Raw genomic sequence first — 139507 nt, forward strand, 5'->3', positions numbered from 1 at the left:
AGAAATACTGAGATCGAAGTTTTTAGATGTCATGGAAAGGTCACACGATCTCACAGAATCAGTCAGTTTCCTTGGTTCATTATCTATGTATACAGCTTCTTGAATTGAAGACTCACTGGCCTTGGTAAGGGCAGCTTATCAGAAACAGAACTTCTCTGTGTACCTAGAGTGATGATGTTCTCAATGTAGCTTGAGCCAGAATCACCTAGATACAGGAAAGATGCAGACAGAGTCCCACCTATCACAGATGCCATAGTCATGGGTGCTTACCCCACTACATAGGATGTGATAGTTGCACAGAGTCTGCACATCCTCCTGTGTACTCCTGATCACCTTCAGGTCACTCCTAACACCTGACACAAGTACTGGCCTATAGATGGCTATTATGCTGCCTTGTCACAGATACTGCCAACCAACAGCCCCACAAAACCCATGAACTTAACTGAATAGTTACGAGAGTGTTTTTATGAATTTTTTTAAAACTCAAACTGTACCGTTCTTGTGAGTGAACTATGTGGATGCCAGCCTCGTGTTGCAATGTCAGAAGGTTAGACACACCTAGACAGACAATGACACCTCTAACCTCCAGTCACGTACTTTACACACAGAATAGGTATGATTCCTTTCTGGTTTCTGTCTGCGATTGGTTAAACCTCAAATGTAGAAGCCTCAGAAGTGGCAGGCTGACTATACTATACTATGATAAGATGCATGTGGGTGTGCATGTACATATATTTGTAAAACCCTAGAGTAGGTCAAAGCCATCATTACAGATGCCAAGGGACTAACAGGAGCTGCACTGGGGATATGCTAGAAAGAGGAGACCCTGGAGTTCACCAGCTACTTTGGTAGACAACCAAACTAAGGCCTACAGAACGCCATTCATAGTAGAAAGTACTGCACTGTCATGTCCAAGGACCTGGTCCAGCTCACAAACACACTCTGTAGTCGGGTAAATAAACACCTCATCAGCCTAGCTCAAAATATGCATCCTTATTCTAAGTCCCAGGACCTGTGAGTGTGACCTTATTTGGAAAAGCAGAATAATTAAGTTAAAGACTTGGGATCACCTTGCCTACAGGCAGAGAACAGGCCTGAGAGGGGGAAAGCCCAATTCCCTATTCATAGACTGACTTAGTCCCAAGCTGAGAGCTTTCTGGAGTTACCAGAAGCAGGAAGAAACCAAAAGAATCTCTCTAGAGCCTCTGAGGACAGCATGACCCTGGAACCTCTAGCTTTGGGGCTCATGGTCCCAGAAGTATAAAAATACATTTCATTGTTGAAAACTGGTCACTTCTCACAGTGACTCCAAAAATCTGATACACACGCAATTGGTGGCTGAAAATAGGGAGAAGAGACAGGAAGAGCTTGGGAACATGGCAGATGCTGGAGAAGGTAAGCCCAGAGTCAGGGCTTCCTAAACCACTGGTCTCTCCAATGCTGCTGCTGTCCTCCTGTTTGTATTCCCAGACTGAGCTGTAACCTCAAAACTCCTCCAAGCCATTTATTTGACTCCCATAAAGCTTGCTGGAAAGTGCTTGGGAACAAGACTCCTATTTTCAAATAGCTGTTACCCCATGATATGCAGCACAAATCTGGGTCCCTCCAGCTGAGCCCCTGGAAATGTTCTGCCTTGCTCAATCTCTCTTCTTAATCAGAAGGGCTCCAGACAACCAAAGTGACTTAGCCGCCTCCAAGAGTCCCTCCTTCTGTCCCAAGAGGCCCATCCGAGCAGACTGTGCCCATAATGGCTGCTTTCCAGGATGGGATGCCCGGCAAGTCCATTCCTTCTCGCCCACGGAGCTCACCTCATCCTTTCAGAAGCTCCCAACCAAAGGAAAAAAGATGACCTCAAACCGATCTCAGAAAATGTGTTTCCTGCCAAGGAAAGGCAAATCTGAGGGGATGAGGCACACAGCCATGTTGCTCCTCAAGAGGCTGGAGAAATTTCAGGTGCCAAATTCACAGTCTTCATCCTTCTCTGAGAGGTGGGAAAGATTTGAAAAGAATCTCCCACCTCTAAAGCTTCTGGCTATGATACTTTTTTTTTTTTTAAGTTTCAAGTATCTTCTGAATTTTTTCCTTTGGGTGACACATACTTCCGTTTCAAGCACTTATCAACACCTGCGCTACTGACCAGTTAGAGCCTGAGCTCATGCCATGAGGACCCTTTGCCGCTAACCAGAAGGCAGACAGCTCCCTAAGCATGGGTGAGAAAGCTGCAGCCTGTGATGTGGGATGAAGCTCCTGGGTCACCAGGATGGGTTAACCAGAATGAGCTGGAGACAGAGCATCCTCCCCTCCTCCCCTCCTCCCCTCCTCCCCTCCTCCCCTCCTCCCCTCCTCCTCCCCTCCACCTTATCTTGTGACAACCTCATAGTTAGCTTCTCCTTAATGGGTCAGAAAGGAGTCTTGAAGGTTCTCTTTCTTTCTGGAAGGTCCCATGATCTGTTCCTCATGTAGCTCCACTTCCAAGCCCAGCATCCCAGCGTTTACCTAACTCTGCAGCAGCTTGTGTTTGGAGCACACTGGGCCATAAAGTTAGGGATGGCCTGCAGGTCTTGGCAACACTTCTCACAACCTGGTCACTTCTCCTCAGCCCCTCCTCCCATCTGACTCTCTCAGACAATAAGCTTAAAGGTGCCATGTACTGGGCCTGATGGCACTATCCCTGAACTCCAGTCAGGCCTGTGACAAGAGTCCAAAAGATAACCCACATGCCATCTGTCTAAATATTTAACCATCACAGTCAAGCAATGAATGTTTTAATAAAAGACATTCCAGGCCCCTTCACTGACCTGATGGCTTTCATGAGACCCAGGACAACAGTTTTGACATTCCTGTTCTAAAGCTCTGCAGAACTTGATCCCAGCCTGCCCAAGCCCAGGCCCTTCTTTGACACTTAGCAACCCCACCCCATCCCTGCCACTGTAGGGGCTGTGTCCCAGCTGCAGACAACCTAGCTTTAAACGGAGTTACACCCACACCTCACATACTTGGCTGTTCTGGCTCTAGTCCACTGCCACTCTCCAGGACATGCCGTTGGTGTGGGCAGCATTGGTGTGACCTAGGACATTTTCTCAATGTGTTCCTCTGCCAGGCTACCATTGCAAAAATATCATGAACCTGGTGGGTGAGCAGAAGTCTGGAGCTCCTGGGGGCATTAGTGAGTTTAATTGCCATGCAGGCCTTGTCTGCGGCCTCATTTACAAGTGGGGAAGCTGAGGGAGACACGGGACTTCAGTAGGTAGTTACGTGACACTCTCTGGCTCCTGTCAACTCCTCACCCACCAGAGTCTTCTGTGCTTACAGCAGGAAATGGAGAATTCCCTCAGTGGTCTTTCCCAGCTCCAGAGCCCTGCTCTGAGGAAGCCCATGGGGAACCCCCCAGGACCACCTGTCCCTCCTGTGGGTAGCTTCATTTTGTGATTCTAGAATCAGGAAAGATTTCACTCCAGAAAAGGGCTGAACAGAGAGGGAGGCAAAGAAGGAAATGCAGATTGGACATTCAAGAGTGACTGTCTTTGAGAGGCAGAGTTATCAAGACAGAACAAAAGAAACTAGCTGATCCATTAACCTCAGGTTACAGGGATGGGCTTCACCATGAGATTGAAACTGTCCTGGTTAGGAAGTTTAGCTTCCTCCCCCAACTCTCACCCCCAGATAACAACTTAGTTTCCCATTAGTGACACACAATGGTGACATGGGTGACTCCATTTTGATTGTTAGTCCAGTCTGTTGGAGCCTAGTACAGGGTCTTAGTTTATAACATAGGGTTTCTATACTATATATATATACTTATAACATAAGGTTTCTATACTAATATATATATATATATATATATATATATATATATATATATATATATATATAAAATATATAGCACATTTGATCCAAATGTAATCACCTCCCTACACATACACCCAGAACACAATCAAGCTGCCTGAAGCCAGTCTACATGCAGAGTTGTATTTGAATGATGCACAGTCCTTGAATATATGTTTGTCTACAGTCTCTGGAAAAGGAACCAGGTGTGGTGGTGCATACCTGTAATCCCCACGCTAAGGAGGTAGAGACGGGAGGCTTGGGAGCTCAGCATCATCCCCCAGCTGTATAGTAAGTGTGAGGCCAGCCTGAGCTAGGTGAAACAGCTCTCTCAAAATACAAACAACAAAAATCTCTCAAAAAAGCAGATAGGGAGGTAAGTGTGTTGGTACATGCTTTTAATCCCAGTACTTGGGAGACAGCAGCAGGTGGATCTCTGTAAATTAAGCTAGCCTGGTCTGCGGTACTTCCAGGCCAACCAGGGCTACAAAATAAAAGGATTCAGGAAAAGAAGGAGTATGGAGACCATGACAGGTAGGAGGGTAAGCCTGGCACTGGGAAGATCACAGTTCAAAGCCAGCCTGGGTTATATAGGGATACTTTATTTAAAAGAAAGAAAGAAAGAAAGAAAGAAAGAAAGAAAGAAAGAAAGAAAGAAAGAAAGAAAGAAAGAGAAGAGAGAGAGAGAGAGAAAGAAGAGAGAGAGAGAGAGAGAGAGAGAGAGAAACAAATGAACAAACAAACAAAAAAGCAGTCAGGCAGTGGTGGCCGGCAGTGGTGGTGCACACCTGGGAGACAGAGGCAGACAGATCTCTGTGAGTTTGAGGCCAGCCTAATTTACAAAGCTTGTTCCAGGATAGCCAGGGCTACACAGAAAAACCTTGTCTTGAAATTAATTAATTAATTAATTAATTAGAAAGTCAAAACAAGAGCAGCCCACTCCAAACCTTCTAACAAAAAAAATGCCCCGGAGGCTGTGGAGATGGCTCAGCAGTTAAGAGCCAGTGCTACTCTTACAGAGGACCCATACGGAACAGCTCACTGCTGCCTATAAATCAAACTCTGGGGGAATCTGATGCCTCTGGGCTGTGTAGGCACCTGAACTCATGTGTACATATCTACACACAAGATACTCACATACACATAATTAAAAATAAAAATCCTTTAAAAACACGATCCTTTAACCTCTCTTTCCACACAGGCTTTCTTCTCTGGTCCTCAGATTCTCTAACCTGGGGTCCTTTCATGACCCACAACCCTTCCCAACCCTGTATATCCACTTCAACAAGCTTCCTCCTGGAGATCACTCCAAGATACTGCTTCTGAGGTCGGCTTCACCTGCCTCCCTCCAGCTTCCTTTAGTCCCCTCTCTAGACCCAATATCCCAGTAGCACATTGGCAGGGGTCTTGGGGGTACTGGGTAAGATTCAGTGCAAGAGCCCTTGCCTAGCATGCTAGAAGCAAGCAGAACAGTGGGAATGGGTGGGAAAAATGCAGACAACTGGCTTGGGGAAAGGGTGCAAAGTCCTCCAGAAACTAGGAGATGGGGCCATGTGGTAAGATTGGGAGTAGCAGCCGAAGGTGACTGGATCTCAGCCCGTCACGAAGTATGAGACCGTGATGACATTGGTTGGACAGTGTGTGACCTTGGGTGGACAAAGTGTGTGCACCTAGAGTGGGCACCAACTCTGGGATATGACAGTATACACAGAAACTAGGTGGGGAAGCTCCCCTCTGCAGGACGTGAACAGACTGGGGAAGACAGATGCTGTGCTCTGTGAATCCATCCACAAGGACATGAGACTGAAGGACACACAGCGGTCAACAGATAGCCTTCACTACACACAGAGGTCAATGGATAGCCTTCACTACACACAGAGGTCAACGGATAGCCTTTACCAGATCCTGAGGATACGCAAATCAGACTCGGGATGAGGGAACTTTCCCAGAGGTCTTCCAGACTCCCAGCCAGGAAGGACAAAATGTAAGGAGGGAGATGAGAGGCCTGACAGAGGGACTGCCCTGTGGTCAGAGGGCCTTGTTATAAGGGGTGCTAAAGGGACCATTGAAGAGAGTCAGCTCTGGACTATACACTGAATTACAGCCCTGTTACCATTCTCTCGAATTCTGTACATTTTAATGAGACGTTGTTGCTCTTGTGTTTAGAAGACAGATATTTAGGGATGAAGAAGGAGTCTGCAACATCCTCTAGTGTTTCAGAAATTTGCAGTAATAATAGTTTGAGGCTGAACATAGTGAGTGGCACATTTCTTTAAGCACAGCACTCAAGATTCTGAGGCAGAAGGATGGCCAGTGTGAGGCTAGCCTGGACCACAATAGCAAGAGTCTGTCTCAAAAATACATTAATAGGGTCAGTGAGGTATCTCAGAGGATAAAGGTACTTGATACCAAGACCAATAACCTGATTCAGTCCCTGGGACCCACACGGTAAAAGGAAAGAACAAACTCCTCTGACCTCCCCACATGCACCACGCCATGTGTACACGTGTACACAACTAAATAAATGTAATATGAGTAAATAAGAAAGGAAGAGCCAAACATAAATAGTGGGTGTGTAGTTATGGATCTGTTTGATCATGGAAACGGACTGTTCTTGATTTATTCACTCAGCACACGGTCACTGAGCTGCTGCAGGGCCAGGCAGAGTGCTGGGTATGGGGAAGGTAACAGCCTTTCCTCACCAACATTAGGTCAGTGTCTTCTCACACACTGCTCCCCACAGCTGCTCGTTCATGCTCTCGGACCCCCGAACCCGTGTGTGTGTGTGTGTGTGTGTGTGTGTGTGTGTGTGTGTGTGTGTGTCACAGTTCCAGCCTGATGCTCAGTTCTTGATGCTGTTTGGTTTGCTTTGTTCTTTTCCATCTGCATCCTGGCCTTTATCACCTTTGAAAATCGCAGCTGATAGAAGCTAAGCTTTCTAAACTGTTGTGTACCCTCCATAATCAATGTCATTTTGTCCTCCCCCAGAGGGCTAGATTTAACAGATGCAATTAGTATTTAAATTATGTATCTGCAGATACATAAATTATATATCCATACTTACACCAAGCCAGGAGGCACCCTTCACACTGCAGCCTTCCTATATACGGTGTCCCTTGGAGTTACCCAGTCTGCAGCCATACAAATGCCCATGACCTCCCAGGGAAATCCAGATTTGGCAGCATTTTCCTCTGACCTCCCTAGCACTCACTCCTTCAGGGTAGGGGCTCTCAGCCTAAACTACAAATTCCAATCTCCAGGGCAGTCCACACTCCAACCCACTAAATCAGAATTACTTAGGGTGGACCCAGGCATCTCTGTTTTGATTCCTAAGGTTTCCCAACAAGTACTCAGTGCTAAAGACCAGTATAGGATCTATGAAAAGTATGAATTTGTTTTTGTTTTTGTTTTTGTTTTTTTTACTGGAAGTGAAGGAAATGACATTTATCAAAGGAAAAAGAAAACATGAACGTTAAAAAAAAACTTTAAAAAAATAAAAATCAGCCCCTACACATACAATGGCCTCCCAGACTTTTCTTCTCATATACCACCAACTACCCTACCACTAGCACGACCCAGCACAAGCATCAGCACCACAACCTCCACCACCATCATCACCACCACCCCACCAGCAGTACCAGCATCAGCACCACCACCCCAGCAATCTGCATCATGCCTAGGGCTTGTTACCTTGCCTTGTTTCTCAGTTCAAGGGAACAGTAAGAGCTTGAAGATACAGAGCTGTGTAGACTTGACTCTTCCTGCTGGCCCTTGACCCAAATGCATATAGCCCTGTCTGCAAAGGCAGCCCTGGTCCTCATTAAGCGCACTCTCCTGGCCCAAGAGAACTGCAGAAGTCACTGGGGTCTGTACCTTCTGTGGCCTGAGCCAGTGCTAGATTTCCCCAGAACTGCTTGCTGGGCCTCAGGCTCCCCAGGAGCATCTCCAGAAGCAAGACCCCACACAGTGACCCATTTGCTCTCCTGGGTGGCTGAACCTGAACCCCAGCTTCCCTCCCTCTAGATGACTCAGCACATAAAGGCATTTGTCATGCTAACCTGCTGACCCGAGTTTAATCCTAACTCCACCATATCCTCCTCACAAAACTCCCTCCCCACCCCCACCCCAAAACACACCAGAACCAGAACCAGTGCCATTCATCTTAACTAAAAGCAAATCCTTCCATTTAGCTGGGCGCCTCGATCTGACACCCCTGCGGGTGACAAATGAGCTGAAACCACTCTCTTTTGACCTCAAGAATGGGGAGCCTCCTGGTTCTTTTCAAGTCCCAAGCATCCAGCAGTGTAATGCCCTAGCCCCTTTCACATGCCAAGCCAAAGTCATTTCTCTTTGAAGATACTTAGATTTAGAAAAAGAAAACAATTATCCAGGTGGCCTATGAAGAATGAATGGGATGATGGACAGTCCCAGCATTGTAGGAGCCAGGACAGACAGGGACAAGCCTGCAAGAGGCATCCATGTGCACCATGGTGGTGGTGGTGGTGATGGGGGTGGGTGGGTGATGGTGATGGTGGGAGTGGGGGTGGGGGTGGGGGTGGTAGAGGTGGTGGTGGTGGTGGTCAGTTTCACCAAGAAATCCAGGCTTGGGTTGATCTCTCTGTGCTCTTTACTATTGATACAGCCGGTGGGTGTCTAGCATCCAGAGTGGGCATGTGCCTCTGGAGAGTACCCACAGGAGCCAGAAGGCCAGGCAGGAAAATGGAATTCTGTTGACTGAGCTCACAGTACAGCATGCAGCAGTGCCCCCCCCCCCCCCCCCCGCCAAGAAGGCAGCTGACCATAGTGTCCTTGACCTTGTGTCCACTGGGGACACCTGGACCTCTCTCACCTGGGGGTTGCTGGCTTCCGATGACAGTTTCCTGGGTAGTCAGAAGTTCACACTCTGGAAGCAGAGGCTAGCCCACTGCTGGTCCTGCATTCCATCACAGTGGGACCTAGAGCAAGCTTCATCTTCTTTTTTTTTTGGTTTTTCGAGACAGGGTTTCTCTGTGTAGCCCTGGCTGTCCTGGAACTCACTCTGTAGACCAGGCTGGCCTTGAACTCAGAAATCCGCCTGCCTCTGCCTCCCAAGTGCTGGGATTAAAGGCATGCGCCACCACTGCCCGGCACAAGCTTCATCTTCTTAGTCTTCTCTTAAATTAAACATTATTTTCTCCTGAAGCCTGAGCATCCACTGAAACGTGTGCCTGTTGAGATACAGTGATGAGATCTAGGGGGTGCCCAACAAGTAGGAACCCACAGAGCTCTAGTCTGAAGGGAAAGGCTAGAGAAAAGCACACTCCCCAGAGTACCCTGTGCCAAGGGAGGGAAGACCCTGGGGGGGAGGGGGGGAGAGGATCGAGTGGTTAAGGAAAGGGAGGAACAAATCACCAAGGTCTCTACTAAAGAGATCCTGTCAGTTGCTGGCCTCTGCTTCAGTCAGGCAATATGCAAGTTTGTAACCTGAACTGAACTATTCAAGAAGACAGAACCAAGGCTCAGGCTGCCAGGCCAAGGCTGAGTTCAGCAGCATTCCTTCCTCCAGCCTCCCCATTAATACGTGTCAGCACAGCCTTCTGGGAACATCAGTTTCATAAGTGGCTTATTCAAAAGATCCCAGTTCATCCCCGCCATGGGGGTAGTCATCTGGGAAAAAGCTCAGGATGGATTCCTACCTTTCTCCTCCTCGCATGAAGATGAATTCCAGAGAAATCAGACCTTAAAACTGCAATTGTAAAAACATTAGGAAAATGAGATACAGAGGCTCTCGTCTGCATCTGTGGATCCAAACAACTGTGGACTGGAAAAAAAAAAAAAAGTTCAGAATGAAATCATGTCTCTACTGAACATTTGGCCATGATGCCCTAAACAATACAGTTTAACAACAATTTGCATAGCATTTACATTATTATATTCAACATTATAAATAATCCAGGGGTGAGATATGCGCAGGTTATATGCTAATGTTGCCCTTTTTTTAAACAAAAGATTTGAAAATCTGAGGATTTTACTGTCTGCAGGATAGCTCCTGGAACAATGTCCCACAGACAGCAATAGGTAATTATAGATGGGTAGAAATGATTTTTTTTTATTAAGCACATATATGCTTGCATAATCCAGTCCTGGAAGATGGTGGTTGCCCCTGGAGAGAAGGGAGAAGATGGAGAGGGCATTTTATCTTTGATTACATTAACATGCAAATGTGAAGAGGGGTGGTGGCTTGCTTTTACATTTACTTATTTAGCGTGTACATCTATGTGTGCAAGCCCACACCACAGTGCACATGTGGAGGTCAGAAGAGTTCCATCTTCTGGTCATTAGGCTCTGGGAGGGACAACTGCCTTTACCAGCTGGGCCATCTTGTCCCAGCGGCCCCATATATAACTAACTTCTTCATAGCATTACATCGGGTAGGTTGTCTGTGGATAAATTCAATCCCTTAAGTCAGAACCACGAGAATCCTAAAAGTGTCATAACCTACTAGCAAGAACCCCCATGGCATTTGCAGGAACATGGCCATCCAGAGTAGAGTCAGTCTGAGCTTGGTGTTGTCTCTGGCAAAATGACCTTACCAACACACACACACACACACACAGAGGGAGCCATCCCTAGCCAGGAGCCAGAGATTTCTGAGAGAAGAGAGAAATTAAATGAGGTGCCTTTCTTGGGAAAGGAGGCAGGACCACATGATTCAGGAAACACTGGGGCTGAATGGAGAGCCCCTTCCTCCCAAAAGGCTCCAAGCTTAGGAGAGATGCTGGGTCCCCACCAGGATAAAAGCAGACCCATCAATCCCTTTTCAGCCTCCTCCAGCCCCACCTTGCACTTCCTTGGAGAACTGAGCGTGCCCACCAGTGGATCTTCCCAAAGGCATTAAATCAAGTTGGCATAGCCAAGAGCGCCCTGCAAGCTCCCCAAGCCTCCGCTTCCGGGGTTTTCCTTCGTGCCTTACCCACGTGTTTCTCTTGGAAATTTTCAACTTTTTTCTTTTCAAAGTTAAGGGGAAAGGAATTTTTCCAGACCTCAAAGACGTTGGCTCAGCTGTACTGGGGGTGGGGGTGGGGGTGGAGTGGATAAGAAGAACTAAGGAGCTGCTGGGAATGGGGGCAGGGGACAGCATGAGACTCCAAGAGCCGGGTGCAGGCCCCACACCCCCACCCACCTCCACACCGAGCCTCCTGAGCTGCCCGCTCCTCCTGGACCTGGTGTGTCTGTGGCCCAGTCGCCTAGGCCTTGGTTACCCCTTAACCACCTCATTATTCCTTGGTCTCCTTTCAGCCCAGCATAACAAACACACAGGTCCAAAAATCTGCTGCCAGAGCAGAGACTGGGTGAGTGGAGGACTGGGGTCGATGCTACAGCTTGGAAGTGAAGGGAATCCATCTTCTCTCCCTTTTCTTGCCCCTTGGCTCAGCTCTACCCCTTTCCGGCTACACCAGGAACAAACTGGAGTAATAAAAAAAAAAAAAAAAAAAAAAAAAAAAAAAAAAAAAAAAAAAAAAAAAAAAAAACAACTTTCTGGGTCCACCTTTAAGTGAAGAAACTACTCCCACATCTGGATCCACTGGATAGCCTGGCTTCTTGGAGTCCTCAGAGCCTGTGTCCAAGCCTTCTTGCTCGGCCCCCACTTTCTCCACGTTGTCCTCTTCCTCCCACAGCCTGTTGGCTTTCTGCCAAACCACTTCTTTCCTGGCTCTAAACTTTCTTTGGGGGTGAGGGGGGTGGGGGGGATGAAATCAGCACTTGGGGAGCTGGAAGGGGGGTAGAAACAGCTGCTTTTAACAAACTGGGATGGAGGAGGGAGGCCCGACATCTGGATCTGGGTGGAAAGGCTGAAGTCTGGTAAGACACACAGCTCACATACACAGGGTTCTACAGGCACACAAACAAGACACTATGCATTAGACTCGGGAATACTTGGAATATGTATTAACCTCCCTGGTTGCAGATTTCCCCCTTCACCTTAGAGATACGAGAACAAAACATTTCTCTTTTCTCTTCCCTCTCCCACATGCTTGGGACATGAGAGAATGATGGGGGTCTATGGTATTGTTCCCCGAGGTGATGTTGCTGGGCTTAGCCAGACTCTACCACAGATTACAAACCTAGTTGTTGCTTTTCCCCCAGAGGAGCCAGAGAACTGGATTTTTACATGAAAAATGCCTGAGACTTAAATGTTGACAACTAACTCAGAAGCTGAAGACACTGGGCAGTCAGCCTAACATTGGCCAAGCAGAGGATGTCTGGGGGTGAAGCAGGAATAGGGGTCAGCTACTGAGATTTTGCGTCCTGAGGAAGGACTGATGCCAGAACTGGCCCAGGGCAGACTGTGTTATCACCCCATCCTGCTCCTTGGACCCTTCTTTGCCACTGATGCCCCCTTGGTTCTTCCCAGAGCTGAAGCTCTTCTCTTCCTGTAGTGTGTGGCTGGGGCTCTTCCCAACACTTTTGGAGTCACCTTGCATGAGGGGACAGTATGTTGGTTAATTTGATTGACAGTTTGATTGGATTAAGTAACACCTGGGGGCTGGCTCAGAGATGGCTCAGTGGTTAAGAGTGGTTGCTGGTCTTGCAGTTCGGGACCCAAGCACCCAGTTCAAGTAGCTTACATCCACCTGTAAGTCCAGATCCAGATCTGACAACCTTCTGGGCTCTACACCTGAACACACACACACCTGAATAAAAATAAATATTTAAAAAACTAAACTAACTAAAAACACCCAACTGTAAACCAAAATAAACCCTTCCTCCTTAGTGTTGTTTCTGGGAAGATATTTGGTGGCAGTAAAGAGGAAGGTAACTAATACAGTGGACCTTCTCCTCCCTGGCCTGACATCCTATGCCAACAGCTTAGGCAAGGGTTTGACCTTGTAGCTCCCTTAAAAGTCTTGTAAAGGTGTCTCTCGCACCTCCTGAGACTTGCTGAATTCACCCTCTGGAGACTTTGCCTCGGCTCCCTCTTAGCTTGGTCTCCTCCCTACTCTGAACTGCTTCTTTCGTTTCCCCCTGAAAACACTCCCTTAATAAATCACAGGCGCACAAGGTCTCATTCCAGGATCCATTCCGAGACCCAGCCAAGGATGGGGTCAACTCCTACTACAGAAGAAAAACAAAAAAGACACAACTACGTACCTCAGAGGACACAGGCTATAAAAGACCTCATCTGTTAGAGGGTATTGGCTGAGAATCAACTTAGGATGCCTGGCTCCTTCATTTGGACCCTCTGCTCTCCTACCTGACCCCTATCTTTGCATGACAGCTCTCCATAAACTTGGAACTGTTCACAAATATCTTCCCACTCTTCCTCAACTATTTGGCAGTCATTGTGTGTCTGACCCTGACTCATCCCAGATTCAGTAAATTCTAGACCACTTATCCCAATGGCTGGCACAGCTAAACTGAAGTCATGTCGTAAGTGAAATGTTCATGGAGTGTCATGAGTGGGCCCGAAAGGATCCGTTATCCTGGTTCTAGGAACACAAATGCAGTCTGGTGGGTACAAGGCTTGGAACCCCAGGGGACCTAGATGAAAATAAACTGGGTCTACAGAGATGGACAGACAAGAGATTTGAAGGGAATGGGTACCACAGTCCGAGTCAAGTTTCTGATGCTTGTTACCAAAAGCATCCTGACACTTGCCAAAGATTCTCAAACTGTAACTGTGGCCTTTGGAAATCCATGGAAGCCCCAGGTTGGAAGGGAAGTGCAGTGGGAGCAGAGGCTGGTTCTCTGTGGCTGGTGAGGGCCGAGAGAAGAAGAGTAAGTGGAGAGAGGTGAGGTGACTAACATAAGCAAGGAAGCCTGTTGTCAGAAAGGACTAGAAACTCTTCCCTACCTGGGCTACATTCAACAACTACAACAGCAAAAGTCTGAAACAAACAAACAAGGAAGAAGCAGGTGCTATGCAAATGACTTGTAAAGGGACCTGAGATCCTGGCCCAGTGATTTTGAGTGCATGTCATTTTGTAGCTCATTCTTGGGAACCTTTTCTCTTTCTTAATAAGCGGTCTCTATTTTTATTACCTATGTGTGATTTTTTTTGTTGCTGTTATTGTTGTTCCTTTTGTTTTGGTTTTGCTTTGTCCTGGGTCACAAGATCCTGGAAATCTCAGTGGTTACACCCCACCCTGGACTCAGATCTTCACCATACAACAAAGTGTGTCCACGGAGTCAAATGCTTCTCCGGGAAAACTAGCCTTACCATTATCATGAGTGTCCCTTGCTGGTTTCCCAGACTTTATCTGTTACCAGTGTCATGGCATAATAAACCCACCATCCAGTGCTTCATCTCCCTCAAGGGACTTCCTTCCATCTGGTTAGAGGGACCAAGCTGACTGTGCTGCACGGGTGATGGGAGGCTATGTCCTAAGTCAGATGGGTTGGAACAAATCTCTCTGGGGAAAAAAAAATATATCTTCTCTTTCTTTTTCTTTTCTCCTTTTCTTTCTTCCTTTTTTTTTTTTGTTTTTCTTCCTTTCTTTTTTCATTTTCTTATTTATTTATTTGACAGGTAACGCCAATGCAGAGCTGAAGAAGCTAGGCTTGGGAAACACTGACACAAGGCCTCAGACCACAATGACTTAGAATGTCTAAGCCTCAGAAATCCAAACGCTGGGGGCTTCTACCAATCCTGGAGGCCTGTACATCAAGAATTCATGTGGTCAGCCAGACAGCAGCCTATGAGTAAGACTAACCAACCCATCACACTAAGGTGTCTCCACGGCAGGCTGAGGGAGCAGGGTTCAAGTGCAGTATATGTTGGGGGGTGAGGGTGGGGAGGAGAAGTTGCTGCAACAAAGAGCAAACAGAGGGGTGACACACTAGAGCTCTTCCTAGCAATCAGAAGGGAGTTGGACTCTCAGCTGCCATCCCTAAGAAGTCCTGCTCTGTCTGGTTTCCGGGGTCTCAGAGTAGAGTCATCTGGGGAGGCTTCGGGGTGGTGGGTTGCTTTTCGTTTGTTTTTAGTCACAATTCCTGTGAGCTTACATTGTGAGACTGGGCCAGCCTGTGCTGGGGACTGCTAAACACCGGCCACGCGCCTCACTGTGTGGGAAACCCTGCCCTTCCTGATTTCTCAGATCCCTCAGGTCCCTCTGAGCCTACAGGTTCAAGATCTCTTTGCACAAGTTCAGCTGTGGATAGAAACCCTGAGAAAACACCCATGTAGCTAGAGACAAACCTGTTCGTCGCCGGGGCTGCAGCTGGTGGAGGTTTGAGAAATGAATTCTTTTGGCCTTAATTCAGCTGCTTGTGCTCCCGTGACACAAACTGAGCTCAACCCACATTTTCCTTAGAAAGAAATGGGGTGGGGGTAGGGGGGAGGGTAGGAGCATCAAGCATATTTTCGGAGGTTTAATTTCCTTCCAGTGTCCTTAAGAAATCCCCCTAAAGCTTACGCTGACTCAACCCCAGGCCTAGCAGTAGCATCAAAGACTTTTAAATTGAGACCCAGGGTGAGTTAGCTAAAGTAAATAAAACCCAGAGGAGGAAAATTAAAAGACAGTATCAGAAAAACCAAGTCTCTACCAAAAAACAAAAAAAGAAGGAAGCTGGTTGGGGGAGGAAACCTGGAGAGGGAAGGATACAAATTCCAAGAGTTTAAATGCAAGGAACGAAGGAATTAGCACTGACAGATTTAGCAAATAAAAATGCTCCGTGCCTGGTTCGATTTGTATTTTAAACGACAAATAATTTTTATTGTCTGCCATACAATATTTCAGACATTCTTTGATCAAATATTTCATGCAATAAACTTATGGTAAAATGTTATTCATTGCCCGTCTGAAAGTCAAATTTAACTGGACACCCTTAATCGTGCGTTAAAATTTTCGGTCAGCTAGTTAAAACACCCTTAACCCTTGCATTAGGCTGGTCGGCTTTGCTTCCCTGGGGGCTTTCTAGTCGTTTATACAGATGTCCCCTGCCTTGCTGGGTATATTTGGCCTCTGGGAATTTACTTCGGAGGGGAACTACCCAGAGAAGCTGAAAGGAACGTGGAATACAAAGACGAGACTGCTAGAGGTGGTCCATGCGTGGAGGTTAAGTGGAGCTAGTAGTATCCTTGAGCCTTCTATCACCACAATCTGGCCACAGGAGCAGCCCTGCTCAGCGAGAGGAATTCCAGCGCTGGCCCCTCCCCGCGGTGAGCTAAGGATTTAGGGATGACTACAGGAGGGTGGAGAGCTGCCACGTTCCAGTCTTGGAGTAGCGCGCAGAAGGGGAGCACACACACACACACACACACACACACACACACACACACACACACACTCCTGCTCACATCCCTGATATGCTCCTGTCTGGTCTCCTCGCTTCCCTCTGCCCTCCCAGGCCTTGTCCTCCGTTCTGGCTCCCCACCTCCCGCCCCTCCAAATAAGGAAGCAGGGCTTTGCGACCGCCTGGCGAAGATGCTGGGTCTGGTCCCCGCCCCCAGGCCGAATCCAGCTGTCAGCGACGAGGCTGGGGGGTGGGGTGGGGGAGCGGATCCCGCGGCCGGGGTAGCGATCCAACCCTGCGGCTCGGGGCGCAGCGCGGGCCCTGGGTGCTCCAAGGCACCTGCAGGACATCTGCGTCAAGGTCGAGGTGAGAACCAGGCTCTCAGGGCTGCCCGGAACGTTTCTCTTCGCTCCACCGGCCCCAGCAAAGGCGGAAGATGACGTGGCGAATTGAGGAAGCGCCACATCTCGGACCCAGACGTTCCACTCCCAGGAACTGACCCAAAGGAAATAATCCAGTCCAAGAAAGAGAGAATATCCGGGAATAAAGCAACTCATGGGAAATGGTTTAACGAACCTCTGCATATAAGTGCTATGGAATGCTCTATTTCGTGCGACATTTAGGTGATCACTTATCAGGACCCTGTCAGCATCTGGGGACACAGAAAGGGTAGAGGGTTCTCCCCTTTCCCCCCGAGGGTTCACAGGGGGAAAACAGTAGACTTTAGAACCAGGATGCACTGAATCTGAGCACCCGTGTGTGTCCTCATCTGTAAAACGCGACACCTCATAGAGAAGCAACGAGGGTCCCGGCTGGTATCTGCCACTAGGTGAGAAGTCTAAGCACCTACCAACAATCCTGAGGTGCCATAATAAAAGATGTATAAGTTATTAAGTATACACAGAACTGTAAGTGCCGTAGCTGAAGCTGCATACGCTTGAAAACACAGGAGGGATGTGCTTAATTATGCCTGGGTGGCGGTGGCACCAAAGAAGCCCCGAGGAAACTCAAGCTGGGCCCTGAAGGATGTGTAGAAGTTTTCTGGGTAGACAAGAAGTGAAAAGACTTTGCAGGTAAAGCAAGCCTAGGGCCTAGAGAGAGGGCAGAAGGAGCAGGGAGATTCCAAAAGCTACTCCTAAGTGTCTTGTGGGGAAGGAACACATTTCCAGCTGCACAGTTATTCTTCTGCCTCAGCTGCACAAGTGCCAGACCAGGACCTCACCGCTTAAGGGTGACACTCCTTCCCTAGGCCTTGGCTCCACCCATCAAAGAAACTCCTCTAGGCTCCTCTGTGTATCCAGGAGAGGTTCCAGTCAGGTGATATCAACCCCTGGATGCTCCAAGGCCAATATTGGACAGGAAGGTTCTAGGTCGTTTTCTTCCTTTTCCCATGATTCTTGGCAGTAGTGTAAACCTACTCACAGAGCTCTTTAAATAGAGATTGGGAAGAATAAGAGGGATCCAAAGCCAAGTGAAAGTCCCCTGTGTTCTTGAAAGAAAGGGTGTGCTGGCAACTTAATCCTAACAGTCAATAACAGTGCATATCCAGCACCAAGCATATACCAGCTCCGTTAACTAGCTGTCCGTATCCCTTAGCTATATTGGGGGCTGTTTGTTTGCTTTTGTTGTTGGTTGGTTGGTTGGATTTTTGTTTCTCTCTCTCTCTCTCTCTCTCTCTCTCTCTCTCTCTCTCTCTCTCTCTCTCTCTCTCTCTCTGTGTGTGTGTGTGTGTGTGTGTGCTAGGATAGAAGCCAGGGTCCTGTACATTGTAGGCAGATGCTCTACTACTGAGCTACAACAACCCCATATATGTTTCACAGTCACCCAGCTAGTAATGATACCTCTGAGATTCAAACTTGAGCTGTTTGCCTTGCTCCAGAGACCATGCCTTACTCCTGGATCATGCTACTACAGAACAGAAAAGAGACTATTGGGTGGCGAGCAAGAAGGCAGGGCTTATGAAATTCTTGATTTAACTGGTAAAACTGTCACAAACTCTTAAGGGGCCATAGCTTCAAACCACGGTGCTCTGAGAAACCATCTAAGCCGCCTCCCAAGGCAGCCTTGCTTGTCCGTTTCAATATTGCATAGGGCTGTTGCACAAAACCACAGCTGCCCCATGCAAGGAGCTGAATGCAGGGAACTGGATGTGCTTCCAATTGTTGAGGAGCTGAAGTGTAGGTGTGATGGCTGGAAGTCAGTCACCACCAGGCCTGGACAGGAGAGGACAGCAGAAGGTAGATGTACCTGAGCCAGTGATCTGAAGTCACCAGCAGGAACCAGAGTCACAACAGAGTTGCCACTACTGCCTGAGACACCACTGAAAGCAGAAGATGAGAAAAAACATCCTGATGTCCCCAGTGTCCACTCTTAAGCTTTCCACTCATGACCAACCCTGCCTGGCAGCCAAAGCCAAGGGAGCCCTCTGCAATATAGAACAGAAAGAGGAAAGTGGCAGGGGATGGGGGAGTAGGGTTGTGACTGAGACACAAAAGCAGACAGAAAAGGGACAGCCACCAATCGCACCCAGACAACTACCCTGATAATGGTTGGTTTCATGCCATTTTAGAGCCAGGGACATGGATGCTTGGACTGGATGCTTGTGTCAGCAAAGTGAGGTGGGTCTCAGGTTAGACCCAGCTCTACATGTCTGTCTCCATAGCTTGGGCAAGACTAGAGGGACTCAAGAACACCAGGAACAAGACGAAAAGAAATCCTTGAGATTCAAAGAGGAGCAAAGTCCTGTGGTATGGCAGCATTTGTGTCTCTTCTGAGCCTCAAGTCACTGCAGTACCCCAGAGAGGAAAATTCTATCAAGCAATTGCCCAGGATTCTTGCTTTGAGGACAAAGGATAATTTTTATCTTCTTTGTGTCTGTAGACTTTTTAGATTTTGGGGATTTGTTGTTGTTGTTGTTGTTGTTGTTGTTGTTGTTGTTGTTGTTTTAACAAGGAGCATACATTGCTCTGTTGGTCATCTTTAGGCAGTAACAAACTGGTGCTGGGCCCCAAATGAAGAACTCAGCAGGAAAAAGTTGAGGCAGAAAGATGCTGACAATAGGCTGTACCTACCAGCACAGATGGCTCGTCACTGGGCTATCATCTGCTCCCTAGAAAGAGAACAAAACCAGGTCTGACATGATCCCAGGATCTAGGCTGTTCTTCAATAACTCACACATATGTGTGTAAACATATGCTTGCATTCTTACAATCATACATAAACACGTGTATATGTGCTTACAAGCCAGCCCACAGTGCATGTGTGTATAAACTCACAAAAACACACAGAAGCACATTATCATGTGTATAAACCTATATATCCACACGTATCCACATATATACACAAGATATATATTGTAACCATTATAAACATCACACACAAAGACTTGCCCTGTTTCACTTTTTAAATGACACTTTGAGATGGGAGTGCTTTCAAGCTTAGAGTGTTTGCCTAGCTTATGGAAACCCTGGATTCCACTCCCAGAACCACAACCAATCAATCCCTCATCAATAAACAGATAGATGATAGATAGATAGATAGATAGATAGATAGATAGATAGATAGATAGATAACTTGTCAAAAGCTTTCCTGACTTAACCATCTCACAAGGTTCCTCCCCTGGATGCTTCCCAAAGATTGTGAGCCTTCTATGGGACCCAGAACATGTTCTGAAGGTGCAACCCCAGAATAGGCTCCAAAGAGTACTTCTCTCTCTCCGTATGAACTGGGAGGCCCTCCTGTCCCCTCAGTTAGCAAGGGATCACAGTACTGGGAACCCAGTGTCCAAAAGGCTTGCCCAGAGCTTCTTCTAAACCTACCAGTTCTCCCAGTGCCCAGCTCTAGGAGTAGCTTCAGTTTGTCCAGACTCTGGAAGAAACCCAATAAAATCTACAGATCTGGGGTGTTTGGATGAAGTCATTGTACCTCTCTAAGCCTCGGTTTCCTCTCTGTGGCAGGAGGAACCCTCAACTCTAACCAGGGGTTGTATACAGCATGCATTAGGAGCCTCCTGATTCTACATATGGCTGGAGAGAAATTTAATTCCAAGAATGGCATGCTTCCAAAATTCTTGGAATTATTTATTGCCAGGCTTTCATGGGCATTGCCACCATAAATACATTTGTAGCTTCCTTCACCAGAGAACCCAGATGGTCCAGGGACAAAAGGAACTCACACATATGCACTCACCCCACCCTCCAGCTTAGCTACAGCCCAGTGGTGTGCCAAAAACATCTGCCCCACATGAATTTCCATACTGAGCAATGGAGAGTACAGAATAGGGGCAGACAGCTGTGAACTGCAGGCCTCTGGAGTGGTCTCAGACAGGAAGGAAGGAACCGGCAGGTACCCTGCCTGCAGGTGCAGAAATGGGACCACATGAATGGACAGGGCAAACCAAAGATAGGTCCATGACTTTCTAGCACTAAGGATGGGGACCTGTTTAAGATGAACTAGGTAATTCCCAATGAGGGAGAAGGATGTCCCAGCAGGCAGTGATGGACTTAAGGGGTTAATTATTAAGAGCAATAACTTTTCCATATCACAGAATGGGTGGGGACAGGAAAGCATCATGAAATGACCTGCATTTGACATTTCTTAAACAATCTCTGATGTCCTTGAGGATAAATCTGCGGTGACGGTGACTCCAGGTTGCCCAGGTAAGGAAAGTCCTGCCCAGCTTGAAGCCCTGCAGTGCCCCTCTCCATCAAGGAAGGAGATGATCAGACAAGGACACATCCATGTAGATGATTCCATAGACTATTCTAGAAGGTGCCTTGCAGGCCCAATAGCTATTTCTGACAGTCCCAAAGGGTAGCCAACTAGCTGTTGTCTGCAAGCCAATCATAAACAAGCTGCCTCAGTATGAGCTAGAACTGGACCCAGGAGTGAATTGGAGGTTAAAGGCAATGCCTTCCTGCTGGATCAGGATCCCGTCCAGTGATTTCTGCATGGATAAGCCATCAGGGAAAACCAGCACAAATAAGTCCACATCATATCTAGTCAGTGATAAAATAAGCAAAGATGCTTGGAGCAAGCCACAAGCAGCCTTTCTCTGCCTCACTTTGAAGTATGACGAGGACCAAGGCAGCTCACCCTACAGAGTCCTGCCTCAGGATACCTCACCTGAGCAACAGAGGTTGCTGCAGGAGCTGAGCACTGCAGTCAGCATTTGCATTTTGAACAGCAGACTCCATTGTTTAACCACGTTTACATGTTTCCTTTGGTCAGCCATTGAAGTCAGAGCCAGCTCTACTGGACTGCCTCACTCGCAGGTGGTCCTTGCTGGCACTGGGGATTGCTAGACACAGAATGTGTTAGGAGCCAGAAACTCAAGGAAATGAATGACATTCTCTGCTTTGTGCTCTTTGCTGCATGTTTGGTTTACTCCTAAGTCTGGTCTGGCCTCAGCCTGCTTTTCTTGGGCCTCCCCCACACGTCTGGAGGCGCCGCCAGCTTGTCTGGGGTCTGGCTGGTCCAAGATAGGCTCTGATAGCTTCCCTGTCTTTTCATCCTCCAGCAGGCTGGCTGAGGCAGGTTACATGGAAACCTGTTGGGCCTCTTGGGCTGTAGGCTTGCCTCTGCCACATTCTGTTAGCCCAGTCATAAGGGATGCAGCTTCAAGAAGTAGGAAATAGACTCCATCTGTCCCTCAGAAGAAGGGTTGCATTTGAATTATGAGCCTGGGGTGGTGCTACACACCTGTAAGCTATACCAGTGAGGCTAAGGAGGAAGGGTCATGGGTTCAAGGCTGGCCTGTGCTACAATAAAAACCCTGTCAGAAAAAGAGAAAGGAGAGAGGGAGGGAGGGAGGGAGGGAGGGAGGGAGGGAGGGAGGGAGGGAGGGAGAGCAAGGGAGCTTGTTTGACCCTCAGGAAAATAGGTATAAGCATTGCTGCTAACAATCTACCAGAGAGTTTATGGGCATCTGCCCTCTAGGGAAGATTCAACTGTAAATTGCCATAGAAAAAGTCCTCTGAAACTTCATCTGTAAAATTATGACCATCAAAGTTACATAGTGAGAACATTCAGATACATTCAGCCCTTGGCATCTGGGAGGCATTAGTTACCGGACCTCCCGAATGCAAGACGTCCAAATGCAGGAATGCTGAAAACTCTTAATGTAAATGATAGCGGTGCCTGCTGGGATAGCAGCAAAGGCATTTACCCTCTGTAGAACGCAACCTACAAACCAGAATTCAAACCCTGTAATTGACACGGTTGTCCTCTGACAGCCTCTGATGCTTATGCTGTCACCTGCATGAGTACACACACACACAAACACACACACACACACACACTCACATTATTAAAACGGTGAAGTCCTTACATATAATCTACATTCAACCTCCATATTTTAATCCATCTCTAGATGACTCATTTCACCTAGTCCAATGTCAATGCTGTGAAAATAGTCACTAAACTGTACTGTTTGGAGGGAAATGACAAGAAAAACGTCTCTATGTATTTGGTACAGATCTTTTTAATCCTCGGTTGCTGGGATCTGTGGATACAGAGGCACACTGTCTGCTTCCATGACTATCCCGGTAATTGGAGTTCGCAGAATCCCATCAGAAAAACAGCCAAGGCCAAATAGTTCAATAGTGAATTAACGCAAAATAGCCTTGCTAAAAGATGACAGACGATCTAGAAACCTGAACCGGAGGACTTAGCAACCCAGAAATTGCAATTTGCTCGAAACTGCTGCTTCCTTGGGCTGAAGGCACAAAGGAGAAGGGAGTAGTATCTCCACTGGAACCTGGAGCGGAGGAGGAGGAGGAGGAGGAGGAGGAGGAGGAGGAGGAGGAGGAGGAGGAGGAGGAGGAGGAGGAGGAGGAGGAGGAGGAGGATGAGGAGGAGGAGGAGGAGGAGGAGGAGGAGGAGGAGGAGGAGGAGGAGGAGGAGGAGGAGGAGGAGGAGGAGGAGGAGGAGGAGGAGGAGGAGGAGGAGGAGGAGGAGGAGGAGGAGGAGGAGGAGGAGGAGGAGGAGGAGGAGGAGGAGGAGGAGGAGGAGGAGGAGGAGGAGGAGGAGGAGGAGGAGGAGGAGGAGGAGGAGGAGGAGGAGGAGGAGGAGGAGGAGGAGGAGGAGGAGGAGGAGGAGGAGGAGGAGGAGACCACCGCCCTCAGCGGAGAGGGTTACCCACCTCCCACCTCGGCTTCTCCCTTTCTCGGAGCGCCAATCTTCTGCTACTGTCTCCCATTGGCTGCACCCACCAGGAAAACAGTGAGTGGGGGATTCTGGGAAATGTAGTCCACAGAGTTCGGGGCCCTGCGAGCAGGCAGAGTAGTATCCTTACTCCCAACCTATGGAGAGAAATATCAAGTTCACTGTCTCCACTGCCTACCTAAAACAGGAGACTAGCTCCGCCAAGGCCTTTAAGTATGAGATCCAGGCCTCAACAGAGCGAAGAGCAGCAAGGAAAAAGGATGTGATGGGCTGTTCCCAACAGAAGAGAGCAACCATGGAAAGACTTAAAGGTTAGAAAATGACCGGTGACCTGGAGAACTGGTTGGCTGCCCCTCCTCCAACCCCAACCCCCGCCCTGCCCCGCACAGCAGTTCCTGAGCGATCTGATCTGGAACTTAGCTCTAGCAGAGGAACTGACGGCTGCTGCAGTGCTGTCTTAGGTACAAACCCCATGCTTTAGGTAGATTGTTTCAGTCTATCCGGTCACAGTCTTCTACGCTAAGCACCGAAGATGTTCCTATATATAACACCCAGGAAAAGTTTTATGGTGAAAAAACAGAAAACGCACCAGGTGTCCATAAATAACAGAACAAAGATCCCGAAACTGAAAAATGATAACATCACCAAAGTTCTGCGCATATGCATATTATCTACAGATTAGATAGATAGATATGTGAATATGAATACATATATTATACGCACATACATTATATTTATGTACACACACATATATAAACTGTGGCACCATCAGAGTGTGATACCATCACTACAGCCACGTTATCACAATGGGTACCTAGTGATGGAACCAAATTTGCACACACCTCCATCTGTAGCATGCCAGGTTTGTAGCTCTCCTGGTTTGTGTCTTTAAACTTGTGGGAAATAGTCGAGGGTGAAGGGAGGTAGAACTGTCTCATCTTGCCCCATGTTATGCAGAGTATCAGAGGGGTTGGGTCATTTACTCAAGGTCACCCAGCTGGATGAAGAGAAACCACAGGCCTCCCCCAGAGCAGCCACAAGGCCGTTTCAAGAGCTGCTTCCCCTGATCTAGAGAACCCTTTTGCCACCAGAGAGTTTCGACAGCTCAAACCTAGATGGCAGAATGGGTGGAGTTTGAGATTTTCACATATTCTTTCCCAGGTTACAAGCAAGGATGCTCCAGCCCAAAGTAGGGGTATATCATGTCTATTTTAAGGTCCGGGTGTCTTTCTCTTCCCCATCCTCAATACGTTAGGATGTTTTTGTTCAACCAAAACAATAAAATCATTTTTCGGGGGAAGAAAAATAGGTAACTCAGCAGTTTCCTGCTCTTGCCTGCACATTTCCTGGAAAAGACGCCCAGAGTCTTCATTGGTGGGGGTGGGGCAGTTCCCAACCCCAGGCATGATGACACAGGCAAAGTCAAAGACCAGGCCAGGTCAGCTTAGCTCCGGTCTGATGAGTGTCCACATCCTGTGTGACTCTTCGGTCAGATCTCTCTGGCACCTTCCCTATTGTCCCAGCAAGAGCATAAAGCTTCTCTTTCTTAGTAAAGAAGAAAGATTTCTTCTTTATTATAGTTGCTTTCTCCACACCCACCTGTCAGCAATTTAAACACATCAGGGTTCCTGCTGGCTCTTTAGGGTATGGTAAGAATCTTCCAGAACACAGCTGCTGTGGGGGCCAATTGTGCTGACAGCTGGAGTCCTTGTCTGCAATTATTAGACAGAAGAGAACGAGCTGCCATCTTTACTTCACTCTGAGATGGGTAATCCAGCCAGAAGCTAAACTCCTAATAAATGCAAGGGTGGGCTAGGCATGGTGACACACACCTCTAATCTCAGCACTAGAAGGCAGAGGCAGTAGGATTTCTGTTGAAGACCCCCATACTCAGGAGACCCTTCCTCAAGCCTCAGGAAATCGCGACCACCCAAAGATCACAAGAAACCATACCTGGATGCAATCAGCAGAGGTTTATTAGGGGAGGAGCCGGCGGTCAAAAAACGACAAGCTCTTTAGCTCCAAGAGCAGGGTTTTTGGCTAACTTCCTAGAATCCCCTTTGTTTGGCTAAGACGAGGTGCAGAGCACTGAGGTCTCCCACAGTGGAGCCTGCCTGGGTTCTGCTGGCTCTCAGGAAAGCAGGCCCATTCCTGTGTTTCTCCTCCATGGCGAGACAGTATCCATTAGGCTAACATGTGCTGCTCCAAGCTGCAGAAGTGCTTGGAATGTTAAAAATGGTTGCTAAGATAAAAAGTAATCAAATGTGCACATCACAACTGCATTGAGGACACTTTGCGTTGTGCTCACATTCCCTTAAATATTGTTCCCAAAGGTGTTCAGCCCCTCCAGCTGGAACTCTGGGAAGAGGCTGACACAGTTTTGTGAAAAAGACAAGAGGGGTAGAGGGGGTGGCGGGAGGGAAAGCAGCCTTCAGTTCTGAGTTCTGTAAGGCGAAAAATCTACACATATTTCATAAAATGGCCTTTATAATTTTTCACTCTACACTGTGAGTTCCAGGCCAGTTGATGTATATATATCTCAAGAGCCGGGACAGCCAGGACTACTACCCTGTCTCAAAAAACAAATAATAAATGTAAGGATGGTTTATCAGCTAGCTTCTGCTTTGGAAACAACAGTAACCACAAAATGCAATCATTTAGTGGTTAGAACATATAGCTTACAATTGGCCTTGCAGGTTGGGCTTGCCTGGGTGACTTCTTGGCTCCCAGCTGGCTTACTTGGTTATCTTTGGCCTGTTGCTGAGCTCCTGTGGACTAGCTGGTCTGGGACTGCTGTGAGAAGTGGTGCATCTCTGCCTCCCTCACGGTGTGGCTCTCTGCAGGATGCTGTAAGCATGGTAGTCTGGGCTTCCTACAGGAGAACTGGTGGAAGTTCAGAGCCTAAGAGAAGGACAGTAAGAGGCAGGGCCTCTGGAGATCCAGGCTTAGAGCTTCCTGAAGTCACTCCTTCCCTCTTCTGACTCCAGTCAATGAAAGGACAGGCCCAGTTCTTTATCAAAGTCAAGTTCCCAAGAAGTATTAGACATAGGGAGCAGAGAAGGAGTGTCAGCAGGTCTATGTGAGAAGGCGTTCCCCGACTCCCATTCTAACTCTTTCTGTAAGAAAGTAAGGGCTTTGGAAGAGAATCCTGTCCCACCGAGAGAGAGAGAGAGAGAGAGAGAGAGAGAGAGAGAGAGAGAGAGAGAAGAAAGAGGTTAGAATTGAATATTCTCTCCAAGGATTTACACCTACTAAGTGCAAACATTTTTTTTTAAGGATTTACTTATATGATTACACTGTAGCTGTCTTCAGACACACATCAGAAGAGGGCATCAGACCCCATTACAGATGGTTGTGAGCCACCATGTGGTTGCTGGGAATTGAACTCAGGACCTCTGGAAGAGCAGTCACTGCTCTTAACTGCTGAGCCATCTCTCCAGCCCCAAGTGCAAACAAACATTTAAGATCCAGGAACCAGGAAAAACAAGCTGGTTTACTAGCTCTGTCTCAAGAGAGCCTGCTATAAATCACCTTTATAAATCATCAGATGATTGATAAATGACATGTAAATCATTCTAGCTTGACACTGCCCATGGTGGGAATATTTATACCACGGGATTTGTCTGGCTCAATGCATCAGGTGCTTTTTTTTCTCCCAGACAGCTGTTTTCCCAGCATACCAGTGCCTGCAAACCAAACCAATATTACCTCCTTTAAATGAGTAAGCAAGATGGCTCAATATACCATGAAAAAAAAATTGTAACCCATCAATGAGATATGATGATGTCAACTCAGAGTGAACTGAGATGAACTGAGCATGGAGCATCTCAGGAAAAAGAACTCAGGGTCCCCACAGGGTAAAAATGAGGACACACATCACAAGGAGGTAGCCTTTTGTAGCCTTGGAGAAATAAAGGCAGCCACAGCCAAAAGTGAGATAGGCACTTGCCTCTGGGAACAGGACAGGTAAAGACGGTGGAGGTTCTCAGGCCTCAGATTTCATTACGTGAGAATGAAACTCTGGCTTCATGTGACAGAGAACCCTATCCCAAAAGTGGTTTAATTTTAGTCAGTCTTTAAAGCCTAAGGCACCCAGAGTTTATAGGATCTCCCCAGTTTGGCGCTAAGAAAGCCAAGGAACATCCATGACACGCTGTACACAAGAAGCCAGTTCAGACACTGCGTGCAGCTCTGTGCTCTATCCAGCCCTTCCCATCAGCACTTGCTCAGAATCTCAGAGAACAAGTACATGTGTTTCCCTGGGTTTCTTTCTCTTCCCGTCTTGGGGAAATAGCTTGCATCTGGATTTGACCTGAGCTCCCCCATGTACTGTGTGAGCTTGACCCTGCTGCTTAATCTTTCCTACTTTCCAACCCAGAAAAAATGGAGCAAAGCAAGAATCAGAGTTGCAAGAATTCAGGAGGAGATGGTGGCTGAATCAAAATTGGATCCCGGGTGACAGACAGCCTGGGAGAAATGGCACTATGGTGGGATGATGATATGGTGGTGGTGGTGATGGTGATGATAGTGATGGTGGTGGTGGTGGTGGTGATGATGATGGTGATGTGTGTGTGTGCATCTGTGCACTCATATACACAGATGCAAATGTAAAAATGAATGTGGAGACTTGTGCTGGGAAACGCCTCCCTGGGCCTCTGACTGTTTTCTCTGAGAAACAAGGCCTCTCTCTCCTTTAGGCTTGGGTGGACAAGATGGCTGGGGTGGGAACAGGATCCAGGCAGCCTGGACCTTGTGGAGACAGCTGTGACCATGTTGACTGCTTCTGGCCACACCCACACTGAAATAAAGAATCTCTGCAGGTGGTTGCCCCATCCCCCAGCCTACACCCACAGGTGGGACTGAAACTGTAGGGCCATCTATGGGGAAATGGTCTCTTCCGGACATGACCCCTCGGGGATCAAGGGACCAGTTCTCAGGTCGCCACTGGGGAAGGGTTGACATGGAAGTCCCCTAGGTCAGTGATCTAAGCAAATATTTGTCAGATCAATGTTCAAGGCTCATCTATTAACTGCAAACCGTAAGTGTTACAGCATCAGGTTCATGAACAGCAGCAAGCTGTCCCTGAATGTCTTTCCCTGGGTACCCAGGAAATATATATACCTGGGGTCCACTGGTTCTCCACACCACACTCTTGACCTGGAGCTCTCTGCTTTGCCCATAGAACCCCGGTGGTCTGGTACCCATTTTTATCTTCTCCCAGAAAGAGCCTGCTCTTATGCTCTCTCCTTTCCCATATACACCCTGGGCAGGCATCTCATGAGGACCAGACATCCTTCTTGCAGATAACCCCTCTTCCTGCCCACCAAAAGAGCCCAGGAGTGAGGCAGGGAGCTGGACCAGACCTACAGAGTTCCTGGCCCCCTTTTTGAAAGCCACTGAGTGTGTCCCAGAGCCCAGATCAAGGCAGCCCTGCTGAGTGCTCTGCTCCAGTTGCTGGAGGGCTAAAAATAACCACGCACTGCCAAACATCCTCCAAGGCCCAGGGGAGCCTACTGGGGAAATGGTTATGCAGCACCTTGGCTATTAAAAGGCACAGTCAGAATCAGCCAGCTTCCTAGGTGTCCGCTGTGCCCTTTGTCCCCAGCTCTGCAATCTGCTCATGAGCTCTGGGCTTTCCTGCCCTGCCTCACCCTGATGGTTCTCTCCTCCCCAGGCTGGATCCGTCTCACTCCTGGTGAAAGCACAGGTTGCCCACTAAGCTTTCACGGCTGCCAAAACAGTATCTTGCTTGCAAAAATGCAGTGGGTAGTGTAGAGCTTGCCTCAGCCAAGCTACAGCTAACTTGAAGGTGGAAAACCAGCATCCTATAGTGGACTCTAGCTCACCAGCTTCCGCTCAAGGCAAGCTCTGACAGCCTGTGTCCACCAGTCTTAACTCTACCAGGGCCTCCATCCATTGGGTCTGATGAAAAAAATATAAACCTGGAGCGGGGGTGGGGGCTCCTAATCCCTCAGTAAATGATCTTAGAGAAATTATGGGGATGTGAACGTACACCCAGGAACATCCCATCCCAAGTTGGGAATACTGATATGGTTAGAAGCCAAGCACTGAACCAAACCGGGAAATGGAGAGAAGAATAAGAAGACTAGAGCCGGGGGTGTGGCTCAGCTGTCCAGCACTTGGCTAGGAAAACCCTGGGGTCCATCCTCAGTACTGGGAAGCAGGGAGGGAGAGAAGGGGGTAGAGGGAGAGAAAGAAAAACAGAAAGACAAAGAGACAGAGAAAGAGGAAGGGAAGGGAAGAGGAAGAAGGGAGGGGAGGGAAGTAGCACCTGCCACTAAGCCTGACAACCTAAGTTTCATAACTGCACCTGCTGGCCAGCCTCCCTCACCACCTGGAAAGGGAGGAGGAAGAGAGGGGAGGGAAGAGAAGGAGAGTGGAGGGAAGGGAGGGAGACGGAAAAGAACTTTTTCCTAACAAGATTCAATGGTGCCTGACTTTAATCTCAGCACTAAGGAAGCAAAAGCAAGTGGATCTCTATGAGTTTGAGGCCAGCCCAGTAGAGCTCCATACTAGAAAGGTCTACGTAATGAGACCATGTCTCAAAAACAAAACAATACGTAAGTATTTCAAAATAGCTTTTTAAACAACCATATACATTAAATAAATAAACAAATAAACAAATGAATAGATAGAAGATAGAAGATAGATAGATAGATAGATAGATAGATAGATAGATAGAGGAACTTCCTCTTTCCTCTTGCTGTGTAGCACAGAGCTTGAAACAACACATACCCTGTGTCACCATTTCTATGAGGCTAGCTGGGCTTGGGCCTCTTCTGGGTGTGCAAAGTATTGTGGGACTGTGGTCAGTTGAACAGGGAGGAATCTGCTTCCAGGTTGATTCAGGCTGTTGGCCGGGTTCAGTTTCTTTTCTAAGTTTCTGACAGGCTTTGGGGCTGGAGGCTTCCTTTAGCCTCCAGGACCACCTACAGCTCCTGGCCTAGTACCCTCTCACTAGGAACTGTCAGTGCAGCAAGCAGTTAGCTTCTGTCAGCAGAGTGGAATAGTTATAAAGTCTTCCCAGACGGATGCTCGTATGATATGAAAGATGAGATCTCATAGTCTTGCTCCTTTCTGGAAGCAAGCCACAGATTTGACCCACAATCAAGAGGTAGGTCAATGGTAAGACGGTAAGAAGAGACTCAACGTCTCCAGTGCACCCTACATTTTCTTTTGGTCTCTTCTTACCTAAACAATAAAGTTCTTCCTGTCTCCCTGACCCAGTCCTCACCCAGCCTTATTGTCTTCTAGTCCTTAACACCACACCCCCTGCAGTGTGTTCCATTCTCTCCAGCCAATTGTCTTTCTGTCCTTTGAAAACATAAGCTACCAGAACAGTTCCTGGTTCTAGAACACACTCAATAACCATTTGCCGAACAAATGAGTTCATAATTGACTTCAGAAGATGGGCTGAGTGCTGGAAAGGGGGCTTGGCGATTAAGGGCACTTGTTATTCTTGCAGGAGACCTGGGTTTGGTTCCCAGCACCAGGGTGGTACACAGGCACACATGCAGGTGAAACCTTATACACATAAAACAAATTAATCTAAAAATAAAAAGATGGTTGGACAATAGACTTGCTTGGACTACACAATTAGAACACGGCAGAAAGAAACACAGGTAAGTGGGGGCCCACCTCTTCTTCTGCCTTGATGGGATTTTAAGGATATAATGATAACACAGCGATTGCACATACTCATGTCCATATCAATACAGCTACAAAAGATAGAAGATCAAAGTAGCCAAGATACTCACCACCCCAGGTGTATTCTTAATTCTGTGTGTTGAGATCATTCAAAAGTTCCCTCTACTGTCTTCTTTAAAACGACCAATCTGGTGCTGGAGAGATGGCTCAGTGGTTAAGAGTAGTTAAGGTCCTGAGTTCAATTCCCAACAACCACATGGTGGCTCACAACCACCTGTAATGGCATCCGATGCCCTCCTCTGATATGTGTCTGAAGAGATCAACAATGTACTCGCATACATAAAATAAATAGATCTTAAGAAACAAAAACAAACTAGCTGATTTGTAGTGGATAACAGGGTGATTGCCCCCTGTGTGTGCCGCAGGACTCTGAACACTGGTTTTACTCCCTCTGCACCTGCTGGCCAGCCTTGCTCTGTCTCCTCCACCACCTGGCAATCACTGCTGTGTTCTCTATTTTTTAATTACATTTTATTTACTTAGTGTATGGAGGAGCTATCCCACCGGCCCTGTTTTCAGTTCTTAGGGCTGGTGAGATAGTTCAGAGGGTAAAGTGCCTGCCATTAACCTGACAACTTGAGTTTGATATCTGGGACCCTCGTGGTGGGGAGAGAGAACTGACTCCACCAAGCTGTCCTCTGATCTCCTCCACACATGTACCACATGTGACCCACAGACACATACAAAATAAGTAAATAAATACAAAAAAATGAAAATAAAGAGAAACTTTTAGTTTTCATATATAAATGGGAACATGTCATCATTATGTGCATGTTTTATTTCATTCAAGACAATATTGTCTGGTTCCATTTCTATTGCTGCCCAGTGACAGACAGAACTATATTCTTTTCCTGTCTTGTTAATATTTACTATGTATATCTGCTACATTGTCTTCATCTGCTCACCTGCTGATGGATACTTAGGTTAATTCCATATCTTGGCAAGTGTGAACAGTGCTTCCATACATACAAGAATGTATGTGTCTCCTCCACATACTGGGTTCAATATCGTTGGACATACAACCAAGAATGAGGTAATTGATCACATAATGTTTTTTAAGGAAAGTTTGATTTAGTACGTGTATTGCAGGTAACAGGGAACACGCCACAGAGCACAAGTGGAGGTCAGAGGACAGCTGGCAGGAGTCAGTTCTCTCCTTCTACCTTGTGGGTTTCTTTGTGTAGCCCTGGCTGTCTGGAATTCACTCTGTAGACCAAACTGGACTGGAACTCACAGAGCACCCTCTGCCTCTGGAGTACTGGGATTAGAGGTGGGCGCCACCATGCCTGGCTCATTCACCTATTTTTAATGGATTATTAAGTTTTTTGCTGGTGAGTTTGAGTTCCTTATATATCCTGGAACTTAATCCCTTGTCAGATAAAAATGGTTTGCAAACATTTTCTTCTGTTCTAGCAACTGACTCTGTTCCCTTTGCTGGGTGGAAAGCTTTCAATTTACTGCAGTCCTGCCTTTCTGCTTTGGCTTCTGTTCGTTGTGCTTTTAAGGCCACATCCACATGCCTGATTCCCCCGACCCCGACCCCCACCCCAGGTCAACACCATTTAGTGCCTCTCATATGCTTCCCTCCAGTAGTTTCATAGCTTCCAGTCTGAGCTCTACATTTTCAATCCATTTTGAGCTACTTTGCCCATGATGAGAGATAAGAATCTAGTTTCTTTCTTCCACCTATGGACCCCCAATAGTCCTAGAACCAGTCACTGAGCAGACTGCTTACTCTTCAGTGAGTGAGTTTATGGATGTGCAGACCTGTCTCCTGCTTCTCTATTCTATTGGACTGTGTGTTGGTTTCCATTCCAGCACTGTGCTATTTTTCTGTAGGCTTTGAAGCTAGACACTGTAACACCTCCAACTCTTTTTCCCAGGATCACTTTGCCTATTCAAGTCTTCTGAAATCCCATACATACTTTTGAGTGACTTTGTAAAGAGCGCCATTGTGTCTTGATGTGAACTGCATCCCATCAATAAGCTGCTTTGTTGTCTTCCCAGGCAAGATGGTGCTGTTCAGTGATGGGAGGAGCAGGGGACCATGGAATTGTGTTGAGTTGACCCAGTCCAGTGGACCTGAGCCAAGTGATGATCAGCTAGAGTGGCTATCCAGCAGGAAGAGTTTGAGAGAGATAGGCAGGGGAACCGGAAATGGATTGTGCAGTCGGTACTTCTAAGGACAGAGGAGGTCACGGGGTTAAGTGAGAGAGAAGAGAATCAGGAATGTGCAGCAAGGAGAAGGGATACCTCTGGGAGAAAGGAAAAGGTGTGGGTACCAACGGAAGAGATCCAGGGAGAAAGGCAGGTCCTGCTCAGTGCCAGTGAGAGGCCAAGCTAGTGCAACATGAACTGACAGGATTAAGTGACTAGAAATCAACAGTGACCACAGCATCTCAGGGGAGCAGATGTGTCCCCATCCACAAGAAGCCACACAAAAATGCCAATCGCTCCTTCAACAAAGAGCCAAGAATAGATTTAGTGGTAAGGAAGGAAGGGTGGACCAGAGACTGGTAAAGGAGATTCTGGAATGGATACAAGTTTCTGGTCCTGCAGTGCAACCCAGCAAACATACCAAACACAGCAGCTGCCCCTGTCACAGACACCGTCCATGATTGTCAGTGGATGTCTGAAATATTGCTAGTGCCAATCCCTGTTCACCGTGTTTCTCCCCACACACATACACGTGCCTCTGATGAAGTTTATTCATAAACTCTGCACAGTGGGAGATAACAACAAATTATAACAGAGTAGAACAATTATAAAAATATGCTGAAATAAAATCTCCAGATCACAACTCTTGCCCTTGAGAACTGTTGTTAGGTAAAGACACACAGCGCTGCAGTTCTGCAGCAGGGAATCTGATAGGCAAGTCAGCCAGAGTGGCTAACGTGTGGGCAGTGCACACAGCACGGATCCATTGAGCGAAGAGGTGTTTACATTCCAGGTGGGGTGGAGCAGGAGCTGGAGGATTTCATCAGAGCAACATGCAACTTTAAACTTCTGAATTGTTTATTCTGGAGTTTTCTATGTAATGCTTTGGGACCACAGTGGACCACCCTGAAACAGCAGAAACTGAAACTGCAGATAGAAGAGAGCTGCTATATTTTCTTCTCTCACTTGAGCCAACAGTACCAACAGAGAGACACAGTGGGGGCAGAAGAGACAGAGGCTGTGTCTGGCTCCCCTGAACTTACCCCAAACCTGAAACTTTGAAGGGAATGTCAGTGGGAGTTAGAGCTTTCTGGGCTCCTAGACAGAAGAAAAACACATTCTCCCTGGGCTTTCATTCTGTCTTCATCCATTACAGCTTGTAGCAGATGATGCTGTCTCAAATGGCCCCAGTAGCCCCTTCTCCCTCCTTTTATACAATCAGATAAGAGCCTCACTGAGAAGTGCAGTCTGTGTCCCTTCACCCTGAATGTGGGCAGAGTTCTACCACCCCCTCAGCAGGTAAGAGTCTAGTATACACACCAGATCCCAGTGGTTGGATTGTGTCAGGCACTTCCTGAAAGGTCCTTCTCTTAGGAAATATGCCACTGAAGCCCAGAGCCACCATGTAACAATACTGGTTTTCTTAAATCCACCACACAGAGCCAGAGCCACGTGGCTCATGCCTTTAACCCCGGCGTTCAGGAGGCAAAGGCAGGAGGATCGCTAAGAGTTTGAGGTTAGCCTGGACTACCTAGACAGTCTCAGGCCAAGTAGGGCTACATAGTGAGACCCCATCTCCCAAAAGTAAAACTGTTAAGAGCCATATAAACAGAACATAAAACACATAAAAGGGCGAATTTCTGAGTTCAAGGCCAGCCCGGTCTACCAAGTGAGTTCCAGGACAGCCAGGACTACACAGAAAAACCCTGTCTCGGGGAAAAAAAAAAACAAAAACAAAACATAAAGGGGCTGAGATCCTCAGTCATATAATATTTCATTTAATTGCTTATGCCACTGCTGCAATGATCATTGGTGGGATCTTGTAATCCCAAAGACACACACATGGAGAGGAACCGAGGCCTCGCCCCAGTTTCAAATGAACCTTCTTCTAATACTCAGCACTCTCCGTGGTCTTATCCTCAGGCTCCTTTTTCTCCGGCCTGCCCCCTCTACCTGCTGTACAGATTCACTGTACCTTGGATCCAGAGGAAGTAATAGTTAGCAGGCCCTCCACAAGTAGAGTGTCCACCATAAGTGGACCCTAATTATGGCTGGCACAGGCCACCTGCCCAGCAGCCAACTATGCCCCTCCAGGAAACAGAAAATCAAATCCAGAGGGCATGCCAGGTCAGTTGCACTCCAAGAAGGAACTGGGCAGGCTGCCCAGAATCAGCCAGAATGGACTTTGGGCTGATCACCCACACTGGAGTCATGCCCTCACCTTCTTGGAAAAGGCACTTTCTCCAGAACCAAGGCCGCCACCTGTCACAAAAGCCAGGTGTTGACAGACCTGGACAGATGTGGGTGGGGCCCTGGGATATGCCAGACACATCCCTGAGGCCTGGCTGCGCCATCAGTCCTGGTGGAGGGAATGAAGCTGAGAGACTGCCACCAGTCAGGCAGCACCCCACGCTCATTACCCTGGCCAGCCTGTGCTTCTGCGTGTGGAGTCCTGGGGCATCTGGGATCCAACGGCTCCCACATCTCCAGCCTTTGTCAATGGAGATAGAGAGGCTGAGGGAGGACAATGTTGTGGACTCTCTTAAAGTACAGCTAGCAAGTAGAAACCAAGGGAAAGTTATTTCATATCTGATATCATTCATGTTGTGCAATATGTAACCTGTTCCTTCAGGGCATTTAAACAGCGTACTCTCTGTTATCCATTCTTTCAAGAAGTATTTATGTAGCTTCGGAAAATACTCTACCAGTTTACAGTATTGAGTTGGCATTGTACGGAAAGTAGCAGCCATGTTTGTCAAGAAATACACTTTCCCCATATACTTTCCCATGTGCTTTCCCCAAATAATTCACTGTGTTAAATAATAGGGTCTTACTTTTCTCTGTCTGGTTACAGAAACTAACAAAGAGTTCCCTAATGAATAGAAAATATAGACTGGATATGTGCTAAAAAAAAAAAAAAATCATTTTAAAAAGCATTTTTCAAGGCCAGGTAGATGGCTGTTAAAGCACCTGTGGCCCAAGACTGATAACCTGAGTTCCATCCCCAGCATCCACAGTGGAAGAAAAGAACTGACTCCTGGAAGCTGTCCTCTGATTCCCACTTTGCACTGTAACACACATGCACTTCCTGTACACATCACACACACTCACACAAAAACAATAGAACTTGGAAATTTTTACTATCGTCTACACGTGTGCATGGATATGTAAGGATATATCTAGAGTAACAGTTTCTAACTAGGACCCCACTGTTCCCTAGGGCACATATAGCAACATCTGTCACAACTGAGGGGTGATCCTAGCATCTAAAGAGGAAAGGCACCCCAGTGTTTAGGGTGGGTCTTCCCACCTCAGTTAACCCAATATTTTCCCTCAGAGGCATGCCCATAAACATGTGATGCTTTCTTTGTATATGCTTGACCCGGGAATGGTACTATTAAGAAGTGTGGCCTTGTTGGAGTGGGTGTGGCCTTATTGGAGTGGGTTTGGCCTTGTTGGAGGAAGTGTGTCATTGTGGGCATGGGCTTTAAGACCCTCACCGTAGCTGCCTGGAAGCCAGTCTTCTTCTAGCTGCCTTTGGAGCAAGAGGTGGAACTCTCAGTTCTTCCAGCCCCAGAAGAGCTACCATCTCCAGATGTCTTGAGGGAAGACAGCAAGGTCAGCCCTGGTTGGGAAATACTGTGATCCATCTGTCTGTGAAAATGCAGACACAAAAAGGTCCCCCATTCACTGTCCTCACAGATGTGTGGTCCAGCTGGATCCTCAAGTAGACACACAGCCACTCAAATGGGCTATCTCAAGTGCCAAAGGACTAAGGGTGTGGAGGAAGGGGTCAGATGCAGAGCAAAGGACAGCGGGGACCACATTCCTGCCAGGGGCGTGGTTCACAGATCTCTAAGTAAGATAGGAGCTTCTCAGCTTCCCTAAGCCATTGGGGCCAATTCACAGACAAGGAAGTGGAGCAGAGGTTTGAAGTGGCCAAAGTCACACAGTGAGCAATAGCCAGCATAGCTCTAACCTCTACAGCACCCCAGGCTATCCTCACAGACTGTCCTCAACCTGCATTCACTCTCTGGATCCTGGCTCCCCTGAGTCTCTTGGCACTTGTTTCTTGGAGCTGATTCACCTAAGATATGTGTTTTCTCCATTCACCTGAGAAGCTGCTGTTCAGCTGTTCCCATTGTGGTCACATCTGCAGAAGAAAAGGGATTGCTTCATACACACACACACACACACACACACACACACACACACAGAGGAACATCTCTCCCTGGGTGTCTCCTAAGGGACCCATCATTGTGGTGACTGTGCTGGTCATTGGGAACCTGCAGAAACTCTCCACCAATGAGGGTGGGAAGGAGGAAGGACATGAGAATTGACTTCTTAGAGCCTGAGTTTAGAATGAAGGCAAGGAAGTCGGGCAGAGAGATCTTGAGAGTTAATCTTGGTTGTCAACCTCACTTGACCTAGAATCAACTACCAGTCAGCCTCTGGGCTGTTTGAGAGGGTATTTCCTGAAAGACTTAATCGGTCAGGGAGGCTCCCCCAGAGTAGGCAGTGCCTTGCAGTGGAAGTTCAGAAATAAAAAAGGTCAGAGGAAAGAGAGCGTGGCTTTTTCCTGTGCACTTTTGCTCCAGGCTTACAAATGTGTCCTCTCTTTGTTGCCATTGACCTTCACTGGCCAACTCCTGTGGCCTTTCAATGTAGACAGAAGACCAGTGCCTCTTCAGAAATCCTCAGGCTTCAGCACCATGTTGGAATTGCTGAGGCCTTCAACCTTGTGAACTGAACAGCTTCTGGGCTCTCAGCCTCTCCAGTGTACAAACAGGCATCGTGGACTACCTAAGACAAGACCACGTAAACCCACTATTTTGTAATACAAAATTGTCTTCGTAAGTGTTTTGTCAATTTAACACAAACTTACATCAGTTGGGAAGAGGGGACTCTCAACTGAGAAAATACCTGCATGAGATTTTCCTGTAGGCAAATCTGTAATGCATTTTCTTAACCAGTGATTAGTGGCAGAGTCCAGTGCAGTGTGGATGATACCACCCCTGAGCTTGTGATTCTGAGCTGTGTAAGGAAGCAGGCTGAGCAAGCCAGTGAGCAACATTCCTCCATGGCTTCGGTGTCAGTTTCTGCCTCCAGGTCCCTACCTTGAGTTCCTGCCTAAACTTCCCTAGATGAAGGACTACAAGCTATCAAGCTATAAGATAAAATAAAGCCTTTCCTCCCCAGTTGCTTTTGGTCATAATGTTTTATCACAACAAAAGAAACCCTAGTTAAGGCGATGTTCATTCCATCACTTCCATCCCTCTACAGGACGCTGGCTAAGACAGACGCTGATACCCACTTTCCTCCTAGTGGGAAAAGCCAGACTGTTACAAACCCAGACTTCAAAACCAGACAGCCTGGGTGTGTAATCTACTTCCTAGCGGTGTGATCTCAAACCAAGTACTTTACCTGACTGAGCCTGAGTCACTACCACAGTGATACAGAGATCTTCCCGGATCACTGAGTCAACTGAAATAATATACGTGGCGTTCTTAGCTAGAACACTGTTACTGTATACTATATGCTTCCCAATGCTTTCATTTCACTATTAACCATAAATATAATTTTTAAAAAAATACACCTTATTGGGGTTCATGAGCTAGTAAGTGGAGCTGCACACAAACTTTCACAGAACTAGTCTAGAGGCAAAAAGGCTGGACTTCTTACAAAAGTAAGAAGTCCTCCATCTTTTAGGAACAGGCTTTCTTGGTGCCTGGCTCTTCTGCGAAGCTGAAAGGTGATTACTCTGCTCTTGGTTTCGGCTGTTTTCCAGCTGTGGGGTTTCTCATTGATCAGATAGAAATCCCCAAGGTCTGGCAAAGGAAGCTTTTAATTGCTCTGGATGGACCAATTTTTGGCTTAGCTGCTCAAGCATATAATTAGAGAGAGGGCAGGGGGAAAGGAAGGAGGGTGGGAGAGAGAAAGAGAGAGGGAATGGAAGGAGGGAGGAAAGGAAGGAGGAAAAAGGGAAGAAAGAGAGAGAGAGAGAGAGAGAGAGAGAGAGAGAGAGAGAGAGAGAGAATGAGAGTTATCATTTTGAGATTTCTTTGAGACAAATAACCAGAGTACCATAGCTGACCAGACCCCACCTGAGTCCCACAAGTCCTAGGGACATAGAGGACAAGGCCACATTTTTGGTCTTTATCAAAATGGCATGCAGATCTTGTCACAGAGTGTCCCCAGAAATAGACCCAGCCCAGGATTGGAGTCAATTCCCTTTATTTGGAGGAAATCCTGAGAATCCTAGGAAGGGAGACAGAGAGGCCACAGCAGCTGACTCGGTGAGGAACTGAGTAGGTTACAACTGGGGCTTCAGTCCTGGGGAGTAGACACCAGCACAGGCCTATCCACAGATGGTGGAGCTACGGCTGCATATCGTAGCCCTGGGGTGTCTCCCTGGCATTTCCAAATGGATGTCCCCAATGTGGGCAGCTGGAGGAAGCCCTGGGGCAAAGTGACAAACACTAGCAGTTGGAAATGAGGGTTCCAGAAAGACACCAAGAACACCTGCTGCAGCACCCACATGTAAGACAACCCCAAATGGGATGGCTCCCTGCATCGCCACAGGGAGGAGCCCAGGGCTCTGGCTGAATACATAATCTTTTTTAAAGTGTATGAGGTTGCTAGATACCTATTTATAAGCTTTGCATTTGCCCCCACATACTTATAATGACATTATCCTAGGGATATGTTAATTTAGAGATGTTACTTTCTTTGCCCCCCCCCCATTCCATAATTCAATTTTATTCCCATTTTCTAGCTATGTCTGTGGTCCTAGGGTCATCGGTGATATTGATGGCACTGGCAGAGCCACCGTTGGAGTCCCTGTACCTCTCCCCACCAGCACGTTTCCCTCCCTCTTGTCTCTATTCTCCGTGATCAGCACTTTCAAAATCTGTAGGATGCGTTTGCTGGAATTTTTATCCCAAGTCTCAAGCACCTATTTGCATAACATTAGGGCAGCTGGTTGCTCCATTCCTCATGGAGGGGCCCACACGTGATCTCCATAATGCAATCACTTGCTGTGGCTCGCTTAGGTGTCCTTAAAGGACTTGCTCACTTCACAGAGCCATCCTTTCAAGCCACACCTTCTGAAATCTGCTCCAAATCGGAATTCAGTGTTCTAACCTCATGTACCAATATAAATGTGACAAATGACCACTGAGTGGATGGTTTATAAAGAATTTAAATTTACTTCCCTATCAGATGGATGTCCCAGAGCAAGGTGCTGCGGGTTCAGCGTCAGGAGAGGGCCTCATCTCTCTGCTTCCACAATGTTGTCTGGTTGCTGCATCCTCCAGAAGGGAGGACCACTGTGTTCTCATGGGGCAGGAAAGTGAAGGGCAAAGAAGAGCCTGAGCTAGTTCCCATTAACCCAAGGCAAGCATCCACGAAGGAGGAGCGGTCCCACCTCTTACTTCAAGCACAGGGCACGTGGTGGAGATGAAGTTTCAACAGGATGTGGGAAGGGACACATTCAAACCACAGTACTTCCATCAACCTCAGATGGCCAAGTTACCCCCATAGGGGCTGTTTTGGGTAATATGGCTTTTCCAAACACTTTGTTGGTCAAAACAAAAGGCTGACAGTCAAGCATGGATGGAGAAGGGGTGGGGGGTGGGGTGAGTACCCTTCATTGATGAACTATTTGCTACTGATAGATTCAGGGAGGAGAGTAATTGCCTCCACTTGTGTACCTAATAGTAACCTCACCAGATTCCAATGGATACTTCCAACCCAGTCCAATTCAGTGGTCACACAGATGGCCCCGGTTAAACTAAATCATAAAGCAAACCCAAAAGTCATGGATGTGGGAAAGAGTGAAGAGAAGGTATTTGTTAGGTCTTAAACCTGGAACAAATGGCAAACCAAGATGCTTATTAACATATCAAAGCCGACACTGACTGCCAGGTTCTCCCAGCATCCCTCAGTCCTTACCTGTTACGGGGTCCTCCGGGCTGGCAGACCCTCCCCCTTACCCTAAACTCCAGCCCAGGTAGTCTCTTGGCTACCACTGGTAGGAACGCTCAGGAGAGCAGAGCCCAGATGGCTAGGGAGCCAGGCTTCCTGAGCGACAGAGTCAAGGGCAACCCTGCCATTGCAGCTGGAGGTCTGGAGGTTCCTCTCATTCCAGAGATGAAAAGTTTCTGCCAGACGTCTGGGTCCTCTTCCAAACACCACACCCTAGATCATTTCGAACGAGCAAGCCAACGGCTGCAAGGGTTTTAAACAAGACAGAATAGAAGTCTCACCTCCTCCTTGCTTTACTGTCTCAGTAACCAGGCTATCTCATCTGTAAGGAGATGCTGACTAGCAGGACTGCAGGTCTGGAGGTAATCATGGGAGAGGCAGAATCGAACTGAGGATCTGGAGGTAATCATGGGGAGAGCCATGAGGGCAGGGTAGTCTCTGCAGAGAGCTGCAAGCTTGGAAGTCAGGCAGGGCTGAGCTCTGCCTTCAGTTTCACCATCTGTAAATCAGAACTAGTCCAGAGAACAGATATGAATTAGGAAGGATATAGCATGTCACACTCTAGTTAGAATGGATGATTGTACTAATCAGGGTTTTCTAGAAGAACAGAACTGAGAGAGAGAGAAAGAGAGAGATAGAGAGACAGAGACAGAGAGTTGTGTGCTTTATTAGAGGAGTTTACAGGCTGTGGTCTGACTAGTCCGACAATGGGCTGTCTCCCCAAGGAAAGAATATAGTAGTTGTTCCTTCTACAAGGCTGAATGTCTCAGCAGGTCTTCACTCTACATCGGAATCCCAAAGAAGTAGGTTCTAGCACCAGCAAAAAAAAAAAAAAAAAAAAAAAAAAAAAAAGCCTCAGCAGCGGTAGCACAGATGAACTTGCCAGCAAGAGAAAGGATAAGCAGGCAAAAAGCAAACCATCCTTTTTCCATGTCCTCTTACGTGGGCTGCCACAGAAGGTGTGGCCCACGTTTAGAGTAGGCCTTCTGACTGCAAATGATTCAGATGTAGGGAGGGATATCCTGCCTCAAAAGATCTGAAAATTCCTCCACAGGTATGCCAAGCTACTTGGGTTTTAGTTGATCCCAGATGTAGTCAAGTTGACAGCCAGAGGATCCCTCACAATGGGGGTCCTGTCCCTCCTCAGATCACTCCTTCCTTTACTCTTCTGTTTCCAGTCAGCTTATACTGAGGAGTAACAACACGAACTGGCTCCCTCTGGAGTTGGAGAAGCCTGGATATCCAGAAGTGATAAACAAAGGCATGCAGCTTCTTGCTTTTCTAAGGTACTCCTGCAACTATAAGGGTATTTCAGGGGAAGACCACACAGCCTCATCCATCATTTCACCAGAAACCCCTCATCCACCCCACTGGAGCCCTCCTCAGAATGAGACCCTCTTCCTGCACCAGGGAAGGAGCAGATGAAGGCCCAACAACTACACTTGGGTCCTGGGTCCCAGGAGCAGGCTCCCTGCCTTGTGGAAACCGTGGCAGAGGAGTGGTAAGAGGAGAAAGCAGGCTGGGAAAAATGGAGGTCAGCAAAGGGAAGATACCCAGTTCTCCCTCATAGAACCCTGAGAGGGGATATGATGGAGCCGTGGGCTGCTGAATCCTCAGACAAAGCTGGGCCATTCAAGGAGTGCACGTGGGTCTCCAGAACCTGTCAGAACGATGCCCTTGGCCTTGAGCTCAAATCTCTCCATAGCCACAATTGCTAGAGAGATCTCAAAGGCAAGGTTTCAACTGTACAAACAATCCCTCAGAAAGCTGTGCATCCCAGCTCTGGCCAGTAAAGGGCATATCAGAAAAGAGGGCTACAGCCTAGGATACTGGAAAAATGGTCCCACAGCCGAACACGCCTTAAGAGGCTCTGTTTTAAGTTAGCCCATGACTTCCCTCCCACTGACAATGGCCAAGACCTACTCTGTCATTTCATGAGCATTGTCAGACACGTGCCAACTCATAAGTCGAGACTGTGATCATTTGCAGCTAGTTTTATGGCTCCGTGTAAGAGATGCTTGTCCATAAGCCTGACAGTTTAGTCAAGGACCAACTTGGAGGAAGGAGAGAACCAACTCCTGCAAGCTGCCCTCTGAACCTCCATATTGTGACAAGTGAGCCCAAAGTGCATTTCTGTTGCTTGTTCTCCCAACACTGACTGATATTGTATGCTGAATCAGCATCTAAAAAAATCATTTATGTAGTTATTTTCATATGTATATGTGTGTTTGTGTACATGTATGTTCATCAGATCCCTTGGACCTGGTAGGTTTTGTGCTGCAATGTTGGTGCTCAAAATCAAAGTCAAGTGCTCTTAACTACGGAGGCGTCTTCTAGTCCCCAAATTAGATTAAAAAAAAAAAAAAAAAAAAAAAAAAAAAAAAAGCTCAAGAATTAAATAGTGGGCTAGAGAAATGGTTCAATGGTTAGAAGCACTGACTACTCTTCCAGGGGACCTGAGTTCAAGTCCCAGCCACCACAGCCACCACATGGTGGCTCACAACCATCTGTAATGGGATCTGATGCCCTCTTCTGGTGTGTCTGAAGACAACGACAGTTACTCATATGCAAGCAATAAATAAATAAATAAATAAATAAATAAATAAATAAATAAATAAATAGCATTCCAGAGCAACTGGGGAAAAATGTGCAATTATATCCTCTTAAAATGTGAAGATTTCATTCACTCCATTAGCTAATAAGAGAACATATGAAAATATTCTAACTGGTTCAAAGGAAAAGACTAAGAGCCGAACACCTGTGGGTTGTGAGAGAGCTGAGATGAACTTCCATTAGATGCAAAAGTATAGCAAAAGGGCAATAGCAAGGACAACGTTTCACTGGACACAATTTGTGTGTCTATGATTGTAAACCATTTGCACTGTTACAGCTTTTCTGTCACAGTGTTGCCAAAGTCAGTGAAGGCAGAGCTAGTCTGGAGGAATTCACTGGGGGAGGTGGGGGGGAGACATTCAGCAGCCTCTGCGCGCGCGCGCGCGCGCGCGCGCGCGCGCGTGTGTGTGTGGGTGGGGGTGTGTGTGTGTGTGTGTGTGTACGTTAGAAAGCCTTTTGTGAGTGTTTCCTGATAGTTTTGTGTGAGATGATTACATAGGGGGAAGAGACACTGTCTTAATTAAGTTTTACTGCTGTGAACAGATACCATGACCAAGACAACTCTTATAAGGACAACATTTAATTGGGTTACAGGTTCATTATAATCAAGGCAGGAACATGGCAGCATCCAGGCAGGCATGCTGCAGGAGGAGCAGAGAGTTCTACATCTTCATCTGAAGGCTGCTAGAGGAATCCTGGCTTCCAGGCATCTAGGACAAGGGTATTAAAGCCCACACCCACAAGGTCACACCTACTTCAACAAGGCCACACCTTCCAACAGTGCCACTCCCTAGGCCAAGAATATATAACCTATCACAGACACTAACAGTTACACCTTAGACTGGGGTCATGGGAGGGTCTTGGAGGAAAGGTGAGTTAGGTATGATGTTGAGGGCCACCAAAGATCAGATGAGGAAAGCAGCCTGGTGAGGTGACCATGGAAATAGTTGGAGGCTGTAAAACCTGGCACTGTCCTTTAGCAGAGTGGGCCCAGCTGCCCAGCTGTCTGTAGAGGGAAACTGGTAAATGGCAGGGCTGGGGACATGAAGGGACTTCTTTGCAGCAACATATTATTGTGACTGTAGGCTCATTGAGAAGAGTGTTAGTGAAGGGTGGGTGTTACTGACAACCGCTTGTTGTCAGCAAGCGTCATGGTGCCTTCTGTGACAGGTATCCTAGGAGGTTCCCTGTAGAAGAGCCTTTATCCCTTAAGTTCATCTGAAAGCCTTTGAGTGGGCTTCAAGGATCGTGATGGACCCAAAGCCATTTGTTCCCTTAACCTGTGAGCTAGGCAAATGGTAGGGCAGCTATTGGATGCATATGAATGAACGGGTAGATGAATGAATAAATGAATGAATGAATGAAAACAAAACTGACACTTTGTCAGCAGAGGGAGCCCAGTGCTGCCCCACCCCCACCCCCAGCCTGAGAAGTTCCCTTATCTCTTTTAGGGACCTCCACTCTGGTACAATCTGATTCTTTGCCACAGAAAAGACTTCCAAGAGGAGACAGTGTGAATCAGTTGTTTGTGGAGAGACATTCTTAATACAGATCTTAAGCACAAGTGCAAATAGGAAGAGAGGCACTTGGAAGAAAATAAGATGAATCCAAGAGCATGGGTGTGGACTTCTCAAAGAGGGAATCACAGTCAATATCCTACAGCAGCCATAAGTACTGGTTTGGGGAGGTTCCGAAGTTGTACTTCAAGAGCTGCTAAGGAACCTGACTGAGAGATCCTGAGGTGACTCCTGTGCACTGGATGGGGTCACAGTTGACAAAGTAAGACCCTGGGTCACAAGGTTTGCAGGGTGAGTTAAGGTGTCTGTACTGTAAGTCTGATGCAGTCGGTGAGGCTGGAGAACATAAGGTCATATGGCTTAGGCCGCAAGCATGCTGTATGGCTCCTCTAACATAATGTCTCCTCATAAGGGAAGGTCGTATGTCAGCAACCTTCACAGCAATTTCTTTTTCAAGACAGGGTTTCTCTGTGTAGCCCTGGCTACTTGTTCTGCAGACCAGGCTGGCCTCAAACTCAGAAATCAGCCTGCCTCTGCTGGGGTTAAAGACACGCGCCACCACCGTCTGGCTACAGCAAATGTTAACTGTGCTGGAATTCCGGCTTCTCTGTTAGCAAAAGGCTTCGAGAAGATTCTAAGGTGGGAGCTTCCTCTATCTACCCATGCCCACATTCCTTCCCCTGCATTTCAGTTCCTGAAGAAGAGCAAAACATTGTATTTCACCCTTCACTTGCCTGTCAAATGGCGACCTTTAACTGAGCATCGACCATATATATGCCAGGCACAGTACCAGGCTTTGTACCTATCCGAGGCAGCCAGTGAAATCTACTTCAGGGCTTGGCTCAGAGCCATCTTGAAGCCTGGCTTTGCCCCAGCTACCAGCTGGGCAGCCTTGGGAAAGTTACTTAGCTGAGTACAGCTTTTCCCAGCCACAGAACGGGAGCACCTGGCTCAGTAAGTCCCCATGAGTGAGCACAGTTAAAATCCTTAAACTAACATCTCGACTGGGTCAAATGCTTGTGGATATTAGCTATAACCTTCCAAACACTCTGAGAAAGGTACAGAAAATCATTGTCCCCATTTTAAAGAGGTTAAATCCTCTACCAAGCTAGCAAGTAACAGGACTGGCGATTCCAAAACCTATGCGCTGCTGTGCTAACATAGCCTGACTAGTCGTTTTTGCAGCTTCTGGGTATTCTATCAGCTCTCTGCTGGGAAGGCTGCTGTCACTGACACACCCTGTCCTGGCCCTCATGGAAATGCCACCCCAGCACCCTACCTTTGCACAAAGGAAACTCAAGAGCAGTGACTCCCGACTCCCTGGAGCTGCCTCTCCAGCTGCAAAGCGACAGAGCTGAGCTAACTGGCTCCCTGGAAGGGCGGGTGGCAGGTGGCTGGATGCTGAGCCTTCAGGCAAGACCTGGCCACAGGGACTCGCTCTCAGGGTGTGCCTAATAGCTTGGCAATGCTGTTAGACGTTTAAATCCACCTGGTTATAGAACACCCGGACTTTAACTGGCAAGTCCGAGCTGGAGAAAAGCCCAAGGGAGGCCCGCTGGCCAGCTGTTGGCAGCAGGCTCAGGATGCCACGTTGCAGAGGCAGCCTTCTGCTACCCAGCTTTGCTGCCCCTATTGTGAAAGCAAGGGCTACCTCTGTGCCTGGGTGAGGACCAAGGGCAGTGAGGAGTGGCCTTCTTCTCCTGATCTCTGCCAATGTCAATGCCCCTGCGCCTTCCCGGACTCCCGTTCCCACCTGCTTCACATCCTGTGCCTGTTTCCCTTCTTGCATATTTCTTCCCTGCAAGCGTGCTTAAGCACACAGTGTCACAACTGTGCACTGCATATTGACACATTTGCAGGCACACTCGATCACAGCCCCCTGTAAGGACACAGAGCAGGTAAAACCCTTAGGTAGTAGAGTCCAGTGTGCCTGTTGTACTGCAGAAGCACACATTGCTGGAGCTGCAACAAGGGGTATGCCTGCTGTTGGGATCCTAAGACCAGCACTTGGCACTCCCTGCTGAACCTTGCATTCAGGACCACAGGACTTTGCAGTTATGGTACCCATCCATCTGGCTCGCAGTGCTCACTCTTGCTGTAGCATGGGACTCCCAGGGAGTCCCTAACTCCTTATCTGCTCCTGTTGGTGCATCTAAGAGTAGGGACTGGTGAGCTGGAGCGGCCTCTCTGTCTTCCCACAGCCAGTAGATTTTCCACTAGGCATACATTGAGCACTATCTGTATGCAGAGACTGTACAGGGGACATTACTCCCACGCCAGCCTCAGCCTGCCGGTGATGATGGAGCTCATATTCTAGTAATAGGGAGAAGCAGACACAGGAATGGTCACCACACAGCATGCTGCAAACACTGAAGGAACAGACTAAAAAATGTCACATTGTCAGGAGAGGACACAGTTCTGGGTGGATGGGACAGTTAGGAAGGCTTCTGGTCCCAAAGACACGCCCCCCCACCCCCACCCCTATTGCTGACTCGATTGCAAAGTGGTCCCATTTGCCCTACAGTTGGAGCAGACAGACTTCCCTCTTCATCTCATCTAGCGGAGAAAGAAGTTAAGGCATGGAGCTGGAGAGGTCGGGCAGCAGTTCGGATCACAGGCTGCCTTTGCAGAGAGCCAGAGTCCCTGGGCAGCTAGGAAGTCTAGCCTGGAAGTCTAGTCCTAGGAGATGCAAAGCCCTCTTCTCCTCTGCAGGCAGCTGCCACGGTATCTGCACATACCCATGCTCACACACAAATACACACATAATTTAAAATCATATTATATTGTATTATGTAATTGTATATATACACACATATATATGTAATGGGGAAATGGGAAGGGGTGAGGGGGTGAGAAAAAGCTAATTAAAATCAATATTTTAAAATAAATAACAAAAAAGAAGTTGAGACACTGAAAGTGAGAAGCATCTGTCTCTCCGCGAGCAGACTTCCTGCTCCAACTGGAGCAGGAACTCCATCAACTGGCCCCAACACCCCTCCTCCCATTCCATCTTCCAAACTCCATTGGAGATTGCTAGAAGACAAGAGAGGGGAGGAGCAGGAGCAGGCAGAGAAGCAAGGCCAGGCGGCCAGCAGCCGGCCGCAGCGTCTGGACTTTGTACACGTGGGCGAGGAGTGAGGAGCACTGACCTAAGCACCCTGCCCCCCACATGGCCCCACCAGCTTCAAGGCCGGATTTTGTCCCTGATATTCCCAGAACTGCCCCCAAACGGAGCTCTTAACTACCCGTTGCAGTTTAGCACGCTATGATTTTAAAAAGAGGACTGTTCAGAGGCAGGAGGGATGATGATTCATCAGGCCCCGCTGGTTCTCCATCCCTCATGTATCAGTGGAAGACCACGGGGGACACGAGGGTTTTAAGGGCATTGAGTGAGCCAGCCATTTGCTAGGATTCATAAATACCAGTTCATCAGACAGACGATCCAAACTCTCTTCAGACTTACAAAAAAAAAAAAACACAGTTACATTTAAATTACAGGAAAACAAGAGGTTTTTTTTAATTTTTAATTTTTTCAGCAGTAATCCTGCCTTGTTTGTGGCTGTGATTTCCATGGTTCAGTTACTCTGTGTCATCTCTGGCCCCAAAATATTACATGGAAAACAATCAAGACGTAAACAAAAATGCATACTCTCTATGTTGATCTGAGTATCATAATGAACTCTCAAACTGTTCTCTCTTTCTCCCACATCGTGAATTAACCTTTGCCCGGCATGTCTACTCAGTATCTATGCCATCGGGTAGTCACCTGTTAGCCATCTCAGTCATCAGCTCATCTGCTAAGGCACTGCCGCCGCGGTTTTCTGTGTTCAAGGAACCCTTAAACAGAGACCCAATAGTAGCTTTCTGGGAGATCGTGATGCCTACACTACGTGCCTCAGCTGATCTTCACATGAAGACACTATTCTCGCACAGCATCACAGAACAAAGGGACAGCCATGCTGCACAATACGTTATTCTAAGAGATGAGGATTGGAGAGATGGATCCATGGGCAAAATGGCTGCTACATAAGTGGGAGGAGCAGCGTTCCAGTCCCACAGATTGACAAGCCCAGACTAGGGAAGCAGAACATGCCAGTCATACCTCAATGAAGTGTTGTTTTGTTTTGTTTTCTAAGATTTGTTCACCAGGTATGATGGCACACACCTGAAATCCTAGCACTTGAGAGGCTGGGTCATAAGGATTTTGAACTCAAAAATAGTCAAGGGCCAGAGAGTAGAAATACAGTGAAATTCCACGCTGCTGTCAAAAATTTGGAATGTGTCTTATATGTCCTGGATTTATGAGCTGCCTAAAACTAAATAGCAAGCTAAACACACACACGGACACACACACACAGGCACGCATGCATGCAGATACATTATAAATATAGCTGTACTATAGAATAATATATGATGATTCTGTTGACATAAAAATATACAAGTAGTACTGGAGAGATGGCTCAGTGGTTAAGAGCACTGACTACTCTTCCTGAGGTCCTGAGTTCAATTCCCAGCAACCACATGGTGGCTCACAACCATCTGAAATGGGATCTGATGCCCTCTTCTGGTGTGTCTGAAGACAGCTACAGTGTACTCATAAACATAAAATAAATAAATCTTTTTAAAAAATATACAAGTAAATGTGGAATTATGTGAGTATGGATATAAACACACACATAAATAAACACACAAAAGCACTATAAAAGTGTTCACCAGGCGGAAGAGATGGTCTCGGGGTTAAAAGCACTGACTGTTCTTCCAGAGAACCCAGAGTAATTACGTGACATCCAACACCCTCTTCTGGCCTCTACAGGGACTGTATGCACATGGTATACAGACATACCTGCAGGTAAAAATAAAAAAATACATATAAAATAATAAAATAGAATTTTTCATAAAAGTGTTCTCTCCAAGCTAGAAAGAATCTGAAAACCTCCTCACTGAGGAATAGCTTTCATGGGACCCGAAGGCATCATGAAGGTTTCCAAAGAGGGAATCAAGTCCTACCCAGCTATGGCCCTTAGAAACTACAACCACCAGCACAAATCATGGCACAGTAATCGTGCCGAAGTGGCATGCATAGCTTGGTGATACCCAGCAGCTCTCTAATTGGATCCACTCAATAAGATGGATCGTACGTGGTACTGGAAATCTAGCCAACTACCCAGGGCTAGTAAAGCCATGGATCTTGGAGGAAAACCTATGACTGTCACTTACTAAACCAGCAGAATCCCTAACTAAACACACTTTAAATATTTGTTTTTATACCCACAGATAAATGTGGTCCTCACCCCTCACCAAGGAAACTTCTCTTTGCAACAAACAGAGGCCATTAAAGAAAACCACACCCGGTCAAAATGCAGAGTTGCTGAGCCCAGTTGCAATAGAGAGATCTACAGTGCAACTCCTACACCAAGGCTCGGGGAAGAGCAGAAGAGGGGAAGGGAAAACTGTAAGAGCCAGAGGAACAGGGGGTTCACTGTGAGACTGTTGGCCCTAGGAATCTCAGAGCAGCACCCATGAAGCTTCACCAACATAACCACCTAAGCATGAGCTGACCAAGACGACAGGAGAAATCCCAGGAGGCCTCAGCTCTACACCAAGACTTACCAACTCAGGAGTGCTAAGATCAGGAGAAATAGTCTCCCCAGAGAAGAGAACACCAAGTGATTGCCCAATACCAAATGGTCATCCCTGTATTTAAAAATATACATATAAATACACACACATACCTCTGTGTGTCTGTGTGTGTGTGTGTGTGTGTGTGTGTGTGTGTGTGATGATTAGGAATTGTGCTTAGGAGTATACATATATGTGTGATATTTAGAAATATATAACATTAATATTATATGTTATTATAATGTTATCATATTAATATACATCCCAAATATATATGTAATATGTATTTTTTATTTTATTTTATCTTATTTTAAGAAAAAGAGGCCATGAATTTGAAAGAGACTGGGAGCCATCATATGGAAAATTTGGAGGTGAGAAATTTTGTATTTACATTCTTTTTTTTTTCTGGGTGTTTTGTTTTGTTTTTTTGAGACAGGGTTTCTCTGTGTAGCCCTGGCTGTCCTGGAACTCACTCTGTAGACCAGACTGGCCTCAAACTCAGAAATCCTCCTGCCTCTGCCTCCCAAGTGCTGGAATTAAAGGTGTGCGCCACCACTGCCCAGCTGTATTTACATTCTTATCTCAAATAAATTTTAATTGATTTTTTTTAAGTACTCACTGGGCTTGGAGAGATATCTCAAGGTTAGGAGCACTGCTGCTCTTGCAGAGAACCTGGGTTCAATCAATTCCTAGCACCCACGTGGTGGTTCACAACCATCCCTCATTCCAACTCCAGGGGCTCCTTCACCTTCTGGCCTCCATGGGCCCCAGGCATGAGTGCAGTGCACATACAAAGATGTAGGCAGAGCATTCGTGTGGCTGCAAGCTTTTCTACCCAGCCTCTTTGTTTCCAGAATGATGACTCTGAGATTTAATTATTTATGAATAAATGCCTAGGCCATACACTTTGGTTCGTTCCCCAGCTAGCCCTGAACTTATCTAACATGTTTCTTCTAGTCTATGGCTAGTACCACGTGGCTAGTACCTCTCCTCAGTTTCATGTGTCTGACTTCCTCAGAGCTCAGAGCCAATCTCCAGCCCCTGTCTAACTCCCAGAGTTCCAATCCCTCTCTATGGGAACTCCCACCTTCTATTTCCTGCCTCTGCTAATAGGCCATCAGCTTTTTATTGACAGGTGATGCTTCCGAACAGTACAGAAGAGTTTTTCTCTACGTACTCATACAAACAAAAAACCCCAATATTTATCAAAAACCTAAGAATGCTGATAGTGCCATGGGAGTTTTTTTTTTAATCCTTCTTCTTTGTATTTTTCTGTATTGTTTTAAAAATTCACAATAAATACGTATACGTATAACAAAGCAATGGTTTTATTACATTTGTTTGTGTATGTGCACATACATAAGTATGTGCCATCGTGTACGTGTAGAGGTCAGAGGACAACTTGTGGAAATTTATTCTCTGTTTCCATCACGTGGGTCCTGGAAATTGAACTCCAGGCGTCAGTCACAGCAGCAAGTGCCTTTGTCCCCTGAGGCATCTCACTGGCACATGAAACAATTATTTAAAAAAAATAAATTTTTTGCCGAGCAGTGGTGGAGCCCACCTTTAATCCCAGCACTCGGGAAGCAGAGGCAAGCAGATCTCTATGAATTCAAGGCCAGCTTGGTCTACAGTGCTAGTTCTAGGACAGCTAAAATGACACAGAAACACGTTGTCTCAATAAAACAAAAACAAACAAACCTAAACAACAAAAACAAAAATAATTTGTTGTGTCTGGAGAAATAGCTCAGTCAATGGAGTGTCTGCTATGCATGAGTACCTGAAACTCAGATCTCAGGTACAGAGAGGTGGCTAGGACTCTGATGGGTTATGTCCCTGGGCTCTCCTACCCCAACCCTCACTCCCAAAACATGAGTAGTTACATTTTTATGGAGTCCTGTGCAAACCAAAAACAGGATGTTATAAGAATCTCATGTTGGGTATAGTTACTCAGGAGGTTAAGGCGGAAGGATGGCAAGTACAAAGTCAGCCTGGGCAGCTTATTAAGACCCTGTCTCAAAACAAAATTTTGAGAGGGGCCTAGAAAGTCACTGGTAGTATACCTGCCTGGTACAGGTGAGACCTGGTCTTCAATCCTCAGCTCTTCAATAAAAAACAATTCAAAATGACAACATGGCGCCTGCAGCCAAGTGTGGGGCACTTCTGAGCGTGGTACCCTTGTGTGACTCCACAACCCAGCGGCTAACTGGGTTAACCCAAACTGTCCCTAACTATCATGACCCAGCCGATCAGAGTAAAGAGAATTTCCACCAGAAAAATAGAAATAGCTAAGAAGAATAGAGCCAGGAAAATCGGCCAAAGAGGAGGGAATCCAGGCCTCGGGAGGCCAGGGCCTGAGAGGTACAGTCCACTTCAGCTCCCAGGAATCCCACCAGAGAAGATCCAGTAAATATTTGTGGTTTTGCATTTGAAACCTTGGCTCCAGAGATGTTTAAAGCCCAGAAGCAGACTCTGGGGGTCATGGGTGATGTACAACTTTAGTTAGCAAAGATGCAAATCAGAAGGCCTTTGCTCAGGCCAGGTCAGAAGGTCTGGTGTCTGTTTGCTGCATGAAATCTTCAGGCTAGTTCAAAGGTATCTTCTCGGAAGAAGATACACACACACACACACACACACACACACACACACACACACACACATCTGTGCCTTACCCTCAAATCTCTTGCTGAGGCTATCATTTTATTCCCAACATGCCACCTATAAGCTGTCCCCCAGGAATCTGCCCCTGGGCCTCCCACCCCCATGCCTCCTGGATCTTGGACACCACAAAGAGTGCCTGTGTTGCAGGCCAGCAGACGCTGAGCCTGCAAACAGCCTACACCTCCCTGAGGCCACAGGGCATAAAGGCTGGTCTGTATGGCCTGCCTGGTGGGCCAACAGCCTCCCTTCCTCCACCAGGCACAGAGATCAAGTCATCAAAGTTTCCCAGGAGGCTGCCAGGGAAGCTGAGGGGACAAGGAGATGCCCACACTGACCATGAAGGAGTCCAGTGTGCTAGCAAGCTGTGGCCACCTCTAGGCTTTCCTACAGTGGATGAGCAGCTGCCAGTCTGTCTGTCTGTCTGTCTGTCTGTCTGTCTCTCTCTCTCTCTCTCTCTCTCTCTCTCTCTCTCTCTCTCTGTCCAGTTGGGCAGTTGAAGGGTCCTAGTTTACTCTTCCTTAATCAGAGTCTTCCCATACTCAGTACGGGAAATCACAGTTGTCCATTAGGGCCGTTTTCCCTTCTCTCCTGGATCCTCGCTGCTCAGCCGAATTGGTCTTTATTCCCCCAAGTCTAGGATTGAACCTTGACCCCAGAGCCTTACAAATGCTGAGCAGGCACCCTGTCAATGAGCTATATCTCCAACCCTCTTTTTATTTTTCATTTTGATTTAAAGTAAGTCTCGAAGTTTCCCAGTCAGACCTTCACGTCTCTATTCTCCGTCTCAGGAGCTGGGATGAGTAGGCCCATACCACCAGGCCCAGCTTCACCAGCCTTTGAATGCTCTGGAAAACTCAGGCCCCACCAGAGTCAGAGCTCCCCAGACTGTCAAGTCATTCAACCACACAGACCTCCATGTCTCTCCATCTCCCCAACCCCTTCCACTGGCAGGAACGTTCCTTCAGCACACTGTAACACACTCCATCACACTTTATTGAGTACCTTCTGTGTGCCAGGCACAGTTTTGTCTGTGCAGTTTTACAGTGCTTGGCATCTATGTTAAACAGGACCCCAGGGACATCTGTCTCCATAGCAATGGCTCCCGTGCTGGGCCATGGGTTGATGCAAGCCATGTGCTCACAAGAGCACAGCAGGTGCCCAATGTGTAGTTCTCAGTTGGGAAGACTGTCTCTCCATTAGGTACCTGGGTACAGCTACTGATACCCCTGCCCAGCCCAGGATTCTTCACTGCTCACCTGTGCTTTGGTGGACAGTCAAAAGGAACTTTCCTTCCATAGCCACACTGCAGGTTTTGCTCCACACAACCCCTCTGCCCCCAGCCTGTACTAAGACCAGCCCACCAGTGACCATAAGTCAAGGAAGACCGGAGCAAATCTCACTGAGGAGGGTCTGGATCCAATGGGAAAATACTGCAGCCTCCCCTCCTCTCCTTCCTCAGAAGGACGGTTCTGATGTATCTGCCTGGCTCCCTCCATGATTCCAACAGTGTGGAGGAGCCCCACATATCCACACTGGTATCCAACATGGAAGTGCTCACCATTGGCTTCTTCCATTCCCACCGATCTGCACACACAGGCAGCTCAGGACCCAAGTGGAGATGCGATGGCCTAGCTTCTCAGTCCTCTTTCACTGGATCCAACCAACAGGAGACAATGGTGGGAGACGAAGTGGAGAAGGAGAGTGCTATCCACCACATACACCCCCGTTTCTTCCTCCCTCACCACAGGTCTGGTGGAGGCTCCATGCAGTGACCTCTGCAGGCTGCCTCTTTGATCAGGTGCTGGAAACTCATCCGTGATCCCTCCAGGAAGAGCGCCTTGGGACTCTTGGGTCCCACTCTGCTGAAAGCAGTCCCTTTATAAAGAGTCCCTGTGTAGTAATGCATGCTGAGTTGTTCTTGTCTCCTGATGTGGTCCACACTGTTGGCAGCCAGACGGATCTAAGCAAATACCCCCCCTCTTCCCCTTACCTCATGCAAGCCAAGTACGACTGTTCAGTTGTTGGCTCAGACAACCTCGTGTCATCCCACGATGACACTGTAGGGCTGAGCATCCTGGGACAGGCACATAACTAATCCCCTCCTCATACCGGCCCAGAGAAGAGATGTAGGGGCGGGGTTAAGCCCGAAGGCATGTGTCATAGCTACTTCTTTTGGTCCCATATCTCTGCCAAACCTCTCACATGGCCTTCATATGGCTCACCCAAGCTGATGGGATTTTACATACTAAATAAACACGGGCCATTCATTCACTTTCCACAAAATCGGGTGCATGCTCACCCCACAGCCAGCTTTTATTGCCTCTTAGCCTGTCTTCTGCCACTATAAGAAAAGTCAAAAACCTGGGTAATTTATACCCAACAGACATTTTAACTCATGATTCTAAAGGGTAGGGAGCCCAAGCATGTAACAGCTAGCAAGAAACTTTGAAACTGCTGCGTCCTCGGCCCACGGCAGAAGGTGGAAGGGAACGAACTCACTTTACAACTCACTCTCAAGACAACAAACCCAACCCCAAGCTATGTTAAGCCTTAAGGGCAGATACCCTGGGGCTTCCGTTTGGAATGCATACATTTAGCAGACACATTCAAGCTCTCCTCATCACGTGTCTGTGCACAGCTGACACCCCTGTGAGCAACCCCGTAGCATTCCACTGGACTTGCTACTGGTGTTTGTTTCGTTGGCTTGTCCCTTCACCTGGGATGTCTCCTGGGATATCTCTGGAATTTGGAGCATGAGTTACTTCCCCGGAGCTGTCTTCTAGGGTTCCTCAGTAAACAGAAAAGTTGCTGTCATACACTCTTTTTTGTTTGTTTGTTTGTTTGTTTGTTTGTTTTTCGAGACAGGGTTTCTCTGTGTAGTCCTGGCTGTCCTGGAACTCACTCTGTAGACCAGGCTGGCCTCAAACTCAGAAATCCACCTGTCTCTGCCTCCCGAGTGCTGGGATTAAAGGTGTGCGCCACCACTGCCCAGCGCTGTCATACCCTCTTTGATCTGGTGGTTTTGTTGTTCTTCTTGTTGTTTGAGACAATATCTCACTGTCTAACCATGGCTGGCCTGGACTCATTATCTAGCTGTGGCCAGCCTAGACTCACTATGCAGACCAGGCTATCCTTGAATTCACAGCGATGTTCTAGTCCCTGTGGTGTGCACCACCACACCCTGCCAATCTGGCTATCTGAGGTTCACAGCAGTAACAGATAATTTATCTTCCTTCCCTACCCCTCACTTTTCTCTTCCTTTCCCTTCTCAAAATAAGTCTGAATTTATTCTGAGCAGTCTGCGATAGTCCCCTCAGGGATGAAAACATCCTCAGTTATTCCCACGGACAAGACTTTTAAAACTCAGTTGATTTTGTTCTGAAGAAAGACACAGAGTCAATCTGCCCCCTGCCCCAAAGACCAGCTCTGGGTTTTCAAGTTCAAACAGCAGCCATTCCAGTGGAACTTCAAGTTTTCCTTGGGGCCTTAAGAAGAAAAGAAAAGGCAGAGAGTTAAAAGACCCTGTTCAAAACAAGACTTTGAATGTCAAGTGGACCAGCATTGGGAATGCAAACAGCACACTCACCTGGGTGGTTTGAGAAGAATTTAGTAGAGTCGATATATAAAGATGCAGGTCAGTTTATAAGACAATATAAAGCTCATACCATGACCAGTAACATTAGGGAACCCTCCCAAAGGTGAAGAAAGAACTACGGGAACTCAGAAAAGACAGCAGCCCAGAGAGGGCCCCAGTCAGAAATTGTGGCCTTAGCCAGGAGATGGAACCAAATGACAGGTTCCCAGAAAGGAAGAGGTTATGGAGAGGGAGACATCCTGACTCTCTCTCCCTGTCCTCTAGGTACAATCTATGAGGACCTAGAACTGCATCCTAGGAACCCACTGATGCCGGCTTTAGGATCCAGCATCCCAAGACACTAAGCTAAATAGATAGAGGGGGGACCAGGCAAAGCCCAGGTGCAGATGGGACATCTCTAGCACAGATGCCCCAAGAGTCTACATTCCAATTAGAAATCGCCAGGTGCGTGGACCTGGGGAGCAGCAATTTGTACTGGTTTATGATTGCTATTCCTTTACAATATTGTCAACTATTTCCCTTCAAAAAGCAAAGTTCACCCTGCAATTAGAATCTGATTCTGATGCTGGGATACTTTTTATCCACCTGCACATTGCTGTTTCTGGCCTCATACATTCAAGTAAATGAAGGTATGGAGCGAAATGGTGGTTCGTGTATTTCCTGCAACTCCATCTCCAGTCCTGCAATGTCCTCACTGACTGCTTAAAGGAGGGAAGAAAGCAGGTTGTTCCCCAAAAGGATTGCAGGAAGGGGATACCTCCACAGAAATGCCAGCCAGCACTTGCACAAAGACACACACTACCTTGCAAAGGTCACACTCTACGTAAGTGGCTAAGCTCAGATCAGAATAGCTGCCTGTGCTCACCTGGACAGCTGACATCACAGAATCTCCAGGTGGCACTCCAGGTGGCCTTCCAGAGCAAACTGATCCTTGAGGCCCAGATCAACAGAAGCCTTCCCAGAAAGGCCTCTTCTCCATATTGCTATCAGGAATCCCCAGATCTACCTAACTGGAGAGGCAAAGACTTTGACAAGTGGCTTCCAGCTAAGGTCCTGAGAAGGGGGCTTCCTCTCCCTCTCCGTTCTGACAGTCAGACATGATTGCAGAATTGTATCTTTACTCATAACAACATAAGACAACAATACAGCCAGACCCTGGGTACAGCTGGGAGCTCTGCTCAAGCCCAAGAACAAAAAACACCCCATCCCCCAGCTGACAGACAAATGACTGGATTCACATAAAGTTCTTAAGATATGGCATCACCCAGTACTCTACTGAACATTAGATGCCAAGGCAGGAGCTGTGGAAATAAACAAAGCTGTCACAGGCCACCCTCAAACCTTTCTGCATACTTCCCCACCCCCCACTTACCCCTGGTGCCAGCACATAGGTGGGTGCCTTTTACAGACTTGAAAAGTGAATCAGGAAAGTACCACCCTGAACTGAACGAGGGCAAACTGCATGAAGGTCAGAAGCCAGATTTCTAAGATATTCATAACGACTGACCTTTTCAGGCAGATCCAGGAGAGATTTTTCCTTTGGCACAGTGTCGGAAACCTGAGAGAGGGGAGGGATTGCCAGAGCTGGTGATGTGCATCTGTGCGCCTCCTGGGAGCACCCTGGGCCCTCTTGGAATACCTATTGTTTACTGAATGGTGACTGTGGGCTTGGCTGATTCCTTTGCGTCATAATTCCTCAATGGGGGCCATTGTCTCCTGCCACAGGCTCCACAGTTCTTGTCTTGCTCAGTGACAGTGTAACAGGATCCAGCAGTGCCCAAAGGAGGCCTCCACTCCCTGCCAGCATGGGCAGAAGCTGCATGGGCATCATGGAGGAATGACAGACTCTCTCCATCCCTTCACTGGAGCCAGCACTTCACCGGAGCAGATCCCAGCAGTATAGACAGTTCCTGTTCATCCTGACCCTCTAGCCACGTGACAGCCCTCTCCACTGTTCTGGAGACCACCAGCCTTCAGTGGTACACCGTACCTCCTGGAAGGTGGACCCCATGGAAGCTCCCTCCCATACTGAACGGAGCTCACCTGTATAATCTGCTGTAGGAATGGCAGAAAGTGTCCTGCTCATAAAAGACACAGTGGCTTCTGCCTGAGTCTCTGGGATCACTCACTTGGGAAAGTTGGCATTCATTCTGTAGACAGGTCTAGGAATGAAAAGTGGAGACTTTCTGCCCATGGTCAGCATGGCTTCACCATCCATGGAGGGAGCCATTCTGGAAACTGGTCCTATGACCTCAATGGAGCCCTGGACAGGTGTGTGTGTGTGTGTGTGTGTGTGTGTGTGTGTGTGTGTGTGTGTGTGTGTGTTATGTGTGGTGCATATGTGATGTGTGTAGTGTGTGTGTGTGGTATGTATAGTGTGTAGTGTGTATGTGTAGTGTGTGTGTATGTGTAGTGTGTGTGTGTAGTGTGTGTGTATGTGGTGTGTGTAGTGTGTGTGTGGTGTGTGTAGTGTGTGTGTGGTGTGTGTAGTGTGTGTGTAGTGTGTGTATGGTGTGTATAGTATCTATATGGTGTGTGTAGTGCGTGTGTGGTGTGTGTATGGTGCGTATAGTGTCTATGTGGTGTGTGTGGTGTGTGTAGTGTGTGTGTGGTGTGTGTATGGTGTGTATAGTATCTATGTGGTATGTGTAGTGTTAGGATGTGTGTGATGTGTGTAGTGTATGTAGTGTGTGTGATGTGTGTAGTGTGTGTGTATAGTGTGTGTAGTGTATGTGTGGTGTGTGTAGTGTTAGTGTGTGTGTGTGTAGTGTGTGTGTGTGTGGTGTGTGTAGTGTGTGTGTGTGGTGTGTGTGGTGTGTGTGGTGTGTGTGGTGTGTGTGGTGTGTGTGGTGTGTGTGGTGTGTGTGGTGTGTGTGGGGGGTGTGGGGTGTGTGGGGTATGTGTGTGTGTAGAATACAGGGTACGTCCTGCAGACCACAAGCTCAAAGCCAGGACTAAAATAAACTAATCCCAGGTTCCTGACCTGCAGAAGCTAAGAGACAGTAAACAACAATTTCTGGAGTTTGGGAGACAATCTGGGTTCAATCCCAATGAACCACTTGATGGAAGAAGAAAACAGACTCTGGCAAGCTGTCCTCCAGCCTCCACACACATCCCATGCCGCAGCCCAAACACAAAATAAATGGATGTAATTAGAACTAATTGATCTGCTTTAGGGCCTGGGTTCATTGCCCAGCATGATTTATCTCATGGCGTTGTATGGTTGATACTCTGGAACTAAAACCCAGAGATGTGCCTGCTCACCAAGAGTGGACATAGGGAGCCATGCAGAGGCTATACCTGCATGCTTGTTCTCCCCTCCCTGCATTGTTCCGACATTTTCACCTTCTTTCCTCCTTCCTTTCTTCTGTCACTCATTTGAAGAGTTGGGAAGATGTTAAAAAATTAAACAAAGCAGGCCAGCTCTGGTGAGATTGGAGTACCTGCGAACCATTCCTCCCCAGACATTGGCTTCCCACCAAACACTAAATTCTGTTCCTCTTTCAAAAACCCCTGCTGCCCTGAGTCTGTATCTGAGTCTCACTTTACACCAGGTACTGACCAGCCAGACCCTCAAATGACAAGACACGTCTCCTTAAACTCCAACTTCTTTGATGTCTTTATTTTAGAGTTATCATCCTTAAAGGCCAACCTATCCAAATACCTCTTGTGTCCTCTTGTCCCTCCAAGGCTGTGTTACACATACATTTATTTAAGGTCATGGGGGGAGGGGTGGTTCTCAACCATCTTCATCTTGAAAGGTCACTGAACCCTGGATCTTTGCAGAGGTAGCCCTCAAGCCCTCTAGTGTTTCTTAATAACAACCAAGAGACTCCTTGAACTCTTGACACAGACTCCCTGATGTCAAACACTTTGTGACACTTGTGCAACCTGTCACAAGTCCCCTAGACACACAACTGCACTCAGGGATTTTGCTAAGCGTTTGTTTAAATGCCTGCCGGACTAAGTTTACAACCCTGTTCTCCAGCTTCGTCTGACGTGGATTTATCTCAGCTGGTGGGAGCTATTGTAAGTTGCCACAAACTGGGAGTCTTGAAGCCGCATGCATTTATTTTCAGATCCAGATATAGAGGCCAAGAAGGTGAAATCAATGTGATGGGACCAAAATCAGTGTGTCCAGGAGAGGCTCCAGGGGAGAATCTTTGCTTCTTCTGGTGGCCTCTGGCATTCCCTGGCTTGTGGCCACATCTCTCCAAAGGCAGAACCTTCAAATGCCTCGTCACATCTTCTCCCGTATGAGGTGTGTTTCCACGACTCTCTCCTACAAGGACACTTTTAATTGGCATCTTCGGCCTATCTTGGAAATCTAGAATAATTTTTGGACTCACAATCCTCCAATGTATCTCCAGAAACTATTTTCATTTTCAATGCTGGAGATTAACCCTGGAATCCCACTCATACTAGGCAAGGACTCTTATCACTGAGCTACACACAGCATCCTCACTTTGCCTTTTCTTTTGAGACAGGGGCTCACTGAGATGCTTAAGCTAGCCCTGACAACACACATACAGAAGTCAGAGGACAGCTGGACAGTGGTGGCACACATCTTTAATCCCAGCACTTGGGAGGCAGAGGCAGGCGGATTTCTGAGTTCAAAGCTAGCCTGGTCTACAGAGTGAGTTCCAGGACATCCAGGGCTACACAAAGAAACCCTGTCTCGAAAAAAAGAAGAAGAAAGAGGAGGAAGAAGAGGAGGAGGAGGAAGAGGAAGTCAGAGGACAACTTTGGGGAATCAGTTCCCTCCTTTTTTGTTGTTGTTGTTTTGTTTTGTTTTTTTGTTTTGTTTTTTCGAGACAGGGTTTCTCTGTGTAGCCTTGGCTGTCCTGGAACTCATTCGGTAGACCAGGCTGGCTTCGAACTCAGAAATCCACCTGCCTCTACCTCCCAAGTGCTGGGATTAAAAGCGTGTGCCACCACTGCCCGGCCAGTTCCCTCCTTCTACAGTGTACCTGCCAGCAGTCAAACTGAGTCGACCAGGTTGGCAAAGGCAAGCACCTTTACTGCTGGACCATCTGGCCAGCCCCTCTGGGTTGTTTCTGGTGATCCCAAACATGCTTCGTGATTGCTGCCCTGAGCTCTCCAAATCCCTATCAAGACTGCTGGCTCTACATTTGGGGATCAGTTGAGGCCACATTAGTCCGGACTTAAACACAGGACCCTAATCAATCATCCTTATGTTTCCCATTATCTTCACCTCACCCTCCAATCCTCTAGAAATGACCGGTCTTCTTTATTTGTCCTCAGTAGAGGCAAAATGGAGGTTACAATTAGGAGTTCTCAAACCATACTGGTTTATATCCTGGCCCTGAGGCCTACCAAAAACAAACAACAAACAAACAAACAAACAAACAAAAAGCCCCTGCCCTGTCCAGATGTTCTTCTGCTACATGGTATTTGGGCTCCGGCTTTCAGTACGGGGACAGCTTGCTCCATTGCTGTGGGCCAGTAGAGAAGCAGGGCGCTGTGGTGGCAAGGGCTTAAAGAAGCAGAGCTGCTCACAGAGGCCAGTGAGTCAGCACAGAGACAGATAGGATGGGGTTAAGAACAAGATATGCTCCTAAGAGTCTGCCCTCACCAGCCAGCGCCTCCAGCTAGCCCCACATCTTAAATTTGTGACCACTCTCTGGGAACAAGAGCTTATGGGGGCCTCTCATATTCAAAGCATGACATGATTCATCTCTCCACCTCTCCTACTGAGAGAACCTGAAAGTACTGTTTTTACTAGAATGTGGTAGAGGTGACCCCATACTATTCCAAAAGAATCCTTTAGCAGGCTCTTGTCCTGCCTCTTAACCTTGAACTCCTAGCTGTTCTGGACAACCAGTACAGTAGAGCCTGCAGATGCCTCTATCCCCAAGACATTTATCTGTAACCATGTTGGACTGTGCCCCCCCCACCCCCAAATCACCCAGTCAAACCCAGTCAACCTACAGAAGCAGGGTGATAAATAAGGCCATCTGAAGCCACCAGATTGTGTGGCATTTTATTACACAGCAATAGATGCTCGGAATAGCCACTTGGGAACTCCATAACCTGAAGCAAGTGGCAGGCCTTAACTGAGTTCCTGACAGAAGAGACCACAATGAAGACTTGAAACTTGTAGTGAATTTGGATGGAGAGTCCAGGAAGTAAGCAGGAAGCAGGGTAGAGATGTAAGCCGGGGAGAGAAGGGTTCATGATTTGATTAAGATACCATGAGGAACCTCATGGGGGAAGAGTGCAGAATATATCTCAAAATCGGCTCAACAAAATGCTGCAGTCACTCTGGAAAATAGTAATAGAAGTTGCGGAACATTTTTGAAGATAATACTATGTATAATCTATCAGTCCCATAGCTAGGTTGCTGTGGTTTGAATACATTTTCTCCAAATTTCAAGGGAGGCCAATATGATTAAGAGGTGGGGACAATCAGATGCAGAGACCCACAGCCAAACATTAGGCGGAACTTGAGTCTTGTGGAAGACTGGGGGAGGGAGGGAGAAGAAGAGTGGGGAGAGGGGTTTGAGGCTAGCCTGGTCTACAAAAAGAGTTCCAGGACAGCCAAGGCTGTTACACAGAGAAATCCTGTCTTGGAGTAGGGAGGGAGAGGTGGGCAGTCTAGATGCTGAGTGGCCTGAAGGCTTCCCCATGGGCAGTCCCGTCCAAGAGATTCCTGCAGCAATACTTACCCAGCTCGCCCTTCAGCAAGAGGACACAGTGCCCCTCCTCCAGCCCTCACCAGAAACCAAATGCTGAGCCTCAGTCTTGGATTCCCCAGCCTCCAGGTTATGGGAAATAAAGTTGTTATATTTATAATTGCCTAGTCTAGAGGCTGGGGCCACTGCTCCATGGTTAAGAGCACGTGTTGCTCTTGCAGAGGACCCAAATTCAGTTCCCAGCATCCACAGGGCAACTCACAAATGCCTGTAACTCTAGATCCAGGGAATCCAGTGGCCTCTTCTGACATCCACGGGGCCTGGGTGCTCATGAGGTGCACATGCAGGCAAAACACCACCCACATAAACAAATAAATAAGTCTTTGGGTTTTAGGGTGTGTGTGTGTGTGTGTGTGTGTGTGTTGGTTTTTTATGGTTTTTTTAAATTTGTGTATAAGAGTGCTCAATTTGCATATAGGTCTGCATGACAGAAGAGGGCATCAGTCCCATTACAGATGGTTGTGAGCCACCATGTGGTTGCTGGGAATTGAACTCAGGACCTCAGGAAGAGCAGTCAGTGCTCTTAACCACTGAGCCATCTCTCCAGCCCTGTTTTTTTGTTTTTGTTGTTTTTTGTTTGTTTATTTGTTTGAGGCAAGGTCTCACTGTGTACTTCTGGCTGGCCTGGAACTTGTTATGCAGACTAAGCCAGGCTTGAACTCAGAGTTCTCTGCCTTTCTCTGCTACCTGAGTGCTGTATCTAAGGCATATACCACCACACTCAGATATAACTTTTTTCTAATTAAAAAAAAAAAAAACTTAAAAAAAAAAATTACCTAGTCCAAGGTTTTGTGTTATAGCTGCTCAAACAAACTAAAAAACAGGGATATATCCAAATGACTGGAAATGACTTTTGAAAAGATACTTACATGTTCATGTTTATTGCAGCAATGGCTAAGAGGTAAAAGAAAATGAAACATTCACAGGCAGGTGAAGCAGTAAAGACAATCAATATATAAACACTGGGAAGTTTTCAGCCACAGATAGAATGAAATTCAACCAGGCAGAGCAGCACACACCTGCAACAGTCCTGGCACTCAGGAAGCTGGGGCAAGAGAATCATGAGTTCAAAGCCAGGCTGAGCTCCACAGTGAGTTCTAAGCCAGACTAGACTATATCGCAAAATTATCTCTGGAAACAAAAAGAAAAAAAGGAAAATTCATTTATAGTCTATAAGATGGATGGGACATCAGGACATTATGCTAAATGTCACTCACAGAAGATAAAACCTCAGGATGCCATTTATACAAGGTTCCTAGAACAGTCAAATATACATAGACAGAAAATAGGATGTGGTCACCAGGGCCTGGGCAAGAGGCAAATGAGGAGCTGTTCCTCCGTGTGTAGAGTTTCAGTTTCACTAGGTGGCACGTTCTAGAAATCTATTACACGTGGTGCATGCAATTAACAGTGTGGGGTACACTCAGCAAAGTAAAGGCTGTAAATTCACTGTTTTATGTGTTCATTTGTCTGAATCTGGGGATCAAACTCAGGTCCTCAGGTACACTAGCCAAGGGCTTTACCACTAAGCTATATCCTCGACTTTAAAATTTTTTGTTTTACCACAATTAAAAAATAAAATAGTCTTGGCCAAGCATGGGAGTACACACAGAGGCAAAAGGATCTCTGTGAATTGGAAGCTAGCTTGCTCTCTACATAGTGAACTCTAGGACAGCCAGACATACATAGTGAGACCATGCTGCAAAAAGCCAAAATAATAAGAGTCTTATTAAGGAACATATAAATCCATCATCTCCTACTCCTCACCATCCTGTTGTCGCACACTCTAAAAGACACAGTGAGCGTGCACACACACACATACACACATACACACACACATCACAGAGATATACAAAGCCTCGAGCACATAGAGGCAGGGTCAGAGGTCACCTGCTGGTGGCTGCGGACGCGAGCTCAGGCTATGAGCTATCTCGCTTACCTTGTCCTCTGTTTCCTCATTTGTCCACCATAGGTGATAATAATCCTCTGGCTAAAGGTTCGCCTGGGTTGTTTTAAAGTCACCACACAGTACGTGCACAGTTAAATGTGCTGTGAGCATGCTGGAAGGCACCGCCACTTCCCATCCCATCAGTTCCAGTTCCAGAGAGCTGCTTCTCAGCCTCCTGACCCACCCTGTCCTGGGCCCCCCACCATAGGATGAACTGGATCCCAAAAGGCAGACAGACCCGCTCTGGGCACCCGGTCCCCCTCTCATACTTGCTACAGTTGTCTATACTCAGCTCTATAGGCCCAAGGATGTCCCCAGGCCTGTCCCTAGGGCTGCACAGACTGAGGACAGAAACTTGACAGAACCTGTTCCTGGGCCCCCTCGGTTCCCACCTCCACCTACCCTGACCCCAGCTCTGCCCTCAGGGAGGGTTCTTCCTGACCTGGCCCTAGCCTGCATGCCCCGTCTGAACAAGAAGTACGGGTTGGGTTTGCAGCCCACACCCCTCCCCTTTTATCTTTAAAAATAGTGAAACTCTTCTCTCAGCTCCAAACGTATAAAGGCAGTCTGAGAGTCCCACAGATATGACAGCAGCAGATCTGAATTTTCCAAGGTGCCCGGCTACTTGTCCCCTCCCAGCCTACAGACACAGCCCTGTCAGAGTGAAGAAGGAAAAAAAAAAAAAAAAGCGCAAAAGCTGTCCTAGGGGCTGGCTTCTGCTAGTATGACGTCACCGTCTCCCAGGGAAGACGTGGCTTTTTCTGCTTGTTTCCTACTTCAAGAGCAGTTTGGAAGGAGCTTTTCTGGCGGCTGGCAAGGCATGTGGCTGCAAGATTAACAGGGCTGCAGCGGCTGGGCCTTTGCTATTTTCTTCTTTGTTCCTTTTGTATTTTTCACAGTGGGCACCTTTTTTTAACGTGTCAGAGAAACAAATGAGAGTTTTTTAAGTAAGCGATTTAAAAGCCTGCTCTGTTGCCTTCAGCACTTTCTCCAGCCCCTGCTCATTCTGGGATCCAGCATTAGCCATTATTCTCTCTGTAGCTCCCTCTCAGGCTTCGAGTCCTCTGCCTTCAACCCTTTCCTCTGTCTGTGGAAACAAGGAGCTAATAGTGGCTCATGCAAGCTAAACCAGGCTCCTTAGATGCTTCCAGATGCTTTTCTTCTTACCTGGAATACTTACTATTAGAAATTATTTTCCTAGACCAAGAAACTAATTCCTGTCCCTGCTGGTAGGAGAAAGGGGCATTATTTTCTAAGTATTGTCAGAAGGTATACAGTCTGAGGCTAATCAAGAGGAAATGTCAGTCAGACCCTAAGGGACATGATGTAAGATCATTGTCTGCTTTGTCACCAATGTCATTGACAGGAAAGAACTGCACAGCCTGGAAGAAAAGAGACAGGACGACTGAATATAGTGGAGAAATAGAATAGTGTTTTGCCATAAAGGACATTACAAAAGACCGTTGGTGACATCTAATCACAATTAGATAATTATGTTAAATCATGTCACTTTCTTGACCTGGGAAATGACACTGTGACTCTGTCTGTAATGACACTTTTTCTTTATGAATTACACATCGAAGCTCTGGGCCGGAGGGATCAAGGGCATCATAGCTGTAATTTACTCTCACTTGATTTAGAAAAAGTCTTTACAGCTACAAAAAAAAAAAAAAAAAAAAAAAAAATGCACACGAGTAGAAATAAAACACGAAGCAAATGTGGCAAAAGTGTTACTGTCTAGGAATCCTAGGTGAACAGTGGAGACAACTTGTGTTCTGTTGTGATGTTTTCTGTGAGTCTCTTTGATTTTGAACCTTATAGTAATGAAGATAACACAAAACTTGACTCCTAGCTGGCCCCTGACCAACCTGCTCACTTGATGAACCTTGAAGAGACCATGGGAGTGACACTTAGCTCTTCAAAATAAGCTATTTTATTTGGTTTGAGGTAGGGTCTTATTATGTCGCCCAGGCTGGCCTCAAACTTGCTATTTTTCTGCCTCAGCTTGCCAACATGGTGGGATTATTCAGTATACCACATGTCCACACTACAATGGGCTTCTTCTGAAGTTGCTACTACTGTCCCCAATTTGCAGAGGAAGCTGGGGCTCACTTACTAAGGTCACAGCAGCTATTCAGTGGCCCCCAAATCTTCACTGTCCTATAGTCAGCCACTCTGATATTGGTGAGGGGACTTCCTGTCAGTTGCTGTTTTAAATGTCTTCTTCTGATTATCCTTTGCTGAAACAAAAGAAGCAACAATGGGAACACAGCTAGGCTGCCTAATACAGCAGCACTGACAATACACACACACACACACACACACACACACACACACACACACACACACACACACGCTGAATTAAGCATAATAGAAATGTAAAACTCAGTTCCCCAGTAGTATTAGACACATTTCAATGACTCAACAGCCTTGTGTGGTCAATGTCTACTGTTTTTTGTAGATAATTGAACATTTCCACCATTACAAACTGTCATGTTTGACAGTGCTGTTCTTCGCATAACCTTTACTACCCAAAGCAGCCTTTCTTTAAACTCACTATGTAGACCAGGCTGGCCTCGAACTCAGAGAGATCTTCCTGATTCTGCCCCCGAGTGCTAAGATAAAAGGTGTGTCTCAGGGTAACCCACAAAATTGTCTTTGTCACACACAGATTAAAAATTTCTGGAGTCAGAGGGAGACACCTGCAGGTAGCATGTGGAATTACAGTCTAGCACAACTAGACGCTGACCTTTGGAGCCATCCTGGTTTAAGAGCCATCAAAAGCCTGTGAAGTTTCCCGTGGCCTGAACTTGTAAGGAAATCTCCTACACCAGGAGAAGATAAAGGACAGAGCCACAGGAGATTAAACTTGGCCAGAAAATGCATCTGCCACCAGTCTGAACCCTCCAGTGGCATAGCCCTCGGTGCTAGCCCGATGAGGGCCACCCAAGGAGAGATCCATCAAGTTACATACCTCCACTATATCCATGAAAAAATAATGAGTGTAGCAGCTGATTCATTGGGAGGAAGATTCCAGAACCTTACACTGAACATTTTCTTGTCTTTGCTTTGATTTTTAACGGAATGTACCAATTACTAGGACACCAGCACAGACATGGGATCTTCAGACAAATTATGACACAAAACCACACTGATGTCTGAACTTTATGGAGTAATCAGGCAGAGTGGACATCAAGACTTCTGAATAAAGAACTGGAATGTGTTCCTGTTTTCTCCTTTGGCACATGGTTTTGAAAGCGAGAGGTGGCTTGCTTGATTGGGAGATGGATCCATCTAAATTATTTATTGAGGCACTCAGTTGACAACCACTTCTTGGGCCTCACAGTATCCAGGGAGCTGTGGGGCAAGCAGAGTTTCTCTGAGTCCTGAGCACATCGTCTTGGCTTGGCCCCAGTATTAGACCTTCAAATCACTGGGCAAAATACCAGACAAAACAACTTAAAAGGAGGGAGGACTCTGAATGGAACAATCACTCAGTGGTTACGAGCAATGACGCTGCTTCCAGAGGACCTGGGTTCAATTCACAGTCCCCAACATTGTGGTTTACAGCCATCTGTAACTCCAGTCTCAGATCCTCTGGTGCCATCTTCTGTCCTCTACAGGCACTGCAAGTATGTGGTGTCCATACAGGTATTTGGGCAAATATTTATATACATAATAAAAGTAAATAAAGTGGAAAAACATTTTTAAAGGAGAAAGGATTTGCTTGGTTCATGATTCTGTCCATGGACTCTGTGACTTTGGGCCTAAGGTGAAGGTGAACAACATGGCAGAGGAGGCAGTTAACTTCATGACAGACAAGAAAGGGCTCAGAACCTAAGCCTACAAAGGACATTTGGAATTCAGACCATAGAAAAATTAGTTCAAGAACGAAGTCCTTTTTTGTTAAGAGTTTACTCTGGTTTGTTTGGGGTTTGTTTGTTAGTTTGTTTGTTTGTTTGACACGGGTTTTACTATATAGCCCATGCTGGCCTCAAACTGGTAATTCTCCTCTGCCTCCAAAGTACAGATTACAGGTGTACATCATCATGCCTGACCTGAATAAATCCTTGACTTTGCAAGATGAATATGGTTAGAGTTGGACCATAGGTCCTTCCCTACCTGGGGACAGACATTATATTTTCCATAACAAAGAGAAGGAAGTTGCCAGTGTGACAGTCATCAAAGCCATCTCACCTGGCAGTGAGTGCTCTGAAGAGGTGTGGGGTGGGGAGGGAGACTGTCTCTGGGACTCTTCAGAATCTATTAGGTCCAGGGGCCACATGACCTCAGGTTCTAGGTGCAAATATCCAATTTAAAGAAAATGGAGGGCTGGAGAGATGGCTCAGCGGTTAAAAGCACTGACTGCTCTTCCAGAGGTCCCCGAGTTCAATTCCCAGCAACCACATGGTGGCTTACAACAATCTGTACTAGGATCTAATGCCTGCTTCTGGTGTAGCTGAAGACAGCTACTCATATACATAAAATAAATAAATCTAAAGAAGGAAAGAAAGAAAGAAAGAAAGAAAGAAAGAAAGAAAGAAAGAAAGAGAAAATGGAGTGGAGATAGTGATGTAATCCCTGAGGGCTGGGAAGGGCCCCATTACTGGGCGGTGGGGGGAGAGATTCCATTGGCACCAGAAAGACTGAGTCAGGACTGGATGCATGAGTTGGTGACCTGAGGATGCTCTGGCTCTGGGGCCACCTGTCCAGAATTAGAAAGGTCTCGGGTTTGGGTCTAGTTTCAAGAGGTGGAAGAAGAATGCCAAATGTGTTATTTGTTGCAAAGTTCACAGTAGCACCCCCCCCCAAAAAAACAAAGACCACTTCCCCCCTCCCTGGTTAGCTTTGTCTGGGTTTTTGCCTTTGGCCTGGCCATGTGCTAGATTATGGGAGGAGAGAGGCAACACGCTCCAGGGAAGCATAATTCATGGAGAGCCCCTCTCACTCTCAACACACACTGCATAAAGCGATCTGAGCCCCTTCCCAACCCCTGAGATAAGTGAGATGCTATTTCCCAAGGCATCACCTTCACTAACAGGTCTCAGATGAATAAGTGGGCATATTGCACAAAGCCAATCACCCACAGCCAACAAGCATATAAAAGACGTTCAGTGCCCATGGTTACAGCCAGACACAAATGAAAACTATGTGCACTTTGACCACGTACTAGAATGGCTGTGAGGGTGGACACTGATGGAAGGGTGTTGGTGATCCACAGGCAGATGCTTCTAAAAGTAATCAGAAGCCGAGCACGTAACCAGGCAGTCCCACTCCTGGGCATATACCTCAGAAGAAATGAGCGCTTGTGGGTGCCAAAATACATATGCAAAGACATACATCCCAGCTACACGGATAATAGCCCAAACAGCAGAAACCAGACGGCAGTCCTCAGAGGACTGGATAAAGGTGTTGGGGCATGCAGTGCAGCAAAAAGCAATGAGCTACTCTGACACTCCATATTATGAATAAATCTTAAAAACACAATGTTATGCAAAGGAAATTAGACACAGAGAGAAGGGGCATGGTAAATGATAACGTGCTCATCTAGAATGCCCATGACCAAGTCTGGTGGCCAGCAGTGCAAGCACAGCTAAAAGGAAGGAGGGAGGGGCAAGTAGAAAAGAGCATTTCTCTAGGGTCAGTTTTAGGTAAGGTTCAAGAACAGGCATGCCAGGCATGGAGGTGCCCAGCTTTGATCCTAGGCAGAGGCAGGCAGATCTCTGGGAGTTCAAGGCCGGCCAGAGTTACATACTGAAACCATGTCTCAGGAAAAAAAAAAAAAAAAAAAAAGGTGTTTTGGGCTGAAGAGATGGCTCAGAGGTTAAGAGCACTGACTGCTCTTCCAGAGGTCCTGAGTTCAATTCCCAGCAACCACATGGTGGCTCACAACCACCTGTAATGGGATCCAATGCCCTCTTCTGGACTGCAGGCAAAGATACACTGTACACTTCATAAACATAATAAATTTAAAAAAGAGTTCTCTTTGATGGTTTCCTTTAGAAAAAAAAGTTGTTTTAATTTGAAAGAATGAAGTTGAGGGATGGTGACCACCTGCTGGCAGTAGAAGGTCTGATCAGGCAAGGGCCTGAGACTGGAAAGGGGAAATGTTCTGTATGCTGATGCGGGTGGTGACATGGGTGTAGGAATAGCTGAAGTCATTGAGCAGTCACTTAAAACTTGTAAATTATGGGCTGGAGAGATGCCTCCGCAGCTAAAAGCACTGGTTGCTTTTCTAGAGGACCTGGATTCAAGTCCTAGCACCCACATGGCAGCTCAAAGCTGTCTCTAACTCCAGATCTAGATCTAGAGGATCTGACACCCTCACACAAACACATGCCGGTAAAACACCAATGTACAGGAAAATTTTAAAAAAAAAGTATTCCACGGAAGGGAATTCAGCCTGGTGCTGTAACCCTGGCAAAGCACATCCTTAAACAGGTTCTAGGCACAAGTTCTGCTAAATGGACATGTTGTCAAGTGGTCTTCTAAATATGTATGTTTATACCCAGAGATCAGTGCTGTTCTCGGCAGCCAGAAAAGTATCGTTCTGCAGTGGGACACAGTTAATACAGAGATTCATAACCGGTCAGAGTGCTAAGAATATGTGACCCTGAGTGACCTTGAGTGCTCAGCCCTAAATAGGAAATCTGTATCCAATCCCTTTGTCTAGGGCTGGGAAACATGGGGGAAGGAGAGACAGGGGCAGTGTAAGAGCTGGAGGATGGGAGGGGCTGCTGGTACTGTCTTTGTACATGGCCATTATACTCATGAACACAAGACCTGCGCAAGATCAAACCAGCACAATCAGTCAGCATCCCAGCAGGCAGCACTAATGGGACTCTGTGAGTTTAAGAGGGGCACTGGGGGGACATGAAGGTTGGAGGATATTCAAGGGGAGTGAGAAGGGCATCTGGAGGTGAGTGTGATCAAGACATACTATATTTATGTACAAAATCATGAAAAAACTAAATAAAAGATACTTTTTTGAGAGCAAGAACAGTCGAGTATTGAGACCAGCATTTTTCACCAGTCCAATGCTCCACGCTGAGTCCTGCGAGCACACTCATCTGGGAAGTCAGCCTCCTTTTGTGACAGTTTCACATTCACATTTCCAAGGCTCTTGACAGTTGCTTCAGTGTTCTAAGGCTCTTGGCCTTGGTGTTCTCTGTGAGCCTGGCCAATGGAGGTCTTAGGGTTTCACTCCCCAGAGTTGTTTTCTGAAGGCTGTTACAGTACCTGGGGTTAGACAGGTAAGCTGCTTTCTCTGCCCCACATTCTGGGAGGCCACAGGGCTCTGACGCTTGGGGAGGGCCTGCTGGTCCCTAGAGTAAACAGAGGAGGCCCGAGTACACCTGCCACACAGGGCTGGCTTGTTGTAACCAAAGGCTAGAATGTAGGGGAACGGCTGCAAAGGAGGCCTTGCATTTATAAGTCATCTTTTCACTGAAGACAAGAAGTTGGGAACACTTGCTGTATGGCATAGGCTGGTCTCAAGTTTGTCATTCTCCTGCCTCAGGCACCTGTATGAAAGGATTACAGGTGGTTATCACCACTTCTAGCTTGGGGAGATTTTTTTTTTTTTTTTTTTTGATACACTGCCCTGTGGTTGTTTTGTTTTAATTTTAGAAAGATATGAATTCATTACTGTTCAAAAACAAACAAACAAACAAACCCTAACTGCTCATTGTATTTCTAGTCAAATTAAGGAGTGGTTCCCCTATTTAAGGAAAGGTTCTTTTTATCTTATTAGAAAGCTCAGTGGGTTTCGATCCCCAGGGAAGTGCAGGCGGTTTTATAGAAACTCACTGTGGCAATTCCCACCTGGGAAGATTATGAAGCACGATCACACGGCCCCGCCCACATTGCTAGGAGGTGCATGGGTGCCAGCTGTCAGCCTTGGGCTCCTGTCTCAGCCTTCCTCTCCAGCCTCCAGGAAAACAGAACAAGCAATGAGGGTAGTGGGTGGGGGTAGGGTGGGGCTCGTCAAGCTCAAGCAAGACCTGTTAGCCACTGGAAACCTTCATCCTTCAAGCTGAGGTTGGGGCTGTGATTTGGATTTTGGCTATGGTGAGAACCTTTGACAAATGCCTGTACCTTGTCCTAAAAGCCCCAACTCTTGTCCACAAAATAATTAAAGTGGCTGGGAATGTAGTTCAAAGTTAGAGCACTTGCCTAGTGTGCTTGAGGCTCTAGGTTTTATCCTCAGAACCAAAAAATTAATTTAAAATAAATTTAAAGTGTTTTCTAGCCCAGAGAAGAAACTCCTCTGAGTAGGAGATTCCAATAGAGAAATTCAAGGTTCCCTGAAGGTTCTCAGAGTTGGTGAGCAGGCCTTGGGTGTCTTGCAATTGAAAGATGCATACCAGAGAAAGAAGGAACTGTGCTTTGGGGGAAATGTCACTTTAGGGAGCTTCTCTACTCTTTCCCCTCAGTGCATCTAAGCTAGGCTTTGGCTCTGCTTGGACTTTAGGGCTCTCAGTCTCCACACAGTGATACCAACCTGTCTTCCATCCTGATCCCAACCAAGATCTCCTTCAGAAAGGCAATAATAGCAGCTGCCTCTACCACCACCACCACACACACACACACACACACACACACACACACACAAGGTCACTAGCCTGCTTCTAATGCTTCTTGTTTCATTCAGCCTTGCCACAGTCCTTACCACCTACTGATTTTTGGTTGATTGGTTGGTTGGTTGGTTGGTTGGTTGGTTGATTGGTTGTTTGAGAAAAGGTCTTTATGTAGCATGGGCTGGCCTGAAACGCTATCATTTCAGCAAAGGATAACCAGAAGAAGAGATTTAAAACAGCAACTGACAGGAAGACTCCTCACCAATGTCAGTCAGTATGGGTCACTGTGGGCCAGTAAAGATTTGGGAACCACCAGATCGCTGCTGTGATCTTAATAATTGAGCCCCAGTTTCTTCTGCAAATTGGAGGTAGTCGTTGTAATTTCAGAAGCCCATGGGGACAGGTAATGTACTCCATAACCCCACCACTTGGAAAGCTGAGCCTTGTAGAGACCAAGTTTAAGATCAAGGCCATAGAGATCTCTGCCTCCGCCTCCGCCTCCGCCTCCGCCTCCGCCTCCGCCTCCGCCTCCGCCTCCGCCTCCGCCTCCGCCTCCGCCTCCGCCTCCGCCTCCGCCTCCGCCTCCGCCTCCGCCTCCTGCCTGCTGCTGGGATTAAAGGCACGGGACACTACAGCCAGCTCCATTTTTTTTAAACAGTGCTGAGAATGGAACTGAGGGTCAGGTGCATGCTAGGTATGTGCTCTGCCCTAGCAAGTCCTCTGGTGTGCTCGGCCATGCTCTCAGAACTGGAGTGTGCTCCCGTGTCACACCCAAAGCTGCACTGCCTTTTCTTCTTGTAGTCCCGCTATTTAGAACATCTCAGTGTTCGGTCACTCTTTGCTCAATTAGTTCCAGACATGGTGGTACCCTTCCTGAGCTCAGCACTTGGGAGGTTACAGACAGAGCTGTCAAGCAGTCAGCTGCAGGAAAGTTCCAAGCTGAAGGTACACAGTTGGTCATCACTAGAATAAGTTCAGTCTCTAAACTCATAGAAACGAATGTCATCATCTTAAGGGGGTGGGGATGCAGAGATAAAGAAAGAAGGAGCAGAAGTCTTTAATCCCAGCACTTAGAAGGCAGAAGCAGGCAGACCTCTGTGAGTTCAAAGCCAGCTTGGTCTATATAGTGAGCTGCAAAATGGTCAAGGCTACATAGTGAGGCCCTGGCTGACCTGAAATACACAACAATCCTCTTGCCTCTACCTCCCATATACTAGGACAAAAGGCATGCAGCAACACATCTGGCTTTTAAATTTTTTATCATTTATTTATTTTTTTATTCAGTGTGAGTGTGTGTATGTATGTGTGTGTGTGTGTGTGTCCATTTGTCTGTCCTTCCATTCTGTGGGGTCTCTGAAATCAAATTCAAGTTTTCAGGCTTGGCAGCAAGTACCTATACCCACTAAAACACCTCACCAGCCCTGAGAAAGGGTTTCAACCAAGGTTTTTAGAAGTAGTGTCAGGACAAAGACAACATGGCAGAGAATGGTTCAGTTCCCAGCATCCCTATCAGGCAGCTTGCAACTGCTTGTAACTCCAGCTCCAAGAGATGCCCCTAACTTCAGGCACATGCACACATACAGATATATATACATGTACACTCAAATAATAACAACAACAATAATAATAATAATAATTTTAAAAATTAGAAAGAAACCACTTTGGCTAAAACACATTGATTCTTCACTTGTACCCAAAATGCTGAAGGAGTGAAGTGGTGAAGATAAGAGTCTGTCCCAGGCCTGCAAGCAGCCTGGATTCCAGACAGGTGAGGCTTCTCAAGGGGCAGTCATCTGTGAAGGTGATGCTGCAATCAGGAGTGGGAGGAGACCATGACCCTCAGGACCATACCTTGAAGAGGACTGTTAATTGCATACCTTTTGTTCCCTGCCCAATCCTAAAGCTCTAGTTGGTACCCTGAAGATAGAATAACCCCCTTATTTATGCCTCTTTTCAATCCATCCATTAACTCTTCTGTCATGATGTGGAGGCAGCTACTCTGGTCACCCCTAGAATCCAAAATATTCCTGGAACATGCCTTGACTGACAAGAACAGGGTAAGTGACTCTCATTATGATCCAAGGTCTGATCCAAAGAGCCTGAGATTTTCTGCTGGGTTCCTAAGCACTGCCCAGGCCTCCAGGGAACAGCTGAGCTGCCTGCCAGAGGAAGAGGAGGAGAGCGGGGCTCCCCTTGCCTGAGTTCCAACTGACCACCAGCTTTGTACACAGGAAAGACCCCAGGGACTCAACAGAACCCAAGCAAAGAGCAGAAACAGCACCAACTGGTTGGCTTGTGACTAAAAATAAGTGTGAGGAGTCTGGAGATTGGATTGTTCATACATGCACATATGCACATGCACGTATACATGCATGCATCTGTGCACATGAGAATGTGTATGTATAAGAGTGTTGTGCATGTGAGAGAGCGTGTATGTAGAGCGTGCGTGTGTACACATGTGAGAAGGTATGCACATGTGAGAGTGTATATGCATAAGAGAGTGTGTGTGCATGTGAGAAGGTATGTGCATGTGAGAGTGTGTGTGCATATGAGACAGTGTGTGTGCGTGTGCATAAGAGAGTATGTACTCGTGAGAGAGCGTGTGTAGATATGCATGAGTGTGTATATTTGTGTGTGTGTTCATGTGAGAGTGTATATGTCTGTGTGCACATGCAGCTGTGCACATGAGAGTGTATATGCATAAGAGTGTGTGTGCATGTGAGAGTTTATATGTGGGTGTGCATGTGAGAGTATGTGTGTGTGTGTGTGTGTGTGTGTGAGAGAGAGAGAGAGAGAGAGAGAGAGAGAGAGAGAGAGAGAGAGAGAGAGAATGTATGTGTAGCCCCGGGGCTTCAAGTAATCAAAACAAGTGCTTCACCCCTGAGCCACTCCATCCCGAGTTGCTTACCGAGCAGTACCCTTGTGCCAATACATAAGCAATAACTTAAAACAGAACAAGGAACCATAGCTTTCCAGCCCAGCCCCTAGCAGTGTGAACATCCTCACTCCAGCTTACTAAGACCAAACAGAGTGAACACGACCCATCCTTCCCAAATCTGTCACAGAACTGAGGTCACAAGGCAAACCACCCTACCCACAGGACAGACAAGGCTGGGAACGTGGCTCAGGGGAGCAGTGCCTGCCTCACATGAGCAAGGCCCTGGCTTTACTCCCCAGCACCGCCGGAACAATGCAAAACAAAATAATAAACGACAGGCAGCGTGATAGATACGTAGACTCGCAGCGTGACCGGCTGCTGAAAGACCCGCCAGCAGAAGCTGCCACAGCAAGCAGCGTAAGGGTAGGACAGCCCGAAAGTAATTGTCGTTGTGCTGGGGGCACAGTGCGGCCAGGTCAGAGGGAAGGCTCCAGGGATCAGGTCTAGGAGGGGCACACCCACGCTTCGGTAGCTCTGAGGCTGTCATGTCCTCACAGTAATGACTGGTGCTTGTGCATGGGTGGGTGTGTGAGACAGCAAGCTCTGTCACTGCGAAACACGCCAGAGCATTCTGTCCTTTTGAACCAAGTCTGCCTCCAAGAGAAACTATTTTACCACAACCTAGTCTACCAGAGTCCAATCAGAACGCAGGTTGAACTGACCCAGAGTAAGGGAGAACCCCCACCGCAGCCTCCTGCAGCCACCATGTTCCTCTAAATTAGAGGAGAAAGCTGACGGTGGCTTGTGGATTCACAGCCTGGGGCACAGGCTCACAGTAAGGACCAGAAACCAGTTGTGGGAATTCGGAATCTTCCTCTCCCACCACACTGTGCTGTTAGAGGTCTTCCAAAAACCCTACAAGGCTGAAAGATGACAAGCACGAAGAGACCAAATCGAACATCTGGATCTGATGCAGCAGGAAGGTTGCAATGACCAGACCGGGGCTTAAAAAACACATTGTGGAACTGGGGATGGTGATGCAGATCTGTGATCTCAGCACTAGGGAAATAATATGATATATTTCACATATATGATTAGTGCCATAAGGACTTGAATGGAAAAGGTAGACAGATGTTAGATCAATGCTCTAAGCAGACAGACCCTTAAAAACAACAGCAACGCCGGGCGGTGGTGGTGCACGCCTTTAATCCCAGCACTTGGGAGGCAGAGGCAGGCGGATTTCTGAGTTCGAGGCCAGCCTGGTCTACAGAGTGAGTTCCAGGACAGCCAAGGCTATACTGAGAAACCCTGTCTCGAAAAACAAAACAAACAAAACAAACAAACAAACAAACAAAAAAACAACAGCAATTCTGTAACAAAGGCTGAAGAGATGGCTCAGTGGTTTAAGAGCACATACTGCTCTTGCAGAGGACCCAGGTTCAGTTCTCAGCACCCATACCAGACAGATGCCAATCACTCCAGCTCCAAGGGCACCTGAAGCCTCTGACTTGCATGGGCACTCGCATGCCCATAGTGCCTGTGCACACACACATTTAAAATAATAAAAATAAAATATTTTTTTAAGACCACTGTAACAGAAATGAAGAATAGCTTTCTCTCTCTCTCTCTCTCTCTCTCTCTCTCTCTCTCTCTCTCTCTCTCTCTCTCTCTCTCTCGTTTTTCAAGACAGGGTTTCTCTGTATAGCCCTGGCTGTCCTGGAACTCACTCTGTAGACCAGGCTGGCCTCAAACTCAGAAATCTGCCTGCCTCTGCCTCCCAAGTGCTGGGATCAAAGGTGTGTGCCATCACTGCCCAGCAAAGAATGGCTTTCTTTGATGCACATTAGTAGACGGGACATGGCTGAGGCAGCCAGGCATGGTGGTGCATGCCTATAATGCCAGAGGAGGAAGTTGGAGGACCAGGAAGGAGTTCAAATTCATCTTCAGCTACACACTGAGTTCAAAACCAGCCTGAGCTACATGAGATAATAGAAACCTCCCAAACTTGAAAGAAAAGAGGGAAGTAGGGGGGAGGGGCTGACAAAGACACATATAGAACAAACCATAGACAGTCTATAGGGCTATCAGCAGAGGAAAACCAAACAAACCATCTTAAATAATAATAGTAAGTAAGAATTTCTCCACCCCCCCCCCAAAAAAAAATCAAGTCTTTAAAAACCACAGAAATATATCCAAACTGCAGGAAAACAATCTTGAAAGAAACCAGAAGAAAATGCTTTATCTGCTTATGAGAAAAGATTTGTCTCCCACTTGGGAATTAGACAAACAAGAGTGAATGAAATGGGGATGGAGAGGCTGCACGGGAGCTCACAACTGCTTATAACCCCAGTATGGTGGCTCCAATGCCTCCATGGGCATCAGACATGCATGCGGTGCACTGATGTAAAACACTGATGTTTTATGAGGCAAAACACCCATAAAGCAAAAATAATTTAAATTTTTAAAAAGATTTCTTTATTTTATGTATGTGAGTACCCAGAAGAGGGCATCAGATCCCATTACAGATGGTTGTGAGCCACCACATGGTGGCTGAGAATTGAACTCAGAACCTCTAGGAAGAGCAGTCACTGCTCTTAACCACTAAGCCATCCATCTCTCCAGCCCTTAAACTTATTTTTAAAAGAGTGGTCTACACAGCTCACAACTGCCAATAACTCCAGCTCCTCATTCAAAAAGCAAACCCTAACAGACAACCAGGAATTACTCAGTGCCATCAAGAGAATGTAAATCACTTGCCAGGGGAAAATATTTGCAAAAGATGTATTTGAATTTAATAAATGATCCATTCAAAGTACACAAAGAACTCTTCAAATTCAACAACAATAGCTGGATGTGGGGGTTTATGCTTTTAATCCCAGCACTCAGGAGTCAGAAGCAGGTAGATCTCTCTGAGTTTGAGGCCAGCCCGATTTACATAGTGAGTACCAAGACAGTTAGGGCTATGTAGAGAGACTCTGTCTCAAGAAACTAAAAGATAGCTGGTCAGTAGTGTCCTACCTAGTCCCAGAACTGGAGGCAGAGGCAGGCAGACCTTTGAATTCAAAGCCAACCTGATCTACAAAGTAAATTCCAGGACAGTCAGGGCTACACAGAGAAACCATGTGGAAAGAAAGAAAGAAAGAAAGAAAGAAAGAAAGAAAGGGAGAAGAAAAATCTAAAAAAAATAATTCAACAATTCAATTTAAAAAGAGAGAGAGTGTGAGTTTGGGGGTTGTGGGTGAGCCAGCCCCTAGGGAATGAGAACAGAAGAGCTGCCTCTGTCCCTTGCCACCTGACACATTGGATGACCTAGCCAGGGCAGTGCTGGAGAGCCCACCCTGGTGGTATAGGCACAGAAGAGTTGGTGAGCCATGAGAAGGCTAGGCTGATTCCATGATAGGCTTCAAACTGGCTCCAGCCTTCATGCCCAATAATGGTTCCAGAACGCCTAGAGATAAAGGTAAATCTCATCTACCCCGGAATTCCACTGTGCTTTAAAACGAGCCTGAGAGCTCACTTGGTTGTCTCTCTATCTTGGTAATGGGAGACCCCAGCATGCTCCTGCAGAATAAAACACTCTTTGCATTTACATAGTATTTGAGGCTGGGGTGTCATTCTTTGGTGAATCATGGACCCTTATAGCTGACCAGCTCAGCTACCACCCAGGTCGGGACGCAGGGCTTTGAGTTGGTCCACGCCAACATCTACCTCATTGATGAACTGCTGGAGCATGTGAAGGTGCTCCCTACTGATCCAAAGCCACAGGCTCTCCCTGACAGGGCGATAACAGGATCTCTCAGAGGAGTCCCAGTAAGGATCTAGTGTTGATAGTATAGCAGAAGCCAGAGGCCTTGGGCCAGACCAACGACTTGTTGCAATGAATATTTGCAAGCAAAGAAGTGTGGACAAAAGGGTATACTATATGACATACTGTGACACACTATAGTTTCCACAATAAGATTTCCAGGTTTGGGGGGGCGGGGTATAAAGGGATGGAGAGATGAGTGGGATTAGTATGCATGATGTAAAATTCACAACTAAGCAATAAAAAGTAAAAAAATAAATAAATAAATAAGTAAATAAGCCTAAGACCTTCACAGACTCTTCGCCAACTAAGATAGACAGCAAATAAGCATATGTGAACTTAGAGAAATGCATCATTCACTGCGCACAGACTGGAAGAGCCAGTCACATGGGGGAGTGCTGGCTGGGTCAGATGGCAAAAGTGTGCTTAGCTTTGTAAGAAACTGTCACGCTGTCTTCCTAGCATCTGTGCCCTATCCCAGAGGAGCTGCTGCCCTGCTCGTCCTCACAGCATCTGACATTCTTCTTGGGATTTCACATCCAAACATTGGCTGCTGAAAACAATAACCTCAAGATTAACCTATGTAGACAGAAAAGTACTGGAAGGCTTTCCCCACCTGAGCTTCAAACTATAAACAAAGCATGCTCAGTTAAATGCTTTCTTCTATAAATTAGTTACCTTGGTCATGGTGTGTAGCATGTAGTTATAAAAAAGAATCCATGGTAAGGCCGGCAATGGTGGTCTCCCCACCCCTATGGGGAGCCCCAAGCTCTGCCCCAAGTCTGCCCTGATTCCCACCGGCTAGCTGCTGTCCAACGGCTCTGCACTCCAGGTCAACTGCCCCCTGTGGCTAGCCTGCAGAAGGCAGCCACTCTCTCTGATCTCCTAGCCCCATAAAATGAAAACTCCAGAGGCTTGAAATTTACCAGCCAGATTTATTAACAGTAAAACTTCAACCCCAAAATGACCACACAAAGAACTCAAAACTCAGCTGATATTGATCCAAGCTGCACACCTAGATTGGACAAAGGTACCCTTCATTACTCAATTCTCTATCTATGAAATCCCCAATTACTGAGGGCTCCTAGGACCATTTGGTTCTGATTCACCATCTTCTCTCTCTCTTTTTTTTTTTTTTTTTAGTTTTTTCGAGACAGGGTTTCTCTGTGTAGCCCTGGCTGTCCTGGAACTCACTCTGTAGACCAGGCTGGCCTCGAACTCAGAAATCCGCCTGCCTCTGCCTCCCAAGTGCTGGGATTAAAGGCGTGCGCCACCACCGCCCGGCCATCATCTTCTCATTCAGCTATCATCTTATCTCTCCCGTCTCCCTCCCTCCCCCTCCTGTGTGTGTGTGTGTGTCTGTCTGTCCCCTCTCTAAAACTTTCATCTCTGCCTTCCTGTCCACTACCCAATCACACGCTCTAGCCTTATCTGACTAATTAAGATTTCACCTGACCTCACCTGAGTACAGGCACCCCTTTTAAGGGGGCAAAAAAAAAAAAAAAAAAAAAAAAAAAACAGACAGCAATCCACAACAATGGTATCTCTTCACAGCACTGGAATAGTGACTGAGATTGACTCTAACTGCAGACTAAGCACCAGGAAGGCAGGAGGCTGCACTCTCTCCAGGGACAAGAGCAGGGTGCCCAGAAACAGAAACAGGTAGAAAGCAAGAACCGGATGTAAGCCCAGCACTGTGGAGGTAGAGGCAGGAGAATAGCCAGATAGGTCAGCCTGGACTACATAGTGAGACCTTATCTAAAAACAAAAGTGAATGAAAAGTGGTGTTTGTGGAAATCAATAAGATAAGCCAAGATTGTAAAGTTCAATTAAATAGAAGTAGACTTCTGTTTGTAGGAATGTGGGACAGGCAAGTTTCTCCCTCTTCTTCCTCCCCGGTGCCGCTAAAAACCTTGACATAAATAAGTGTAAGGAGATCAGACTGGCCCCAAACTCATAGAGATCTACCTGCCTCTACCTCACAGTGCTGTGATTAAAGGCGTGTGTCATATCCAGCTCCCCTGAATGTTCTTTTTACCTCAGGTATCCCAGAGCAGGTACCTCAGAAGATCACAGTATCTAAATACAAACAAACAGATGCCCTAGAAAGGGAGGGAAGGGAAGGGAAGGGGATGAAGAAGAGGAAGGGGGCAGAGAGCCCAGAGGAGAGAGGAAAGGAGAGGTGGGGAGGGCAGAAGGTCTACTCTTTAACCACACTACTAGAAGAAAACAGTCTCACAAGGACATTAGGAAATAGAAGTACACAATCACCTGACAGAAAACAGAAAGAAAATAGGCTTTAAAAAAAAATCGACAAAGATAAAAGTCTCAGAGACCCATGGGACTGTGATGTCACTGGAGTCCAGGGAAAGGATGAAGAGGTTGAAATGAAAAAGCAGCTGAAAAAATAATGACTATAAACTTTCCAGTTTGTTTTAAAAAAAAAAAAAAAAAAAAAAAAGCTAAACAGTGCCAGCCTCACAGCTCTATGAGCTGGAGAAACAGCTCAGCAGTTAAAAGCCTGTAACTGCTCTCATGGGAAGACTGAGTTCACCTCTTAACACCCTCACCGGGCAGCACTGCTTACCTGTAACTCCAGCTCCTGGGGGATCCAACACCTCTAGCCTCTGAGGGTACCAGAACTCGAAAGGAGATACACACACACACACACACACACACACACACACACACAGAGAGAGAGAGAGAGAGAGAGAGAGAGAGAGAGAGAGAGAGAGAGATCTTTTTTAAAAAGAAACTCCATAAACCCCAAACAGGATAAACCCAAAGAAATCCATGAGAAATTTAACGATGAGACTGAAGTCAGTAAGAGAAAGGGTGCATGGCCTTTGAAGGACAGTCGAAGATGGCACACCTGGGCTTAAAAGACTGGTTAAAGGAATTTTTCTAAAGGAAAGAAATGGATCAAAAGAAGGCACCTGGAGCTCAGGAAAAGGAAAAACACCTCAAGGAAAACACATTTGGGGAGAGACTGTGGACTCTATTTCCTCTCTTAAATTATGTCTGACACTTGAGCGGACACTGAGAGTTTCCTCCTGAAAGACTACACTTCCCAGCAGACTACAGAAGCTGTCTCTGTCCCTGTCAATTGTTGCACCCCATCTTTTTCTCTGAGCGTTTTGGGCAGCTGCACACATAGGTGACAAAATGCCCCCTCACAATGAATAAACACGGTTCCACCTAAAGTCTGGCCAAGCCGATCTTTCTACTTCTGTCTCTTTACAGCTGCTTTTATATAATTAATTAATTAATTTAATTTAATTATTTGGGGTTTTTTTTTTGGTTTTTTTTTTTGTTTGTTTGTTTTTTTTGTTTTTTTGTTTTGTTTTGTTTTGTTTTGTTTTGTTTTTGAGTCAAGGTTACTCTGTGTAGCCTTGGCCATCCTGGAACTCACTCTGTAGACCAGGCTGGCCTCAAACTCAAAGATCAGTGCAGGAAGTAAGGGAGAGCACTGTCCCCCTCCCCCAACCTTACCACTCCACTCTCATCTCTGAGTAGAGCTGCTTTAAAATAATTTAACAGAAATAACCCCAGCTCCAGCTCGTGTGGTGTAAATGGAGCCTGCCAAGGCACAGTAAAGAAATCGCTGAAATAGCGGCTCCATAGATGGAATAGAAAAGTTTGTTCCAACCTGCCAAAGCTATCTCTCAAAGGAAAAGTAGAGAGAGGTGGGACAGGGAAAATCTTGAGGGTTGTGAAGAGAACAGGTATCTGTGAAGAGGGCCGGTTAACAGAAACAGCCTGGGGAACTAGCATGGGACTCTGATCTATTGGAGTTGACAGAGAACTAGAGGCCTCTCCGGAGATTGGGGACTGTAGGAACAGATAAGAAAGCAACGGCTCTTCCTGACAAACAGAAACCCATCTTACAAGGTCTCTGAGGAATGCTGAGTGTTTACTTACAGGGTCAGAGTCCAGTATAAGCAGAGCCCAAATTGTCATGAGGGCTGGGAGGGACCTGACGTTTATTACAACAATGTCACAGAGGAGGGGTGAGGGAACTAATTAGCCTTTAATAACTTACATTTCTGACACAACCAGAGCAACCATGGAAAAAGGATTCATTCAACACCAGAAGCCAGATCTCCTTAAGTAAACACATAACAAGGAAATAGTACATATTACACATGTGTGATACATGGCTGTACATGTATGAATCTGATAACTTGGGTGAGATGTGTGGCCCATTATTCAGCCTTTCCTCCCTGTAACAGTTTCTCAGATGCTTTTGCTAAGGACTTCTGAGGCTCCAGTCATGGTCAGCTGGACTCATTGCTTTGAACCTGAAGCTAGGTTGGAGATCACAGCAACGGGATGGTGGGGCAGGAAAAAAAAAAGCTCACTTCATGGTAACTAGGAAACAGGAAACAAGCCGCCTGTGCTCCCCGGCTTCTCTCTCTCCTTTTATTCCATCAGAGCTTCCAGGTTATTGGATGTGCTGCCTATATTCAGGGTGGTTAATTGTCTGGGGAAATGGTCTCACAGACACTCCCAAGGATGTGGTTTGTTGATCTCCTAGGTTTCTCTCCATCGGATCAAGCTACCTATTAAGATCAGCTATTGCAGAAAGGGGGTTGGGGCACAAATGCAGTGCCAGTATTTGGGGACGGAGGCGAGAGAATTGGAAATCCAAGGCTAGTCTGACCTACATATGAAGTCAAGTCTCAAAATAAAATAAAATTTAATAAAAAGAATCGTAGTTGGTGGTGGTGGTGCACACCTTTAATCCCAGCCCTCTCCAGGCAGAGGCTGGTGGATCTCTGATTTGAGGCCAGCCTGGTCCACACAGTCAGTCAAGGCTACACAGTGAGAACCTGTTAGTTTTTTTTTTTTTTTTTTCTTTTGAGACAGAGTCGCATGAGTAGCTCAGGTTAGCCTCAAGCTCATGATCCCCCTTGCGTCAATCTTCTGAGTGCTAGGATTACAGTTGCTAGCCAGCAAGTCTGGCTTTTAATTTATAATTAATTTTTTAAAAATGTCCATTGCAGATGGGGTCCCCAAAAGGCGTAAAATATCATATTCTGTTTCTGATTATTAACCTTCATAATTAAGATAAAGGGATATAAGATGGCCAGAGGGCTGGAGTGTTATTGTGAAATCATGGGGACCACTGTGCACCCACATAACAAGCTGTGTGCCCTGCTTGCACCTGTAACCCTAGCTCTGAGGGGTTTGAGGGCAGGAAGATGGGCAGGGCTCCTAGGCTTACAGTCAGAGAAACTCACGCCCCAGGTTCATGGGGAGACTCCCCCTCAACGGAAAAGGTAGAAAGCAACAGAAGCAGACACCTAACATCCTCTTCTGGGGTCAGCACATGCCCAGGACGCATACCCCCACACACATACACATACAAACAAATTGGTCTTTTTTTAAACATTATATGAAATGGCTACCTATGACATGTTTTTCCCCATAAAATCATGAGAAAGGCAGACCCCCACCACCACCACCAAGGTCTTATTCAACACTGTGCTAGAAGCGTTAGCTAGTGAAATAAGGCAAAAGCCAAATCAAGGGACATGAGAGATGAAAGGTACAGGATGGAGCTGGATGTGGTGGTGCACACATTTAATCCCAGCACTTGGCAGGCAGTGGCAGGCAGAGAGAGAGAGGGAGGGAGGGAGGGAGGGAGAGAGAGAGAGAGAGAGAGAGAGAGAGAGAGAGATGCCCTGGGCTGTGTAATAATATCTATAAGATATAAGACCCTGGGTTCCATCCGCAGTGAGTGAGTCCCTATTTGTAGATGACATGATTGCCTATGTAGAAAATCTCAAGGAACCTGAAAGAGAAGAGAAGAGACGAGAAGAGAAGAGAAGAGACGAGAAAAGAGAAGGAATACTAAAACTAATAAGTAAAGACCTAAGCTTGAGCCCTAGGATATAAAGAAAGAACTAACTCTACAGGTTGTCCTCTGCCCTCACACATGTGCACGGACACACACACACACACACACACAAATAATGTAACAAAATTTTTTCAGAGAAAGTTTTTAAAGAAATGGTGAGTCACAGTCTTTGTGAATTAGATCACCCCAAACAGTAGTCAGTTAGTTTGTCACAAACTGACAGGCTTAAGGCTGTTGCTTTTAGAACTCCAGCCAGGATCTTACTGATATGAACAAGATCGTTTTATATTTTATATTTTATATTGGAAGCATAATAAACAACTCCAGGAAAAACAAAGTTGGAGAAATTGACAAAATCAGTGTGAAGCCCTACAGCAGTATTGGAGAAATGGTGGACAGAGAGGAGGAGCACAGAGATCCAGCCAGCTGCCTGTTCAGTGTGGTACAGAAGCCACAGTGAAATGGGAGCAAACGGATACCTACAGGGCAAAGATGCAAAACCCAACTCGGACTGTAGAGCCAAGGTGTCACGACACACCAGCAGTCATAATCATGACATTCAAGAACACCCTGGCCTACACCGTGAGACCCTTTATAAGAAATAAATTAAAAACGGGCTGTTAACTTATGTGCAAAACTTAAACCATAATACTTCAAAGCTAGCACAGAACATCTCTAGGCGTCAGCACTCAAACTTAACATGAGGCTCCCCATCCACGGTGGAAACTGGACCTCACTGAAATTAACAACTTTTTCTCTGTGAAAGAAAGACCTTGTTAAAGTGAGGGGTGGGGAGGGGAGGACAAGCCACCGGCTGTGAGACAATGTTTCAAACCATCTACCCAACAAAGAATGAACTCACAAAGCCCCACAGCACAAAACAAGAGGTTCAAATAGACACAAAACCAAAAAACCCAGACGTCTCTCTGAAGAGAATATCCAGACAGAAAGCCAGTACATCATCAAAACAAGTTCTGCGCTATCAGCCATCAGGGAAATGCAAATTGAAACCCCTGAGACACCAGAAAAAGCTGCTCCTCTGTATGACTGTAAAGTGAACAGCCACCCCCAGAGAACAGGTGGCAATCCCTAAAGAATTTGAATGCCCCTGCTCAACAAGAGAAAAACCATGCCTAGTACTGGAGACCTACAGAACTAACCAGGGCTAGTGAAGTCACGGATCTTGGAGAAAAACCTACAGCTGACACTTCACTAAACCAGGATAATCCCTAAATAACTACATTCTAAATATTTGTCCTTAAACACACAGATAGGTGTGGTCCTCACCCCTCATCAAGGAAACTTCTCTTTGCAACAGGCAGAAACCATTAGGGAAAACCACAACCATTAAAAAGGCTGAGTTATGGAGCTCAGTCCCGGTGGATTCATCCACAAAACATTCCTGCTCCTAAGTCTCAGGGAACATTGCAGAAGGGAGACAGAAAGATTGTAAAAGATAGAGGAACAGGGATTTTGCTGTCAGACTGAGTTCCCTAGAAATGTCAGAAGCTATACCCCTGAAACTTCACTAACGCAGCTGCCTAGACATGACCTGAACAAGGATGACAACTGTAGACATGTTCACATGAGTGGTGGCAAGTCCACGGGGCCTCAACCCTACACAAAGAACTACAGTCAACTGTGGAATGCTGAGACCAGGAGAAAAAGTCTTCTCCGGGAAAGAGCACAGCAAACAGTTATCCAACACCAAATGGTCAGCCCTAAATACATTCACAGAAGTAGCATTGCCTGGCAGTGGTGGCGCACCCCTTTAATCCCAGTATTTGGGAGGCAGAGGCAGGTGGACCTCTACAAATTCAAGGCCAGCCTGGTCTTCTGAGTGAGTTCCAGAATAGCCAGGGCTACACAGAAAACCCTTGTCTTTGGGGGGGGGGGGGAGAAACATTATACAGACTGAGCAAGTGGTATTTATGTCTTTATACATGTATGCATATATATGCACACACACACACACACACACACACACATGTATACAGACCTTTAATCTCAGCATTCAGGAGACAGAGACAGGTGAATCTCTGTGATCAAGGCCAGCCTGTTCTACATAGTGAGTTCTAAGACAGCCAGGACTGTGTAGAGACTTTGTCTCAAACAAAGAAATAAACAAACAAACATAAATATGTACATATCTTAGTTAGGGTTTTATTGCTGCGAAGAGACACCATGACCAAGGAAACTTTTATCCAAATAAAAACATGGACAGGCCTATCACAGCAATACCCCAGTCCCTGGTACCAACTTCTGTCTTAGGGTTTCCATTGCTATGAAGAGACATTATGATCAAGGAAATGCATATAAAGGACGTTAAATTGGGGCTGGCTTACAAGTTCAGAGGTTGAGTCCATTATCATCAAGGCAGGAAACATGGAAGCATCCAGACAGGTATGGCACTGGAGAAGAAGCTGAGAGTCCTACATCCGGTTCCGAAGGGAATCAAAAGACTGTCTTCAGGCAGCTAGGAGGGGGTCTCCAAGCCCAGCCCCTGAGTGACACACTTCCTCCAACAAGGCCACACCTCCTAATAGTACCACTCTCTGGGCCAACCATACTCAAACCACCACAATACACATGGGCTGGAGAGATTAGAAACTCAGAGGTTAAGAGAGCACTGGTTCTTCCAAAGGTCCTCAGTTCAATTCCCAGAAATCACATGATAGCTCATAGCCATCTATAATGAGATCTGGTGCCCTCTTCTGGTCTGCAGGCATACATGCAAGCAGAACACTGTTTACATTATATATATATATATATATATATATATATATATATATATATATAAATTATAATTTATATATATATATAAATTATAATTTTTATATATATATATAAATTTATAAAAATATATATTTATTATATATAAATTATATATAATAAATATATATTTATTATATATAAATTATAATTTATATATATATATAATTTATATATATATAAATTTATATATATATATATATATATATATATATATATATATATATAAATTCAATTACCAGGCATAATGTACACTCTCTAACCCAAACACTTTGGAGGCAGAGGCAGGAGAGTTGCAATTGTACTTTTGTTAATTGTTTGAGAAAATAAAAACTTATTTGCAGGTAAAAACTATGCAGTAATGTTAATTCAAAAGGCCTTATTTGGAATTAGAAATGAGACTTCCTCCCTTAAGAGGCAAGTTGTGAGAGGAGCAGTGGTGCATCCGTGTCAGGGAACTCTACTCTGCAGTGAGAAGGGATTCTTGACAGCCTGGAAGGAAAACTCTCCAGAAAGACTCTCCAGAGAATTGCACTAAGTGGGAAAAAATATCAGAGGTTAGAGAGATAACTTAGTGGTTAAGAGCTCTTGGTGATTTATCACAGCAATAGAAACCCTAAGATAGAAATTGGTACCAGGAGTGGGGCATTGCTGTGACAGACTTGACCATTTTGTCTGGGGAGTATTGTGGAAGATCTTTTGACTTTGGGCTAGAAAGGCCATTGAAAGCCGGGTAGTGGTGGTGCACACCTTTAATCCCAGCACTTGGGAGGCAGAGGCAGGTGGATTTCTGAGTTCAAGGCCAGCTTGGTCTACAGAGTGAGTTCCAGGACAGCCAGGGATATACAGAGAAACCCTGTCTCGAAAAACCAAAAAGAAAGAAAGAAAGGAAGGAAGAAAGAAAGAGAGGGGGGGGAGGGAGGGAGGAAGGAAGTGAAGACCCCCATACTTGGGAGACCCTTCCTCAAGTCTCCGGAAGTCGAGACCACCCAAAGATCACAAGAAACCATACCTGGATGCAATCAGCAGAGGCTTTATTAGGGAAGTAAGCCGGCGGTCAAAACCAAAACGACAAGCTCTTTAGCTCCAAGAGCAAGGTTTTGGCCCAGAGTGGTGGGTTAAAGGGTCTTTTATAGCATGGGGTGGGGGAAGGAAGGCATTTTAGCGTGCTTACACATGAATGGTTGCATTTTTGCGCGGTTACACATGATTGGTTGCATTTTCGTGCGGTTACACATGATTGGTTGTTTTACAAATTTTGAACATAGCACTGGGAAGACCAAGGGAGGGGTAACCAATAATAGTGGAACATTTCAGAGGAATCTAGCCCAAATGATCTAGAGTCATGTGAAATTCACTCTGCACACTCATTCTTCTCAAAAATGTGGTTTTTACCATGCCATTGTGTCCTATCCTGCCATTTACCAACTATTTCAGATTAACTATCTTTGCTTCTTCCTGCTATAGCCCCACCTAGGTGGCTGCATCTTTTATCTGTGGTCAGAAATGTGTCTTCCTGCCTTGGGCCTCTCCCACCCATAGGTGGGAGAGGCTTGAGGAATGTAATCCAGCAAGTGTCCTTCACCTGGAATGTGAAGGCCTGAAATCTTATTTTCAGTTCCGCATTCTGTAAGGCGAAAAATCTACACATATTTCATAAAATGGCCTTTATAATTTTTCACTCTACAGAAGGAAGGAAGGAAGGAAGGAAGGGAGGGAGGGAGGGAGGGAGGGAGGAAGGAAGGAAGGAAGGAAGGAAGCATGGTGAGCTTTTCTGTGGAAGCTCAGAAGATAAGAATGTTGAGAGCAATTCAGATGATGGAGGCCTGGCTTGGGAAGTTTCTAAGGCAATTTGAGAGTCCTTTAAAGACTCTACTAAGGGAAGCCAGGGCTTCTTTGTATAGCCCAGGATGTCCTGGGATTTACTCTATAAACCAGGCTGGCCTTTTCAGAGCTACATCTGCCTCCTGAGTGCTGGGGTTTAAGGCATGTGCCACCAACTAACACCCCAGCAACATTTTCTTTCTTTTTTTTTTAAAAAAAAAAATAAATTTTAAGATGTATTTGTTTACACATCTGAATACTCTATTTGCATGTATGCCTGCACGACAAAAGAGGGCATCAGATCCCATTACAGATGGTTCTGAGCCACCATGTAGTTGCTGGGAATTGAACTCAGGACCTCTGGAAGAGCAGTCAGTGCTCTTAACTACCAGGCCATCAGATTCTCCAGCTCAACATTTTCTTTAAAAAGAAAAAGAAAGTGTTACCACTGCAAGGAGGAATACATAGGACCATTGTGTGTCGTTTCTCAGAACTATATGTAAATCCAGCTTATGTCAAAATAAAAATGTCAATTGAAAAAATCAAACGGAAGCATATGAAACTAAAGACAGTATTTTTTAAAAGGTAGAACTCCATGGGACTGGAGAGCTGGCTTTGTGATGAAGCACATGTACTGCTCTTGCAGAGGTCCTGGGTTTGTTTTCTAGCACCTACTTGGAGCAGCTCACAGTTGCTTGTAACTCCTGCCTTCAGGGAGCTCTGATGTCTCTGGCCCCCATGCATACTATACTTAACCTGCACACATAATTAAAAATAAAGTAAGTCTGTTTTTAAAGTTACTAATAAAATTAACTCTTTAAAGGAAAACTCCAGCCAAAACTATCTTTAAACTGATCAGAAAGAAAATATAAGCAGGATCCAGCATTAACCTGGGTGACGGTCTGGCCTCCTGAGAGTTCTTTTCGAATGCATGGCAGTCTCACTGAGCTGTGAGCTGCCCAGACAGCTGCTGGCAAAATGTAACTCCTTGGTGTTTCCCTGAGTGATTAGCATTTATAAGTGGATTGGGTAAAGAGATCATCTTCATCAGTTCAGGTAGCTGGCGAAGGGATAAATTCACATCTGTGTGTAAGTCAAGACATTCATTGGCTGACCTTGGACACAGGAGAGGTGCACATGCCAGGAGAAAAAAAAGGGGGCAATGGGGGAACACTTAAGAACTTGGCAGAAACACAGTCGTCTAACTCAATCTTCACCTACATCCACAGGTTTGAGGACAGCTCCGTCCTATTTCTAGACCCCGGAAGAAGTCCTTTAGCTTCCCGACACCTCAGTTGGTAAAATGGGAGTCTGTCTGTATCGGATATCGCCAGTGCCTCCCTAGTACGCTGCAGACCCCTCTCAGCCCATGCACAACTTTGCCTTCGCGCTCACAGGAAGGAGAGATGCAACATGCCCCAGGGCAGCACCAAGTAGGGACCAAGAGGAGCTGTTAAACAGACTCCTAGACTCTCAAGGTCAGATGGGTCAGAAAAGCAGTTTGCATGGTCTCCCCCAGTTCACCAGTGAGCCTGCGCTCCCCATCGATCATAGTGATGATGCATTTGATCACACAGTCTCCTCAGCTCCACCTCTGCTGTTTTAATTCCCCATGAGCCCCTCCGTACCCCTTCCACATAAGAGGTGGGAGCATATAATAAGCATAAGTGCTTGCACCTGATCTCTTGTCACAGGGTTAACTTCTGGGACAAGAGACTTCCCTATGTTCTCACAGTGTGGTTGAAATCTTGGCACTATTCCGTATGCAGGCAGAAGGAGCCACAGGTCTATTTGAGTGGGTATTCAGGGGCTTTTCCCATTCGTGATGCTTATGTACAGACTTTAAAGCAAAAAGGACTTACACAATAAAACATGGAGACTAGGTACGTAACTCAGAGGTGGAGCCCTGGCTCCTGCCTAGTTTAATGGCTCTCCCAACAGACCCATTGTTGGTATCAGGCCCTGAACCCAGTGACATCACATCTAGGCGACCCCCACATCGTTGCCAAGGCAACCGCCATACACTCCCAGAATCCACCTGGCTACCTCACCTTTACCTAGGAGATACTACGATACTACGTCACCGCCCACATAAAACAGGCAGGACCCCCTGACCTCGCTCTCTTATCCTTCCATCTTCTTCCCCGCACCTTTGCCCTATCTCCTGAATAAACCTCCCCCCCCCCCCCCTTGGAAACATGTGGTCTGGAGTGGTCTGAACTGCGGTCAGACTTATAACAACTAACACCCATAACTTCCAACCTCTGGCTTTCAAAGACGCCAGCCCAATACACCAAACAGCTAGCCGATGTGCTGAGCAGCTTTGAGGCTGAGCGCCACTTTCTCTGTCAAGTGAGCGATATGATCCATAACCTGGAAAGAATTATCTAAAAATGAGCTCAGCCACATTTGTAACAAATCCTGGGGCATCACGTGGAATCAAGAAAAGATGGAGTTTGTTTAAAGAATGCAACGCCCCAGGGGAGGCTCCCAGGGGTTGGGGCTAGAGAGATATGAACAAGAAAATGAATGACAGCATCACACCATAACCCACAGAATAAAATACATAGCCATGAGTTCATCCTGAGATCCATTAATATTTGGTTAGATAAATTGCTAGAGAAGTGGCAGCTCTTCTTTGGGACGAAATTCAATCATCCAATGTGGGAGGGAGGAGAGGAGGGGAAATTGACGTTAAGCAAATAACAGTGACTAGAGACAGGAAGGTTTGAGGAGAAAAGTGATCTGCAAAGCCCCAGGTTTTCTCTCCCGGATGGTGATTGCCAGCAGCAGTGGCCAGGGCAAAGGGCATGTAGAAACACGACACAGAAGAAGCCTGACCACCTGACCAGGAAGCAAGCCTATCAACACAGAAGTGCGACACCAATGCCTCCTGACACACTGCACATCCGCAATGCATGGTCAGGATGCATCGGTACCTAATGAGGGAGACCCAAGCAGAGGAGGATGGATGTGCAGAACCAATCTCTTCTGTCTAGAGGTATCTGGGTCCTAAAGGTACCAAAATGACAAAGGAAAGGCTGCAAGTGCCAGGAGACAAGAGATAACAACTACATTGCAAAGGTAGACTCTGGCATGGACTCTGGCAAAAGAAAAGGATAGTAGTGAGAAAAGGTCCCAGGGTACTGAGGGTACCACACCAAGGGTCATTTCCTGGATCTCACCATAGTCACGTTGTTTTGTATGATTAGGAGGCTAAAGGAGGAATATGGGAGAATGTTGTACTGTTATTGCTGCTGCTTCTTCTTCTTCTTCTTCTTCTTCTTCTTCTTCTTCTTCTTCTTCTTCTTCTTCTTCTTCTTCTTCTTCTTCTTCTTCTTCTTCTTCTTCTCCTCCTCCTCCTCCTCCTCCTCCTCCTCCTCTTCCTCCTCCTCCTCTTTGTCCTCTTCCTCCTCCTTCTCTTCTTCCTCTTTTTTTTTGTTGTTTTTTTTGCTTTTAGTTTTTGGAGACAGAGTTTCTCTGTGTAGCCCTGGTTGTCCTGAAACTCACTCTGTAGACCAAGCTAGCCTCAAACTCAGAGATCCATCTGCCTCTGCCTTCCCAGCAATGGGATTAAAGGTGTGCCACCACTCAGCTATTTAGTTTCTTTTTTAGTTCAAGTGCCCGTAGAGGCCAAAAGAGGGCTTCTGATCCCTTGGAGTTAAAGTTTCAGGTCTTCGTAAACCACCATGTGGGTGCTGGAAATAAACCCAGGTTTCTGCAAAACAGCAAGCACTCAACCTCTGAGCCATTTCTCCAGCCCCAGGGATAGAATCCAGGGTCATGCCCATGTTAGGCAAAGGTTCTACAACTGAGCTACATCTCCACCTTCCTCTGACTTCTTTTACTACTATTTTTTTTCCAAAGTACAAATTTAATAGAAATGAAAAGAGGAAGCAAAGCCGACAGCCATGTCCCAGTTTTCCAGCAGCGTCTCAGTGTTTGTGTTGAACGGTGCTTGACACCAGGGCAACAGAGCTCAAAATATTTTGAATGCGAGAGAGAAGAGGTCAGAGCTGAAGTGTTTTCTCTCTAAGTTTTCTCCCTGAGCTTTGGAAGAGGCAAACTCATAAAATCCCAGCTGAATAGATGGAGCAGCAAAGCTGTGAGAACTGGCCTGGGGCCTGTCATTCACTTAATCAACAGCATGGGTGTCTCCACGGTCCTGGGTCAGGCCACACAACACCAGGCTCTGGTTTGCAGACAGTGATACGCACATCTGTTGTAACTGCACGTCCATGGCCGCAGCCTCTTTGCAGCTTGTTCAGATTTGGGTCCAGAGCCTGTCCTGCAGCCAGCAGTGTCTCTGGGGCCGTTATGCATATTCTGAGAACCTCTATTCTAGGCCATATGGCTGGAGCTGGGCTTCTCTGGCTTTTTCCACTCATAATTCCTTTAGCTTGGGAAAAAGCATTTTTTTTTGTCCTGAGAAATTTTTATATGACCCTTGATATATAAGTATATAAAACAGATGTAAGCGGTGGATAGAGAGACAGCTCAAGATTTAGATGGAACACTGCTTTTCCAGAGGACTCAGGTTTAGTTCCCAGAACTCACATCAAGGCTCCAGAGGATCTGACTGACATCCTTTTCTGGGTCACACCTATACTGTATTCATGTACACAAACCCACATACCAACACACACACACACACAATTTTAAAAATAAAATCTTTAAAATAGGTATACGAATCAAATATTATTAAATCATAAACAAATTTAATTTAGGTCAGGCATAGTGATACACACCTTTCATCTCAGCTCTGAGGGGACAGAAGCAAGTGGTTCTGGGAGCTAAAGGCCAGGATGATTGATATAGTAAAACCCAAAAGTCAGGGGTTGGGTATGGGGGTGCGGAGCTGGATAGCTGGTTCAACAGTTAAGGTGCTTTTCATCCCCTCAGGAACTCCTGCATGTACATAGTATAGAGACATATATACTTGGGCACACACATAAAATTACTATTCTTAAAATGATTTTACTTCATTTAATAATTTTATTTTTTTAAAAAAAATCCAAGCCAGGCTTGAGGGCACTCAATTTTAATCCCAGCATTTGGGAGGCAGAGGCAAGTAGATATCTGGCTACCTGGTGAGAACCTACATCTAGATAGATAGATAGATAGATAGATAGATAGATAGATAGATAGATAGATGAAAGTTCTCTCAAGGCATTCAGTCTGGAAAGACAGGTCTGCTTTGAAGTCCCCCTGCAGAGAGCAGATAGCTCCCCAAAATATCCAGCAGAAAGCCGTTCCAAGACAAGAAGAGCAACCATGTCTGCCCCTGCCCTTTATACAATCATCAAGCTATTTGAGGCCAGAAGAGGAATAAATATTGGCAAAAGGAGAAATTGCCAGCTAGAAGGGACTGGATCCTTTTAAAGGGTGTCCCAGGAGAGCCCAGAAGAACAGCACCCCCAGGGGCCTCTCTCTTACTGGCACCTTCAGTGCCTTTGGATAACACTATAGTTCCCTGAGGATTTGGAGTCAGACCTCCAGGTACTGAGCTGCTCCTGCTGGGCAAAGGTGTGTGGCACCCAGAATCTCTAAGGGTTGCTGTAGTAAGAAGGTCCCCAGCCTGTCCTGCTACAGCGGTGAGTGGGCCCCTCTGCCCACTGACCCTGCCTCAGAAGGACTCAGGGTTCTCATCAGAGGCCCCAGGCTGCTAAGTCAGAAGATATATTCCTGAGTGTCCCCACCCAACTCAACGTGCTTCAGGATACATCCCAGAAGTAGTCTCTCAAATGTCTTCTTGACAAGGAGGCTTCTAGGCCCATTAACAGAGGGCCTAGGAGAAGGGGCCAGGGTAGAGAGGGGGCCAGAACTTTCTGTAGTTCCCCAAACTGTGAGGGGCAGTAGGCTGGCCCAGGGCTGGTGTCCCAGCTGCTCTCTGGACTCACACACTCAGGACAAAGGGAAACAGAACTGCTCTGTCCTGGGGAACCTCTCTGCTTAGGTACCCCATTCACTCCTGCGAAGTCTCTTTCCAGAGCAAGGAATGGGGTCTGCTCACCTAAATGTTACTATCCACCAAGTCTGTCTGACCCTACCCCAGCACAGTGGCCAGCATACAGTGGCCACTACAGGACACAGAAGACTGAAGGAGGCCCCCCCAGGAATCTCTTCAGGATGTCAGCCCTGTCTTTGCCACTCTGGCCTCTGCAGCAGCACACCAACCCACCCTGCTCTGCAACTGTGACATAGCAAAAGCACATCCTATGCCCACAGGCCCAGCACTGGCTGCCTCATCATGGCCTGATGGATGACACACCTATCTAGGGAAGAATGCCTTGGGTCAGGCCAAGTGCTCTGACCTCACCTGAGTGCGGAGGGTGAAATAGGTACCACCAGAAGGGTAGGGACTGGGAATAAAGGAGAGGTACCCTGTGGGAGAATTGGGGTTATCCCCTCAAGCAGGACAACACCTGGGTCAGCCAGCCCAGCCTTGGTCCACTTCAGGCCTTATAGTTCTGCCTACAACACAAGATGGCCACTCTCATAACCAGAAAGCTCTCTGGAACCCAGTCAACACTCCTTTCTGCCTCTCTCCTGTCTCCCACACTGTAATTCTGCCTCATGGTTCACAGATAGCTCTGAGGGTTTGCTGGCTGCTCTCATGACTCCCATCAGCTAAGTCCAACCCCAACCACTTCCAGCTGTGCACAACTGGCCCTGCACTCTCATTTCTTCATATATGCTATATTTATATTATAAACTCCTCCCCCAGGCCAGCTGCCTGACAACTGCCCTTCCCCACACACTGAACAACCTCCACTCAATCCCCAAAATACATCCCCACTATCCCATTCAAGACTATAGGTTGGGCATGGTGGTGCATGCCTTTAATCCCAGCATTCAGAGTTGGACATTTGTGAGTTCTAAGCCAGCCTGGTCTACATAGAAAGATTCAAGACACCCAGGGTTACAAGGAGAGACTCTGGCAACAAACAAACAAACAAAACAAAACACCTTATAGAGTTGAACTATTAGCACCTCAGGAGTATAACAAAATATAGGAAAATGGGTTTACTTCAGCTTACAAGTTGGGCTGCTTTGGTGCATGGCTGGTTGACTCCAGGGCTCTTGGGCCTATGGCAAGGTAACAACACCATCACAATGAAAGACATAGCAGAGGAATTCTGATCACCTCATAGCAGGAAAGCAAAAAGGAGAGAGTTGTGTCCAGGGATCAAATGCTCCTCACCTAAAGCCTCTCATTTTAGTGTTAGTTATTTTATTTTATGTGTATGAGTGTTTTGCCTACATGTATGTTTGATATACATGTGCCTGGGGCCTGATGAAGTCAAAAGAGGTCATCTAATCCCCAGGACTGGAGACCACCTCAAACCCTTCCTACCTCCATTATAGCAGTGAACCACAGTGGTGCTGGGAATCCACCTGGGCCCTCTGGAAGAACAGCCAGTGCTCTTAACTGCTGAGCCTCAAGGCCTCCTTTTTAATTTTGATGTATGTATGTATGTATGTATGCATGTATGTATTTTCAAATAAGGTCTCTCTGTATAACCTTCCCTGTCCTGAAACACCATGTATACCAGACTGGCCTCAAAATCAAAGAGATCCACCTGCCTCTGCCTTAAATGCTGGGATTAAAGCTGTGCGCCACCAGACCAGCTCCAACCTCTGTCCTATTATTATTATTATTATTGTCATTATTATTATTATTTAATGCATATGGGTATTTTGCCTGCTTGTATATTTGTGTACCACATGCTTGCCTGGTGCCTGTGGAGGCTAGAAGAAGGGTTTGGATGCTCTGTAACTGAAGTTAAAATTGTGAGTTGCCATGTTGGTGCTGGGAATCAAACTCAGGTCTTCTGTAAGAGCAACAAATGTTCTTAACCACCAAGTATCTCTCCAGCTTTCCAGCCCGTCAACTCTCTTTTATTTTATTGCCACATAGAATAAAGAATGTAATACTTGTAAAAGCATGTGTGTGAGTGTATGTGTGTGTGTGTGTGTGAGTGCGTGTATGTGTGAGTGCGTGTGCGTGTGTGTGTTTGTTTGGGCTGGGAAGTGCAGATTCATGTGCCGTGGGGATAGGATAAGTGATTAGAAGGATATTTGTCATTACTACCACAAAGTCCTGATACTGTGGTGACCTTATGGCTTTCTGTATTTTCTACCTTAAATTATAATTTTTTAAAAACTAGAACAATTTAAGAAAACTAAGCTGGGGGAGCTGGACAGATTGTTTAGTGGTTAAGAGTACTTGCTGCTCTTTCAGGACACAGGTTCAATTCCCAGCATCCACATAGCAGCTCACAACTCCAGTTTCAAGAGATCCAATGCCCACTTCTGGCCTCAGTGGGTCCTGCATGCATAGTTGTACACAGACTTACAAGCAGGCAAAACATCCATACACATAAGATAATAAAATTTAAAAGAAATTAAAGAAAGAAAACTAAGTTGGACTCAGTGACACATACCTCAAATCCTACTTGGGAGTTTAGGCAGGAGAATTAATTGAGCCAATAATCGAAGCAACACAGTTCAAAAAACAACAACAACAACAAAAGGCAAACGGTTCGTGTTGGTGCACCCCTTTAATCCCAGCACTCAGGAAGCAGAGGCAGGGATCTCTTTAAGTTCAAGACCAGCTTTGTCTACAAGTGAGTTCCAGGACAGACAGGATTACATAGTGAGACTGTCTCTAAAGGTCAAACCAAACAACAATACCTGGACAGCAGGCAGCAGACTATGTTGGAAGAGGCACACACAGTCGACCAGGAAAGGTTTGAAGCAAGGTGGCCATAGGTTGGCTTTGCCTGTAATGCTGAGGCCTGGCTCCTCACCTGCACTGTGGGAGATGCCATCACTTGTGGCCGGTGGTTTAACACCCTTCCTTTGCTGTTTCTCCCATCACAACACAGAGTTTGGTTTTCCTCTTCTTGAGCCTGGACCAGCTTTCCAAGCTCTTTTGTCAACAGAATGCAGTAAATGGATTGTGTGCCTGTTTGGAACCCACCAGAAGGCTCCTGCAGCTCTCCCTTGCTCTCTCAGAGCTCTGCCCATCTTCTTCGAGGGCAGGCAGCAGCCTATCCTAGCCTGCGGGAATTTGAGTACTCACACAGAGAAGACCTGAAGTTGTAATGGCATGAGCTCAGCTACCGGAACGTTCCAGTACAACGCAGTAAATGAAAGAAGCTGTAATATGCCTCCCAAGAATATGGAAGACGTGAAGGCAAGATGCAGGCGAGGTCTCTGCCTCTTATTACCTTCAAGGGAGAAAAGGTTTACTTCAGCTCAGGCTCTTGGAGGGTTCAACCCTACCTCCTATTTTCTCCCCTCCCAATCTATAGAGAGGTATTTTACAGAGCATCTTACTTACAGTGCCTTCCCAACTCCCCAGGGAGGAGAGTTCAGTCTGAGGTTTTTCATCTCAAGATCTGCATCGAGGCCTGCCATGTCCCTAATACAGGAGACACAGAGCCCTCCCCCAGAATCAGGAGCCTCAGACACCCCCAGCTCCTGAGCACATCAACTTTGATGCTGTTTTATGTAGAGAACCTAAAAGGAAGGAAAAGGACAGGGCCCTGGGACCTTAGCCGCAGGCTGCCTCCTCTCAGACAACATGAGGCCAAGGATAAAGGGTCTGGATGTAAGGAAGAGCAGAACTAAGTGAACCTCTCCTCCCTTCTGGAGCTCCTCTCTTATCAGTGTCAGAGGTTGGGTCGCCAGGCTTTACAGTATATGCCATCAGTTATCACTAGTGATGGTACCTCAGATGTAGTCACCCTGGAAATTGCTGCATACATCATTTAGAATTTGGAGGACTTGTAATAGCTAAAGCATTTGAAACCATCTACCCTTGGGCATGTGCAGGATCCAGCTAGAGAGCTTTTGTCCTCAAATATCCTTCTAATCACTTGTCCTCAGAGGCCCCAAACTCCACCCTGAAAGACCTATTTTCTATAAAGTCTGTCTTTACACACACGTACAGCCTCTGCTTCTTCTGCTTTTACCACCTTTGCCTGCTTTAGACCACACACACGCGCGCACATGCTTTGACCAAACTCCCTTCATCAACTTTTCTTGAGAGAAAATGCACAGTATTTGTCTTTCTGAGGAGTCTGGTTTATTTTGTCTAATGCAATGATCTCCAGTTCTTGGCTTTTTTACATGGGTTCTGGGGACGGAACTAGGGTAGGTCCTCATGTTTACAAGGCACTTTACAAACTGAAGTATCTTCCCAGCCCCCCCATCTTATTCTTTATGCTCCATGACCTTGAGTCACACACACACACACACACACACACACACACACACGTGGCCGGCTTGCCCAAAAACATCTATCCTTCTGCAATCAGGCCCTTAAATTGAGCATGCTCATAAATGGTCCAACTTTACATGGCTATATTCAGACTCCCTGAACAGTTTTTTTTGTTGTTGTTGAGGGCTCTGTACTGGCCTCTCGGGCTCTCCTGACTGGCTGCAGGTGGCTATCGCTCCTCAGCTTTCACATCTTGGCCGTTCATGTTCTGGCTTTGTACTGATGCAGTCCGGCGTATTCAAAATCAGTATAATGCCAACACCTCCCTCATTAAGTATTGCTGGGGTGGCAGCCATAGCTGCTGCAGCTTCTTCTCTTTTGTGTATCAGTGTTTTGTCTGCACATATCTCTGTGCTCCATGTGTGTGCTTGGTGCCTGGTGTCCACAGAGGTTGAAAAGGGGTGTCAGGTCCCCTGGATCTGTAGTTACAGACAGTTGTGAACTGTCCTGTAGGGGTTAGGAATCCAAGCCAGGTCCTCTGGAAGAACATAGTGCCCTTAACCACGGAAGCATCTCTTCGGCTGCAGCTGGGGCTTCTTGTGGACCAACTCCCTTTAAGTTCACAGCTCCTTCAATGAGACAGAAATACCTATACTCTCGCCTGAAATAAGACCAGTGTCCCAAGTGTTTCTCAGCAAGTAGGGACCAGACCCTTCACACCCTGACACTCTTTCTGTACTTAGAATATAGAAAAGGACAAATTCCACATGGCTCACTGACGTCAGGGAGAGAGGCAGTGACAGGGCCATAGGAAGTCTAGATTATATGAACACTAACTTCCCAGAGTCCTATTCTTCGGGAGCCACCACAAAGGCCATCACAGGAAACACCTTGTAGAAAATAAGTAAATGTTAAACCACCATGGGAAGGCAGCAAGACAGGAAAGGGCAAAATCCAGAGGCAGGATCCCCACACAGCTGTGGACATCTTACCTTCTGCTCCCTCCTAGAAAACCCCCCTTACAACTCTGTGTACTTCCTCAAAAAGTGCCTAAAAACACACGTAGAGGAACTGAGGACATGGCTCAGTGGTAGAGTGCTTGCCTCACATGAGTGAGGGAGGTACTTAGAACACTGCTGTCTCCAGCTCTTACCATGCTGCTCTCGTGGGCTCTGCAAACCAGCCTCTCCCCTTGGGCAGCAGGAAAGCTGACCTCTCAAGCCAGAGAGCAGCTTCCCGGTGGGAAAAGAGAGCTGAGGAAGCAATGAAATTAGAGACCAGTGCTGTGAGCAAATTACAAAAGTGAAGCCACAGGCCTGGGAGCCGTTCATTAACTCAACCTGCTGGGAAGAGGCCCAGCTAAGGGGGAGAAAGCCAAGAAAATGGTTATTATGTACCTGGGAAAGAGGGGAGGTGATTGGGAGTCTCCCCCAAAGCCTAAGGGTCCATAACTGTCTGTTCAGGTCCTGTCTTTTACTGACGGGATCCAAGGGAAAGTCCCAAATGCAGCTGGGATCTTGGACCCCTGGCCTAGTCTCTCCACTTCATCTTCCTCAGCTGCGAAATGAAGCTGACCAATCCCAACTCAGGAGATGACACACTGAATGAACCAGGTGGTCTTAGCCTTGACTCTAACTCACAAGAACATGTGTATTTCTTATACTACTAACCCAGCAGACAGTATTGGTGCCCATCTGTAATCCTAGCACTCGGGGAGAAGATGGAAACCTTCTTGGGCTACAAAACTCTGCCTCAAACCCCACCAAATGATAAACAGTAAAATACCAACACCCAGTCTCCACTCTCACTGAAATCTACATCCTTAAGGATTGGGGTGGAGGCCCTGATACATGCAGGATCTTAGGAACTGAGACTGGCAAAAACGGAGTATGGGTGGGGCAGACAAAAGGGAGGTTGAGGACTTCCAGTTCCACTTGTTGAGTATAAGCCACTGGGCACCAGGTGCATGAAACCAGCACCGTTTCATTACATCAAGCCCATCTGGACAGAGGCCAGACAGGGCTGAGTGGAAGGGGCTGTCTATGTCACTCAATGCTGGGGCTTCAGTTAGGAAAATACCAACAGCCCAGGATTAAGTGTGCCTGGATCTGGGAACATAGCTCGATGGTTGGGCATATGATCAGCAAGCATAAAGTCCTGGATTTCTAATCCCTAGTGAACATATATATGCATGCTTATGTATGTGCACATGAGCACACACACACAGTGCACATGTGCCTCAAATTAAGATGTAAATTAGGTTAAAAAATGGCTTTTAAACTTCTGTTCCTCAATTGCACTAGCTACCTTTCAGCACAGAACTGCCAGACTCATCAAATAAAACATACACGATTCCCAGTAAAAATTCAAATCTCAGATCAAAGAAACAATATGTCAAATACTAAAGAAATACTCTGGCTATTACCTAAAGGTCAAAATTGACAGGGTGTTTTGTATTTTACCTAAACCCCAGCATTCCCTCACAGCAAAGGACTCTGCTATGGAGACCTCATCACTCACTCAAGATGACCTGAGGCTGGGACTTAGCAGGGGAGAGGGCTTACCCATCTGTGGTTGGCCCCTCACTGAACTGCAGCTGGGTTCCAAGAGGAAGTAACCCTAAAACATGGTTTCCTGTGCTCCGTACTTGAGAGTTGTCACTCAACACCACCTCTTCATGGCTTACACTCATGTCCCTAGAGCAGACCCAGATTCTAGAGAGGGGGGCTGGAAGGTTACTGAGATTGAACGGAGCCCCAGGCTAAGCTGAAATCAGATTCCAGCCATATTGTTGGTGATGGAGATTATCTAGTTTTCACTTCGCTTTTAGCTCAGCCCAACACGGGCTCTTCTAAGTAGCAAGTACCCTCAGCTCTGGTCCCTAACTCTGAGACAAGTGGCAGGCAGGCTCATTCCTCCTGCTGCCTCCTGGTGTGACACTTGTGAAAGGAGTCACAAAGCGTTGCAGATAGCCAGCCAGCTGACTTCGGACAGAGACCTGGGATTCACTGAAAGCCAGCAGTCTTCCCCAGTACTCAAGGAACAGGTCAAAATCTCGGCTTCAGGCTGGGCGGTGGTGGCGCAATCCCAGCACTTGGGAGGCAGAGGCAGGCGGATTTCTGAGTTCGAGGCCAGCCTGCTCTACAGAGTGAGTTCCAGGACAGCCAGGGCTACACAGAGAAACCCTATCTCAAAAAACCAAAACCAAACCAAACCAAAACAAAAAACAAACCAAAACAAAACACAAAAAAATCCTCGGTTTCACCTGACTCTCCCCGCAGCCTACGTACACACTCTCACACTCCTGTCTCTTTGGGATACTTTTCAGACCTCTCACACTCCTGTCTCTTTGGGATACTTTTCAGACCTCTCACACTCCTGTCTCTTTGGGATACTTTTCAGACCTCTCACACTCCTGTCTCTTTGGGATACTTTTCAGACCTCTCACACTCCTGTCTCTTTGGGATACTTTTCAGACCTCTCACACTCCTGTCTCTTTGGGATACTTTTCAGACATCTATTCTTGCCAGATTTTCTGCCTGGTCTCTCACATCCCAGTCAGGATCCTTATACAATGAACAAATCCAAGGAGCCCAGAGGTCCTGTGGTGATTGCAGCTGAATCCAGCTGGACTCAAAAAAGCTGACCTACTACTCTCCAGTAAAGCTCGAAACTGCTCTACAGAAACCTTCCTGAACTAATAAGCATAGCAAGACAGAGAGATAGAAGTAGGACTTAGAAAAACTATGCCAAGGATTACCAGCAGCTTTGGGCTCAGCCTGACCAGACAGAAGTTTGCATTTGCTGCTTTGGACTTTGCCTTGTTTTGGGGCTATCCACCAGGAGTACAAATTGTTCCCTCCTGCGGTTTTGCAACATGAAGGAACCAGGACAAACAGCAAAAATGAAGCCCCAGGCCATTTCTAATCCCATCCAAATGATAGGAAAGAACCTACGACAAATTGCAGTCAACAATTCTAACAAGTGGCCATCCATCCACATTATCAGAACATGTCATGTGGAAGCTCCGACTCTACACCACCCTGACACTTGATACTATAAACCTCTCGAAAGGATGCTGTCCCATTAATCAGACAAATTACTGCACATGAGCAAGACCTGATAAACAACCACCAGAACTATAGAGACCTTTTCATGAAAACTAAAAATTTTACAAGTACAACAAAAAGTAAAGGTTTGAGAGTAGGCAGAAAATCAGCTGGTCTAAAGTGCTTTTGGAAAAGCCCAGTGACCTCCATTCATTATACCAAAACCCACACCACAGCTGGAAGGAAATTCAACATCCCAAGTTGTTTTTGACCTGTGTGTGACACAAAGGGGCCAGGCCCACTCAGCAATATTCAAAATATAACTCCCTAAGCCTCTGGAATCATTCTGGGGATTACGCCACAGGCAGAAGCAGAGCTCAGTGATAGGTCACTGGCCTAATTTGTAGCAACACCCTAGGGTGTGATCTCCAACCTCCCCAAAGCATCCTCTATTCCCAAAGAACAGTTGGAAACGTCTAGAAACTAGCCCCAGAAGGGGAAACCTGGGGATATTTGACCTACTTCCTGCAGTGAGTCATGTCTTTTGTGCTTAGTTCACTTTTATGCTGCTCCAATAAAATATGTATTTCTCAGTTAACCAAATCTGCAGGCAACATTTGGCAACCCAGCCAGACGAGCCATGTATTGAGGTAGACTGGGTAGAAGTGAGGTTGCTGGACCTCATTTTCAGCCATTTTCTCCCAGTTCACAAGGCCTGGCTTTGAGTATTACCTCATAGCTGCTGGATGAGTTACAGAACCTCAAGGCTCACTACTCTGGTACTAGAGACCATTAGGCATTTTCCCTCCTGTTGACATTTTAGCTAAATGAACTGAAGATCTTTGCAGGCCAAGACCACACAGTTCTGAACTAGGCTTTGCCTGCTGTTAATAGGGAGAAAATTAAACATGTGCAACCCACAATTACCTCTTCCAAAAAATACCTTTCTCTTCTCACTCTACAGAAGACCTAGGTTATCTCAGACTCCAACAGTGAGACAGGGGAAGACTAACAGAACTCACTGGGTAGAACAAGACTCAGCATTTAGCTGTTCTCAAGATCAGTCTGACACTGAAATGGGAAAGCTGCCTCATGGGTGCTGCACTAGTCTTCTCTTGCTTGCAGTTAGAAAAAATGTAATACATTGTGGGCTAGTGTGCAAAGTTGCAACTTTCCCAGGAATCCCATTCTGGATTGTGCCAATTCCCTGCTTCCATGCCACTTTTGGAGGAGTTTCAGAGTTAATGGCTAGAATCCCAAGCACTCAGGACACAGGAGCAGTCCACCTTACTCTGAAGCCAGCTCAACTATGTGACATACATTGTGAGAACCCACCCAATGGCAGTCTGAATAGTAGTATTCATGTCTTGGATATATTTAGGGTTCTCATTCAATCAATCTGCCTGCTGAGACCAACCAAGGGACACTGCACAGTCTACCTACAATTGTGCAAGGCTTCAACCAACTAAGCTTCAGCTGGCAGGAGGTAGAACTAGGAGCCCACTGATAACCAATCCTGTTGGGGGAACAAGGTCAACTCACATAATGTGGCTGTGGTCCAGGTACCCACTACCACCCAAATGGAGTTGTGCTATTGGAAGCAGTCTAGGAGTGACAGGCAAGGAAAGACAGGAACCAAACTTTGAAATCTTTGCTTAAGTCCAGACTCCCATCAATTTGTGCTATTGAATCAAAATCCACCCAAGTGTTCAAATAACAGTTTGAGTTATACAGCAAATAGAGCCAAGCTTCAAGTCTTCCAAACTGAGACTGAGCCAGGAATGCTGGTGTATCATAATTGCAGAACTTCAGAATCTTTAAAGCTGAGGCAGTGGAGTTGTGGGTTCAAGACTAAACCCCATTTCAAAAAAATCCCAAATACTGCTCAATGGTAAGGTTTGCACAAAGCCCTGGCTCAATCCCAAACACCTTAGTAGAGTTACAGGATCGGGCAGATAACGGACCCTTTCTACCCTTGGAAATACCTCAGGAGCATTCTTGAGATGATCTAGTTTTCTACAAAAACACTCCATATGGTTAACATGGATCATTTTTATTATATACTTTATAAAAACACCCAAAGCACAAACACACATGCCCCACCCTCAGGGAATGTCAGAACCCTAGATTCTTCTCTCTCAAGTATTTATATCCCAGTTACAAAAATGGAGCTGTAAAGGATGTATAAAGACATGAGATCTTGCTTGTTACTGTACAAGCATCTGAAGTGATCTTGACAAGAGGGAGCAAAATCTACCTAATTAAAGAACAGAGTGTCTGCCACTTGCCCACAAGCAGTTACTGTTTGTTGTAATTCACAGCTATGTCTATAGGAGCACAGGCACAGGAAATGTTGAGACAGACATGGGCCAAGCTATTGCTTCTCATTTCCAGAAGGCACACATCTCCATACCATTTTAGTAATTCCTGACAATCTATAGGAGAATCTGTTAGATTCTACCTACTTTGAGGTATTAAATGCATAAGAAAAGAATTAGTTATGTCCAAGTAACATGCAATGAAAATATTTTTAAACCAACATGGTTAAGTGTTAAGATTTTTAGAAATCAAAATATTTATTCACATGATTTTAAACTAGTCAAAGCTTTTTCTTTTGCAGTAATGATTTAAGTGCAAGTGATGCTGGCTTTCACATTGGTGTCCTTCAGAGTAAAGACAGGTCAGTTGTTCTTGAATAAGTCGATGCAGCTCTGCAACAGGGAGACGTTGTTCTAGGAAAAGGGAAGGGGAAAGAAATGAATGAAGTAAGCCCAGATACAGCTTTCCTCATGAACTCTGAATCTGAAAAGTAACTAAACCAAGACACTGTCCTCCATGAACTCCCAAGGTACAACTACCTAGCACCACCCACATCCTGCTAGTCAGAGGGATCCAGGCCAAAAAGCCAGTGGCCGCTTCTTCTACAGAACCCCAATCACAAACACTTTGTTCCATAATGTTGAAAACTGAGGAAGACTTGATGAAGGCCTGGCCAGGTTGTCACAGACTAAACAATATTCTGAAAATGCCAGTAACTGCCGAAGACCCTTCCATGGATTGCTGTTACTAGAAAGCAAACCTATGCTCTGCACTAAGGACCCTTAAGTGCGGGTATCAAAAATTCTTAACCCACAGTTCAACTAAGAACCCAGCATGCACCATTTCTTTGCTGAGTCACCACTAAGTATGTACCACAGGACAATGAATGAAAATTTTAATCTTTACTCCTAGCCCTAACACGTAACAGGCAGAAGTGGGTATCTGCGTTCCACACTAGCTAAGGCTACAAAGCAAGTTCTTAAAGACAGCCAGAGCTATAGATGAGCTGTCTCAAAAACAAACAAAACCCACTATGCTAAAATGCCCCCTTTATGCATCAGCCTTCAGCACTGTATGGTTTGCACTACACACATGGTTCATTAGAGATTACTAACAAAAACCAGAGCAAGATCTTGAGAAAGTGGCCTGTCAGGCCTGTGAGAGAAAGGCAACAGTCAACTTACTCTGGCATGTTTTATTTCCAGTTCAGACATTTCGATTAGGTTCTTTCGAAATGCTGCCACTCTCTTCCTTTTGAAGTTTATCAGCTCTATGGGAATAAAGAGTTAAAAACTTAGCAAACCACAAAAATTTCAATTTTCCCACTCAAATTCCTCTTTCACAAATGGCCTCTAGACCTTATGCCAGTCAAGATAAACTAAAACACCACATATCATACACATTACCTGTATGTGGGCCACACCACTCAGTCACTAAGCACACCATGGTGAGAGAACTGGTAGCTTGAGATTGCCCAAAGTTGGAGTACTCATTATAGCTGGCAGGATTAAATGAAAGACCATGCTTTCTTATAAAAACTTGAGGGTAAGAATCAAGTCCACTGTCCTATCATAGTTACATTTATATATGAGGAGATACACTAATATTTGCACAGGCTTTGTTTCATGCCACCCAGGCAAGATACATGAGATCCTCCCAGGAAAAGACCCTACCTCATATTCCAGCCTTTTTTCAACACTGATGGCGAACTCCTAGCTAACTCACATCCTCTGACCTCAACTCATCTGGGAAGCATGCCAACCAAAGATCCCACTTCTGCTTCACAGACAGATTCCTTTCAGATAACCCAGATTCTCTGAATCTGAAGCATGAACGCTTTCCATCTCCCATTGCCGTTCCTCAGTTCATGGTGGTAACTCTAATATACTCACTCCTATAGCAATCAATTCTTTCCAATAACCAGTGTCCTTTTATAATTACTTAATCATTTTGTACTCATGCATTTATGCACTTACATTCTTGCTCTGTGCTAAGATCATGAAGAAGCATCAACTGAAGCCAGGCACTTGGATGAGCCAACTCTCCAGCCCCTCCCAATCTAAACAGTTGAGTTCTCTGTAGTGTTACAATTCATCTCCCATGTGCTGCCCGGGACAAGCCCACAAATGCATGCTAGGGAGGCTGTTTACTATAGCTCTAACCCAGCCCTGAGGACGGGGCTGACTTCTGATAATTTGTATTAGTTTCCCAAATAATAAAATGAAAGCTAAGTAGAGAAGAAATGCTCAACCTTCTTTTGCAGATTCAGAAAGCTGCTCAAACTTCTGGCAGCACTCCTGTTGATGAGTCTCTGCCAACTTGACATCTTTGCTTTTTAACCGGGCCTTGTCCAAAGCTTTGTTTGAATTTTCATAGTCAATTAGGGCTTTTGTACGTCTGTATAGAAGATCCTGAAGAAAATTAACAGTCATGATGTACAAATCTTCAAAGAACCAAAGAAAATATCACATACTGAAAATGTCTAGACATATGCATGCAATAGACGCATGCATGCAATAGACGCATGCATGCAATGTCTAGAAAACATCCAGTGTCAACATTTTGAAATGGCAAGACTCTGGCCCATTTCTCTATCTTGCATAAAGATCCACCTGATGTGGGGTATGGGATACGGAACTCTTTAAACTGCTGAGCCATCTCTCTAACCCTTTATCCAGCATAACTTCCACACGAGACTGACATAGCTTAATAATACAGCACTTGTCTAGCATGCCCTAGGCCTGACCCCAGCAGCAGGGGCAGAGGGGGAAGCTAATGACGCTATTCAGTTTTTTGAAGATCATTTCCATAATCCTTATTATAAAATATCCCACACAAAAACTTCCTTCTAGTTGAATCAGTAATTGAAGGTATTTCGGAACCCCACTTTTGGAAATTAGTACCAGGGAACCATCTAACTTGATATATGTCTAATATAACATGAAACCTAAGAGTTCAGAGATCTAGGCCAGTGAGGCCGTTTTACAAGGGAGTAAAACGCATGGCACGGAAGGAAAAATCCACAAGGCTGGTTGTTCTCAGGTCTTTTCACATGCTAAACACGAAACATTGCAAACAAGTGCACCTCAATATAATGCAGCATCCTTTTCTAACCCAAAGGCATTATCTTAAGTGTTACATTCCTGGTTATGGCACTAAGATGAACTTGTGCCGCTAAGGGCTAAATTCCCGTCTTACCTTTGCAGCCTCTATGTTGAGCATGTAGTATCGGAGGAGCTCTGTCAGTTTTAAATCTTCATCCGATGAGACTCGACCTTCCACTTTCTATTTTAAACAAATAAAGGTCATCAGTCACCATCCAGGCAAGAATCTATGTGCCTTAACTAAAGGTTACCAAGACCAACACAAAACTTCTTACCCTAAGTTTTTCAAATAGCTCTGCAACTTTCAACAGGTACCTGAAAGCATACAGAAGGTCTTAGCTCTCTCTGACATGTAAACTTATCAAAACTCTTAAGACATGAATGGATGACCACTACAGTCAAGAATTGTAAGGTTTGCACAGAATGAGTTCCAGGGACAGTCAGGGCTACAAAGAAACTGTCTCAAAAACACCCCCCCCCCCCCACAAAAACCCAAGAAAACCCCACCAATAAAACTAAATGGGTGAATTTACTAGAGTAGCTCCTTATCTCAAACAGCAAAGACTGACCACAATATTCAGCCTCAGCCACTGTCTAGAGATGATCCAAATTAGTCAAAACCAGTACAGTGAGCTACATCACAGCTGCCAGCCATCACTCAATTTTCTCAAACTTCCAAGTCTGAGGTAGTATGTTATAGACAAGTGTAAAGCCCAGGACAAATACAAGTTCAAGAATTGACCAGTAATCATTTTCATGATCTAATCTCCTGAACAAGTCCAGCAAAAAGAACCAAGCAAAGAGGCCAAAGAACACCAATGATAACCACAGAACACCCCCATGAACAAGGGAAGATTGCTTGAGACTTGGGTGCTAGAACTAGATCTGGAACTAATCTTGTGTTCCAGAATATTCAAACAAGCTACCCGTGGTACACATCTTTAATTCAAGTACCCTGGAAGCTGACAGACCTGAGTTTGAGGTCAGTCTACAGAGAAACCCTGCCTAGGAAAAAAAGAAAAAAGGGTCTCATATAACCCAGACTTGCCATAACCAATAATCACCTTGAATATCTGATTCTCCTACCTCCTGGGTGGTGAAATGCAGGCATGTACTACTACCAGGGCTTTCTGAATGCTAGGCAAGCCCTCGATCTTTTACTGAGGTCAGGGAAGAGGAAGGACCAATGGGTTGAACTAAGGGCCTTGTACAAGCTAGGGAAGCAATCTGCTTAACCACCACCTCAGCCACCCAAGACTTACTTTTTGATGACTGTGGGTTCTTCTAAGGCCAGGCTATGCAAGCAGGCTGCAGTGTGGATGTAGTCATCAGCAACATCTGAAGAAACAAGCATAGATACTGTCACCCGAGCAGAACAGGCACACGGAACTGTCTAAGTAACCAAGTGGGTAAAGAGATTTACTTTTGTGAGATCTGGTCATCTTGTCTGCTTTAGCACAGGAATCCTTGATCCTGTTGTAATAGTTAATAAGGAAGTTCTTCTCTTGCTCAAAGAAGTCATCCACCTCCTAAAAAGGAAGAAAAAGAACTTAAACCAAAATACCCAGAATAGGAATATATATAGCATTAATGAAAACACAGGCAATCATGGCTCAGGGGTTGATTAAAGTCTATCTTGTCCGAATAATGAGAATCTGCCTCCAAACCAAACAAAATGGTCACCTAAGTTTAACCTGTATACACTAGATTATCATGACACTTAATATTTGTACTTCAAGACTGACAAAAACAATCAGATACTAACAGACTAATTTGGCACAGATTTAAGTTTGTGAATGGCAAGTAAATACTGATATCCTCCACACCCTTTAAATCCTTCTAGTCCATCTGTCAGGTGGGACACTGCCACACTGACCTAGCTTGGATACCATGTGTGTCCATGGACCTTTAAAAAAAAAATTGGCTAATTTCAGACTAACAAGTTGGACATTCCTGGTAAGCCTTTGCCAACAGTAACAGACCCCACAATGCATACACACAAAACCCATACAGTATTGCCTAAGAGACACCATTTCCAACCTTCCCTTTCCACTTAGTACCTGTGTTCTGGGCTTCCCTAATCAAATCCTGGAGAGGCAAAGCCAGATACTAGATAATTGCCAAAACCACTGTTTACAAAGAACCAGGAAGGCATTGGGTAAACAAGGGTCTCTTTTTTCTCATTATCCTCTAGAACAGTTCTGCCCATTCCTCAACAAAAAGCCAAGCAGACATTAACTTCAATTTAACACAACCTAAAAACCACTACACTTCAATAACATTAGTAAACACTTCTTCCTCTTGTACCAAGTTCATAACATGTAAATAAGACTTATCCCACAAGGTCTGATGGCTCAAACCTTTAATCTTGGTGCTTGTGAGGAAAAGGCAGGTAGACCCAGGTCAGCCAAGGCTGCCTAGTTGAATCCTAGTTGTGTGTGTGTATATATACACACACATACATATACACACACACACACACACACACACACACACACACACATAAAGGTGCACACCTTTAATCCCAGCACCTACTAGGCAGAGGCAGGTGGAACTGAGTTCAAGGCCATTCTAATCTAAAAAAAAAAAAAAAAAAAAAAAAAAAAAAAGAGTTCCAGGAGCTACAGAGAAACCTTGCCTCGAAAAAGCAGTAAACAAAGCAGCCACTTCCTAAGAGCTGTCACACCTGCTTATAAACACTCCCCCTCCAAAGAAAACCTACCCATTCCCATGAAACCAAACATTTCCTCAAACTGCCCACGCCTTACCTTAACTCCAGAAAAAAGGACCTCATCGGCGCTCTTCACCACACTTTTAAAGAAGCCTCCAAACATCTCCTTGGTATTTTTCCGCCTAACACTTAGCTAAAGGAAGGAAATTCCAAAACATTTTATAACACAGCGTTGGTTTCTGTTAGCATCTTTTAGTTGAATAATCACACAAGTAACATTTTATCATGAATACATGAGGTACTTTAACCCTGCCTTAAACCAGGAGTCTAAAATTAAGTAGCTAAAGATAAATACAGATCATATTCCCAATGGCTAGCCCAACACTCTGAATCACGGTAGCAGTCCCAGAGGTTTTTCAATTCTCTAAAGAGCTACTGCTTGATTTCTACTGATGCCAGGCCTCAAGAACTCGAAGATATTTTCGACAGTGTCTCACCACGTAGCCCTAGCTGTCCTAAAGTAAAACTCACTATGTAAACTGCTTGACCTCCAACTCATAGAAATATGCTGAAGTTAAAGGCTTGCTTTATATATGAAAAGGCATGTTCTAAAAAACCCAATAAATAACCCTGAAATAAAGGTACATACATTTCAATTCCTTCCAACAAATTAAATAGAAGGAGGAAAATTAGTTTGGGGTGGGGGTGTCAATGTTCTTTCAGTAGTTTAGAAAATAAGCCCTAATGGATCTAAAGAGGAAGATAAAGTGTCTTCTCCACTGTTTTCTGTAACAATAAATGCAAACAGAGAAACTCTTATTATTTAATCATGAAAAGAGAAAAATTGCCTTACATCCTGATCATATTCCAAGAAAACATGAAAGTTGCGGTCTTTACTGAGAACAGGATGAGAAGAAAGCCGCTGAAGAAAGACTTCATGAGAGGACACAGTCTTCTTAAAGACAGCGAGATATTCACTGAAAAGACACGTGCACAAAGAATTCAGCTTACATTGCTCCATTCCTGCCCAATGCTCACTTCCTTATAACTCCACTCTTCCGCTAATGGTCACTAGGAAAAACAATGCAACCAGACTATACCTAAACACTATAATTCAACTTGGTAATTAATGTTAATTGTAGAATGAACCAATGAGGGGAAAAAGTGCCATTGTAATTGAATTTGCTTCAAGCCTGAGAGAGCCAAAGTCTATCTACATGCAATTACTACTTCAATCAGCAAGGGCAAGTTATTCCTCTCTTTAAAGGAATGAAACCTTGGGGCTGGAGATGGCTCAATAGTTAAGAGTACTGACTGTACTTTCAGAGGTCCTGAATTCAATTCCCAGCATGGCTGCTCATAACCATCTGTAACGGGATCCAATGCCCTCTTTTGGTGTTTGAAGACAGCTACTTTCTCTTTTATTCTGAGGGACATGAGCATACTGTTAGTGCAGGCCTGACAGGCCTCTAAAAGAGGCAACTGATTCTAAGGACTAATAGTGGAAGGGGTGAGTACTTCTGAGCACATACACACTTAAAGATTCCATCTATAAAGTTTAAGGAGAAAAGTTTAAGATGTTGTAATTTGTGAATGTGGCCCCCCTCTTAAGTCATCCATGTGGCCATTCAGAACACTTTGTAAACAGCATTTGCTACAATCCAGCAACAAAGTTCCAGAAGCACATCATATATGTCAAACACTCTACAAATTGTAGTTTTAGAAACTAGCACTGGTTACATTCTTAATATCAGGTTTTTCCACTCAATTCTTCTGATTATATTTCTCATAAGTTAGAGCTCATGAAAATTCACTTACGCTTCCAGTTCTTGCTTCATCTTGGCAAACTCTTCTTTTGTCATAGATCCTTCCCCTTCTCCCAGTTTCTGCATCTTCTCTCGAGGGCCATCAAAGTCTGGCTTTGTGGGAGCAGGAGGGATCTGGAGCAGAAGCAGGTAATCTGTAAGTACCTTATCCCAGTGCAGATAGTGGCTGCATTTCATCTGCCAATTCAGATGGCCAGGCCAATGGAGCTAAGGCAGCTCTTATTTCATGCAAACCTTATTCTTTCTGACCTTCTAAAAAGGAACTATCCTAGGCTGATCATGGTGGCATACTCCAGCAGAGGTCAACAGATCTGAGTTCAAAGCCATCCTGCTTTATAGAGCAAGTTCCAGGACAGCCATAAACAGAGAAATCCTGACTTTAAAAATCAAAAAACCCCCACCTCCCATGTTAGCGCACCGACTGCTGTCTCTCTTCAGTTTTAAACAACTGGCAGAAGATCATAGTGTATATACATTTTTTTCTGTCAGCTTAAAACAGGTGCAATTAATGTTAACAATGAGTGACTAAATCAAAACTAGGCCTTCACACATCCAAAAGTAACTCCCCCCATTCCAAAGATTTGAATATTGGTGCTGGAAATCCAAATCAGAGGCAGAGAGTTCCTATCTAGTGTGTTTGAGGTCCCGAGTTTGATTCTCCCATATCACAAAAACAAATTTATTTTTGAAATTAACAGTCTGAAAAAAACTTAAGTACAACTCTAATTCAGGTCATCTTGGGCCATGAGATCTCATGCCAAAGAATCAGAACAAAACCACTACTGGGCAGATTCTTAATTCTGTTTTACTGGGCAGATTCCTAATTCTGCCCAGTAGAACAGAATTTGAATTAATTTAAAAACTAGCCAAGTGCTCTGCAAACTGTTTCCTTCACTCTTAAGTACCACTGAGGAATGTCACTGTATGCTCAAATACTGAAATTTCCTAGAAATCAATTCCACTGGCGCCCGGGGTAGGTGTGAAGGAGATAGTTAAGCTCAATTCATAGCACCCTTGTGCTTACAATCACTGTGAACTCCATCTCCAGGGGATCTGAACTCTGGGCACCCACATTTACCTGCACATAGACACACTTAATTCAAACCACTGCAAAATATGTGGCCTCTTTAAGATACAAGAAAATAGCTTATTAATTTTCTAAAATGAACTCACAATAAGCCCGGCATAATCTGTTGTTTCAGTAAGAGTGTCATGCAGCCACACAAAGTCTTCATGTTGTCTTGTAACAGAAAACTCTGGGCTCTGAAATGTGGGCAGTGTGGTCTGTGAAGAGATACACAAAATGGCTTTAGAGTTCCTAGACTGCTCTATGGGAACCTCATACAATCAACACAGCAAGACCCAAAAAGTACAGCAATATATGACCTAAAGCCACTAACCTAGGTAGCTTAGACATTCTCATCTCTAGGAAATTCTTTTCACGGGCCTTTTGAGGCTTGCTGTACATGAAAGATTTATACTAGTAAATGGACAAGTTTGAGACTGACCCTCCCCCAGGTTATAAAAACAGAATAGCAAGTACAATGTTTCCTAGTCTTCGCTACAGTTTCCTATGGTTCTGTAAGCTGTCCTTGGATTCCTTTCATGACAGTGATTTACCTCATGTGCAAATGAAAGCCTATGGCAGTGACTGTGGCTGTACACTTGCCTGTTGAGGGCTCCATCCCAGCAGAAGACAACTGAAGCACAACACACATGGAGCTCAAAAGATGGAAGCTCAAGTTTTCAGCAGTTTGCCACATTGCCCCTAAAAAGTGAGCATTTCAGCTCAAGCAATCTTCTCACACCCAGTCATTATTGTCACTCACCTTGGTGTGCACTGTAAACTTGACCTTATCTCTCTCACTGAGTGCATCAGGTATGTCGATCTGAAGTGATGGGTCAACATTCAGGTCCACTGACACAGATCTCAACTGAAATATATTTTAATATTAGTTACATGTTCAGAAGTCATTCATTTCTCATCGGGAAAGGGTGAGCCAGCCAGTGTTTCTTCAATGATGTGAATAATGTGACCCATGGCAGGCTGGCCACAGGCCAAACCAAAGATCTAAAAGGTCTAACAGATACTGCACCTAGATATCCAGCCTAGCTTTTTATTTCCTTATCCTCAAAGAAGTCACAAACCCTAGTTTCTAGTCTTTGCAGTTAATATGCTTTATCAGTGGTTCTCGACCCAATACTGCAACCCTTTAATACAGTTCCTCATGCAGTGATGACCCCCAACCACATGACATTATTCTATTGTTACTTTATAACTGTAGCTTTGCTGTTATAAACTGTACTAGAACCACAGTGCTATATGCTGATAATGCCTTCACTTTTGCTCATATTAGCTAAGCAAATCCAGTAACCTATGGAAACCCACTTTCAGAATTATGGCAGAAGGACCCAAAGGGGTGGAGGACAAGTTTCTCTTAAGTACTACAGGCAAAGTGACAATGGAGTCCCCACCACTGAATAACTCATCTGGTTTTAATCTTCTCATACTGACAACCATAAAAGGGTATATAGCTTCTACCACTTTTATCTGTATCCAGCGGTAAAAAGTTGTGCAATGTTAGAATTTCTAAGTCAGCACTTCTGCCCTTATCCTGGAATCACCAAGTAGGATTAAAGCTTCAGCATTCCTGTTTATGCTTAGCCAGCAAAACCAACACCCAGTAGCCCAAACCCATAGAATTTGCTAAATAAACTAGGCCCAAGGATAAAAGGGTGGCAGCCTTCCTGCCACTTTCTCTCACGTTTTAAAATTATGATACAATTATATCCCCCAGCCTTCCCTTCCTCCAAACACTCCTATAAATGCCTTCTTATTCAAATTCACAGCCACCCAAGTCGTTATTGTTATACTTGCACACATACACTCCTAAATACAAGTACAACTTGCTCAGTCTATCCATGCTACTTGTATGTTTTCATGGCTGACCACTTGGTATTGGAAAACCAGTTGGTGTTTTCCTCCCCAGGGCAGACTATTTATTCACTCTCAGCATTTCTTAGTTGTCTGAACTTCTTTATGTAGGGCTGAGACCTCCTGAAATTCCCTGATTCGGTTAGCATGCCTACCGCTCAGATCATGTTTAGGCAGATATATGCTAGTAAGACTTCATGGTGTAGCTTTTCACATTCCTAGGAGACAATACCACAGCATACTCCCTATTCCACTGGCTCTTACAATCTTGCCCCACTTTCTGCAATAACCACAAGCCTTAATTGAATTGTAGATACAGTTGCAATTTTGTTTAACTACATTTTGATTAATTATGATTTTTCTATAACACATCTTTCTATTGCATGAGGCGTGAGAGCTACACATACTGTGGTTTAAAAGGACAAATATTTAGAATATAGTTATGTATCAGTTGTAGGTTTTTCCTCCCCAGAATTCCTGACTTCCCTAGCTCTGTGTAGGTTGCTAGGTTTCCAATATCAAGCACTGTTTCCTTCTCCAGGGAATCCTAAGTTTAACTAAAGAACTGTCAGTGTTACATGCAAGCCAATATACTACACTCTTAGGGTTATAGTGCCATGCTGGTCATGGTTGTTCACAGGCATCATGACTAGGTAGGAAGGTTGACTTCTTCCCTCCTCTGGAAACAAACTTGCATGGTACACCATGAAAGCTAGTCCTCAAAGAGGACTTACTCTTCTGGTCATTTCCAGCTAAGGGGATCTCTGGGCCCTGTGTCTGAAGTGCTCGGTGTCTTCAGCAGCAGCACAGATTTGCTGTCCACCTCAAGAGCAACCAAGGGCAACACCAGTAGTCTATATTGTTTTTAGGGGTTTCAAACCACCCAATTAATCCTTTGAAGATGGTAAACATACTTTAGAACTTGGCTTCTCATGCCTGGTGTTGAGGTTTTTGTTCTTAGATTGTTACTGACTCTGGAGAGTATTGTCAGCTCAGATAGCCATAAATCTTTTAAAGACAGGGTTTCTCTGTGTAGCTCTGGCTGTCCTGGAACTCACTCTGTAGACCAGGCTGTCCTGGAACTCAGAAATCTGCCTGCCTCTGCCTCCCAAGTGCTGGGATTAAAGGCGTGTGCCACCACTGCCCAGCCATAAATCTTTTAAAGAATAATTAATTTTATTATGAGAATGTCCTTTTGTTGCTGAGGCCAGATCAGATCCCTGGAGCTGGTGTCAAAGGCATGAGCTGTTGATGTGGGTGCTGGAAACTTAACCGCTAGATTCTCAAAAAGCAGCAAGCACTATTCCAGGCAGAGTCAGCTCCTTTCCACGAATCATGAAGCACATGAAGTTACTGGCTATTACCTCACAGTGAAGGGTTTAGCATTGCTAATTATATTTTGAGGAAGGCTACATAGATCAGGCTGGCTTACACCCCCCCACACACACACACACCCATCCCATGTCTATAATCAACACTTAGAAGGCTGTGACAGAAGACCAGGAAAAAGGCCAGCCTTTTCAAGTAGGTAAAAGGTATGATTTCAAAACCTCAAAACACAGGAAAAGCAAAGCTAAGACATGGTAACTGCTTACATCGTCTCAGTACTTGCAAGTTCTGCTTTAAACCAGTGCCATATAGTCAAAGTGCACTGGTCATCTAGTCCCATTTTATAGTGTTAAGAAGCCATACAGAGCTGGGAAGTGGTGACATTCTTTTCATCCCAGCACCCAGGAAGGCAGATAGCAGGCAGATTTCGAATCTGAGGCCAGCCTGGTCTACAGAGCAAGTCCCAGGAGAAGTGCCACAGAGAAACCCTGGTGGGGGTGTGGCGACATGTATAAAATGTCAGTCCCTATTATTTCAATTTGATCACTACAAAGAAATTTACCTTAAAAGAAAAAGTATTTGTTTCTATTTCAATCTTTCTCCATTTCTTATTCCTAATGTAGAAAAACATGCTTACCTGACACATATTATCAAAGTACCTTCCCTTCAGTTAGTTATTCTGTTCACGCCAAGAAATCCTTCACTGCCCCAAAAACCAACATCTCTGTCAGGGAGAGTTAAGGAGCCAAGTCATCCATGAATGGTCCTTCTTAGCAAGGAGCAAACACACCTCTTAAGTCAGATTTTTTTTCTCCAAAGGAAATACTCATTAGTAAAGAAGTAAAATCTAAATAAAAGCACCTTGTCACAGATATTCAGATATAAAAAACCTACATGACAGTCATGAAATACAAATACTTAGGAATAATCCTATGAGAAATTCTACTATAAACTTCCCTCTGCCCTTTATATATTCAAATGTTAGTACTAAATCAATCAAACTTATCAGTCCTGTTTACTCCTATCCCAAGATAACCAAACTTAAATTCATCTGTATGTATTCTTGGCCAACTTCTGTGTTACTAGGACATAAGCAACTGAGGCACCCACAAGCACTATACCAACTCACCCTTTAATGGCTCAACATGTCCGGCCATTATGCTCTTACCTCAACAAGTAGGAGGTGCAAACTGATAATAAATAAATGTAAAAAACAACTTATGAACAAGGAACTAGAAGGGCTGCAGGAAGTGATCAGATTTGCACCACTCATCTTGGTGAGATGGAACCCAGAGAGGGAGCCATCCCTGCTGACACTAGCCATTCTTACCAGTAGTAGTCTGCCAACACACAAGCAATCCACAATAGAACACTGCAGAGAGCAGGGTTGGAGCCTACTCAGCCCCAAGCTCCTAGAACAGGAACTGAGACTGGGAAGAAGGTCAGTGCAGCGTACTCAGCGAATGGATAAACAGAATCATCATTTCACAAGGCTGCAAGCCCAGGTACTATGGCTGAATTGCTGCCTTAAGTAATGGAGAAATCTTAGTTATCTGGACTGTCTTCAAATAATTGCAAAAGATTCCATTTCCCCCCACTTAGAAGAACCTTCAACGGCTTATTTAAAAAAAAAAAAAAAAAAAAAAAAAAAAAGGTGCTGGAGGATGAGGGTTCCTCCAGAAGTCCTGAGTTCAACCATCTATAAGTTCTGATGCCCTCTTCTGGCATGCAAGTGTACATTCAGATAGAGCACTCATACACAATCTTTTAAATAGGTTTTTGGGCCAGCAAGAAGGCACTTGTGGCCTAGCCTGATTCGATCTCCAGGACCCACAGGGGAGAAGACAAACTCCCACAAGTGTCACCACAAACTTAAAAATGAAAAACAAAAACCAAGGGGGGATAATGTGTTGGCAACAAAGAAGTCATTTTTGGAAAGTCAGATCAAACAGAAAATGTTTCCAATTTAGATATTACTTAAGCTTACAAATGCCCTGTAGTTCCCTTCTGATCTCAAAGAATGGAAAACTGTCTTCTTAAAAAATTGAGATAATCCCAAGATTGTAATCACACTATCTTTGAACACTTAACTCTTTGAAGACATTCAGGTTTATACACACTGTTCAACTGCTCAAGCAACAGGTTGATAACACAATGTTCAAAGGGTGTGTGTGTGCGCGCATGTGCTTTACTACTTCTACTACTACTTCTAGGCAGCCCAGGAGTAGCATATCCTTAGCATATGAGGGATACAAGCATACAAGGCAGCCACACTCACCAACTTAATTCACTAGACTTACACCCATCATTAATCCATTTCTAGGTGAGTAGCAATTCTGGCTCACAAATGTTTGTGAGTGCTGTAACAAAAGAACCTCAGGTTCCCAAAGTCCAAACCTACCACCCAAAAAAGACAGTAAACACAGCTGTACTGTTTTCACAGCTATATTAAATTCACAGAACTCAAAACACACCCTTTATCTCCTTTGATAAAAGTTCTTCATAATATCTGGATAAGGACAAAGATGCTCAACAGTCCAAGCTTAATGCAGCATGTTACTTCCTTTCACAAACTATTAATCACAAATTTAAACCCTTGATGGAGGGGACTTCACTCCACCCATCACACCACTTTAGAAAGCCAGTTAAACCCCATGATTCTCAACTAAACTTTGTTTAGTGGAAAGATCATTTAACAATGTTTACAAAATTACAATGTTAATGTCACCTCCAATAAAATTGTTAGCAGTCTGGTATGGAAAGGGGACAGGCTCCCAAAACACCAGTGCTCAGGTTTGTCAGAAAGCCTGGCTTGGTAACTTACAAAATCTCACCAAATAAACACTTAGCTCATAGTAAACTAAACTCAGTCCTTTAAGTGGGCAGGCTACTTTCTGCAGCCAAAAACTGAATACATCATAACCTGCTAAAGTATTCACAAATGGGACACTAAGACATCATGTGCAAGTTGCTGATCCAGAACTAAGGCGTGGGCAGCTTCGAGAAGCCATACTTCCTGAGTCTTATGACTACAGTGCAAAACTTCAATGCACACACAAAAAGATAAATTTAGACTTGCTACAGTACTGATCAAAGTTCAAGACTGTTGTCTATACTCTTAACGGACGTATCTATAGAGAAACAGCAGCAGCAGTTACATTTATAAATGTCTGTCACAAGTCTGAATAAATATCCTTCATTAAGTCCATGTGACCCCCTAGTGAAAATTAAAGTCAAGTTATTGGGGACTGAAATTCAGAGTCTGGCTCACCTTAGACAAAGCTACCATCCAACATCCCTAGCCCTCTAACAAGAAGAGAATCCCTAGTTTTAAAAAAAAAAAAAGACTGTAGAATACATACCCCAGCTAGACTTGGTAAATCTCTACTGTACACCACACTAAAGGAAAATTAAACCAAATTAAAGATCTGACAGGGCACAGGCTTTCTATGTAAAAGACACATGCAATGGCAATTCTACCTCTCAAGTCAGCTTAAGGAGAGAACATTTTGGGGTAAAAGACTTTACAGTAAATGTCTAGATGTCAGACTCAATTCTCTACTCCTCTCAGGCCTCCCTACCTTGCCAAAGCACTTTACTAGCATTCAAACTCCTCAATGCTAGCTCAGAGCTAGAGGGAGTCCCAGTGTTTCGTTCTCACCACCACCCCAAAGTCTGAAGAATCATTAACTTCAGGGACTAGATTCTAACAGTCACTAGAGCAACTTCAAGAACCCCATCTTCACAGAAATTGCAAGCTAAACAATCTGAGCATTTAAATATAATTGCAAAATACTATTAGTCAACAAATTTGGACTTCAGTTCCCTTTTGACACTTGCCAAATTTCCTTCAAATAATTGCTGCCATCTAGATGTGATCTGCCACTCTAGTAGACTGGATAACAAAATCGAAACCATGTGCTAAAACCAGTAATTCATCTCAATATTTCTTTAAAGTTGTAATTCTCTCCAATGTAATCATCTCCAATTTTGCTGATCAGAGTGATGGTGAACTCATTTTTAAACAATCTATTAGCAGTTAACAGAGATGACCAAGTCATTTTACATAGCTGCCTTGACTATGCTACAACACGGGTACCAAAAAAGGAGGAAAAACCAACCATAAGGACCTCTCCTGCCCGCAGTACCACGCCAGAGAGAAAGCTAATTCTTATAGTGTAAAAGAAATAAAACACCTCGAACAAAGCTCTATTTCAAATACCCTTGTTGGAATAATCCAACTGGCGCTCCAGACCGGTATTTACTTACTAGATAAGTTTGTCCATTCAAAGATACTTTAACCTAAGAGCTCCCATATTACTGAAGATTTTGCCCACAAAACTGATCTGCGACGGAAAATTCAAATTTAGAGGGCCAATAAAAGTAGAATCCCTAATTGCCTACATAGCAATCTCCGTAAACTGCATTGCTCCTCAAGATTATTTGCAGTGCAAGGGTTACACCAACACAGGATTTACTAAAAATTACAACTCCCACGAGGACACATTTAGCTTTTAGTTGCAAAAAACATGCTACAGATTCTCGACTGAAATTTCCCCCACTATTTTAAAACGAAAAGGCCATTTTCTTAAAAGATAGGAACCGCAAACTAAACTCCGATCCACTTTCCAATTACCAAATAGTTTTTAAATCAAGTTTTAGGAGCCTTTTTAAAAAACAAGCTATGGGTTTCAGAGCTTTAGCCTCGGTCGAGGCTTCGCACCAAGAGCTCAAGAAGTGGGGTCCCACTTTGTCTGGTTCCCCTTGGTCTGAGATCGAGGGTGCCCTGAGACCCCGCTGGAAAGCATCTGTAAAGGGGTGGGTTGGGGAAAACCTCCGGGTCTTGCAAATCCTTCCCTTGCTGTGGACCGCCAACAGCCCGAACCCCAGAGAAGGTACACCCGGCCCAGGGAGGCCGGCAGGACCTCCAGCCTAGTTAGCCAGGGAGGGATCTCACCTTGCTGCGGTCCTCCTCCTGCTGCTCCAGCAACTCGGGAACCGCGGCCATGGCGACGCGGGCCTCGAGCAGGGGCCGTCTGGCTGTGCGAGGAAAGAAGAGGCTGGGCCGCCGCCGGGGCGCCTTTCAGGGGCGGCCGCGGCCCCGCCTCCGCCAGCCTCCCTGCCGGACGACGGCTGGAGGCCGCTGGACTCCGCCACCATCCCAGCAGCCCCGGGCGCAGGCCAGCGGCACGCCACGTGCTCCCCCAGAGCGGCCTCCCCCGTCCCCGCTGCCGTCCATCTTGGAGCCGGGCAAAGAAGCAACGCGGGGCCTACCCTCGCTCTGCGCCACGCGGACACCAGCACCGTAGGGCCGGGACGGGGACGCAGGGTCCGAACCCTCTCCCAGTGAGGTACGCCTCGAGAAAGAGCGCGCACAGCGGCAGGGGGAATTTATTGCTCAGCCAGAGTCCAAGATGGCGACCGGCGGTGACGTACGCAAGATCTCGTGAGAGCGAAGACGCGCGGCTAGACGGTGCCCACGCTTCGGCTTCGGGGGAACAGCGCAGTGCATGCTGGGGCCTCCTCGCTTTGGGAAAGCGCGGGACTGATAAAAGTACGGGTCCCGAGAGGTTGTTTGGAGTCTGGGTGTAAAAGCGTGGTGGCATCTCAGGTACAGATGGAACCCTGCAGCAGGCCGAATGTCTATTTAAATAATCTCTTCCCTGTCTAAACTCAGGCACGGGAGGACCACGGTTGTCCTGGCCCAGCCATGGGAGACACCTGCAGACATCACTTTCTGGGATTAACGCTGATGGGCTGTGCGGACCCACCTGCGACAAGTCCCGAGTCTGGACTGCGGGGTCACAGTAGCACCCACTTTAAAGGATGTGAAGAATAGATGAGAGATGCTCATACAGAATATTTAGCAAAGAGTTTGGTATATAGATGTAGGTGTTTAACTGTTAAGGCTTGTGAATTTGGTTTGGGGGGGTTTTGCAGTTTTGTTTCTAGAGACAAAGCCAAGCTAACCTTAAGACTCGAAAAAATACTGCCTCGGCCTCCCAAGAACTAAGTTTCCTAGTCTCTGCCTCCAGACCTTGTCACATTTATTCAGATTAAAGAGTTATAGTGTCACGTCCAAAATGGCCAACACAGTAACAGTTAACAAATGCTGCTGCTTACGATTTTGGTGAACCTTTCTTGGCAATGATATTTTTTTGAAACGTTAAGTGTGTAGTGTATGCACTTTTAATGTTTGTTCTTGTGTGATTTTCAATTTGATGGTTTTAATATGTAAAACCTCTTAAACCTAAACTTTTTTTTTCTTTAGATAAGAACAGATCACACTTTTAAGCTTTACAGACTAAAGAAAAGTAAGAGGGGCGAAGTCTAAAAAATGAAACCGCTTCTGACCATCTGCTGGCTGCTTAGATGTTCAAACAGATTCTCTGTAAAACCAAGCCCTCCTGTGAGTTTCTCCACTTCCTCTTATGTGTGTGGCAAGAAGAAAAAAAACTCTTACGAAACAGTAGACCAAGTGAAGTACTCTCGTTTAGTACGCTCTGTCTTGTCCAGAGGCCCGGTCCAGACTCCAGAGTCACTGTTCAAGGAAGATGATGTGCTCTATGGTCCTGTGAGTAAGTGTAAGGTTCCAGAGCAAGAGCCGCAGGCCAGAGCTCCACGACACTGGTTTCCTATCTTCAATGAAGAGAGAGCCATGAAACCACACACAGGCGGTTCTTCAAGTCCTTTGAAGATCCCTTTGCAAAGAAACATGATACCCAGTGTGACCCGCATCCTTCAGCAGACCATGCCACCTGAGCAGAGTTTCTTTTTGGAGAGGTGGAAACAGCGGATGGTTCTGGAGCTGGGAGAAGATGGATTTGCACAGTATACTTCAAGTAATTCTCTTACTTCTGGTTTTGTGTGGTCACTGGTTTTTAGGTGATAGAGCATTCCTGTCAAAAGAATGGGACTTAAAAAAAATCTTACTGAGGAAGTGCCTTCAAATAGCATTAAATAGCATTTCATGTCTGCTGACTGGCTTAACCCTCCTCATAGATACTGTTACCTGTAGAAATGGAAATACAGAGATCAAATTATTTGATAAACTTGCATAACTTATAAACAACCTATTCTTTTCCATCTCTTGACAAAAGTCTAGTTTTTAAATAGTTGGGGTTTTTTTTGTTTTTTTGTTTTTTTTTCTCAGAATTTCATTGTTCTGCTAATCAGTATCAATTGGCTAGCCACAGTCCAAGACACACGATCCCTGATTACAGTTTGGTAAATTGAACTGATTGAATGTTCTTGACTAGAAATTGGTAAAATAACCTTTAGCCTTCAACCGTCTTATTTTTTAAAAAATTTTACCAGTTCTTAGAGAATCTGGTACAGTATGTTTCGATCGTATTGGCAGCCTTCAACTCCCGACTTCTTTATTAGACAAGTGAAGAGGATAGCTTCCTTAAAGCAGGTCCTTTTAAGCCAGGTTTAGTGGCACACACCCTCAGTTGCAGCACTCAAGCAGATAGAGAGATCTCTGTTGAGTCAACCTGGTCCACTTAGGGAGTTCCAGGACATAGTGAGACCCTGTCTCGAGATAAATCAAACAAAAAAGGGTAGATCTAAAAAATAATAGACATGGTGGTGCATGCCTATAGTCCCAGCACTCAGGAGGCTCAGGTAAGATCACATGTTCAGGCCGATCTGAGCTGCATAAGGAGACCCTCGTGGTTGGGGGAGAGGGAAGCAAACCGTTGGCAGGAGAGAATGCACTGGTCTTATAAGGATTATATAAGTGTCTTTGTTTAAAACTGGAGCTTATAGAGACATTCCTTAGCCTTTGTTTCCCCAAGAATATTATGTGTACCTCCAGTGACATATGGGCACTTTCACTTTAAAATTATTGTCCTTCTTTCCAGTTATCTTAGGGAAAAAAACACCAAAATAGTATAAGCATTTAGTTATGTAGTTATATACCTTGGATATGGCAAAAGTGACTCAGGCTTTGTTTTACACCAGTGGTTTTCAGCCTGTGGGTCACAACCCCTTTAGGGGTCCAGCAACCCTTTCACAGGGGCTCCTAAGACCATTGACAAACACAGATATTTACATTATGATTCATAACAGCACAGTTACAGTTATGAAGTAGCAATGAAAAGACTTTTATGGTTGGAGTCACTACAGCATAGGGCGTATTACACTCTATTAAGGGACTGCACCATTAGGAAGGTTGAGAAGCAACACTTTCTATTCTTCAGATGGGCAAGGATTACATGTGGGGTACCTTCGTAAGATGGTTAGTGACAACCACTAAACCAGTGTCTGGTTTCCTTTTTTGGGTTTTTTGTTTGTTTGTTTTTTCGAGACAGGGTTTCTCTTTGTTGCCCTGGCTGTCCTGAAACTCTATAAACCATCCTCTCCTATTTTTAACAAGTTTGTCTTCTGATTCATTACATAGTCTGTAGGCTACCACACATCTCTTTAAATTTTATTCCAGCAGGGTTAAATTTCTTTTTTTTTTTTCTTTTTTTTTTTGGTTTTTTCGAGACAGGGTTTCTCTGTATAGCCTTGGCTGTCCTGGAGCTCACTCGGTAGACCAGGCTGGCCTCGAACTCAGAGATCCGCCTGCCTCTGCCTCCCAAGTGCTGGGATTAAAGGCGTGCGCCACCACCGCCCGGCGTTAAATTTCTTTTAAGCCTTTCACATGCAGATAATTTCTACAGGACCAAGAATACAGGAAGTAGAGCAGTGTTCCTCCTAACTTGAATTCCATTTAGTCCCCCCCAAATAATTTTCCAGAAGCAATTTTAAGTTTTGCTAGTGTAGAACTGAACTGACCTTTCAAGTCTTTGTAAATTTGACAAACATAATATGGTTTAATATTACCCCATCTGGATGAGATTGATTTCCTCTTTGCTGTGGGCTAGCCTGTGCTTCTGTATGTGTCTAGATAATGCCTCCCCCACCCCCCAGTTTAACTCCTTGCTCTGCTAGGAGACTTGAGCCAGAATACTTGTGCTTTGGGTAAACTAACAGGACAGCCAAGGCTGCTGGAGGAGCCGAGTTCATTATCTTGTAAGCTGTTTGAAAATTACAGCTTAAAATGTTAGGCCACTACCTAGCCTAACACTGCTCACTCTTTCTCTTCCCTTTACCAGTGATCAAGTGACTGTATAGCGTTTCTTGTGTTTATTGAGTATGTTTCCTGATCTTAACTTAAAAGAATATGAGGAGGCCCAAGGAGATGGCTTAGTTGGTTATCTCACAAACATTGTTACGGCAGCCTTGATCAGGGCTCTATTAAGGTCTACTAAATGAAAGCCATTTCCTTCTGCTCCAGAGATGAACTCTCCCCCGCCCCCCCAACCCCAGCTCAGGTGGAGACCTAATATTACAACCTACCCAAAAACACTAAAAGTTGATCCAGCTGAACTGGTCAGTCTGCCTGCCTAAGGCACCACTCTTCAGGAAGGTATATTCACCTAACTACGCTAAGAGATGAAAGAAATAATTATTCCCTTAATGAAATAATGTACTTTTCCTTCCCAGAAGCCCAAGGGCTCCACAAAGTTATAATTGAGCAGCATGAGGCTCTGTTAGGTCTGACACCTTTCCCAGTCCTGACTAAAGGTGTAAATTTCCTTCTTGTTGTTGTTGTTGTCAGTTTTGGACTCTGACCATAGCCTATGTAAGCTTTTTTCTGGTGCTTTTGGCTTTTTCACTCTTTCCACATGCCTGCTTGCCTAACCTCCATGGCTGTCTGAGAAAGGAATGTCTGTTCTTCATCTCCCTCCTCTGGACAGCTGCCAAGATTTACAGCTTGGGTACTGGAGAGATGCTCAGTGTTTTAGAGCATTTGTTGCTCTTCCAGAGGACCCAGGTTGGATTCCCAGCACCCATGTGGCTCACAAACACCTTTAACTCCAGTCCCAGGAGTTCTGATGTCCTCTCCTGGTCTACTTGGGCAACAGGCACATACATGTGACACACAGATATACATTTAGACAAAATACTCTTACACGTTTAAAAAAAATTACAGCCTTCCTGTCTTATACTTTTTCTTCTAAACTCTTTCAAAAAAAAATTTTTTTTTAAAGAAAAGCCAGGGTTTGGTCACTTACGCTTTTTAATCAATCCCAGCACTCAGGAAGCAGAGATGTGAATTCAAAACCAGCCTGGTCTACATAGTTCTAGGACAGCCGGAACTACATAATGAGAGCCGGCTCCAAAAAAAAAAAAAAAATTGCATTATTGGATTTCACAGGAAACTGAATATTGCTGGGCATAGTTGTACATACAAGCACATGAGGCTTAAGTAAGAGGATCTCATGTTCAGGGCCAGCCTATAATACAAAACCCTGCTTACAAATACAAGAAAAGGATAAAATTTTTGTCTAAGGGGTTTTCATTTTAAGATAATTTTTGTATAATTTAAATTATATTATTATATAATATGTGGTACTTAGTTTTAAGTCCTGCTTTGGTTTGGTTTGGTTTTGGTTGGTTCCATTTTTATTTTTCCTCGATTTTCTTTTTAGATGTGTTTTTACAAGGCAGACAGTTCCATGAAGCCTTGGAAAGCATACTTTCACCCCAGGAGAACTTAAAAGGGGGAGAAGAGCACCCCCAGCATGGCTACATCAAAAGCATCCAGCATATTCTGAAAGATATCAGTGGTGTGCAAGCTCTGGAGAGTGCTGTCCAGCATGAGGCCTTGAAGTACGCAGGGCTCCTGGACTGCGTGGCTGAGTACCAGTAAGTACAGGTGCCTCCTCCATCCCAGTGGGGCTACAGGGATGTCTATGAGGCAGGCCTCTCTTAACTCCTGCTTCAAGATGTGCCTAAGGAATTGTGGCCTCCACCTTTTTAAGGTAAAAAAGAGAACAGGGCAGGAGGTAGGAGAGACATACCGAGGAAAGACACTTAATCTGCCAACATGAAAATCAGTGACTGGGAGTGACTTATCCTCCAGCCTGTCCATTTTCTTGTCTCTCCAAGACCCCATGTGGTTCCTGAATGCTCTTCTCTATTTCCTCTTGAATCACTGTTGTTTTCTTTTGTCTTTCTTCTCCCCCTCCCCACCCCCTGCTTTTTTCCTGTTTTCCCAAAGATTGTATAGTGATCTGTTGGCCCTGAACATCAACTCTCTTCCTGGCTTCCAGGCAGTGGCTGATATGATAAGGACTCTGAACGGGCTAAAACTTCCTATGGCTTCTAAGTTGCTGCTGTTACTGTTTTTCCTAGTCATTCCAGATCCCAGGAGTTGCTATCATCTGCAGATACCCCATTCCAAATAAAGCATGTGACCAATAACAGGATGTGAGGGGAAGAGTGTGGGATCGGTGACATTTGAACCTCTGGTTAGGTAGTAAGTTTTTAGAGACAACAGTGTCACTATGTAGCTCTGGCTGTCCTGGAACTCACTACATAGACCAGGCTGACCTCGAATCCCCAGAGATCCACCTGCCTCTGCCTCCCAACTGTTGGGATTAAAGGTGTGTGCCACATGCCCAGCTCCTGAACTTAACTTTGGTGGATGCCCATGTAACTGATGTCATTTCTGAACCTGACTTAGTTCACTTGGCATACTCTTTTATTCATCTACGTTGTCCCAAGTGACAGAACTGCCCTTTTTGTTTCTATTTATTCATTGTTTAGTTTTTTAAGACAGGGTCTCACCACGTAGCCTTGACTAGCCTAGAACTTTCTATGTATATAAGGCTGACCTCAAATTATGGAGATATGCCAGCTTCTGCCTCCCAAGTGTCTGGAGTAAAGGCTTGCACCACCAAGCCTGGCCCTACACTCTGATCGTCTAACTGTTTATAGTTTGTGGGTGGGTATAGTATCATACCAGAGTGGATAGAGTACGGAAGTGTCTGTCTACATATAAACCTTTAGGCAAGGGTCCAGATGTCCTCACTTGTATGTCTGACTATCATAGCTTCCTACTGATTGAATCCAGCTTTTATTTTGAAGTGCTATAACATGTATCAATTCATAATGAGTTCTTTACTACTGATATTATTATACTTCCAAAAAATTCACCAAAACCATGAGAGGTGTAATTTCAGTTACTGTTAGCTGTTAAAGGAGTCACAAGGAATAAAGAGAATTATTGTTTGAACCAAAAATGTGCTTCCTACTCCTCCTGAATAGCTTTGTGTGTAATAGTATTCTCTGTTGCTCAGCTATGCCTAGTCCCGTCTATCCTGGATTTTCTCCTAAGGCAGGAACTCACTCTGTATCCCAGGCTGGCTTTGAGCTCATGGTTATTCTCCTGCCTCCACATCATAGCTGCTAGAATTATAGGCATGAAGACCACACCTGCTATGCTTTTCTAATCCTAAGAAGTAAAGCTTGTTTTGGAAAATGGAGGGTAAAAGCAAGTCATTGAGGAACCAAAAGTAATGTACATAAGACAAGAGTTAGATACGATACTATCTATCTATCTATCTGTCTATCTATCTATCTACCTACCTACCTATCTATCGTGTGTGTGTGTGTGTGTGTGTACATATGTGTAAGTTCTCACACCATGATTTGCAAGTAGAGAATGGAGCACAACCTTGGGAGTTTGCTCTCCGACCATGTGAGTTCCAGGTACTGTGCTTGGGTTTTCAGGCTTGGCAGCAGGCCGCCTTTTCCCATTGAGCCATCTTGCTAGCCTGAATTTTTCAATTTGAACTGTTACAAAGAATTCCTCTGGATTCTCCTTAGGGGCAAGCTGTGTGTGATCGATTGGAAGACATCAGAAAAACCAAAACCTTTTATTCAAAATACATACGACAATCCACTACAAGTCGTGGCGTACATGGGTGCCGTAAACCACGATGCCCACTACAGTTTTCAGGTCAGAACACTGAGCTCCTGCATGATAAGCTTGGCCTGGTGTTTTGGGTTTTATTCTTATTTAAAGCACTGCTTACTGCTCTTTAGCGTTCTCTCCCTCCAGAGCACTCTCCTCCTCTCCTGGGCTGCTGCTGCTGCTGCTATTTGTTTGTTGCTTCTGCCTTGCTTTGTTGCTTACTGAACACTGTCCATTATTCGATGTTATCGGCCACTGTTGTGCTCTCCTGTGTCCTGGTGCAATCTTTAACCAGCCCGTCTTAGAAATGGGTTTGGAGATACTGCTGTAGCACGCTTAGCACTGGCTAATTTGCCCTGAACAAGAGGAGATACTGGAGCTGTACTGTGTTTCTCTCTAGGTTCAGTGTGGATTAATTGTGGTGGCCTATAAGGATGGGTCCCCTGCCCACCCTCACTTCATGGATGAAGAGCTCTGTTCTAAGTATTGGGTCAAGTGGCTTCTTCGACTAGAAGAATATACAGAAAAGCAAAAGAACCAGAGCATTCCAAAGCCAGCGTAGAGGCCAGGGCATTACTTGGAAATGCTGAGCAGATCCCTCTGTTTGGGAGATGCACTGCTGTCCACTGAGTTTTTAAAGAGGAGTGCCGAGAATCTGAGGGCTACATTAACCCAAGCTGGAGGTGTAGTGGGTCAGAATATATCTACTGAGAAGCCAGAGAGTCTGGAGGTCAGCCCTTGACTCACCAGCTGCACGACCTCTGACTGTTTCTCACCTGAGAGGAGGACACTTGGATTGGCAGCTGCCTGGGGATTTCTGGACTTTCTTGCAAACCTTTGTGTCCCTGGCAGGATGCCCAGTCTTTGAATTGAGATCAGAAGGCCAATTGAAGCATCATGTGCCACACATGTCCCTAGGGTTCTCAGGGATGGGAGGGTCCCTGCACCCCTAGGGTGTACAGAGGGAGAACAAGCACATCTGGTGTCATCACTGCACAGTTTCCTAGAAGGTGTTTTATACCCTGGGACTCTGTGTCATTAGGGGAAACTTCTTAAATTCATTCATATTGAATAGTTGGCCTGGCTGCCTGGAGAGCTGGGGTGCTCACCTCGTCATTGGCTGGATTCTTTTCCTTACCAGAGAAGCCCCAGCAGGAGGAAGCATGAGTGTGGAAGTCACCATCATTAGGGTTTGGGTATCTGTTGCTGGTGTCAGTTAGCAGGCCATGGACTATAACAAATACTGTTGTGGGACTTTTTTAACTAGGGGGAACAATGATAGAACCTTTCTGTGTTTGATAGGTAATAAAAACCATTGGCTGTTCTTGGATTTGGGAGAGGGTTTTCTATTTTATAAAGTAACTCTAGTAGCATTTAAGTTATAGCTACTGACATAAAATTGTAAGTTCTACAGTCACAGTTTTCATTAGTCATTAAAAAAATAAAAGATATTCAACAGTTAAATGCTTCCTAGTCTTTCAGTGGACCAGAATTTGTTCTAGGGCCCATGTCTGGCAGCTCACAACTGCCTATAACGCCAGTTCCAGGGGATCCAGTGCCCTCTTCTGGCCTCTGAGGACACCCGCACTTATATGCACAGACGTACATACACATGAATAACCATGAATAACGAGCTTTTTTTCTGACTTCTCTCATCTTTATTTATTTTCTCACATATTACACCCCAGCCACTGTTTCCCATTCCTCCTCCTCTCCCAGTCCCCCCCCCCCCACCTCCTCTCTCCCCCAGATTTGCTTCTCCTCATTTTCTCTTCAGAAAAGGGCAGGCCTCCCAGGGATATCAACCAAACATGGCATATCAAGTTACAATAAGACTAGGCACCTCCCTCATACTAAGGCTGGATGAGGCAACCCAGTAGGAGGAAAAGGGTCCCAAAAGCAGGCAAAAGAGTCAGAGACAACCCCTGCTCCCAATGTTAGGAGTCCTACAAGAGCCCCAAGTTACACAATCATAACACTTATGCAGGAGACCTAGGTCAAACCTGTACAGGCTCCCTGATTGTCAGTTCTGTCTCTGTGAACCCCTTTAAGCCCTGGTTAGTTGATTCTCTGGGCTGTTTTGTGGTGTTCATGACCCCTCTGGCTCCTATAATACTCTCTCCACCTCTTCTACAGTATTCTCTGAGCAATAATGAGGTTTTTTTTTTTTTCTTTAAAGAAAAAGATAGATAATAAAGTGTTTTATTTGTTTTTATTTAAATATGTTTTATAGGATAATTTTATGGGCCTGAAAATTGTTTGGACTTTATTTTCATTTGTTTATATATTTCCTGAAGTGATGGAGATCAACCCCTTGGCACATGCTCCGAGTCTATATTGCAGTTTGATTTTAAATCCAAAATTTTACCACTGGCTCAGGAGTTTACTGAGTTCTATATAAATGCATCAAAGAAGGCATCCTAAGTGAATGCAACCATAGTTACCTGACAAAGTCAGCAGGATGTAGAGAGATCTATCTACAGGGTCCTCCAGAGGAAGCGAGCCAAGAAAATAGATTGTAAAAGGATCACTGGATTCACTTAAACTATAGGTTGAGTAGTCCAACAGTGATCCATGCTGGACATGTGTGCCAGAGAACACAGTAGGTGCTCACTCCAGAAAGCTGATGCCTCCGCAGTTCCTGTCAGAGCTGACAGTCTCAGTGCTCCCTGGAGAGTGTCTGGTGTTGAGTCCCTGTTTGAAGGCTGACTTGGAAAATGCTAATGCTGCTAAGAAGTCCTGTGAAGCACAACTCCAGGCAGGCTTCCTGCCGTGCAGGCCACAGCTTGTCCACAGTATTGATAACTTCTACCACACCGGTTACCGTCTCAATCTGAGGAGAGGGAAATAGACATTTTAAAGACTTTTTTTCTTTAATTTTTATTTGTCTGATGAATATATGTCTCTGAGAGTATATGCCATAGGTTTGCAGAGGCCAGAAGAGGACATCAGATCCCCTGGACCAACAGTTACAGGCAGGGTGAGTTATCAGACATGTGTGCTGGGAGCCAAACTCTGGTCCTCTGAAAGCAGGAAGCATTTAACTACCAAATCATCTCTCCAGCCCCCAAATACACATTTTTAAAAGTCAAGGAGAGGTGCCGGAGAGCTCTCGATGGTTAAGAGCAGTGGCTGCTCTTCAGGAGGACCCAGGGTTGCTTCCCAGCACCCACATGGCAGCTAACAATAGTGTAACTCCAGTTTTAGGGAGTCTGAGGCACTCTTCTGGCCTCTTAGGGCACCTGTACTCACATGTGTATACTCATACAGAGAAGCATAGTTTTTTTTAATTTTTTAATCTGCTGGGTGATGATGGTGCAAGTCTTTAATCCCAGCACTTAGAGGAGGCAGGCACATGACCATGCATTTGAGGCCAGCCTGGTCTACAGAGGGAGTTCCAGGACAGCCAGGGCTCTGTTATATAGAGGAACCCCGTCATGAAAAACAAACAAAAAACAGGGCATGCTGCCACATGTATTCAGTCTCTGCGCTCTGAAGGCTGAGGCAGAAGACCTCTTGAACCCCAAAGGTGGGGCCAGCCTGGGAAAATAGTGAGATGCTCAAGAAGCAGAAACAATTACTATTAAAGCCATAGAACAATAAAGCCAAACTTGAATAACTAATATTACTAATTTTTGGACACCTCCTTTCTCTATATATCAGTGGTTCTCAAGCCTCCTAGGACTGCAACTCTTAATACAGTTCCTTGTGTGTGATGAGCCTAAAATATAAAATTATTTTGTGGCTACTTCACGACTAGTTTTACTACTGTTATGAATCATAATGTAAATATCTGAGATGCAGGACATCTGATGGTGACCCCCAAGGGGATAGCGATCCACAGGTTGAGAACCACTGCTCTAAAAATAATATATATTAAAATCCAGTGAAATAGGTTTTCTGAGTATTAGATTTTTTAAATTCTTAGTGATTCATTCATTTTTATCTTATTTATATTGGTGTTCTGCCTGCTTGTGTGTGTGAGGGTGTCAGATTCCCTGGAACTGGTGTTACAGACAGTTGTAAGCTATCATTTAGATACTGGCAGCTTACAACAGTTTTTAAAAGGTAAACAATTCCCAGGACCCACATGGTAGAAGAAGAACCAACTCTACAGAGTTGTCCTTCTGTGTGTGCCATTCCTTCTGTGTGTGCCATTCCTTCTGTGTGTGCCATTTCTTCTGTGCATCTACACATGTATAACACAGTGTTTTAAAAGAGAACATGGTTTTCTTTAAACTTTAACAAAGTGTGCTATGATAGTACACACCTGCCATCCTAGCCCTTAGGAAGCTGAAGCAGGAGGATTGCCACGGCTCAACTAAGTACAGCTATATAGAATATTCAAAGCAAGGCTGGGCTGGCATTACAGTGAGACCAGACCCTATCTCAAAACAAAATAAAACTTTAGTATCTACAACATTTTAGGGGTTGAAGAGATGGCACAGTGGTTAGGGCACTTGCTGCTCTTTCAGAGACCGGAGTTTGGTTTCCTGTAACCCACATAGTGTTTCACAATCAGCTGTAACACCAGTTCTGGGGGATCTGATGCCCTCTTCTGACCACCATAGACATCAAGCACACATGTGGTGTACATACAAACATGCAGGCCAAACACATTTTTTAAAAAATTTAATAAAAATATTTTTAAAGATTTTATGTTTAATTGTGTGTGTGAGAGAGAGAGAGGAGGGAGAGAGAGAGAGAGAGAGAGAGAGAGAGAGAGAGAGAGAGAGAATGTGCACGGGAGTGTACTGAGTCTAGAAGATACCTTGAATCTGAAGTTGTAGGTGGTTGTAAACCCAGTGTGGGTTACTGACCCTGGGTCCTAACAGTAAGTGCTCTTAACCACTGAGCCATCTCTCCAGCCCCAATTCTGGGACTCTTACTTAACTCAGGTTGTCTGGCTTGAAAGCAGGTGTCTCTGCACACTGAACCATCTCGGCTTCCTTACACCAATACAAGAATGCTGCTTTTGTAGTTCCCAGCTTTTGAGACAAAGCTCACTCTATTCCCTTTTCCAATGTAATTCGGGGTTGGTGATACCTCAATAGTAGAGCACTTACCCAGCCTGTAAAAGCTTGGTCCCCAGCGCTACAGAAACAACCTGATGTAATTCTGTTCGTTCTTAGTCACTGCATTAGAATGGGAGAGGCACTGACAATAAAAAACAAGTTTAGTTTAACACAAAATCACTTCTGGCCCCTTCAGACCTGACCCCTTCATTGCAGCCATTAGCCCGCGATGATCTGAGAACATTAACCTCTATGAACCTATTTTAAATTGTAGGGAAACTTGTCAGCATATGACCCTGCGGTTCTATGTGTTGACCTTGGCAAATTCAGGAAGACTGTTGGTTGGTTAGTGAGACTGTGTTTCTAGGTAACCAATTTGCCTACCTGCTTTAAGAGGCCCTAGAAGGGGGTAATTTGTTTTAATCGCTGCAGCTCTCCACCTGAGCAATTAACATTTGATTACAACTTACCCTGCCCTCCCCAAGACAGAGAGGCAAAGCAGGGAATAGCCTAATGTCTATTTTTAAAAAAAAACCTCTTAAGGTGCTGTGAGCTCGTACCTATAGGAAACCATTCTAAAGCAATCAACCCTAAGTATAGGGCAGAACTGACTTCTTTCTGCCCTGCCCCCAACACATCCGATAAATATTAGACAACATTCTGAGTTGGTTATCCCATTTTGCTTAAGAGTTATACTTACATAGTAGGTGAGAAATATCCAGAATAGTAACCAGCGAGTCCTCTGTGTGTTCCCCTGATCTTGTTCCCTCCTCAAGGAAAACAAATGCCAGCCAGCATGTTTGGATCTTTCTAGCATATACTTTTATAGATTTATGACATGTCCTGGTCCCTATGAATAAGAAAGTTTTGCTGTGTTTTTAGTTTTTAGATTTTTTTTTTAAATCTTTTCTCAGTGCTGGAACTTAAACCGGGGTCTTGTATATTCTGCACAAGTGCCTGACCCTTAGCAATTTGTTTTTAAGATCTATCCACATCTGGACACAGGTGTTAACTACATCTGGATCTAGTGGGTTTTTTTATTCTTATTTATTTGTTTGTTTGTTTTTGAAACATGGTCTCTGTACATAACCCTGGCTGCCCTGGAACTCACTGCATAAACCAGACTGGCCTCGAACTCACAGAGATCTGCTTGCCTCTGCCTCCCGAGTGCTGGGATTAAAGGTGCCTGCCACAGCATCTTTAATGCCACTCTGTGGCATTCTCTCATGCCACACTGCCATACTAATGAATCAGTAGGTTAGCTTTTGATAGAGCACCTGGACTTGCCTTCCAGTACATACACAGCACATGCAATGCAATGGAAAGTGGAGTGTAGCCATGGCCCTGTCAAATCCTAGCTGGGTAACCTTGGACAAGTTTCCCCATCTAGACCAGTGTTCTCATTTGTGAGCTGAAGGGAAATAAAATGACTGAAGGACTGGGAGGATGAGGTGAGGGAAGCCCTTAGGACAGTGTGCTACACAGTGGGAACAAATGTCCTCAGCCTCCAGTGCTCAAACCTGGTTTTGTTCAAGTAAACTGAACATTACTGTCAAACTTCTTCCACAAGGCCTCAACCTCCACAAAGAACTACAGGCGACCAAGGAACGCTGAGAATGGGAGAAACAGTCTTCCCCAGGGAAGATACCAGTCAGATATCCAAACAGCCCTGAAAACATACAAGTAACATTACATATACTGAGGAGGTTATTTAGGAATCAAATCTCCTCTCTCTCTCTCTCTCTCTCTCTCTCTCTCTCTCTCTCTCTCTCTCTCTCTCTCTCTCTCTCTCTCTCTCTGTCTCTCTG

At 45.6% G+C, this 139507-nt stretch overlaps 2 protein-coding genes, 3 long non-coding RNA genes and 1 other non-coding gene across 9 annotated transcripts; 1 reads left to right on the plus strand and 5 right to left on the minus strand.

The window, feature by feature from the left end:
- Positions 1–8666: 8666 nt before the first annotated feature.
- Positions 8667–15079, minus strand: LOC117702686 (uncharacterized). The gene is made up of 3 exons (XR_004606094.2): positions 15005–15079; positions 9501–9625; positions 8667–9032 (listed from the first exon to the last, which is right to left on the minus strand). It is a non-coding gene; the product is annotated as an uncharacterized LOC117702686 (long non-coding RNA).
- Positions 15080–17700: 2621 nt separating this feature from the next.
- On the minus strand, positions 17701–23534 carry LOC143441452 (uncharacterized). Its single transcript, XR_013108853.1, has 2 exons — positions 23183–23534; positions 17701–19150 (listed from the first exon to the last, which is right to left on the minus strand). It is a non-coding gene; the product is annotated as an uncharacterized LOC143441452 (long non-coding RNA).
- A 27668-nt stretch (positions 23535–51202) lies between these two features.
- Positions 51203–66402, minus strand: LOC143441453 (uncharacterized). Of its 2 annotated transcripts, none has more exons than XR_013108854.1 (3): positions 65737–66402; positions 58589–61363; positions 51203–56971 (listed from the first exon to the last, which is right to left on the minus strand). It is a non-coding gene; the product is annotated as an uncharacterized LOC143441453 (long non-coding RNA). The 2 variants fall into 2 exon arrangements; XR_013108855.1 differs by having other exon boundaries at positions 63771–66402.
- Positions 66403–107783: 41381 nt separating this feature from the next.
- Positions 107784–125345, minus strand: Snx5 (sorting nexin 5). 2 transcript variants are annotated; one of them, XM_034494536.2, is made up of 14 exons: positions 125205–125345; positions 124888–124970; positions 117496–117600; positions 116840–116950; positions 115659–115780; positions 114694–114817; positions 113938–114033; positions 112593–112698; positions 112432–112507; positions 111445–111484; positions 111264–111350; positions 110317–110476; positions 109250–109335; positions 107784–108478 (listed from the first exon to the last, which is right to left on the minus strand). In XM_034494536.2, exons 2-14 carry the CDS (start codon positions 124936–124938, stop codon positions 108428–108430), a joined length of 1215 nt encoding a protein of 404 aa, XP_034350427.1. In that variant the 5' UTR covers positions 124939–124970; positions 125205–125345; the 3' UTR covers positions 107784–108427. The 2 variants fall into 2 exon arrangements, with proteins under 2 accessions (XP_034350427.1, XP_076785998.1); XM_076929883.1 differs by lacking the exon at positions 125205–125345 and having other exon boundaries at positions 124888–125102.
- Positions 121181–121419, minus strand: LOC117704814 (small nucleolar RNA SNORD17). Its single transcript, XR_004606333.1, has one exon. It is a non-coding gene; the product is annotated as a small nucleolar RNA SNORD17 (small nucleolar RNA).
- Positions 125346–125351: 6 nt separating the features above from the next.
- Positions 125352–133392, plus strand: Mgme1 (mitochondrial genome maintenance exonuclease 1). Of its 2 annotated transcripts, none has more exons than XM_076929884.1 (5): positions 125352–125484; positions 126202–126772; positions 130415–130631; positions 132597–132729; positions 133085–133392. In XM_076929884.1, the coding sequence occupies exons 2-5, from the start codon at positions 126268–126270 to the stop codon at positions 133244–133246; spliced, it is 1017 nt and encodes a 338-aa protein (XP_076785999.1). In that variant the 5' UTR covers positions 125352–125484; positions 126202–126267; the 3' UTR covers positions 133247–133392. The 2 variants fall into 2 exon arrangements, with proteins under 2 accessions (XP_076785999.1, XP_034350429.1); XM_034494538.2 differs by having other exon boundaries at positions 125403–125541.
- The last annotated feature ends 6115 nt before the right edge of the window (positions 133393–139507 follow it).

The sequence above is a fragment of the Arvicanthis niloticus genome, chromosome 2, assembly GCF_011762505.2.
Source record: "Arvicanthis niloticus isolate mArvNil1 chromosome 2, mArvNil1.pat.X, whole genome shotgun sequence".
Taxonomy (NCBI): Eukaryota; Metazoa; Chordata; class Mammalia; order Rodentia; family Muridae; genus Arvicanthis; species Arvicanthis niloticus.

Coding starts and splice junctions, on each gene's coding strand:
- Mgme1 (XM_076929884.1), top strand. CDS start 126,268: ATGAAACCGCTTCTGACCATCTGCTGGCTGCTTAGATGTTCAAACAGA. Junction 126,773..130,414: donor ATTTGCACAGTATACTTCAA/GTAATTCTCTTA, acceptor TTTTCTTTTTAG/ATGTGTTTTTACAAGGCAGA. Junction 130,632..132,596: donor GACTGCGTGGCTGAGTACCA/GTAAGTACAGGT, acceptor GATTCTCCTTAG/GGGCAAGCTGTGTGTGATCG.
- Snx5 (XM_034494536.2), bottom strand. CDS start 124,938: ATGGCCGCGGTTCCCGAGTTGCTGGAGCAGCAGGAGGAGGACCGCAGC. Junction 112,508..112,592: donor GATGACCAGATCTCACAAAA/GTAAATCTCTTT, acceptor TTGTTTCTTCAG/ATGTTGCTGATGACTACATC. Junction 108,479..109,249: donor TGGAAATAAAACATGCCAGA/GTAAGTTGACTG, acceptor CCCTTTTCCTAG/AACAACGTCTCCCTGTTGCA.